General features: G+C 37.7%; 2 protein-coding genes across 6 annotated transcripts in view; both read left to right on the forward strand.

Moving 5' to 3' along the window:
* The window catches only part of ttc27 (tetratricopeptide repeat domain 27), a 112,925-nt gene extending 109,734 nt beyond the window's left edge, over positions 1 to 3,191 (forward strand). Inside the window, exons 19-20 of the mRNA XM_067368040.1 lie at positions 1,666 to 1,766; positions 2,753 to 3,191. Coding sequence (XP_067224141.1) covers positions 1,666 to 1,766; positions 2,753 to 2,872 — 221 coding nt within the window. The 3' untranslated portion in view covers positions 2,873 to 3,191. The remainder of the gene's footprint in view (positions 1 to 1,665; positions 1,767 to 2,752) is intronic.
* A 7,962-nt stretch (positions 3,192 to 11,153) lies between these two features.
* On the forward strand, positions 11,154 to 114,427 carry ltbp1 (latent transforming growth factor beta binding protein 1). 5 transcript variants are annotated; one of them, XM_067366561.1, is made up of 34 exons: positions 11,154 to 11,816; positions 12,677 to 12,747; positions 26,948 to 27,290; positions 43,930 to 44,084; positions 50,629 to 50,796; positions 58,319 to 58,522; positions 60,179 to 60,438; positions 61,433 to 61,535; positions 65,494 to 65,553; positions 69,355 to 69,477; positions 70,623 to 70,790; positions 73,066 to 73,281; positions 74,248 to 74,267; positions 75,855 to 75,957; positions 76,318 to 76,404; positions 76,662 to 76,787; positions 77,806 to 77,931; positions 79,551 to 79,670; positions 79,811 to 79,933; positions 80,357 to 80,479; positions 86,197 to 86,322; positions 86,846 to 86,974; positions 87,376 to 87,498; positions 87,605 to 87,736; positions 90,207 to 90,335; positions 94,978 to 95,118; positions 100,571 to 100,732; positions 101,774 to 101,866; positions 102,543 to 102,671; positions 109,590 to 109,727; positions 110,534 to 110,701; positions 111,025 to 111,201; positions 111,293 to 111,442; positions 113,214 to 114,427. In XM_067366561.1, exons 1-34 carry the CDS (start codon positions 11,488 to 11,490, stop codon positions 113,384 to 113,386), a joined length of 4,998 nt encoding a protein of 1,665 aa, XP_067222662.1. In that variant the 5' UTR covers positions 11,154 to 11,487; the 3' UTR covers positions 113,387 to 114,427. The 5 variants fall into 5 exon arrangements, with proteins under 5 accessions (XP_067222662.1, XP_067222664.1, XP_067222665.1 ...); XM_067366563.1 differs by lacking the exon at positions 70,623 to 70,790; XM_067366564.1 differs by lacking the exons at positions 87,376 to 87,498; positions 87,605 to 87,736.
* Positions 114,428 to 118,372: the final 3,945 nt, after the last annotated feature.

Raw genomic sequence — 118,372 nt, forward strand, 5'->3', positions numbered from 1 at the left:
TGTGTTGGTGTGCATTAAAGTGTGTGTGTGCGTGCGGTGAAAGAGATCCGCACTTATTAATCATACCACTTCTCTTGCTGTAGCCACTTCAGGCAGTAACATGAGGATGAGATGGGAGAAGAGAGAGATGGCAAGCAAGGAATTTAGGATGGATTGAAGAATGACTTTAAATGAAAGAATTTAGAAATCAAGAAAAAGAATTAAGAAGTAAAAAATATTAAGAAGGCGATAGCAGCAATGAATTTAGAAAGAAAAAGCAAGCAAGAAAGAAATAATTTAGAAAGTGAACACCTTAGAAAGAAAATAAATATTTTAGAAAAGGGAGACTATTTAAAAGAGAGAGAGAGAATTTAAGAAAGAATGAGAATTTAGAAAGAAAGAATATAAAAAAGAAAGGAGAATTTATAAAGAAAAGTAAATAATGAATTTAGGAATTTATGAAAGAAGGGACTTTGAAAGAATAAAAAAAGAGAAAAGGAGGGAAGAAGGAAGGGAGGAACAAATAGGGAAGAAGCAAAAGGATCTGGGGAAAGAAAAGTAAGGGGAAAACAAGAAAAAGCAGGAAGGAAAGAACAAATCTATTAAAGGGCTAGTTCATCCAAAAATGAAATTTCTGTCATTAATTACTAAACCCTCATGTTGTTCCAAACCCCTAAGTCCTTTGTTCATCTTTGAAACACAAATTAAGATATTTTTGATGAAATCCAAGAGGAATTTTTTAATTTTTTTTTTTTTTTTTTATACGTAATTACGCCGGCTCAGTATTGGCCAAGCTGTTCACATGAGCACCTCGACATATGCATGTGATGCTGACGCTGGAGCCAGCCAATAACAAGCTGACATTTGGACATAAACACGGAAGCTCTGCATCAAATGCGTATGAGTCTGACAGGGTAGAGAAGAAATTGTTGAATAAATTCATTATATTTTGTTTTTGCGGTATTCTCGTCGCTTCATAACATTAAGGTTGAACCACTGTAGTCACGTTGACTATTTTAACGATATCTTTAGTACTTTTCTGGACCTTGAGATAGACCTTTGACACTGAGGTAGACGCTTACCTGTGAATCAGCTGTTTCCCTCTGTCTGTGAGGGGAAGATAAACAGAGCAAGTAAATAGCGCACAAATGCATGCTGGGAATGCAAGACGGCGAACACACAATTTGTGTTTTACTGAGTTATTTTTAGAGTTCTGTAAGCTGCGTTTGATTATCATATTTTGCTAGAGACGTTGCTAATAATGAGTGTCATTGTGAAGAAAATGTGTAGAACAGATGTCAGGTGTTGTGATCCAGACTGTGTGTGTTAAATGACTATTTTAATGGTGTTAGATGCTGCACTAATAGCTGTAGTGATTAAACATGAGCCGCTCAGAGGTTGTGATCCATCACTTAATGTGAACAATACTGCGCGCTCTCACACACACACACACACATGGTTGCAATACAGAAAATAATGAACAGCTCTTTCTATTAGGCCACAGACTTTGATATTACATCACCTGACCCCAAGTGACCTTTGACAGCCCGACACACTCTCTCTTTCCCCTCACTGGCTGCGCAGCATACAAATGCTTAATGTTCCAGTTTCGCCCTCTCTGAACCGCTGTGACTCTACTGAAGATCAAACTCTTCCGTAATTCCTCTGTCTGTCTCTGTCTCTCAGTCTCCATCAGCTGTAGCAGGTCTAAGCACAATCCTCAAGAGGCTCTACAGTTGCTGTCTTCAGCTCGACTCAGTTTGAAGAGCCTGGTCTCCAAAGCCAAAGTGAGTTTTACACACACATTCAGCTCTTAAAGTCTTTTGCTTTAAGAACTTTGCAAAATTCTTTTAAAACTAATAAATAAAAACATGGCTCTTTGTTTGTTTTAAAATTAAAATGTTAGTTCATCCAAAAATGAAAATTGTCATTAGTTACTCACCCTCATGTTGTTCCAAACCCGTAACACTTTTGTTCATCTTCAGAACACAAATGAAGATCTTTTTGATTAAATATGAGTGCTTTCTGTCCCTCCCTAGACAGCTACGCAAATGACATTTTGACGTTTCAAAAAGTTCCAAAGGAGATCGTAAAAACGAATCCGTATGAATTGAGTGGTTTAGTCCAAACTTTCTGAAAAGACTTGATTACTTTATATGATGAACAGATTGAATTTAAGCTTTTATTCATGTATAAATATTCATCAACTCACACATCAGTTGTGGTAAACAGAAGCTCATGTTTGCAGGTTCAAGCCGGCTCGGTTGAGCTTCTGTTTATGTTCGCTGATCAATGTTTATATGTGAATAAAAGCCTATATTAAATCTGTTTATCATATAAAGCAGTCGAGTCTCTTCACTCAATTCATATGGATTAGTTTTACGATTTCTTTATTTACTTTTCGAAACATCAAAGTTTGTTGCGACAGACATCCCTAGCTTTTGAACTGTAGTGTAAATAAGGAATTGATTGGTTTTTAAAAAGTGGGCTATATATGACAAGTGGGTTTGATGTCAGCTCAAAGAAATAGATGTTTTGATGAAACATTAAGCACTTTTTTTTATTAAATAACTTTGCAATGTTGAATTGTTGACAATAAGACCAAGAACGTGTGTTATGAAAGTAAATAGTATCAATTTTGGTTTCTTTATATGTATTGTAGTGTCAAATTGGCTTATTTAATGTTTTTAAAATTAGAAGATAAAAAGATCAAATATTTTTAGCAGCTGACATAATTTATAGGTCTCACACATGTTTTGTTTTCTCCTCACAGCAAATGTACACTGATGTTGCCACGGGCGAGCTCCATGATGACCTCATAGGTGATGTCACAGAGCTCGAACAGCTCATCACAGAGCTACAGGACCTGAGTTCCCAGCTACGCAGCCAATGAGAAGCCATATTACTGCTGTCCCTCCTTTTCTTCCTCCCTTTGATTAGTTTAAACAGTGCATTTTTAACAGCATGTTTTAGACCAACAAAATTTCTCATCTGGAGATTCAGGACTTCTGTCATGTGGTCAGTCAACAGGGAAAACCAAAATGAAAGACTTACTGACTGAGTTAAAGATGTTTGTCATCATGACCTGATCCAAGGTCAGCTGTCTATGCCTTAATCAGAGCTCCTACAATTAGACAATGTGTGATTTTAAGGTGATTGAGGTTGGCAATGAACTTCCTTTGTACAATGTTGCCTTTTTCCAATTAAATTAATAGTACACACATCTATAATCTTTGTGCTTGTTTTTGAACACGTGTTAATATTAAAGGATTGGTACAACTGACATCATTGGTCACACAACATCAGATATATTGTGTCAGTGTTGTAGTCAAGACAAGCTCATTCAAGACTGAGTCTAGGTCAGTACCAAAGTACCAGTAGATTGAATCAAGTTCAAATTCTTGGTGACAAGAAAATGTAAACTGACAACGTTTGCTATTCTTTTTTTTCCCCAACACTAAACTTAACCCTGGGTTAATGTTTTTAAGGCAACTTTGAACCCTGGGCTAACCAGCATTTTGCTTTTGTTAATTTAAAATGAGAGTTTTGGCTGTGGGTTGACAGTTTCAAGTTTGAAAAGCCCATATTTGATTATTTAAGATATCTAAGTACATTACCATTCAGAAGTTTAAGGTTAGTAAGATTTTTTTTTTTTTTTTTTTAATTTAAGCTCACCAAAACTGCATGAACTTGATCACAATTTAATTTTCTGCTTTGAATTTTCAGCATCATTACTCCAGTCTTGATCACATGATCCTTCAGAAATCATGCTAAATTTGGTGCTCAAGAAACATTTCTTATTACAATCAGTGTTGAAAACAGTTGTACCGTTTAATATTTTTGTGGAAACTGATACATTTTTAAAGAATAGAAAGTTCACATACATCTTTCACTTTTGATGAGTCCTTGCTGAATAAAAGTATTCATTTATTTTAAAAACAAAAAATGTACTGATCACAAACTTTTGATCGATGTTAAATTAGGTAACTGTGTCATTGTCAAGAGTTTGTGAGCCTTTCTGCTGTAAGATTACTCATACTGAATGTTGATTTATTTGATTGTCCAATACCAGCTTTCAAAATATCTCAGTATTCCAATGAAAATTTAGACGAATTTATATTTAAGCATCTGATTCACAAATCTAGACTTCCTGTCTGACGCCGGTCTTGCTTGTGCATCTCTCTGCGCCTGTCCTGAGAGAAATGACATCATGCCAGTAATTTTTCTGCATGGTATTTGAACATTAGAGAATATCTGTTAGTAATTAGCTTTCATTGTGAGAACATTTCTTTCTATGCTTGACCGTTAAGAGAAACAAGGGGATTGGCAGTGTTTGATTATTCATAATATTCGGCTATTAATGTACAACTGATGCAAGACTATTGCCTGGTAAATTGCCTCGGAGAACCTACAGGAAATCTGAGGCCTAAGAAACATGAAGCTGACTTAAAGCAAACATCCTGTGTCTGTTCTGGGAACAACCAAGTGAACTTTTCCCAGAGATTACGCAATGTGAATACACTGTAGCAGAGCTGTTCGATTACAATGCCACATACATGTTTAGTATAATACATTATTCAAAAAGTGAACAGAGCAGATCAGCACTACTTTGTTCTGAATAGAGTGCCATTATATTTTTGTACGTCAACCCGGAAGTAAGCATCACTCTTGTTCTCTTCAACAAAAACCCAATATGATGTTTTTCATTTCCTTTTTTATTATTTCAGAAAATAAGCTCTGTGACCAACAAAAGGCCCGATTTCACAGACGGGGCTTAGACTAATAAGCCAAGATTAGGCCTTAGTTCAATTAGGGTATATAAGTAGCTTTTATAAACGTACTCAAGAAAAAAAAAAAAAACATTACTGGTGTGCATCTTGAGACAAAACAATGGCTCTAACATATTTAAAGATATGTCAGTGCAAGTTCTTTTCAGTTAAAACGGCTCAAACATGCATTTTAGTCTGGGACTAGTTTAAGTCTGTGAAACCAGGGGATGATCTTCATGATAATCTTCACAAATTAACACAACTTTCATGAATTTTGAAGCCTAAATAAAAATCCGCAGAAGTGCTAAACGTAGGCTAACCAATTACACCACAGTCGCATGACTTCACTAAACTTTCAACAACTTTTTCAGTCTTAAAAAATTCCCGTAAGTTTGAATAGTTAGCAAGGACATGATTTTAAGGCTGTGCAGTGAGTAGGTGAGTTTACCTGTTCTGTGTGATGACATTTAAATCTTGACACAATTTTCGGTCATTTGAGACGACGCTTCCAAGCCATTTCCGTGTTTTTACTGTTATACGGTAGAGGGCGCTATAATGTATCTTTTGAAAGACTAGAGAATCTCCGGATCAAAACAAAAAGCAGCAGAAACAAGCGAAAGCATTGCTTATGCACGTTAGTCTTTGAATTTTTCTCCGCTTTTTGTCAAAAATGTTTCTATTTTTATTAAACTTACCAACATTCGTGTTGATAAAAGCATTCACATTAATTTTTTTTTAAAAAAATACCAAAAATGCTGGCTGTGACTGGCAACTTTATAAAAAAAAAAAAACGCTAGCGAGGAATGTTCCGGACAACCTAGCCACAATTAAGGACATTTCAGCCACTTCTTAGCAGTCGCCTTTCATGACAAACAAAAGCTTTTAAAAAAATCTCAAGCGTGTATTTAATGTCGTAGAATAAAATGTGAAAATATCTTGAGCAGTATATCTTGAGACAGTATTTCAGACATTTACCCAAAAACCTATTTAAAAAAAAAAAAAAAAGAATAAAAATGGGATGATGGAACCGGAAGTGTTAAAATGCTAACTCGTTTTCTGGGTTTTGGCCTACAAAAATACCTCAACCAGGCAATACTCCATGCTTTATGAAGACGGCAAGATGTGCCTAAAATAAATATTAAGCTATCCTCACTTTTCCTACAGAATGCAGTCCAAATGGCAAATATTGTAGCTCAGGTAGCATCTAAAACCAAAACATTGTGTTTGAAAACCCCATATTACAGTAGAGAGTTGCTGACAGAAGACATCTGTGTCCCTCCCACCGGAGCTGCCCTGCTGGCTCTGACAACAATCACAAAGCACATTTTTAGCTAAATAAACTGTTAATTCCCCAGCACAGCTCTCCTTCCTCCCACAGGGCTGTGGTGATATCACTGATACAGTGTGAAGTTCCTGTCCTCCCTTTGTGGGCCGCATGTGGCTGTCGTATCATTTAATTGTGTTTCTGCCGTCTCACGCACAAATGAACAACTTAAGAACCCAGTGGCCCTGCATTATGTTCTCTGTTGGTTTATATAAAGTCGTAAAAGTTGATTGTGTTTGACACAATTGATCTTTTGCATTCCAGGCACTATACTGTACAGATGAAGCAGTAGAGACTCGGATATTCCCAAGAGGTGAGTTTAGAAATGAAGGATTTGAACACCGCCCTAAAGTGGTTGTTCACCCAAAAATGATAATATGATCATTTACTCAACCTCATGTTGTTCCAAACCTGTATAATTTTCTTCTGTGAAAACTAAAGGAGATCTTTGAATAATGTCTGTGTTCTTTGTCCATACATGAAAGTCAGTGGGTTCCAGTGTTGTTTAGACATCAGTGAATTCCAAAATATCTTTTTTTGTGATCCACAGAAGAAAGTATACCATCCTTTATGTGATATATTCATCCAGTATTTGTGATACAAAAATTTACCTCAAATCGTATGACCAATCGACAAGAGATGTCCTATTACTTTTATAAGTGATTTATAATTTTCACCTTCTGGACGATAAAATCAGTGATAAATGTGTGATCTTAGGGATATTTAGAGAGCAGAATATGAGAGTTGGGAGTATTCAAAACCCGCAATATTGATTCACACTCTAATGAAAAACAGTATTACCTTTTTGATTTATCACATGGGTGAAAAGACTTTTTACAAACATTTTGGCTCTCAGACCTTCTTTAGTGTATGCAAATCATCATTGATGTTTTGATGCAAGTTATATTGATTCACAGACCAAAATAAGATAACTGGATATTAGAGGGCATGGTGTAAACTCCTTTGTTGAAGCATGCCAAAGTCTTGCCATTAACATTGTACCATCTTTCTCTCTCTCTCGCTTCTCTTTTAGTTATGATGGTCATTATTTTTAAACTATAAATAGCTGTGACCCAAGAATAGCTTGATGACAGCACTCTCTCTTTCTCTCTCTCTCTCTCTCTCTCTGTTTCTTAACTGAATCCTCTTTTCAACTCTAGCCATTAGACCTGGCAGGAACTGTCATTTAAATCAATTAGAGATCATCAATTGATGAAAACATAACTCTAATTCAGCAGTAATCTTCACAGAAGAGAGTGCTGGTGCATTTACATCATAAAAATTGACTGTTTGACACTTATTAGGTTGTGTAGAAACAGAACAACTTCTACCAAGACATTTGGTTCTTCTCAAGCATGATCTCATGCAATCAATAAATCAGTCTGAGATCTCCTTCCAAATACTCCAAAGCTTATGAGGAATGGTATTCCTTGTCTTTCTATCTGTCTCTCTGGCTGTCTCGCCCACGCATATCCTAAAGTGGGCTGAGCTCAGTCTAGGCTTAAAATGGTCTTGATCTAAGGATGTTTCTGAGTCACCTTTCAGTAATGCGGTAAAGACGTTCTGGTAATCCAGATAACAAGCGTCTGTAGGAGGACAGTGACTTTCGGCTAAGTTTAGGGAATTGTGAGCTTGTGAAAGAATGGAGGCATGTTCATCTATTTGTGTGTCGAAACAGGAGGGTGTGTAAATGCTGAATGTATTAATAGGATCCGGTTTTTGACATGTAGGGAGGCTATAGGGTCCCCGTTCATGGGCAGAAGGCTCTCAAAGTCAGATTTAGAGCTGGTAAGCAGTCAGGCATGCTGTAGGGAGAAAGTCATTTGGATCACATAACTGCATAGATCAACATGGACTGCATTGGTTCGGTGTTTCTGACTGTTCAAAATCAACAGAATAAATTAATGATTCTGATGGGTTAAAAACTTTCATCTAAAACCATTAAGACCAGCTTAAACTGGTTTAAGCTTCTTTTTTTTTAGCAGGTAAATAAAATGCAAATAAGGATAAAGTTGTCAGTATATTTGTGTATAGTTTTGACTGCATAATAAATACCCTGCGTCTTAACCAGAAGATGACCAAGCTGGTGTTCAGCTCAGTTTGCTGGGCAGTCAAATGATGTCCCAAATTGGCCAGGTTGAAAGAGCCAAATTAGAAGTAAGCCAAATTAGACAGATGAAAATCTTGGCAGGTTGTGTGGTGTGCCCTTATCCTAGAAAAACACAAAAATAATAGGCTATGTTTCAATAGCTATATTTGTACAGTCTAATTATTAGTGCCAATAATCATGGTTTGGAATTATTCAGATTAAGATGCTTACATTACATAGGTTTGTCTATTTAAACTAGTTTGCTACCTTTAACTTCCATTTTGTTGATATTCATCCACAAAGAGTTTAATTAATATGCCTTGGTGTTGCTGTTCCCTTTTGCGTTGCGTCATTTAGCTGATGCTTATGAGGAAAACAGAATCTTTCTCCTTCAGTGTGAAGATCATCTCACTGCCTGAAGAATACTGAAGCCGCTATCTCACCTCTTCTCGCCATCAAACGAGCCTCACAGTGGACTGACGACCCTCAGCATGCAAGCTGATTCAGTGACCTCCGCTCCCCATCTGGCCATATCTAAAAGAGCAAATTTGTTGCACGTGATGCAGCCTTAAGCTCTTCAAATGAAAATCTTACATTTTCTCTCCTCTCCTTGCTGTGACAGGTGTCACTCTCTCGCTTCAGCGCGAGATGCAGCCTGTAGCACTTCATTTGCCAAATCCTTGCGCAGATTCACCCCGGGGATTGGTTTATATCGGTAGATCTGAAAGATGCCTACTATCATCTCCAGATCGCCCCCCACCACAGACCATTCTTGAGATTCACGTTTGAGGGAGTGGCATACCAATATACAGTCCTTCCATTCGGACTCTCTCTGGCTCTGCGTACTTTTATGAAGTGAGTAGACGCGGCTCTCTCCCCTCTGAGGCAGATGAGGATCCGCATACTCAACTACCTCAACGATTGGCTGCTTTTAGCCCAATCGAGACAGGAGCTATGCGCTCACATATCCCCGCTCCTCAGTCATCTGAGTGACTTGGGATTCTGAGTCAAATTTGGCAAGAGCTCGCTGCTCCCCAGGCAACTAATTTCATTCCTGGGGGTAGTATTCGATTCAGCTCAGATGCAGGCTTGGCTCTCTCAAGAGGCCGTGTTCCACCCCACACGTGGCACATGGGCCAGCACATCTTTAGAGTGACCAATGGCTGTGGTCCCCTGGAAATCTCCACGTTTCTGTCAGAATGGGATAAAACTGGGCTCCATTTCCAGAAGGAAAGTGGATATGATGGATGCCTTCAAGATGGCTTGGGCAAAATAGCCTTTGTTTCATGGGTGACTCCCTTGATGAGTTGGCACATCAACCATCTAGAAATGATGGGGGTAACCTTGGCCTTCAAGGAGTTCTGGACAGCAGGATGGTGGTTATCTTCATAAACCACAAGGGAGGTGTCAGGTCTCGCCCTCTTCACAGACTATGTGCACAGAAGAATCTCTGCTTGCTGAGGGCAGTGCCAGGCTCTTCGAATATAGGAGCGGACATCCTGTCCTGAGGTGGGCCACCGATGGGGGAATGGAGAGTCCACCCCCAGACGGTGAACACAATATGGTGCACCTTCGGCCATGCAGATGTGGATCTCTTCGCAACGAAAGAAAACACCCACAGCCAGACATACTTCTCAAAGGAAATGGATGCACTTGCTCCCGCAGCTCCTCAGGCGGCACAGGGAAGAGAAACATTTGGTGTTTTACACTGCTCTTCTTCTGGCTTTCACATCAGTCAAGCGAGTTAGAGAACTGAAGGCTCGGTCTGTGAAAGCTTCCTGCTTGGAGTTCAGCCCTAACGACAGTAAAGTGGTCCTTAAGCCGAGGAAGGGTTATGTGCCAAGGTGCTTTCTACCTCAGTTAGAGACACAGGTGAGAGCCCCTCCCTATACAGCTGTCAGAGGGGCCTCCAAGCTGTTGGTTCACAGAGCGACTTCCGTTCTGCACTTGTAACACAGCATGTTGCATTATGTTCCCCAAAAGTGAGTGAACCGTTTCAAAAGGGAACGCTCTGGTGGTTACTCGTGTAACCCTGGTTCCCTGAGTTAAAATAGGAATGACTACGTTGTCTACTACGTTGCCAGCGAGCCATGATAGACTCTGGTCAGTCGAAAAATTCTGAACTGACAGTGTCTCAGTATGACTGATATAGGCAGTCAATCCTGCCACTTTTGGCGGGCTGAAACGCTATTTTTCTGTGCAGTTGCACAGACGTGAACCAATCAGGCTTTAGGATTCAGAGAAAAACAAGAGTTTTCCCCATAGTTGTCAGCTAAATGATGCAATGCTTGTTCCCGTTATATATATATATATATTTTTTTTATTTTTGCCATTTTCAAATATAAAATGGCCATTTTCTAGCATACCCAGCCTTTTTGTTATATCTGAAATGTAACGCTTTACATTTAGTTGATATTATTAAAAAAAAAAAAAAAAAGTATTAACCCTGTTTCTAGAGCTCCCTCAAAGTGTAGTTTCTTTTCTTCCACACGTGCATTTTGGAGAAGAAATGTGGTTAAAATAGATACTGTTATTATGGTTACTCTAATTATGCGCATAATTGTATTATTCTGTTTACATGAGCTTCAGCTTAATCACAGCACTGCCTTAATCGCATTATAGGGTGCATGTCATAGCCAGTATTTGATTCTAACGGCATTTTTGTTTACTTGTGTATAATATTTAGTCCGCATTTGGTGCTTAATGCACTGGAAAAACTTATTTTTTCATAAAGAGATGTGAAGAACAGCGGAACTGATGCTGCACTCTATATGACAGACTTGACTTATGATGGATGCTCTTATCTGACATTTTTACAAACAACCCCCACCTTCAAATTCATAAGTCTGCAGAGGTCTTCGGGTTTTTTTTTTAATTTTTCTCCTTTGGTTTAAGGGTTCAGCCCCACATGTGTGTTCCAATAAGAGCTCCATCCCTGACGTCATGTCTGCAGGAGATTGGCTATATGGAGCTCGAGCACAAACTCCTGCCCTTGCACACACACGCGCTCAAACTTTTCTAAGAGTTTTCAAACTTCTGCTCGAGCTCAAATTGCGCGCACGCGAACTCTCTCGCCTCCTTGACTCCCGATTTCCCCGATTTCCGTTTCGTGCTTTGAAACTTTCTTTCACTCCAAGCATTTTCCCACTCTTTTAAGTTATGTGTTTTCTTACGGCGAATAGATGACAGCGCGCAAGGGTTTACAACTGCTTCACACGCGACCGACTGTAGCTGCACTTCTATAGTTTTATTTTTGTATCTTTCTTTCTACGGTGTGTGTATATATAGAGTGCTTCTTTCAAACTTCCCCTACACTTTCACTTCTAATGGATATGGCTGTGCTCATGTGGGACATCATTGTTTCTCTAACGTTATTTATTTCTCCGGCTTTGATTTCGGCGGATAAGAGCGGCTTCAGGAAACTGTACGTACTACAGCCGGGACCGAGCGGTACGGACGGGGTTCACGTGAGCTCCATTTCATCGCTCTCAGGAGCGTCGGGACAGCCACACTCCTACAATGTAGAGCTCAAAGCCAGCTTCGGCGGTCAGGTCCGTACCCGCAGAATGGGTCACCAACCGAACCCGAGCATTCCGATCCGCCAGGACGCGCAGCCTGGCCGACACACAACCAGCCATCATATGAAAGTGTCAGGGTAAGATCAGATGCAAATATATGAAAGTACATAACACTTGACATTGTCGAACATTATACTTTTTTTTAAATTTATTTATTAGAATGATAATTATGATGTATGAAACGATACGAATTACAACAGTAAAAACATTGGGCATAATGAATTGCAAAAATCACATATTGTGATTTTGTGTTATATTTTGATTAATGAATATATATATATATATATATATATATATATATATATATATATATATATATATATATATATATATATATATATATATACATATATACATATATATATATATATATATACATATATACATAATGAACTTTGTGCCCATTTAGACTGCAAAATAACTTTGGCTAAAAACATTTATAAATAAATAAATAAATAAATAAAATTCTAAAAATTCATTCTAAAAAAGCACAGTAACATCTGTTGTTTCAGGAAGCCACACGAGCCATTTTAAATGTAGGCTACCGGCTCCCCTAGCAATGAACCTGATGCCCCTTGAAAAGTTTCAGCAGGCCATTCACAAGATTTTTCCACATTCCCTATAATCACAATGAGTATTGAGTGTATCCCAGCCTTGTATTTCTTAATTTTTTCTGCATTTTGGATCAGTTCCTCTTCTACTTTGCAGTGAAGTACAGTATGAAATAGCACAGTGGGAATAAGAGGACTGATTATATTGGAGCCTCAACCAGCTTTGGCCCCGGGCCCTCACGTCACTTCAGTGAGAGCAGACTTATGTCAGAAACCGCTCTGGGTGGGCGAGGAGATTTACCGGGATGGGGGGTGTCTGGGGGTTACAGTAAGGTTAGTATGTTGATTCAGTTTGTGCGTGAGTGTGACTGTTGATGTCATTGCAGAGTGAACGTCTGTGGGGGGCAGTGCTGTGTTGGTTGGAGCAAGACCCCAGGATCTCAGCGCTGCACTAAACGTGAGTTATGACAATTTTTTTGTATCATGCATGTGCTTGGGTTCTCTCTTTGTTCTGCACTACACCACTTGAACTTCACTTTAAAAACTTGCTTGGACAAGGGAATCCCTTTAATCACTCTGGAAGTCATGTTCAGTATGGTGTAGGGGTGTAACGATACGCTCAGGATATCACGATACGATATGTATCACAAAATTTTGAACAAAATTAAACTAAAATACAAATAAGATGTATTTAAAAAACATTAACAAATTTCAATAATTTTCCTTGTTGTACATACAAGATCACATTTCAAGGTTTAATAAAAACCTTCTGTATTCAAATTAATTCAATTCACATTCATTTGTATAGCGCTTTTCACAATACATATCGTTTCAAAGAAGCTTTACAGAAAATGCATGTCAACATTACAATTTAAAGAATGCATTTAGCAAATAATGTAATAATTTAGGCAATTAATTTACAAACACTGTTACTAGGTTAACTGAAGCTATAAGCAATGAGCTCCTGGAAAAATGAATTAAATATTTACAAATTAACAGCTAAATAGGTCTGTCACTGAAAAAAAGAAATGTTAAAATTAACATGAACTTAGAATTAAGAATCCTAAAAGGGACAGTTCACATATCGCGTCTAAAAACGCGTGGAAGGCGCGGCCGCACTGCTTCTCCTTCTTTCTCACTTGGCGTCGGTCGTTGCTATGCAATCATGAACCGCGCTCGCCAAGAGGATCAGAAAGTTTCAGCAAAGGATAAAATGATTTCTAGCCCTTGCATTAGCTTAACTACTAGATATATTTATGGAGAGCTTTGCACAGCTATGATCTGCTGTTCGGCTGCGATTTCGATGTTTTGTTACGGAAAAGCCATAGCTGATCGGTTGGTTCTTGTCACATGGCCTGCGATGCGTTTGCGGCATTCTGAAAAGTTGAGAAGTTTTCATCTCAATGCGCCTGGAAAACCGTGTTGCTTCCATTATGAGCGCGCCTGCCGCATGGCTACATTTGAAATAACTGACTAAGTTGCATGTGGAAAAGACGCAATATGTGAACGGCCCCGCAGAACTTCAAGCATCTTTTGCTTTTCTCTGAGCTCAGCTGTTGCTGTGGTACTGCGGTGAAAGGAAGCCATGACTTTTCTCATGCAACCAAGCAAGAGACTGACGCGAGAAACGTTTAAACCTGCTTGCAAGATTCGATGTGTGCGCGAAACACTTACTGAACTAGAGAACTGATTGAGACACACCCTTAAAGGTGCTAAAGAGGATGTTTGGTTTTATACATTTTTGCAATATTACTTGAAACTGTCTTTACTAACGGATAAAAGACTATTTATTAGGTGCACTGAAAGTAATAATATTAATATACATCATCTGTGCACGAGGTAGGGCCTTAAAAACATCAGCCAATCGTTTACGCGATCATCGCCCTCTGGCTTGTCAATCACTGCTGTGACGTTCCCTGTGAGAGACGAGCGCTGCTGCGCGCTCCAGTAACTTTCCACACTCCACAGGCGCCGCATGCAATGTTTTTGTCAGGAGACAGGAGTAACAACTGCAGATTATGAGTTACCTGCGGTGAGTCCGACGTAATGAATCCACGAACACGACACAGCGAATGCTGGTGGTAAACACTCGTGATCCAATACTCGTGCATGAGTTTTGGGAGGCATTCCTTTGAAGTGAGCTGTGAAGGAGGGGGGTTGTTCTTACGCATGCGCTCATTTGAAAAACTCAGTAACAGTCTTTGGTTTCTCAGTCGATGAAAAAATCCTCTCTATTACCTTTAATATGCGGTGACAACCCGGCTTCTCTCACTGCCACCTCCATGTTGCAGAGTTGGTCACGTCGGCAGCTCAACCAATAAGATTAGACTGCCGTCATATCGTAAAAAGTATCGACATCACTCTGCGATACATATCGTAACTGTTTTGCTTCGCGAAATATCGTACTGCGATATATCGTTACACCCCTAGTATGGTGTATTTGCTTTAGTTTTGCTACAGACGGTGGGCCTCACGTGAAATTCGTTTTCAACAAAATTAGTTAACCAGTCTGGAAGAGGGGGTTGAGTTTGACTGATTAGGAAGGGCTTAAGCTTTCAACACAAAAGTTACAGGTTCCATCGTGTTTAGGGATCATCAAAGAGTTACTAGTCCTGGACATCATCATCATCATGCTGAGGGTTCAGATTTATACTTCTGCCCCTTTGGCTCCAAACCCACGCTATATGCTTTTGAGACATGTGTCTTGCTCTATAGTCTCACTGCAATGCATTGTCCAGAAACACCCTCTGGATGCGAATGTGTATTAAATATAAGCAAGAAGAATTAAATTCACATTTTAAACTAATGGTTTAGAGCTCTATATTTCAGAGATGTCTTGAAGGGATGGTTGAAAGTTCTGTCATCACAGAAGAATTAAAGGTGCCCTAGAACTTCTTTTTAAAAGATGTAATATAAGTCTAAGGTTTCCCTTGAAGGTGTTTCAGCTCAAAATACACCATAGATTTTTTTTAATTAATTTTTTTAACTGCCTATTTTGGGCCATCATTAATTATGCAGCGATATATAAGTTGCAGCCCCTTTAAATCTCCCGCTCCCCCTCCCCCGGAGCTCGCGCTTGCCTTGAACGGCATAAACACAGTTTACACAGCTAATATAACGCTCAAAATGGATCTTTACAAGATGTTCATCATGCATGCTGCATGCATACATCAGATCATGTGAGTATAGTATTTATTTGGATGTATTACATTTGATTCTGAATGAGTTTGAGGCTATGCTGCGTGGCTAAAGCTAGCATTACACACTGTTGGAGAGATTTAAAGAATTAAGTTGTTTATGCATTATACAGACTGCAAGTGTTTAAAAATGAATTATTGTCTCTGTGAATACAGTAATAAACGATGGTAACTTTAATCACATTTAACAGTACATTAGCAACATGCTAACGGAACATTTAGAAAGACAATTCACAAATATCACAAAAAATATCATGTTATCATGGATCATGTCAGTTATTATACTCCATCTGCCATTTTTCGCTATTGTTCTTGCTTGCTTACCTAGTCTGATGATTCAGCTGTGCACATCCAGACGTTAATACTGGCTGCCCTTGTGTAATGGCTTGATCATGGGCTGGCATATGCAAATATTGGGGGCGTACATATTAATGATCCCCACTGTTACGTAACAGTCGGTGTTATGTTGAGATTCGCCTGTTCTTCGGAGGTCTTTTAAACAAATGAGATTTATATAAGAAGGAGGAAACAATGGAGTTTGAGACTCACTGTATGTCATTTCCATGTACTGAACTCTTGTTATTTAACTATGCCAAGATAAATTCAATATTTAATTCTAGGGCACCTTTAAAGTCATACAGATTTGGGTCAAAGTCATATAATTCCAAACCTGTATGAATTTAATTCTTTTGTGGAATACACACACACACACACACACACACACACCCACACACAAAAAGATACATACATTTTTTTTTTTTGTCTATGCAATGAAAGTCAGTGGGGTCAAGTGTTGTTTTGGACCCCACTGACTTTAATTGAATGGACAAAAACTTTTCAAAATATGTTTTGTGTGTTTCACTGAACAATTAAAGTCATGCAGGTTTGGAACTACATGAGGGTAAGTAAATTAATTTTCATTTTTGCCTGAACTATCTCTTTAATGCCATGAGCAGTTGCTGTAGTTAAAAAGTGACATAAGCTGAGACATTTTACAGTGTTCTTCATAAATAACCAGACAGACAGCTGCAGTGCCCACCTGTGAGTGGAGACAAAACGGCCTCCGTCAGATCTTAAGTGGTGGTGGCGGATGGTCTGTGATGGCATATATCAGCAAACACAGTATATCTCAACATGCTCAAGTTACAAACAAATCTAAACATTATCGCACACAAAATCAGAGCATCAACGTGTGAAGTAAAACTATGGGGTTTGTAATGTAAGGAAATGCAAAACATGACAGATTTTTGAATAATCTATCTGCATTTTAAAATTCTGTAAATGACTGAAATGTTTGTTACCACAATAAACAGAAAATACACAGGCACAAAACTTGAAATATAGTTATAGAAAACAAAGATAGTAGTACTCGGGGAGTATTGCAGAGAATATGATAACCCAGTGAAAGGGCTGGATCAGTTTGTCCTTAGCCTGTGTGTTTCTGCCAGCAGGTTATATAAGAACCGGCCACTGAATGTGTGGAAGTACGTGGAGGCCACTGAGGAAAAGCAGTAGTTGCACCTCCACCCTCTGTCTGAGTCTTACCTCCAGCACACATTCCTCTTACCCACCTTTTACACATATCCTAGACGATCAATATTGTGTCTACATCCCCTGTCTCCAGTGACATTCCTCCTTCCTTCCCCTTGTTTTTCAGGAATGATAAATTGACATTTTGTGTGTATGGTCTATGGCACCTCCAAGATTGTGTCTTGGATGTCTGCTGCATTTTGACAAAGTGTTTTGCCTTGGAGCCTGCGTCGAACATCAGGTGTACATTTTTCTAGTGCAGTGATTATGCAGACAATTTAATCCAAGTGATCTTACTCATACATTAAAGTCAGTCTTGGTTCTGTATTTGATGGATATGGTTTTGTTTCTCAGGGGCTTGTCTGCAAACTACTAAGCCATAGAGAATATGGGTTTTTGCAGATAGTTTGTAATTTTTCAGTGGCAGATACTTTATCCTTTCACAGCTTAATATTTTGAGACGACTACATGTCAACCATTTTAGTCAGGTTGATTTCTTTAAAAGTGGAAACATTAATGCACTATTAAGATACTGCTCTATTTGTTTGAGCCTGACACAGCAACACTGGTTTAACCAATAACATCAGTGGGGTGGGGCTATTTGTTGGACTGCTTAAACAAAAAGGACTGATGTTTTGAAAGCATCACAGAACCACAATGAGTTGGTCTAAAACCTTTAGAATAGCAATATTGTACCAATCATTGCTTTTGAAGGAATTGGTTGAGTGAATTATTCAGTGACTCATTCATAAAGTCTCTTGTTCCCACCTACTGGTAGAACGATACAAGCTGCACTAGAATCGCTAAAAATCCCCAACACTAATACAAAGTAAAGTCTATCTGATCTGAAGGTATGATATATATATATGCAAGTTTGTAATTAATATTATATATATACATAATAGTGAGACAAAGAGGGAGAAAAAGAGAACCCCCTGTTTACAGAAAGGGGCCCTGTTTACACAGGCAGAGGAATCACTTTGCTGGCCATCTGGAGCGAACCCAGAGCACATTCCTGCTTAGCCATCCCTTTTATTTTCAATAGAGGCGTCTATAGTTTGATGTCAGCTGAACAGTGAGTGGACTGAGAGCACTTAAATTTGAGCTGAAATGTAACAGATCGTTTTTAATGGAAGACCTTGCAGGAAAATTGAGTGTGGAAAAGGGAAGCCTCTTTACCACCTCAGAAAATGTCTCTATGAACGTTTTTCTGCTGACTCAGGAGATCTTGGGTTTATATTGTTTTTTATTATGTTATACCACTATATTGGCACTAAACCATTTGTTTTTATGTTTTGCCAACCTTTTTTGAAAGGTTATTCTCTTAAGCGCACAGAATCCAGTATTTCTGCCAAATCGCTGGCGTCAGCCCATAAACGTGCCTTATGATAGGGTCACCATTATGTATTATGTAAGTAAATTAAGAATAAAATATTACCGTTTTCGTTCATCTGACAGCAGCATTAGATGTTGTAAGTCATGGTGACTGGGACGTAGCAGTGAGAATTAATCATGGGTCTACCATTTTTCATCAGTTTCATTGCTCATATATATATATTCTATATAGGGGAAAAATGAAAAAGTCCAGGTTGTAGTCAGTACCTCCCCTTGTCTCTATATATCTTCCTTTCCACTTGTGTTTTAGAATTACTATGTCTCCGCTCTCCACCTCTCCTGTCTCAAAAGAGAGACCTGATCATAAATTTCCTGCTAAATGTTTAATGGGGTTTGATTTTTCAGGTTTTAACGCTCACCTCACTCAGAAAGTGCTAACAAAGAGAATTGTCTGAATAGAAGCAGCTTTTGTTTTTCCTGGCTGGTTCTTCCGAGCTGCATGGAACTTCATAGGTGAAGTGTTTTATCCGGAGCTGTCAGTCATCCAGGAGTCCTTTTATTGTACAGTGCAGAGGGGCACTCGGATATTGGCCTTCTTATTTTACCACCAGGATATTGCACTCCAGTTCTTTATCTCTAACAGAACAGGAAGAGTGTTAATCCTGGTTCTTTTTTGGCTCATCATGTCCTATAAATAAATAACAATGTAGACCAGTGGCCAACTTACATGCACTGCTAAATATTTGAGCATTGCACTATTAAATGTAGTTGAAACATAACCCTACATATAAACTAAATATTTACGGAAGACTTCAACCAGGAATAATAGTTGGAAAAAACTGGCAGACCAATTGGATTGCATCAATGAGCTCATGTTTTAACTGACAGATAAATGATGTTGACATTTACACTTATTTATATTTGTAGAGAGGGAACTTTATGTGAGTAAATGAGTTCTTAGCGGCTCTACAGCATGAAACCAATCTTAACGGTGAACTTTGCAGTGTGCCTCACGCTGTCATTTTTGCATGCCAGGGTTTCAACACACACAAAAATACATTAAAATCAATATCACATTTTCTAATTTGTTATATTAGTATTTATTTAATTATTTATTGCCATTTAGATACAGTTCCTGAATATATATTTATTTATATATTTAATCTTAATAATAATTTTATGATTTTATGTAAAATTTTAATGGAGAATAACACTGATTATCTCTTTATCATGGCACCTGTTAGTGGAAAGGTGTCAGAATACACAGTGCATCACAGTTTGTTGCGTATTAAGCTCCAAAGCTGCAGACCAGTCAGGGTGCCCATGCTGACCCCTGTCCACCGCCAAAAGCGGCAACATTGGGCTTGTGAGCACCAGAACTGGACCACGAAACAATGGAAAAAGGTGGTCTGGTCTGATGAATCACGTTTTCTTTTACATCATGTGGATGGCTGGGCTGTGCTTACCTGGGGAACACATGGCACCAGGATGCATTAGGGGAAGAAGGCAAGCTGGCGGAGGCAGTGTGATGCTTTGGGCAATGTTCTGCTGGGAAAACTTGGGTCCTGCCATCCATGTGGATGTTACTTTGACACGTACCACCTACCTAAGCATTGTTGCAGACCATGTACACCCTTTCATGAAATACAGTATTCAGCAGGATAATATACCCTGCCACAAAGCAAAAATGGTTCAGGAATGGTTTGAGTATCACAACAACAAGTTTTTCCCCAAATCTCAATCCAATCGAGCATCTGTGGGATGAGTTGAACAAACTAGTCTGATTCATGGAGGCCCCACCTTGCAACTTAGAGGACATAAAGGATCTGCTGCTAACATCTTGGTTCCAGATACCACAGCACATCTTCAGGGGTCTAGTGGAGTCCATGCCTCGACGGTTAAGGGCTGTTTTGGCAGCAAAAGGAGGAGCAACACAATATTAGGAAGGTGGTCATAATGTTATGCCTAATCGGTGTATATAGTATTATGCTTATCCTGTTCTGTTCAACTGCACATTACTTTATGGAGAGCTTACAAACTAGCTAATTCTTGCCTTAAGAACAAATAGTTCAGACTACAGTAAGTAGTAGTGATTAAGCCCTTGGTGAACTTTATGTCCCAATTTAAATTACACTGGCTGGTGCAGCACTGTTGCCTCACAGCAAGAAGGCTCCCGGTTTGAGCCCCGGCTGAGCCAAGAGTCCTTTCTGTGTGAAGTTTGCATGTTCTTCCCAGTTTCCTCTGAGTGCTTCAGTTTTCTCCCACAGTTATATGGATTGGCCAAATTGGCTGTAGGTGTGAATGCGTGTGTATGTGTGAGTCATGCCATGTAATAGGGAGGGTTGGGGAAAGACCTGGCAACCTACCCTGCAAAAACATTGCCAAGAAAAATCATGGACAGTTTCTTGCATAGGGCAAGAGATGGCTATGACTGAAATGGTAATCTAGGCCGATAGATACTCTTGTCATAATGGACATAAAGCGACAAACAATAAAAGCTTCATGTTAATCCGTGTCCAGGTAGAAAAATGGCTTGTTACTGAAATCTTGTTGGTTGGGAGCAAGTGTTAAAATAGAACGTAACAGATTTAACAGATTTCTGAGAAACAGAGTTGATTGTGACTGTGAAAAACCAGCAGACATGTTTGAAAGCTGTTTGAACAGATGTCATGAAGTGAGCCCTGTTTCAGTCTACAGAATGACTGCCACCTTGTTGTTCTCTCTTCCCTGAGGAGTTTTTGTGCTTGGATTCGCCATGTGATATGCATTCAGAATCTTCTCAGACTTTCCTTGAGCTCTTTTATTGGATTGAGATCATCAGGAAACATTCAGAGCATTTTTGTTTTTCTCAGACAGACGTGGGTTTGGGGGAGTTGATGGGTGATTTAATATGTCTGCACAATGGGAGCCTATGTACTGTAGCGATGAAGAGTTTGCGGATGGTGAAAACTAATGTAAATTTAGGACCAGAGTAAAATTTTTGAATCGATGACAGCTTCGATTTAATGCCACTACATAATTTAATGTCTAATTTATAGTTTGTTTTACTAGTTTTACAACATGTAAATGCAATGAATGCTCATGTCTTTCCTCTGAGCCTGGATTTCTCATATTGCTCATCTGAAGTGTTTGAGTGTTTTTCCTGAGCTCAGGCATGTGTGCACAGCTCACCGCCGAAAGACTGCTCAGTCTATTTCGTCCCTCAACTGAACACGGCCCAAAACGTTCACGTCCCTTGCCAGATAAAACACAACATGAAAATATTTCACCTGGGCTCCACAGCACGGCAGAGAGACAGATACGTTTTTCCTGGCTGTCCGTGCTGAAAAAGTGTCCTAGATCTGCAGGAACAGGTGACTAAGTTGAGGAACCTGCTGTGATGGGCCTGAACTAGAGAAGAGCTCAACTCTGGTTCTCCGAATTCAATAGTTGCACCCCTCCTGCATGCGGTAATTCACTACAGACAAAATAAATTCTGTTATCAGTTGTCATTTCAAGCTGGTTTGGAATGACATGAGGGAGAGTAAATGATGACAGAATAATTTTTTTGGTGAGCTATCACTTATTTTTCCGGTTTAATTAAAGCATGGCTTGTTAGAGAGGAGTTTTCTGTATCACCACGACAACTTGAAATGCCTCTCCTGTCTGCTCACACTGCAGGCTTCCAGTCTTCAGGCAGTAGCTTAGCATGCTAACCCACATGTTACTTTCTTGTTCAAGCAAATCCAAGTTGTACCTTTCAGATTCAACACGTTTGAAGCTGTTGGAGAGCTGTGCAGCCTACAGATCCTCTTGAATGAGCTCTTAGATGTGTTACACATATAAAGCTCAGTGGAGAAATGGCCGACCGCAGTCTCCTTTAATTGGCTCTGTGTCTGCTGTGAAATACTAGCAGACTGAAATGGGCTTATCGACCATTCTGTCTGGGCGCATTCAGTTGTGCGTGAGCTCCTACATCGCTGAGCACGATGAGGGTACAATGCAACACATTTAACACCGATTTCAATATTGACTTGAGGGGATAAAACTAAGAAGAAGCTGGACATGTTGGAATTACCCAGCTCTGCTCCCTGTGGCCCGGTCATCTGAGTCAGCAACATCGCCTTTTTATTTCTCTCTCATGCTTTCTTTATCAGTCTGCCTTTCTGAGGCCTAACTTTATCTCTCACTTTCTTTTTTTGGTGCTGTTCAGTTTAGTCAGCACTCAGCAGGAAGGTTTGTTTGAAGAGGCATTAAGCAGAACGTTTAACCTCCACATTGTACAGTAGCCCATAGCATTAGTCATGAGGGCTGGTGAGATGCTCTTGCCAAACTTATGATGTGCTGACTTTTAGCTGCACTCTGTACAAGTAACATTTTAAATTTATATGGAGAGACAGGGTGCTTTGTGTGGTAACTATGTGTGTTATCTGGTGGTAGAAGGGTTAACTCTGTGTCATTGACCAATTTGATTCTTAATGGCTGATGCCAATAGCTAGTGACCTGGGTGGCCAAGATAATGCTGATGTACACTGTCATTCAAACTGTCAATTTGGGGTTTTAGTGAGTTTTTTTGTTGTTGTTGTTTTATTTTTTTTTTAATAAATTTCATACTCACCAAATCAAATCTATACTCAACAAATCAAATTTTTTCACATTTTTATTTAATTTATTCCTTTGTTGACAAATTATCCAGTCTTCAGTGTCATTCTAATATGCTGATTTCTCAAGAAACATTTCTTATTATTATCCATGTTGAAAACAGTTGTTCTGCTTAATATGTTTGTGTCCATGATGCATTGTTTTCAGGATTCTTTGATCAATAGAAATTTTAAAAGAACTATTTGAAATAGAAATCTTTCATAGCATCATAAATGTCTATATCAATTTAATGCATCCTTGCCAAATAAAAGTATTATTTCTTTAAAAAAAAAAAAAAAAACTGATACCAAACTTCTGAACAGTATGTGATAATATGCGATATAAGTGAGTTTAATTGCCCGTTCGCAAAGACCTGCCCCCTTTAGTTACTGTTGCTACATCCGACAAGCCATAACGATCTCTCGCCACACATCATGTTCTCACGCAGTGAAAAATACATCGGAGCAAAGAGGACACTGCCATCGCGTCGATAGACAAGACAGAGCAGGTTACTTTTGAAATGAAAGTCAAATTTAAAACGTAATTTTTAAAGAAATTGAATGTTTTTGTGGCTCTTTAATGTGTCGTGACAGACTGTTGTAGTGCCTCAATTAAAGCGGCTGGTGAACTGATCATATCTTCCTACTAGTTCATTTATAGAATCAAATAAACATGAATGAACATCATAAGGAATGTTGTTTCAATTGCAGAAAGATGTCAGTACACACCATTTTTCAAGTTAAAGTCCTCGTACATTGATCTGCTAACTCCCCTGGCTGCTTTGTCGGACAAAATGGCGGATTTGGTGTTATGATTGGTTAGATAGCCTGTCAATCAATCTCCTGGGGAAGGGTCAATTATCCAATTTAGTTTAATATTTCTATGGATTTTTTACATGAAATTCATTATAAATATTTGAAACCCAATTGACCCAACATTCAACATTCCTTCTCATGTTCATTCATGTTTATTTGATGCTATAAATGAACTAGTAGAAAGAGATGATCAGTTTACGAGCCTCTTGTACTGAGGCGCTACAGCAATCTGTCACGACCATGGTCACGACACATTAAAGAGCCACAAAATGTTTTTTGTTTGAATTTCTTTAAAGGTGCCCTAGAACCATTTTTAAAAAGATGTAATATAAGTCTAAGGTGTCCCCTGAATGTGTCTGTGAAGTTTCAGCTAAAAATACCCCATAGATTTTTTTTAATTAATTTTTTTAACTGCCTATTTTGGGGCATCATTATAAATGAGCCGATTCAGGGCTACTGGCCCTTTAATTCTCATGCTCCACGCCCATGGAGCTCGCGCTTGTCTTGAACAGGGCATAAACAAAGTTTACACAGCTAATATAACCCTCAAATGGATCTTTACAAAGTGTTCGTCATGCATGCGGCGGATTATGTGAGTATAGTATACTGTTATATTGTTTACATTTGATTCTGAATGAGTTTGAGGCTATGCTCTGTGGCTAACGGCTAATGCTACACTGTTGGAGAGATTTATAAAGAATGAAGTTGTGTTTATGAATTATACAGACTGCAAGTGTTTAATAATGAAAATAGCGACGGCTCTTGTCTCCGTGAATACAGTAAGAAACGATGGTAACTTTAACCACATTTAACAGTACATTAGCAACATGCTAACGAAACATTTAGAAAGACAATTTACAAATTTCACAAAAAATATGATATCCTGGATCATGTCAGTTATTATTGCTCCATCTGCCATTTTTCACTATTGTTCTTGCTTGCTTACCTAGTCTGTTAATTCACCTATGCACATCCAGACATTACTGGCTGCCCTTGTCTAATGCCTTTCATAATGTTGGGAACATGGACTGGCATATGCATGTTACGTAACAGTCGGTGTTATGTTGAGATTCGCCTGTTCTTCGGAGGTCTTTTAAACAAATGAGATTTATATAAGAAGGAGGAAACAATGGAGTTTGAGACTCACTGTATGTCATTTCCATGTACTGAACTCTTGTTATTTGACTATGCCGAGATAAATTCAATTTTTCATTCGATGGCACCTTTAAAAAAACTACACAGTTTGAAAGCTGGGACTTTGTTTAATATCATAAGTAACCTGTTTTGTCTTGTCTGTCGACATGTCGTTGTCAGTATCCTCTTCGCTTCGCCATGTATTTTTCACTGCGTGTGGCGTGACAGCACCACGGCTTGTCGGACAAAGCAACTAAGGGGGGCGGGTCTTTGCGAAGGGTCAATCGGACATTACCCATTGACTAGGCTGTTGGCAGATTTTGCATGTGTCGTTTTGTGTTCCACAGAAGAATGAAAGTCAAATGAGAACAGAATTTTAATTTGCTCTTATACTGTTCCTTTAACTCATACAGCACTTAACCTGTATCTAAATGTGTACGTTGGGGTGAATTCTTTAATTTAAAATAATGATTTTGTGTGTACAATTGTGTCCACATGTGTATTCGGTTTGTATTTATGTACGAGAGGAGGTGTACAAGGGCATGATATGAACAAGAACAGTGTTCTTGTGTGCAGTCCGTTTCTGAGGCCTGTCTCATTTTGTAACCCAGAGCCCCAGAGGGCCAATGAGGTACAGGGGAAAAAGAGGAAAAACCTAGTGAGGGTGGAAAAGAAAACAGAAATCCCCTGCTGTGGGTCATGTCAACTGAAATGAAAAACTCCTCAAACCAGGGAGAGTGGTTTTCATGATGTCATATTTGATGTAATCACTCTTACCTCTGTCACAAGGCGTGTTTATAAAAATCTGTGGTCATTAAATGCTCATCTTTATCCAGCTTGTGTGTGGTTTTGTATGTTCTAGCTATAGTTGTGAGCAAAATTCAATAAAAGTAGATGTCATCGATTGAAAATATAAATTAGGTAAAATCTTAAAAATGCAGTGTAATTTGTTTATATAGTTTATATCTTTATTAAATGTATATATAATATGATTTTCATTTCCATATAATGTTTTTTGTATACAAGTAAAATATGTAATTTTTGAAGACAGCATTGCTTATCTAAAATATACTGTACTCTGAAGTCAGGACCACTAGGTCTGGAGCAGTTATGTATGAGGATGATAAGATGACTATCTGTAGCATTTTGGGTAGAGCAGCTGCTCTTCACTCTGATGTCATAGAAACTGTTGATGAGGTCATCCTTTCTAACGTCTGCCTTGAGCAATGGGCACTGATCCATTTCCTATTTAAGAATCTCCACAGCACTCAATCACTTAATATGACTAACTGTAAATTTACTAATGAGCTGCAAGCTGCTTTGATTTTGTTGGTGTGTGTCTTTGTGTGTGTAAAAGTGTCTGTATTCATTGGCCACAGAGGCCGCTAGGCTCTTTGTAGTTGAATGACAGCTCTGTTCCTTCTCCCCAATGATGTAATTACAGACCACAAGTCAACACCCGGTTATCCACTCATTTTCCCTCTCTCTTGCTCTTTCTCTTCCAGTCTATCTTTCGGTTGCTGTTTCTTTCTCTCATGATATGTGCAGAGAACAGTTCTGGCCGCCTTCTTTTTTTTTTAAAATACATTTTGTTCCTCACCACGTAAAAAGTGTACAAAAACTATGAACTTACAGACTCTCTAAGTATTAATCATGCTGGAAATATTATAGAAAAATCCACTTTTCAGAGGTATATTCCATGTTAAGCATGGCATGCTGTTGATTACTACAGATACATTTTTATTTGTGTTCAAAAAAGCCATTTTACAAACATGCTTGTGGACATCTTGAATTCTAATTGCACTATATACTATATACTATATAATATATATATATATATATATATATGTATATGTATATATATATATATATATATATATATATATATATATATATATATATATATATATATATATATATATATGTATATATGTATATGTATATGTAACATTTGTTACATTATATTAATTCTATTATATGATTGTGTTACACTTTCATTGAATGAATTTTCTTTTCTTCATTACAGCTAACTGTACGCCCCCATGCAAAAATGGAGGGATGTGTTTGCGGCCCCACATGTGTGTGTGTAAGCCAGGCTCTAAAGGCAAGTCCTGTGAACAGACCACTCTCCCTCCATCCTCTCATCCAACCGGACCACTAAACGGACACACCAGTGGCGGACTTCCAAACGGAGGTCATACGAATGGATACTCCAATGGTCATAATGTAATTCCCCAGCGCCCCATTCCTCAGCAGATCTACCCTCAAAGCCAAGGTCAAGGGCCGTTACCGTTGCCCAGCACCAATGTGGGACATCTGACTCTGTCCATGAAGCCGTCACCTAATGGACCCATTCCTTATCAACCACAGTGAGTATGACGGCTGGATTCAGTCATTTATAGCCTTCTGCTGTTGTAAGACTGTCATTGTTTATGATGAATATTCAATCATGATGGTTGTCTGGCTTTGTGCTTTATGGGAATTTGGTCATTTAGGTCAACAAATGCATCTCAAACAGGCCCAAATATTCCTAATTGATTATATTTATTAATAAACGGACAGAACAGAATTCCAATGGACAGATGTTTGACTTTCAGCATGAAGCCTGGCCTATGCTCTAAATGATTTTGGCCTAGAACAGCCTCTTCGATAGGAAAACCCATCTTATCGATGTGCAAAAGTCACAGTTTTGTCATTATGTCTTAGAAATCAACCTTTATAAACAATATAATTTTTTTAGAGCCAATACTGGTACTGTTATTAAGTGTCCAATAACTGATATACAGTAAATGGTTTTCATTTATTGTTCTGTTTCTGCTTTTTGACAATCAAAAAGAAACTAATATGGCATTGAATAGTTAATGTATGCACATTAAATTACTTGATAGTTCTTTTCTGTTGAATGTGTATGTAATGGCATTGTTGGGTGTTATTAAAAAGACTTATTATATGGCGGCATTTATTGGTAAATCTGACATTTGAGAACCGATTATATAACCTAATATGTTTGAATATTGGTAAAGAATATTGATAAACTGATAATCAGACTGTTCATTTCAGGATATGTGTTTTAGTTTAGCATAGTACAGCACACCACAAATTGGGTTGAGTAAGGTACTTTGGACTTTTTAGATTCCTCAGGCCCTTTGTCATTTTATTATTTTGGAATGAACTCCATAGCTCGATATTAATTCCAGACATCAGACCTGCAGATGTTAACGGTCTCTGCCCATTTCATGCCCCCTACTACTCAGCTTCTCAGCTTGGGTCTGTTTTACAGAAATACCTACTGTTCTTAATTCTGACTCACTGAAATCTTTTTACATGACTTACACTTGGGCTCTCACCAAATCGTGACTCCTGAACTCCTGATGTCAGCCTAGATTTCTCCTTTAAATTTTGTTTGCCCTCTAAACACCATTTTTATGAGAATCCTTTACCGTGACTGGAAACCCCCCAAGGGTTTTTGGGGTCTGGCTCTGGGGTTGATTCGACTGCCATGGCTTTAGACGGCTGTAAATTTCACTGTCATATTGGACATGTAGCACAGCTTTCTTTCATCCTTCCTATCAGAGTGAATCAGACTGCAGAGTCAAAATCTCGAGATGTGGGGGAAAGCCACAGAATTTGCCCCCATGTTGGTTCCAGGAAAAGCTGTAATGCTGCGGCAGGACAGGATATTGATGAATTCTACTTAAAATATTAATGAAAGCAGTTTATGTGCTGGGACTGACGTGCATTTTCAGTCAGAGTTTGGACGTTTCTGCTTGGTAATTGCTACCAGACCTGTCCTCGAAAGCTTCTGCGGGTTTCCACAGGGTTTATTGTGTGCATGGAGGAGGTAGGCCTCTCTCCAGAACTCCCCTTCCTCTCAGCTGCGGACAAACATCTTGCTCAACATTTGAGAGGAATTTCCTGCATTTTAGATATTTAGATTATTTTGAATATTATCGGTGTATGTAATCAGTATTTAATTATATTTTTAATATAAATATTTAGGTTACAAAAGCCAAAAAGACCAGGGCTCTGAGTGTTGGTAGGGTTGCCAGGATACCAGAATTTACATAACATTTTGTGTTTATGTTAATATCTTGTCAAGACAGATGTTTTGAGCAAGAAATACACAAAGGCTGTATGGCAACCAACAGTCACCAGTCAGTCGGGCAGCCATTGGGTGACTGCATTTATTTTATTTTACTTTTTATTATTTTTTATTTCATTTTTTTTAGCATGATACCAAAGTTTCAAAATCCTGCCATTCCATCTTGTTAGTTTTGAAAACTGGTGACTTACTATCACCATGTTGGTTCTCTTAGACCTCGTCTAACTTTTGCCAAGGTAACTCATGGAAGAACAGATTTGTATATGCATAATTTTACACACAGAAACATTTAACATCATGTGTTGTTTTTAACATCACTGTTATTTTTGTCTTCAAACAGGATATTTGTAACTGTCAAAATATGACAGTTATTAGCCCGCATTTCCTTCCAAAACCGACAGCACGAGTGAAAGGTTTATTGAAGCGGCGATTGAATGATTTGTTGGTGTGAGTGTGACAGGCAGCTGTGAGTCATCAGTATGGGTTTAGTGTAGTTTAGTGTAGTGAATCTGTGGTCGGGTGTCATCACCGCAGAAACAGGTCAGTGACATGGTATTCAAACACTTGGTGAACCTACTTGTTTTGGCTAACTGTGGACAAGCATCTAGGAATGTATAAATGTAAAAGCATTTGATCTATTAAAATCAAGTCTGACTCTGAATGAGCACTGTAACTGTAAGGGATCATTTTCAAACTGGTTTCATGTGGCATTATTTTACAGGTGTGAAGTGGGTTCAGTTTTACTGAAAATCATCTCTATGCTACCATAATTTTGAATTTATAGACTTTATAGAGTTGAATTTGCAGAGGTCTTGTTCTGATCTTATATATAGTGAGAAAGAGCTTTAAATTTATAGTTGAGTGAGTTTGTGTAGAAAATCTGATCCCTCCACAGGAACGTTGCTGGTCATGGAAAGGAGTGAGACTGGCCCCTAGGCACTTTAGTAGAGATATAATACAGTGTTTTCTGTTGACGCTTAATTTTCAGAGCCTGGATCAATGCCGAGCATTGTGCTCGAGCTGTGTGGCACATTGTATTTACTCTGTTCCTATTGTTTAACTAAAGTGATTTAAGGTGTTTAATGTTGGAGTTTATGATGAAGCCATGTAGTGTTTGTGCTCTGAGGATTTTTCTGTGTTGACTTTTCAAAATCTCAAGTAAACTCATGAATCCTTTGTTGCCAGTTTAGGTGACCTTTAGGTGAGCTGAACACTGAGACATTGGTCCTTATACTCAAATAAAATAAGTTGGAATTGACCATCAGTTAGGGTATTGTTCATAGCTAATCAAATCAGAGTTTAATCAAAAATAAGATTAAAGTTAAAGTGAATAAGAGAGCTTATAATATTATCTATGTAAAAGCAGTGATGTATATTCTTTCAAATGAGAATAAATGTGATTAAGTTTTTTTGTGAGTTTAACCATTATCTTGCAGCCTAACACACAAATCTCTTTGAATTAAGTTTGTTTTTCTGATACAATTAGCATTTTTTTTTTTTTTTTATGCATAAACCACACAAAATCATTGAATTCAAGGAACACATTTTATCTGTTCAAGCATTTCCAGGGAATCGAACCCATGACCTTTGTTTTGCTAGCATATAGACAGACAGACAGACAATTAACAAGGTAAATCAAATACCCCTGTAATTAGTACCAATGGATATTGTGGCTACAGCTGTGTATAGGTGGGTTGTGTGTATAAATATGCTGGGATAACTTTAGCTTAAGAAGTAAACGATAAAATAAAGGGGAAAAAAGTATTCACAAATTTTAATTCTGCCTTCACTGTTTTTGCTGTTCCCAGCGAGCACAGGCTTGTCCCTGTTTCCAGTCAAACTTGCAGCTGATGTACACATACTGTATCTGCATACTGTAAGAAAAAATTCCATCAACCCTAAAACACAATGCAATATGTAATTCAAAATACAGGTAAAACACCTGTGAAAAATCAACATGGAAAATTCCACTGCATTTTTAGAGACTTTTCTTTATAGTTTATGTAATCAGCCCTGTGAGGAGCACATACGGGCTCCACCATAGCATGACGTTACCGTTAGCCTCCAGCTATAAAACTCAGAAGTGCTGTTAACACACACCTGGCTCTGTAACTCTTGTCAATCACTGAGATCTAGAGTTCATCGTTGCAGCTTCTCTCATGTCTGGCAACACTTTGAAGTGACAGTCATATCCAGGTTGCACCCATGCAGTGAGCTGCCACTCTCCTCTGTGTATAAGTATGCGCTGTCATGCTGACAGTGAATAAAAAATGAGGTGAGAGCTCCATGGTGTCTTTAAAGTCAGTCTGTTAGCTAAAGAATAGCATTCTTAGCATCCTAAAAGTATTATTGATAACTGCAATATAGCCAAAATTTTGCCATAAAACGTGGTGGGACCATGGACAACAAATCTTGTTCAGCATGAAACGGAAGTTGCGATAGTCTTTTCATCCCTAATGTGAAGTATATCCAAATGTAACGGCTTCTCGAACAAGAAAAATGTAGACCGGGACTTGATTTTGCCGGAGTTTTGCAGGAATGAAAACAAAGATTCATGCACTACAGAACAGCCACCAAACTATCATTAGAGGATGGTGACGTGCAGGTCAGTGCTCTCATTTACTCCATGGGGAAGGATGCTGAGAATATATTCAGATCATTCGACAATGACAATAACAGCGATAACTATGAAGTGGTGATTCAAAAGTAGGGATGCACTGATTGCAATTTTCTTGGCCGATTCCGATTTACGTTTTTTTGTTAGTGAGATCGGCCGATACCGATTTTTGCCAATTTTCTTTCTAAGAACTATAATTGACAACATATACAAACAAAAATGTACTTTTCTTCAATGCAAAGTTTTATTTTCATTAAAAGAAAAACAAGTAAAAGTAAGTAAGTAATAAAATATAAACAGTTCACATGAATGCAATAGAATAAAGAGAGCTATGCCACTATTTTTTGGGGGGTTAACTGGGTTTCTATTCAGGTAAGAAATACTACAGAAATTAAAGTAATCAAATGTAAAATGACACATTCAGTGTTATTTTACATTGGTTACCTAAATTTCTGTAGTCTTTATTGTAAATATTAATACAGATCAATTCTTACCATTAAAGTTATAAAACGTATTCAGTCAAGAACAGAAAGTGATTTTCTTTGTCTTTTGTTCTTTGATTAACATGACAGACAGCAGCAGGAATATTGGACTGCTGTCCCTTTAAGAGTTTATGAACGGTGTTCAACACGACAAGGTTCACAAAACTGGCTGTGTTTATCTGTGTACTCGCCAAGATGCCGCTGGTTTTGAAATACTTTTGTATGTATTTGACAGTTTAAGCACATTATGCTACTCGTTTTGGTACTTGTCTGTTTGACTTCTGTCTCTGTTTGAGACCGAGCGTGGCTTGTTCGCTTCACTTATATAGGCTATATCAGTGGTGCGCACGCTTTCGGTGTGAGTGCGAATCAAAGTCCCTTTAAGACAAGTCATTTCACTCGGCGGCCATCTTTGAAACGCCTCTCGGGCATCCTGGGCATCATGCCCTATCTCTTTGAATGGGGAAACATCGAATTCTCCAAAACTGTTCGCCAACCTTACGATTAAATTTCATATTTGAAATCACCAATGAAATCTAACAACAACCGGCTCATAAATTTAGTTTCTAAATGCTTGAATCATGACAAAAAACTGTATTTTTCAGGCTGGATCAAGCTAATGCGCATGCGCAGGCCTAAATGCGCGTCTCTTCGGAGGCGCGCCTCTGACTGTTTCTATAGAAACCGGCAATTCTAACGGCCGCTGAAGTGACGCGATGACTTTACCAGTCGGTGATTGGCTCTTATTTAGAAGGCGGGACTTATTCCGCCATATTGCGCGTTACACTTTCTCCCATTCAAAACAATACGAGTGACACGTCTTGTGTTATTCTATAGTCTTTGGTGCGAATCCTGTGGGAATGACTAAAATTTATGTGCAGTAAGCACTATTTAAGCGTAGCGAATGAGACGAGTGAGAAAGAGGAGGCACCTGCGCGGGTGTGTGTCACTTCACCGTGACAGAGAAGAGAGCGAGAACGCGCATTTGACGTTATTGCCTGTGCTGCTGGTAACAAAAAAAGATCGGCTCGGAATCGTTAAGAAGTGAGACTGATCGGCCGATCACCGACCCGGGCCGATCATGAGGAAAATCGGCCGATTCCGATCCCTGGCCGATCAATCGGTGCATCTCTATTCAAAAGTTTGACGAGCACTTCATTACCCAAAGAAACGCGATATACAAACATGCACACTTTTATCAGCAGTGTTAGCGAGATGGAGACAGTGGAGGCATTCGTAATAGGACTTTTACAAGCTCTCGGAAGATCATGATTTCGGTGAACTAAAAGATGAATATATCCGAGACAGGAGTGTGATCGGATTGAGAGACAAATCTCTGTCAGAAAAGCTGCAGTTTCAAGGAACACTGACGCTCACTAGAGCAATTGAAATGGCACATAGTATTAATCTCATTAAAAACCTAAATGCTGAGCAAAGCGAAAGTAAATTAGAGGAGGTTAAACTCTCTTAACAAAATCGTGGCAGGGGATGGAAAACTAGCTCTGATAGCCTGACAAAAAAAGGACAAGGCTAAAGAAATGAATGGAGTGAGAGGAAGAAATGCTCAAGATTTAACAAAACACATAATCAGAGTGAATATTATCCTACCAAAAAACAAAACAAAAAAGAAACAATGTTGAAAGCGTAAAAAGATTGGCCATTTTGCTGTGGTCTGCCACATTAAGACTTATAAAGATGCAGGATCAGCAATGTTCTTAGCCTCTGTTCAAAGTGAAGATGCACCCATTCCAACAAGGACTAGTGACATTCTCAAAGATGGACAAATAATCAATTTCAAAATTGACTCTGGTGCAGGCGCCACAGTTATATCTGAGAAAATCCATGAAAGTCTAAAGAATAAAATACCACTGACCAAAACAAAGGTCATTCTGAATAGTCCTGGTGCTAAGCTGGAGTGTATCGGCCAAATGAGAACAAAAGTAAGTGGTTGACTATTTTCATAACCCCCTTCAAGAGGTACTTTTTTTTTCGCTTGCCATTTGGCTTAACTAAAGCTCCAGAGATATTTCAGCTACTTCAGAATGTCAAGGGAGTATGCTGCTACATGGACGACATCTGAGCATATGATCGTACACGTGAAGAACATGAGCATAGACTTGATGAAGTACTGAAGGCTATCCGTGCCTCGGGGCTGAAGCTGAAGAAGGAAAATTGCATCTTTGGCCAAAAGGAACTGGGTTTTGTTGGACACAGTCTCAGTCAAGAGGGCATCAGGCCCAACCCAGAAGGTCTGTGTTATTTTGGACCTCAGCAAACCTCAAAATCTGACTGAGTTAAAGTGGATGCTGGGTATTATTAATTTGTTTTGCTGTTACCTGTCACGCAGTGCTACTGTGTTACAGCCACTGTATGACTTACTTAGAGCCGATGCAGTGTGGAGATGGGACAGGAGTCAAGAGGAGGCATTCACGAATGTGAAATATATGTTGGTTGCGGCCCTATGCTGCCATATTACGACGTGATCAAGCCTACATAGCTGGAGTTCAGGAGCACTTGCCGGCTGCACCTGAGGATCTGAAAAGTATGCTTTAATATGTCCGGCAAGGGTGGCCTAAACATGTAATAGTGGTGCCTGTCAATTTGCAATTCTGCTTTAGCCAACAGGGTTTTTTTTAGTGAGTCGACAGGGCTTCTCCTGCATGGGAATCAAAATGAGGGATGAAGTACTTACTCGCATTCATGAAGGCCACCGAGGACTTAGTAAGTGTCACAAGCAAGCTCGCCTATCAGTATGGGAGTTGGGTATCCGCGTGCCAGTTGTGTCAGATTAGTAGGCCAGGAGCCATTGCTGGTGACAAAGTTACCCCCAGGTCCATCGAGACAACCTGGGATAGATCTCTGCAAAGAAGGTGGCCATCAATACCTTGTAGTAGTGGACTATTTTTCAAGATGTATTGAAATAGCACACTTGGCGGACATGACAAGCAAGAGAGTAACTGGCAAATGAAAGAGGATGTTTGCACATTTTGGCATCCCAGAAAGGCTGTGCTCTGACAACGCTCAACAGTTCATATCAGTTGAGTTTAAGACATTTGCAGGACAGTATGGCTTTGTTCATGTGACCTCCAGTCATCACTTTCCACAATCAAACGGAAAAGCATGAAAGGCTGTTTAGACGGCAAAGAAGATACTGAAGCAGGACGACCCGTTCTTGCCTCTTCTCACATATAGGGTAACTCCAATAGCAACTACAGGATGCACTCCATTGCATCTTCTCATGGGTTGGCCCCTCAGGACTAAAGTTACAGTGACGGCAAGTAGCTTGGCCCGTGAATGGCCTGACTTGAAAAGTGGAAGCTAAAAATCACAAAGCGATAACATTGATGACATAATGCTAGATCCTTAACGCCGCTTCGTCCTGGGGACTAAAGTTGGATAGTGAAAAGGAGTGGATGACAAAAGGGATTGTAAGTCGTCAAACTGAACAGCTGAGGTCATACTATGTGTCAACTGACCATGGAGACCTTGCAAAGTTGCAATTGCAAACATCTCCAAGCCATTCCAGGGGGTACTGCTACTCATTAAGATCTACCCGACTCCACAACAGATGCTGAGGAAAGTAACCTGCCCATGGTTCCAAGTGAGCAATTATCTGGGGTTTATCAGGGAACATACGTTCCTTCCTTAGAACCTACTGCTGCTGTGCCTCTTACTCTATTGCCTAAGACGACATGCTGTGGGCGTGTGATAAGAAAGCCTTTGCGCTACCAGTCATAATACAGATTCAAAGTACAGAAATTTTCTTTTTGTTTAATTAGTGCATCACAGAGACTTTGTGAAAAGATTTGTATTTCATAATGTTTTATGTTTATGTTTGCAGCAGTGTAACTGAATCTTGAAAAGTGAGTCAGAAAAGACATGCAAGTGGTTTATGACAGTGTACAATGAGGACGTTGACATGTCGCTGGAAAAGAGTCATAGTGCCAGTGTATAGTGAGCCAGGGTCCTTTCTGTCCTTACCAGTTCCCAAATTTGTGTTCATTATATACTGGTTCATGACCTTGGAAGCTAGGGAGCTGATTGAGATGCACTGTAAGTGTTACGCATCAGTGATAACATTGTGTCTGCTGGTGTCTAGGAAACAAAAATGTATATCCATCTGCAGACGATATAGAAGAGACCATCCTGATGTGGGTCACTGGGTTCATTAGAAGAGAGAGCTGTGTAGCGTCTCGCCGAGCATGAGGGAGGAACCGCAGCGGATTCAGCCAGATTCTGGGAATAACAAGAGGATAAGTGCGGAAGGAGAAGAATAGACAAAGTGGTCAAAAAAGTGGGAGAAGGAAATGGAAAACTGAGATGGTCAGAGTCCTGATATTATGAAAGGAGGAGAATAGGCAGAGTGGTACAGGAAGCGAGAGAGAAACAGAGATGACAGAGTGAAGTAGGAGATAGAGAAAGTAATGGACATGTAAAAGTTGTTTATGTGAAAATAAGCAACATCTGGAGATCATGGGAGTTCAGACCTATGTAGCTGTTCAGTTTTGATTGAAAGAGAGAGAGTAAAAAAATCTCTCTGCATCTTTTTTTTTGTTTTTTTTTTTGTTTAATTACAGCACGTCTGCCAGTGTGCAAGGTCGCGCCAGCTATTTTGTTGAGACTGGAATTGGAGCTTATGTTTATAACTTTCTCTCTCCCTCTTTGACATCCCCCTCTCACTCTCATCTTCTCTCTGATGCAGCTGTGGACTTAGTAGTTGGATGATTTGTACGTATAGAATTTATGTTAAATGTTCATTACAGGTGAAATTCGAAAACAAAGCTTCATATGATCTTGGTCTACATATTAATTTATTAATTTTTCTTCAATTGTAGCTCAGTATTACAATATATTGTAGTGCTTTCCCTGTTTACAAATTGCATTCTCTGCTATTCTAATTTAGTGGACTGCAAATGCAGTACAAGTTGCTCACTAGCAAATATAACATTGTTTATTATTATGGTCTATATATATTTATATATATACTCTGTACATTACAGTTCAAAAGATTGGATCAATAAGATTTTTATACTAATACTTTTATTCAGCAAGGACACCAACATTTATCAAAAGTGACAAAAAAACTTAAAAAATAAGAAAAATAAATTATGTTCTTTTGAATATTATATTCATCAAAGAGTCCTGAAAAAAATATGGTTTCTACAAAAATCAAGTAGCACAACAAGCATGAGACTTCTTTCCGACCTTAAACTTTTGAATGTTAGTGTATAGTGTTATTTTATAGTTTTATTCCATTTTTTAATGTGGTTCTTTCAAGTACCATGCTCTTTCAGACCATTCAGGCAAGGCTATTTGATTTTGAAAATATGTAGTTTTCACATTCCAAGTTAATATATTGCCAAGCTTCAATAGATGCATTAGAAGAAGTGAGCAGAGCCGCATCACATGTGTCCAACCACTATGCTCCAAAAACCATAATTACAATTCATATTACCAGGATTTACTCTGAATCTCTGCCCAGTGTCATAAAATTCAATATAAACAGCTCATTATACTCCTGCTCCCCATGCGCAGAATAATCTTAGGGCAAATAAACATTAGTGAATTTTTTTTTCAAAGCAAAATATGTGGCTTCATTGCCACAGGAGCAGCAATGAGTGCTGACTGGCTCTTTTGAGGGCATTCTGAATCCAGAAGCGAGCGGATTCAGTTCCAGTCTCAGACAGGTTCCTCTTCATGACGGCACATGTAAACAGATGCCCTGCTGATCTAACCTGTCTACCAGAAGACACACTGTGGGTGGAAATCAGCTGGGATCACTATACCTAAATGGTCTGGCTTTGTTCTTAGTAAAAATTTTTCTCTTACTGGCCTGCTGTAGTGATGTGTGGAGGCAATAAAAGATCCTGTTGTTCTTTTGTTGTGGTTTTTATTGAAATATTTGAATGCAGACCACACAGTTTGTTCAGTTAACTGCTCGTCTGCAAACCTCATTTCATATTAAAGAAAATATTAGAGTAGTTTCATCCTAACATATTAAACTCATTTCTCACAGGGCCTTATAGAGTTCTTTTTAAATGTTGTTAAAGGGTTAGTTCACCCAAATATGAAAATAATGCCATTTTTTACTCACCCTCATGTTGTTCTACACCCGTAAGACCTTCGTTCATCTTCGGAACACAAATTAAGATATTTTGATTAAATCCGATGGCTCAGTGAGGCCTGCATTCACAGCAATGGTACTTCCTCTGTCAAGATCCATAAAGGTCCTAAAAACATATTTAAAACAGTTCATGTGAGTTCGGTGGTTGTACCTTAATATTATAAAGGCCCATCACTATATTGTTGAAAAGTCGTTTTTTTGTTATTCAGCAAGGACACATTAAATTGATCAAAAGTGACCGTAAATACATTTGTAATATTACAAATGATTTCTATTTCAAATAAACGCTTTTTTTCTTTTTTATATTATTTTTCTTTTTTTTTTTTTTACTTGGTGTGCTTACTGTGAGCTATTACATAATTTTACAACCTCTCTGAGATGGCGCAAAAGAAGATATTTTGAAGATATTTTGTTTTGTCTATACAGGGTGAGTAAACAATGACAAACCTTTCATTTTTCAGTCTTGAGTCATTTTTCTCCTTAAGACTGAATAGTCAACTAGTCATTCGATCAACCCACTAGTAGATTTTTTTTTTTTTTTTTTTTTTAATATGTAGTTTTCTACACCCCTAATGAAAGTGACATGAAAGTGTGCAACTCAATGAGATATTTGTTAAAATTGACAAAATTGAAGAGTGCTTTGCTCTCAAACATAATCTCCATCCCTTTTGGTGGTCCACATTTGAGCAGGAAGACAATTATAACCTGAACAGTGCTCAGCTGTCTCAGCTAAACATACAGAAAAAAATAGTCTGGGCCACAGAGCACATCTGGGCACAAACCCAATGGTTTCCTTAAGATGATTTACATTACGCCGCACATGTATTCACAGATTTATATCACCGTCTGCTGAACATTCAATAACAAGTGTAAGAGAATGCTGCATTTCACACCCATACATCAAATGTGCTGTGTACATTTTACACACGTGTGTGATGTGGCGCTGAAAGCATCCAGTCAGCCCTTCAGGGAGGGTTCTCGTCAGGGATAGTCTTACGCTGTCTGTCTCAGCTGCGGTTCTGGGAGCTTGGGCTTTACGTCAGAGTCCTAAGTGTCTTACAGATTGATATTTTTATAAATGCTGTCCTCATTTATGTATGAGAGCATTTCAATAGGTCTGGTGTTTTAGGGAGGACCCGTGTGTTCATAGTTGGTGTTTGTGTGTGGTTAGGTATTTAGAAAGAGTGTGCATGTGTGGTTTGTGGGGGTGTGTGTATGTATTTAGAGAGGCTCTGTGTGGTTGGTGCAGTGTGTTTGTGTGTATGTGTTTGAACTGTTGCAGTGATCCACAGGTGTTGGGCCGGTCAGGTTTCTTGTGCTGTTTGGTTTTAAGCTGAAATGCAGCCTGGCAGTGAACCAGTGTCTGGATTCATGGAGCACCTCGGGTTTAGTGCGTTAGACCTGTCCAGACACCTGTCAGACGAGAAGCCCGGGAGCAATGGGAGAGAAAGCGAGAGACAATAAAAGATACCCATGTCCTCCCCGTCGCTGTGGCCGCCAGATTGTGCACCTGTTGAGGAAGAGCTATGAGATGCCCGCTGGCATAAGAACATGAGAGACAGTCATGGTGTATTACAGTCCTCTTGGAGGAGATTAGAATAAGCCAGCTGGCCTCCCTCACAAACACACACAATTAAGTTTTCCTGTCTACATGTGCAGGAAACTCACAGCTCTTTCCACACCAGGTCTGGTAATATAGCTTATTAGGAAGTTCATGAGTGCTGGCTTTAAAATTATAAATGCCCTTGGCTTTATTAGTAATAGTGCTTGCTTAGTCAACGCCCAAACAATCAGCCAAACACCCAGCATCACCGCATTGGGCTGCATTCATTAGTAATTGCGCACAAGTGTTCTTACTTAGGTGGGCAGAAAAGGTTCTCACGTAAAATTCTCATACATTAAATTTGCTCATTCCCTCGTTCTAATGTTTATAAAGCTGGATTGTTCTAAATGAAGTGCAGTTACAAATTAGCGTAATACACGTCCATCCATATCCATAAGGATTTTTGTACAGCCTCTCCTGTACAGCATTTCATCACACTCTGCAAATGCATTCTTAAATTTTCTGAGAGCATACACAGAAATATTTCAATACAGTTGAAAATTTTGGGGTAATGTTGTTGGAAGAAGTCTCTGCTCACCAAGGTCCAAAATCCATGGTGTTGTGAAATATTATAACATTTTCAAATAACTTTTTTTGTATTGTAATATATTTTAAAATTTAATTTTATGTATGTGTTTGTGCATTTAGTGGTCGCATTGAAGAGACATTTAAATGTAACTTTTTTGGTTAAAAAATTAACCAAAATCAATTTTTTGAGCAGGCACAGAACAAGCCAGTGTTCAAAACTATCTTTAGCCTTAAAGGAATAGTTCACCCAAAAATTAAAATAATCCCATGATTTACTCAACCTCAAGCCATCGAAGGTGTATATGACTATCTTCTTTCAGACTAACACAATCCGAGATATATTTCAAAATATCCTCCAAGGTTTATAACGGTTGTGAATGGTAGGCCAAATTCTGAAGACAGAAAAAAATGCATCCATCCATAAAAAAAAGTAATCCATACGACTCAGGAGTGTTGATAAAGGCCTTTTGAAGCGAAGGGATGCATTTTTTGTAAGAAAAATATCCATATTTAATATCTATAACTGCAATTGTAGGTTTCAAACAGAGATGGCGACAAAGAGGGAACACTTACGGATTGCAGCTTTAAGGTTGCTTAGTGGTGTAATTAATTGTCTGCATAGTGTACATGTATGCATACAAAGGATGGAAAGAAAAAGAGAGGCATGAGGAAAAGCTTCTAACACATCTTCCTCCAGTTGGAGTTCTTACCATATATCAGGTTCCAGTGTTTAGGACATGTGATGGTGTGTGTTTATAAGCACTTACCCAGCTCATTGCTTTTCACCTGTTCAAGAACATTTTACGCTCTTTCTTTGTGTGTGGTCTGCTCTTTGTAGGGTGTTATGTTCTATGTTTATGGGGTGTAACAGGTTTTACTGATGAAAAGACCAGCTTGAGTTTTCTTGCTGGTTCAGGATGGTTTATGCTGGTTATTACTGGTCTAGCTGGTGAATAAGCATGGCCATGTTTTTCCAGCAACTATGCTGGGAACCATATGCCAATTTTGTTTGTGCTGTTCTGGTCTGAATGGAGGTCTCAAACTCAACTGCTAGAAGCTATTAAATGCTTTTTTCCCAGACAAATTCGATTAGGCCTTGTTCAAGGCTTGACTTGTGTTTCCAAATATGTTGGCATTCACATTCCCATAGTTATATCTAGAATACAAAATAGATGCTAAAACCTTTTCATGTGTGCGTGTATGGGTCCATAGTTGTGCGAGTTTGTGTTATTCAACCCCAGAGTTGTAAACACTGAGATAATTGGCTGGTCTTTAAGTTGTTTGTGTCTGTTGGTACACATGCATGGCATGGAAATAAACTATTATATGTAGGAGACTGTGAGGGAGGATGACAAACTATGCATTACAGCACATTGCATGACATTAAGAACAGTACAAACATACATTTCAAAATGAGACCTCTCTAAGAACATCAAACGAGAGATGAAAGTCAGATGGAGAGGCAGACTTGAATGGTGTGAAAGACAAGATGAGAGAACACTGGGGGAAAATGACCTCTGTTTACACTTTCCCTCTAAATATTCTCATTTTGTTTGCTCGTTTTTGTGTGTCTGCTCCTTACATTTGATCATTTGAACATTTGATTTGTTCAGACTCTGTTTATAAACTTTGTCCACAGATGTTGCTTTGTTGTGGGGTTGTTGTGGATAAAAAGCATGTTGTTATGTCTAAAGCCTGGCTCACACTGAAAGGCGGTGGACGCTGCCTGCACTCTCATTGGTTGTTGTCACACCATGTCACTGCTCGTTTGCATAAAGCTGAGCTCTGCAGTATCTGTCAGTCATCGAAAATTAGTGATATCCAGTCGCTTTTTATCTGCAAGTCCATTTCAATCAATGAGAACAGCCCTTAAAGGCAGTAGCGACACTGGCGCTAGTGTATGATAAACATTTTGTAAGCTTTATATTGTAATCGCTGAACACACGCACCCGCTGCTGCGATTAATATATCATAATACATACCTGCTGAAGCCATTTGTTAAATTTTAATATATCCTGCTCATGTTCTTATTTAAAATCTGAAAAATATTTGTTGCAGAATGCTGAACACATTTACAATTCAGTTTATGCTTGTCTGTGCTTGGATGAATATTTTGGTGGGGCACTGCCCCATCTGCCCTTACAGACGAGCCGCGGCTGCTTAAAGAGATACTTAAAAATAATTATTCTGTCATATCCTCATGTAATTCCAAACATGAATGATGTTCTGTGAAAGAAGATATTTAGAAGAATGTTAGCCAATCGGTTTCAGCTCCCATTGACTTTTATTGTATGGACAAAAAATGCACTAAGAACCCAAATGGTTTTTGGGTGGACTATCCCTAAAAGTACAGACACCATTCAGACAGATCTGAGGTCTGCGCTGTTATTCTGAGATGCTGACCCTGATTTAGTCCTGTGCGTCATCGTCTTATATGAGGCTTACCATCTGTGATTCTGAGTGACCGCATTCCTGTTTTCTTCATCTTAATAGATGCATGAAAGACTTTTATATTCGATTACATTTCACATCCGTTTCCTCACAGCTGTGTGCTGTTTTGTCTCTTTATATTAGCAAGATGTTCAATACTTTCACACAGACGTAGCTGATAATTATCAGTATCCGTAATCCCTTTACAGAGTTCTTTCAGGGAATTTAGCTGTATTTGGTTTTGACATTGTGTTGTGTAGTCTTTCCCAAAAACTAGTGAGCAGACTACCTAGAAAGCATTTTAAGAGACCTTCCTATGTTTATATTTTATTCTTTTTCTGCATTATTTTAGTGAGCAATAACAACATTGGCAGAAAATGCAATACTAGGATGCATTGCAACAAACTGAATAAAATGCATTCTAGATGGTAATTGACTAAAATAAATTTATTTCAGTCAGTACTGAAATGTGTAAAAGTACCATCAAATTAAAATTAAAAACTATTTTAGTCCTATGCCTAGAGCATCATGTCACATATAGCATGCTAATGTCAAACTGTATTGAACTCAGTTGTGTATTGGACACTTTTAATTCCTCATAAGTGAGGCCAGTGAATTTTATTCTGATTCACAGACATGAAAGAAAACAAAAGGATTTTACAGAGAAACTATGGTTGTATCAGAAAGAAGAGAGAGAGAGTGCTATGCTGCGACGTGATGTGTTATGATTGATTTTTGTCCATGTGTTTGCAGTATGCGTTTGTACAAATGACATTTAACTGTATGTGTGATAAACATAATGAAAAATCACTTCAATCCTTGTGACTGCAGATGTGTTTTGTATGTTGCAAGTGATTGGTTTCATTTACATGTAACCAGAAGCATGTCTGTTTGTTCAGGGTACTGTGGTTTTCCATATGGCCTTGAGCAGGTTATTAATCAAAGTGAAAACCACATGAATTAATGAATACATGAATATGAATAGAATTTTCAATATGGATGTAAATCATTGTAACAGAAACGCAGAGAGATGGGAAGAAAAAGTTACGGTAAAAAACACAAACTGTAACGCAAGATGTTGACATTTTTGTTTTTAACGTTTGCATCTTGTGTATCTTGCAGAGTGCAAAACCCAGTTTCAATGACGATGCACCAGAGCAAAACACAGAAGTTTATGGTCCAACAGAAAAACTACCACACTCACACGCAGGTGCATGGTGTCGGACCTAACCTGAACCGGGCCATCCCGCTTTCAGTTGGACACAACCCAATTCACGGTAAGGACAAATCCATCTAGTGCTGGATCTCTTTGTATGCAATGTTGTGTTTTTTTTTTTTTTAGATCTTTTGCAGCACATTAAAAAGCACTGTAAAGTAGTTTATAAGTGTTTTGGACTATATTCTAAGTCTTATGAAGCCATATGATTGATATGCCTGAGGTACAGACTGAAATTTATGTCAGTATTTATGGAAAATTTGATCAAATATGACACATGTGAAAACCAGTGATGTTTGACGTTGTTGTCTAACCTGCCCCATACACTGCAAGAAGTATTTTTCTATGTGTTTTTGTCTTGTTTTGCAGTAGTTATATAAACATCCTTGAAAGAAGATACATTTACCTAAGAACCAAAATAATTTTTCTGAAGGTTTTATGTATTGCTTTCAGAGAGATCTAGCCAAATTTTGTGATGTGCTTGCTTAAAACAAGATATAGTTGTCTTTGGGGTAAGTAAATAATATATTTTAAAAAGAAAAACAATATCATTTTTCTTACCCCAACTGTAAAAATGTTTTATTTTTGTTTTAAGCAAAAACATCTGAAAGATGTAAATCCTTGTGGCATTTTGCTTCTCAAGTGAATACATCTCATTTTAAGGATTATTAGATATTACTGTGTTGGAAAACAAGACAAAAACAAAGAAAGAATATGATTTTTTGCAGTGTATTTACTTGATAGAAGAAGTATTGGTTACACTTTATTTTAAGCTGTCATTGTTACAGTGTAATTATATATATAAGTACTGAGTCATATTAATTAACAACGTACTTACTATAAGGTTAGGGTAGGATTAGGATTTGGTTGAGGGTTAGTTGCATGTAATTATGCAAAATTTGCTTTTATTACTATGGTAAGTACATGTAACATATGTAACAAGGACACCAAATTATTTATACTGATTATTACTATTATTAATAAGTGTAACTAATTATTGCTTTTAACACTTTTATAAAAACAGTAAGCACACAAGACCACTAACCCTTTGGGTTAAAGGGCTAGTTCACCCAAAAATGAAAAATTCTGTCATTAATTACTCACCCTCATGCTGTTCCACACCCATAAGAACTTTGTTAATCTTCGGAACACAAATTAAGATATTTTAGTTGAAATCCGATGGCTCCGTGAGGCCTTCATAGGGAGCAAAGACATTTCCTCTCTCAAGATCCATAAAGGTACTAAAAACATATTTAAATCGGGTCATGTGAGTACAGTGGTTCAGTATTAATATTATAAAGTGACGAGGATATTTTTGGTGCGCCAAAAAAAAAAAAAAAAAAAAAAAAAACGACTTATAAAGTGATGGGTGATTTCAAAACACTGCTTCGAGAAGCATCGGAGCACAATGAATCAGTGTGTCCAATCTGCTGTTCGGAGCGCCAAAGTCACGTGATTTCAGCCGTTGGCAGTTTGACACGCGATCTGAATCATGGAGATGTCATTGCTCCCTAGGAAGGCCTCACGGAGCCATCGGATTTCAACTAAAATATCTTAATTTGTGTTCCGAAGATGAACAAAGGTCTTACGGGTGTGGAACGGCATGAGCGTGAGTGATTAATGACAGAATTTTCATTTTTGGGTGAACTACCCTTTAAGAGGGAATCAAAGATGCTTAAAAGATGAAAAAAAAAAAACCTTAAAATGGTAAAATCTTTATAACTTACAGTATTTTCATAACAGTGACTCTAAATACAGCTTTAACTTCCAAAGAAACTTAAAAATAATATATGACATTTAGAGTAGTTGGTGAGATTGTTCATGATTGAGTGGTGAGGTTAGGTCACAAAATGCAATAACATCGTTTTGATTAGATTGATGTTTGAGTGGCATTCATACCTCTATTTGACATATACCATTCTGTTCAAAAGTTTGGGCTAAGTATGATTTTTTTAAATAAATGGAAACTTTTATTTAGCAATGATGCATTAATTGATTAAAAGAGACAGTAAAGACATTTATTATCTCACAAAATTTGCCTTTGAACTTTCTATTTTTCAAAGAATCCTGAAAAATATATATCACAGTTTCCACAAAAATATTAAGCTGCTGAAAATTCAGCTTTACCATCACAGGAATAAATTACATTTTAAAATATATTCAAATACAAAACAGTTATTTTTAATAAATCAAGCCTTGGAGAGCATTATAGACTTCTTTCAAAAACTTTTAAAAATGTCTTGCCAACCTCAAAGTTTTGAACAGTAGTGTATGTCTTGGCTGCCACTCTCTATAATTTTGACATGTTGATGCAATCCCAAAGCATCACTTTCTGTTGGAGAAATTTAAGATCTAGTGACATCAGCATCTCAAAATGTTATTTCATGTATCAGTTTTTATTTTTCAACAAGTCTCGCTGACTCTGCAGGAAGCCCCGGGTGTTTGACGGAATGATAGATCACACACACCGTGGAACATTCCATGAGGAGAGTGACAGCATGTCTGACTCGCTTAGAAATGTTTAGCTCTGTGTCGGTTTTGACGATTTTGTTATACAGCAGTAGTAGAGTTGAAGACGACGATAGAACAGGTCTCCCTCTGTCATCAATATTAAAGACGAATATTAAAACTGTGATTTCCAAGAATGGAAGTGTCATGGAAATTTATGATATTATAGAAATTTCCATGACTTTTCAATATAAGTCAAGGTTTTTTCCAGCTAATCTAGTCTAGAATTGCTCTATGCGGTTACTACATCTATAAAATGATTTTAAAACATCTTTATCCATCACAAACAACAGGGAAATGGAAATGTCATGGAAAAGTTAAGGAAATTCATTGATCAAAAGGTGTGGGAATCCAAAGTACAAATTAGTGGTGAGATGGTTCACAACCACAGGCATGTGCGTTTTAGACCCCACTTTCTCACATCCTTTCTCTTGGCACTTCTGCTAGAGTCTCATTTTTTTGTAATTCTGTATTGCTTCAGGTTAGCCCTTAAGTTATGGCCCCATTGCTTTTTTTTTTTTTTTTTCTTTCTTTTTTTTTAAGCGGATCCTCTGGTTGAAATCATATAAAGACTTAAGCATTGCCTTGTGCGCTGCACTGTCTAAAGTGAGTTATTAGCCTAATTTTCTCTGGGTAATTTTAGATAAAAGCCCAGCCATAAGGGAAGGCAAGAACCGGAGAAAAGAGAGAGACAGGGGGAAAATTAAATGACAGAGCTTTACGATAAACGGTCATTGAGGGAAGTGCTCTTAGGAGGCAGGTGAGACGATTAGACACAGTAGTCCTGCATGTGAATGAGGGGACGGTGGGGCGGCAGAACTAATTTGTAGCTTGACATCTATTATCCCTCTTCCTGTCCTGCAGACTGGCAGCATTACACAACTCAGCCAAATACAGCCAGAGCTCTGCTGTAATACTAATGCAAGGAGGAGCCCGTGGTGTATTGGGTAACTGTTTTTGCACGGTGTTGTGGTTTGACATGCCATTTCTCACTGCTTTGAAACTCAGCCAAACCACACTCTGACTGGATGTCGAATCATACAGAAGTGACCGGGTTCACTCAGAGGAGACAGACCTTTACATATTACATTACATTAGTCTGAAGGTCATAAGAGACAAACATCTGACTGATTTCCTGTTGACCTCAGGTTACTTTTGTAGTTTTGATTGGATTTAGAGATTGAAGGATAGAGGGGGATGAATTAGATCTACAATCTGAACAGAAATCTTGATATTCGTAAAACATGCTATTTGTATATCATTACATTCAATTCAAGCTAAATCTGACAAAAACATACATTTGGGTGTCTTCCAAGGTAAAAATAATTCATAGATAAGTTAATGCAAACTAGCACAATTCAAATGAACCAATTTGTCCCAGGAACTTCCCCCCCAGTTCTGTTGCTGTCTGCATTTCCAGTGCGGTCTAAAGTACCGTAAAGATTACTCCAGTGACGTAGGACTGCACGCGACTTTCCAGTTCCCGCTGGATTTCGCCTTCTGCATATAAGCCTGAACCTCATCATCGGTCCATCGTATTTTTTAAACTCCATTGTTGATTCAAATAGCAATCAACTCTTACTGCACACACCGCAACAGGTGGTTGAAATAAAATGCTGCATGAAGTCAACCAATCAAAATGCTGCGTGAACTCAACCAATTAGCATGTTCAGCGCGCAAGTCCCACCCTCGAAAGTTCCTGAACTTTTTCAAAGTACTACCCGCTCGGGGCTAGAAGGGATACAGCTACAGCAAATTGTCCTACCAAGGCTTACTGAGCATGCACACATCAATATTGCATCGTTTTTGTCATGCTGAATAACAATTTATTACTGTATTTGCATTATTGTAAGTGTAGGTTTATTGTTGGGGTAGGTGTAGATGTTAATAAAACACACTCTGATGAATCGCAAATTTAATTTACTGTTATTTTATGGTGAGATTTTGCATCGCTTCAGGATGTAGCTGTATCCCTTCTAGGCACAACTGTCATACCTTGCAGGGACTGTCTGATTGGGTAAATTTACCCGGAACTTCATTTAGATCCTGGTCCATGCCGTCAAAACACACCGAGTACCACCCCAAAGTCCCTAGCTCCTGGGAAAAGTTCCTTCGGTGGAAACGCAGCTTCTGTTAGGAGTTCACACATAAGTAGGGTAGGGTAAAAATATTGATCTTTTAATTAATCGTAGTCTTATTTTGATTGATCTCAATTCTTAAAAAAGTCACATTTTACTCAGGTTTGCAGACCAATTAAAAAACAGTAAAAAAAAAAAAAAAATCAGAGTAGTCTGATTCCTAAGCAAATGATTATTTTGGTCCATTCTTTTAATGAATCATTCAAAAAGACTAAAGTGTTAACATCTGACTTAGTTTGTCAGATACTAATATAGATGATGAAACGGGTGATATATTAATTTATTAAAAAAAAAAAAAAAAAAAAAAGCAAGATCTGCAATCTTCTGCATGAAAGGTAATTCCTCTAAGCCAGATCAGCTCATATTCAGGTAGGGGGGCTGAAATCCTATCATCAAACCTGAGATTTTATAAGTAGTTTTATATAAAAACAAGTCTATGGTATTTCCTGTGGTAGTTTAGATTTGTCAAGTAAACATGCGTGTGTGGTTAAAGGTAGATGTCAGACTAACTAGTTTCTCAGTGTCTTAGGCGTCTGGCACCTGGTGAGGTCTGTCCCACACCAGAGACGGCCTGTCAGCAGCCCTCTCTCTCTCTCTCTCTGTGTGTGTGTATATGTGTGGTGCTCTGGTAAAGCCATTCGTCTCCTGTTGTCTACTTCTCACTGTTGCTGTATACTTTGTGTGCTTTCCTCAATTTACCTTACTCTCTCACTTCATAACAGCTGTAGGTGTCATCTGTAGCTGACGGATATCTGTGAAGACATTGTTTGATCTTTGAGGAAAGGTTACATGTTTGCTTCTAGTGGATTTGCTTTACATAACAGAGGGAGACATAGCGTTATGATAGAGATGTTTGTAGACTTACATCTACAGTACTTGAATAGGATAATCACACCAATCCAAATTACATTCAAATTTCACTCAAAGCTGTCATGACTTCAGAAGACATCATATACAAACTGTATGTACATTACCGTATCATCATATACAGTATTTTTTGTAGTTCATCATTTAGAATTTTCGGTGAAATAATTCTTTAACAAGATGCCATTTTGGATGGATAAATGGAGTATGAATGATAGTGGAAGGGATAGAAAGCAAGAAACAATAGAAACAGGAAGCAGATAGAAAATCAGGCTGGTAATCAAGCAGAAAACAGGCCATAACCGTCTGCAGATAGATAGCTGACTGGAAAATATTCAGTGAGACCATGATGCCAGGAGTTCAGACTGTAATTTAAAGTACGTACTTACTTTTTTTCCCCCCACGTTGTTTTGCCGGTGGAAGTGACATAATTTACATTAAAAGGATTCAGGATAGATTTAGGAAAATTTGTTTTCCCTGCATATATATATATATATATATATATATATATATATATATATGACAATAACATATTTCATAATGTTAATATTTTCAATCAGTAGTGGTAACCTTAGATACAAAGGAAGTGATCAGAAGTTAGTTGGGAAAAGCCGACATTCCTCTTTTCGTCTCTGTATAAGGCTTGGAGTTGTGGCCACTTTATCCAAATCCTTCGAGAAGAACTGGGTCTGATCCCAGAGTTGTTTGCTGGCCTCTCTCTCTCTCTCTCTCTCTTTCTTTTGCTCCTATTTTTTTTTTTCACCAGTCACCTCCTCATGTTCCAGAGACTGAGATATTGGACCAAGGACAGAGAAAAGGAGGGAATGGACGAAAAAGGAATCAGACAGTCACAGGGGAACACGTACAGGAGACTAAGAAAAGACAAGACAACAGAAAGACTTTCTCCAGCCTCTCTCCCTCTCGCTCCCTCTCTCGTTTCACTTTCTTAAAGCTGAACTCCTGAGCTGATCTGCCAGACACTGCCTACAAAAGTGAAAGAGAGTCGTTTTGAGTTGTTTATGAAAGCCATGCCGTCCAGACTGATGGAGTTTTTTCTCTTCTCTCTGTTGATGTCTCTGCTCTGCTGGGCTGCAGTAGGGAACCACACTGGCCGGATCAAGGTGGTCTTCACCCCGACTATCTGCAAGATGACCTGCACCAATGGCCGCTGTCAGAACAGCTGTCAGAAGGGCAACACCACCACTATCATCAGTGAGAACGGGCACGCTACGGACACACTCACCGCCCCCAACTTCAGAGTCGGTGAGTGGCATCGCCGCCTTTTCTCAGTGTATTGTGGGAAAAGTGTGAAGTTTTCTTTCATCCAGGTCTTTGTAGAGCCTCTAATTCCGTCGTTGGCAACTGGACTTTGTTGAATGTATGTGTGTAAGCTTGCGTTTGCTGTATACTGAACAGAGAACAGCTGGCCGTGGGCCTGTTACATCATGTCCAGCCTCAGACAGGTCTATAATTATGGCTGATGTTTGGATGTGTTTCTAGTCACAGTTCGGTGGGGAGTTTTTACTTGCCTGGCAGATATTGTGGAAAAGTTTAAGATGCTTTAGATTGTGTCTGCAAAACCTACATTATTTGACTTCAGTTCTTCTCACTTCATTTACAGCAGTAATATTTCACAATGAGGGCTCAGAATGTTCAAGAGCATGTGGTTATGACACAGCAGAATGTCTTCTGCCCTCCGGTTCAGCAAGTCTACTTTCATTTACTGAATAGTCTAGTCATTCCCAATGAGTGTTACATGGAAAGAATTTGATTTTGCCTTGGTAGAGTCTGTGTTACTTTCTCTGTTAACTTCTCATTAATGTTTGCACAAACTATGGTGTATTTGCTTATGAGTGAAGTTTCATACTATTATATTTAAATTCCACTATGCAAAGAGTACAAATGACTTTTGTTAAACATTCCATCTAGATTTCATTTATAAGAATATTTCACATTAAGTTTTTCTCTGAGAAAGTGTCTCTGTGATTACCCCAGAACTGTCAAACTCAGGTGACTTATTATAGACAACAGCTCCTTTGTGTTTTTTTTTTTTTTTTTTTTGCATACTCAGTTGAAAGTGAATCATCCAAATAACGGATTACCATCAATATTTTTTTATATTTTATTAATAGCTGCATTAATACCTTAGTACTCTTTGAATGAAGGGATCCTAAAATTTTAATGAAATATAAATTATAAATAAAATAATATTGTAGTTCTTTCTAAGTAAAGTCAAAAGTGCTAACATAGCTTGGTACATTGACTTCTTTGTCTTGTGCTCTTTGTTTCCATATCGGTGGATAATACCAAGTAGTAACTTTGTGACTTGCATTAAGGTCAAGAATGAAGCAATAGACACAGTTTATACAGATAGTGGTTACATAAGATTACTTTTGAATCCAATTACTCTGTGGACACAAGGGTAGCATTCAGCTAAAGGTTGTTTTCACCAGTGGGTTTTGTAATCTGTGCCCAACAGGGTGACCAGCTGAAATTGCATTCCATATAAGAGGGTCAGGAAAGCTCAGAGGAGTAAGTGTTCGGATGGCTAATCTCAGAATAAGCAGAGGCTGCTGTGCGTGGTGCTAAGATGTCATTCTCTCTGTCTGTCTCTCTCTCCGTCAAGCTGTTTGTCTGAATGAGGTGAACGTCTGGAGTGGGTGAGTGTGTGCGTCCTTATAAGGAACACAGAGCGTTCTGTCAGCTCTGATCCAGACGCAGCTGGGAGGAGAGATCGCAGGCCGAGCTCCAGCACCGTGGATAATGGAGAAACACACGCACATACACTCATTAGGGTTGGATCAATACCAAGATTTGGGTTTCGGTACTCTGAACCAGCCTCTCGTATCTCAGTGTTGATGCTAAATCGATTCTTTAAGCAACAAATAAACAACCTCAGGCGAGTGATAAAATGAAAGGACCTGTCAATACTTTCAGTAATTTGACTGATCTCGATGCAAGTATGCAATAATTAAATGTGACTTTACCCATACTTTACCATTCAAAAGTTTGGGGTCAGTAAGATTTTTAAATGTTTTTATGTAATTTATTTATTAAATTTATTCCTGTTATGGCAAAGCTGAATTTTACTCGGCCCTCAGTTTCACATGCTTCTTCGTAAATCATTCTAATATGCTGTTTTGATGCTCAAGTAGCATTTCTTATTGTTGTTAAAAAAAAATGTAATATAATTTTTCAGGATTTTTTTTTATACTCGATTTTTTTTAGTAATAAAGTAAAAGTCTTCACAGTGACTTGATCAATGTAATGCATACTTGCTGAATAAAAGTATTAATTTATTTAAAATTCAAAAATCTTACTGACTCCAAACTTTTGAATGGTTGTGTACTTAATTTGTAAGTATTTGACCTCTGTTGTCTGATGGTTTTCTCAAAAATGTTTGAAAAAAAAAAAAGCATTATATAATTCAGAAATATGGACATTGTCTCATACATCAAAAACATTGTCTCATACATCATTGTATAAACTTTTAAAGGTGTCCTCGAATTAAAAATTGAATTTATCTTGGCATAGTCAAATAACAAGAGTTCAGTAAATGGAAATGACATACAGTGAGTCTCAAACTCCATTGTTTCCTCCTCCTTATATAAATCTCATTTGTTTAAAAGACCTCCGAAGAACAGGCAAATCTCAACATAACACCGACTGTTACATAACAGTTGGGATCATTAATATGTACGCCCCAATATTTGCATATGCCAGCCCATGTTCCCAACATTTATGAAAGGCATTAGACAAGGGCAGCCAGTAACGTCTGGATCTGCACAGGTGAATCAACAGACTAGGTAAGCAAGAACAATAGTGAAAAATGGCAGATGGAGCAATAATAACTGTCATGATCCATGATAACATGATATTTTTAGTGATATTTGTAAATTGTCTTTCTAAATGTTTCGTTAGCATGTTGCTAATGTACTGTTAAATGTGGTTAAAGTTACCATCGTTTCTTACTGTATTCACGGAGACAAGAGCCGTCGCTATTTTCATTATTAAACACTTGCAGTCTGTATAATTCATAAACACAACTTCATTCTTTATAAATCTCTCCAACAGTGTAGCATTAGCCGTTAGCCACGGAGCACAGCCTCAATTTCATTCAGAATCAAATGTAAACAATATAACAGTATACAATACTCGCATAATGCGACGCATACATGACAAACACTTTGTAAAGATCCATTTGAGGGTTATATTAGCTGTGTAAACTTTGTTTATGCCCTGTTCAAGGCAAGCACGAGCTCCGTGGGTGTGGAGCACGAGAATTAAAGAGCCAGTAGCCCTGAATCGGCTCATTTATAATGATGCCCCAAAATAGGCAGTTAAAAAAATGAATAAAAAAAAAATCTGTGGGGTATTTTTAGCTGAAACTTCACAGACACATTCAGGGGACACCTTAGACTTATATTACATCTTTTTAAAAAAAGTTCTAAGGCACCTTTAAATTTCAAATCACACTGCATGAACTACGCATAAAGCAACATATTGTTGTATGGTATGGTCAAGTATAAAAATTGGCAAAATGGCATTGTATCATGGTATTCCATGTACACAGAGAGAATGTGCCATACAGACCTGTCAATCATTGACAGTCATAGATCAATAAACTGTCTCATAGAAATACTAAAGCATTATCACAGCAGATCGATATGTGGCTGCGTGTTCCTTATATACTGCCTGGCCGATAAAAAGTCACTGTTTGGATTTAAATAAGCAAATACTTAAGAGTCTTTGACTGGATAATTTTTGCTGTGATTATTTTCTGGAGTAGACTTTACAGAGTGCTCAACTCTTGCATTGTCAATACAAGATCTTGACCAAAAATTGATTAAAATAACATCCCAAAATGTATTTCCATCAAGAGGTGCATTGATTTTTGGTCAAGATCTTGTATTGAGTCAAGCACTCTGTAAAGTCTACTCCAGCATTCTTCATCCATTCTTTCACAATATGAGCCTGATGAATCTTGACATTGTCATCTTGGAATATGGCCATGATGTGTCTTCCTACATGGTTGTTTAAAAAATGAAAAGCTACACACTCCATCTTTTAGGGTCAAAACAGGGGTAAGTTCGGTCCTAGAGAGCCGCTGTCCTGCTGAGTTTAGCTCCAACCCTAATCAAACACACCTGAACAAGCTAATCAAGCTCTTCAGGATTACTATTGCTGCGTCCCATTTCGCCTACTTATACTACGCCCTAAAAGTATGTACTCTTTCTGTGAACAAAAAGTACTTACTTTTGAGTGTGTAGCAAAATAGTAGACAAGCTTTGGGACATACTATCATGTCATACAATCGCGTCTTTGCTCTCTGCCGCATCCAGTCACCGTAAACTGACCTGTCAATCATCTTACATCCTCCACATTTCATTTAGTTAATTTCATACCGTATCGGAGTGAAATGCAGTACCATGTTGATCTGCAGTCGTGGGTCTTTCATGTGGAGAACTCTCCTCATATTAATGCATAATGATGCATTTAAAAGTTAATGGCCAATCAGATCTTTATAAAAGTCCACATTGGTATTTACAGATGAAAAATAACAGAGATAACAATAAATAAATATTTTCTATCAGTTTGAACTGATTATTAGTCACTCAAACCTCTCAGCTTCGATCGCACATATCCACCATGTTTTGTAGTTTTTTAACACTTTTTACTTGTGTTTGTAGTTCTGAACTGAATCCTCGTCCAACGCGCAATGGGTTGTGGGCAATATTAGCCTTTATAGTGTGCACAGATCCACACTTCGAAAATCTACCGGAAATAGTAGACCATCCGGGGACTTTTGGCATACTCTTTTCAACATACTATGCTTTGGGACACACTTATTTTAATCTCACATACTATTTAGGATGGATAGTATGGACATTAAGGCTATAGGCAGCTGAAGGTTTTTTTTCAGGGTTGGAGCTAAACTCTGCAGGACAGCGGCTCTCTAGGAATGAACATGCCTACCCCTGGGTTAAAATAACTGTTGTCAAACATATAACATGCTAGAAACATAATAATCACTGCAATAATGATCCAGTCATAGAGTATTTACCTTTTTAAATTCAAACAGGGACTTTTTTATTTTGTTTTTTTGGCAGGGCAGTTTATATGATTGTTCTGATGGGAATGCGTCACTACACTTCTGAACATCCTCAGTGTAGTACAGACTGAATTTTCATCACCAGTGACTGTTTTCTGTATATGTGCGTCACCTGTACATATTGTTGGACGCAGTTGTGTTGGCTGTTTTGACAGTCATCCCCATGGAGCTGCCAGTGAACCTGTCTGTACTAGCAGAGATGTTGGGGTTTACAGGAAAATGTTACTCCATCTGTTTAAGGATCTGTGGGTGGGTGAATGCCCCTTTTTCCCCCCAATGAAATTGTATTCCAGGTGGGCTAATGACATCTCAATAAGATAAAACTCTAATGCTTGCTTTTTTGTTCTCAAATATTTGCCAGTTTTGAAGTGTGTGTGTGTCATCACTTTTTTCTTCACATTTGTCAAAACGGGAATAAATTACATTTTAAAATATAAAATAGAAACCAGTTATTTTAAATGATAATGATATTTACTGGTTTGACTGTACTATATTTGTTCCTTTCTGTAAGTCACTTTGGATAAAAGCAGCTACTTAATGCAATATAAATGGTTACTGGTATGACAATATATTTACTGTTTTTTTTGTTTGTTTGTTTGTTTGTTTTTCATCAAATAAATGCAGCAGCAAAAGAGACTTCTTTAAAAAAATCAAAAATCTTACCGACACCAAACTGTTGAACGGTAGTGTTTTGTGACAATGATAATATCAAAAAATATTATCATTGCTGCCTGGCTATCAAACATCATATGATAACAGTGTGAGTGGGCATGGTTGGCACATTGGCTAGCATGTGGAATATAAATTTGATTAATTTTTTTATTGAGCATCTGAATATTTGAACAAAAAACTCAATTTTGGCATAAATTTATAAAATATTTGTGATATACATAAAAGTATGAGATATTTGTTGTTTTCTTTTTATTACTTTTTTTTTTTAAACTTTCATTTGTACCTAGTTGGATTTTCATTCAGCAAGTATGAAAACAACTACTGGAGACTACCGGCCTCTTGATAGAGCTGCTCCTGGCTGTCAGCTCATCCGAGAGTCGCTGTGTTTGCTTATGTGTATGTGTGAGAACTTCTGTAGTTGCCAGTTCTGACAATAAAAATCATCTCACTGCCATATTAGTAGAGTGTATGTCTCACAAACATTCCTCTTTTATCAAATTAACCATGTAAGAGCAGTCATTTATGTGTGTCAGAGAGTAAAAGCTAATGTGGTCTGTCATAATGCTCCTGCTAGTTATCTTACCATTTCGGTATCATTTCATTTGTTTACTGTCATGCTGCTCTATTTCCTCCTATCCAGGAGAGAGAGAGGTACAGTGCTTGTTCACTAGCTAGGATGGGAAGCGTGTGTGCTTATGTGTATGAGTGTGTGTGTGTGTGTGTGTGATTCAATGTTGATACATGAGTGTGTCAAGATATTGCCTGAGGTTCAGTGTATAAGCACTGTGGAATAGTCCTAGATTTCCCACTAGAGCAGAAATAATGAAAGTGTGTGTGCGCGTTTTGTGTATAAATCATGGTTTGTCAGAGTGCATGTAAATATTTATATAAATACACCAATGTATTGAAGAAAATATATGTGTATCTATTTGTTTGTGTGTGAGTGTGGGTTTGTTTAGCTATACTTTGAAAGGGAAAAAAAATGTCCCCAGAAGAGGGTTAAATATGACAAAACCTCTGCTTGGGGACATTTGGGGATGCCCTCATTTGGAAAAATGAATAAAATAATGCTTTATGAATAAAATACTGCTTTTTAAATCTCTAATAAATGCTAAAAAGTTTGAAAAGTATATAAAAAATAATAGAAGACAATGCTATGTTGTCATTTAGATAGTGTGTGTGCGTGCATTTGCAGTCTTTCCTCCCTCTGATCTTGAATTAGAGTATCTGCAGTCACTATGAACTGTGCGTCTGGCCACAGGAGGTATATACGGTTTGAGAGGAAATGACATCATATTGTGCCGTGTGGGAATGGTGGTTAGGACAGCCATGCTGTTTTAATGAGCATTTAGTGTGATTAGTTCATGATGGTTAATTATATTATGTGGCTTTTGGTTTGGGAACATTTTTAAAGAATATCATGACAGGAGAATGAGGTTCACCTCATTTAAAGGTTTGAAATAATGTCCTTTACCACACCACAAACATATTGTTGTAAAATTTCAAGCCCCAAAATGTTTATTTACCTCAGTTGTGGGATAATTAAACCCATTCATCATTGTGCTGGTATTATTACTGCACTCAATGTGATCTAAAAGCTCAAGTGAGATTTTAAGCACTGTGAAAAATGCCAAAAGACAATCAAGGCAGAGAGAAAGTTAAAGATGTTTCAGTGCAGAATGGTCCGTCACCATAATGGCACGTTTTAGTAAAATTGTGTCACAGAGCTCTCATTACACGCCACCACAAAAGTTCCTAAAAAGATATTCTGTGAAGCATTTAAGCGCATACACGCATACACACACATACACAACAACCCACAAGCACTTTCTCAAACACAGGACAAAATTAAGTTTGACGATAATTTTGTTGGTTCATCTGTGTATAATTAAATGTGATGTGTCCCTGAACAGGAAGTTGTGACTAAACTAAACATTATAAAATGTTACCTGATATAGCTGTGATTAACCATGCTTTGCTCTGTTTCTGTGTGTGTCTTAGTTGTTTGCCATTTGCCCTGCATGAATGGTGGGAAATGCAGCGCTCGGGACAAATGCCAGTGCCCGCCAAACTTTACTGGAAAATTCTGCCAAATGGCAAATCCAAACGGTCAACAGGGGCAACATACTCTCGTAAACGGGCAGAAGACGCACGTCCACTCAACGCACACGTTACCTCTCACCTACAGCACTGGACAAAACCAGGGTAATGCTTTTATTTCTCTGTTCTTACCTGTACAAATGTTTAAATCTGGCTTCTGTTATTATTCTGAAATACATGGCTCTGTTGTTATTAAAGGAATATTCAGGGTTCAGAGTTACCAGAAAATGGATTTTCACTTGCCCTTTGATTTCTTTAAACAACAATCTGGGTTACAGTGAGGCAAGTATAATGGAAGTGAATGGGGCCAATCCATAAAAATTAAAAACTCATTGTTTCAGTATTATAGACACAAGACACAAGCAAACTGCTTACTGTGTCATTGCCATGACAACACTACCCCATAAGCCCTAAAACTCTAAAATGACTGTAAAAATTTTAAAACAGCTGGTAATCAACATTACACCATAGTACCAAGTACTATGGTTGGTTAAAAAATATCGATTTTAATCGATTCTCATTTTTACGAATCAATATCTAGTCTATCCTGTTTTCAGTTGATGAATAAATGGAACATTTTAGTGCACTTCCCGTCCAATAAATCGCAATAAGCTTTGTGCATTGTTACTTGTGATATGAAACAAAGTCTCAGATTTCAAATTCTGTCCATTTTATTACAAAATTAAAAAAAGAAATGTCGTTTTGTCTAGGGCTGGGCGATATATCGAATGCTTTTGTCACGCGCATTTCGTCAGTAAAGCTGGTTCCCTGATTACCGCTAAATCGCCATCACCTGCTTTCAAATGGAGCGCCATTTAATAGACAGAGCCGTAGTTCACTGACAAGCTACGCAATATCGCGATTTTGTACGCAATATCGCAAATATGGCGATTTTGCGGTAATCAGGGAACCGGCTTTACTGACGAAATGCGCGTGACAAAAGCATTCGATATATCACCCAGCCCTAGTTTAGTCACTGGTTAATTTGACGTGACAGATGCTGTAGCACCTCAGTTCAGTTCAAGAGAAGCGGCAGCGCGACACACACGTGAACCGATCATCTCCTCCGCTATAATACCATTTACAGCGTGAAATAAATGAATGAATGAACAGGAAGGTAAGTTACAACTTATCGAAATCCATCTCATGTCTCATTTAATCGCTCAACCAATGATTCAACCGTGGAAAGACGTCAATAAGACAGCTCAGTCAGCTAGAAAAATTAGCTCTAGAGAGGAACATTCTGCTAAATATATGCACCATATTACATGTTCATTATAATTTTTAATGTTCTTCAATATTTAATGCATGTTTGAATAAATCTGTTGTTTTCATGACAGCCACCACTTAAATGTTTATATTTCAAAAAACGAATTGAAGTAGGCTAGAAATATAATTGTGATTGTAAATTTAGTATTATAAGTTTATTATATAAACTTAATTGAGTATAATGTAAGAACAAATCATTTAATTCTAATATGTATAGTTTACAGCATTAGTTCAGAGATTTTTTTTCCCTATAGAAAATATCATGTACTGTACCTGATATATATCCAAAATAATCAATATTGAATCAAAATCAGAATCAAATTGCAAGCCTGTGAATCCGAATCGAATCATGAAATTTGTGTCAATACCCAGCCCTATTACGTAATGTCTATTTTAGTTGTCTATTTTATTAAATAATGTCTAGTTTCATTAAACCTGTACTGAACCCATATTAACTTGTACTGAATACAATAAAGTAATACTTTTCCGTAGGTTTGGTAAATGTCCATGTGAAACATCCCCCTGAAGCCTCAGTCCAGATCCATCAGGTGTCTCCAGTGGACAGTAACGGGCAGGTGAAGAACACGCAGTCCAGCCACTCCTTCACCTACCACAGCAGCAGCCAGAGCATCCAGCATGGACACACTCACAGCGGCGTCATTTACCCCAACCAGCAAACATACCTCCAATACCAGCCGGTGACATCCAAGAGCCAGCTGGGACGCTGCTTTCAGGAGACTGCAGGAATGCAGGTAAGAGAGACCATAAGTGTTTGAATATATAAACTCACATATAACTCGTATCTAAAGACTTTATGTGAGGAAGATGATGAGATATTGAAGGGTTTGCATCTTTACTGCAACTCTGCTTCCATAAGGCTTTTCACACTGTGTGTAGATTTCTCACCTAAAAATGTCATCATTTACTTACCCTCACATTGTTCCAAAACTGCAAGACTTATTTATTCTTTCTTCAAAAGGAGATATTTTGCATTGACATTCATGGTATGGACAAAAACATTCTTAAAAATATCTTATCTAGCTTTACCTTTCTCTTCATCTCTCTCTTTCTCTCTCTTCTCGCTGCTGCTGTGAGCTGTGAATCATCCACTATTACTCTCTGTCTCTCACTTTTAATGTCTTTTAAACTAACTCAATTTCAGCTATCATTGGATAATCAAGAAATAGATCAAAAGACAAAATGAATAGTGAGATGAGACTCTCTCCAGAACATTGTGGTGCTCAAGGGAACATCTGTCTCTTCAGAAGAGAACTGCAAATGAAACACAAAAGAATGATTCTCGGGAGTACTCTGTACCCGCCTCCAGCTTAAAAGAACATCCAGTTGTCTTCCGCTCCCACAGTTGTTAGTCTATTAAGGTATTATCATCAGGTTCACCTCAGTCTTGTTTGTTTACTCTCTCCAATCCTAAAGTGCAGTGGGTGTTTTTGCAAACATTCAGACTTAATTTGCGACTTCATGTCAGCAGAGAGTGGGGTGTTATCAGGTTGTTTGAGTTGTGTATTATTGCTGTCTCTCAGATTGTTGTTCGGTATGTGTCTGGTTCAGCAGATTAGATTCAGTCAGGGGGGAGATATCAGAGTGTTGATCAGAAAGAACTGGGATCAAGCTGTGTGTGAGCAGAATTATATCTTTTGGTGTGGTGAATGGTCTAGAATGAGTATCTCTCTCCTTTTCCTTCTTTCGTTAACCTATTGGGCTTGATTGTGTTTTATTTTGTTGTAGTGTGGGAAAGCTCTGCCTGGCCTGTCTAAACAAGATGCCTGTTGTGGGACAGTGGGCACATCATGGGGATTCCACAAATGCCAAAAATGCCCCAAGAAATCATGTAAGCTACTGTCATACTCTCACAAACAAACTCCCATTACACTCTCACAGAAAACAATTGTCTAATTTTTACAAACAAAAGCACCCATCTCACCCTTGCATGCAACAAACCTGTCTCACTTTCACACAGACAAACATCTGCCTCACTTTCAGAAACAAAAACCCCTGTATCACTCTCACACAGGCAAACATCTGTCTCGCTTTCACAAACAAAAGCACCCGTCTCACCCTCGCATGCAAAAACATCAGCCTCACTCACAAAGATAAACATCTTCCTCACTTTCAGAAACAAAAACACCTGTCTCACCTTCACAGACAAACATCTGCCTTGCTTTCCCAAACAAAAAAAAGTCTCACCCTCACATGCAAAAACATCAGTCTCACTCTCACAGAGACAGTCATATCACTTTCACAAACAATAATACCCGTCTCACCCTCACATGCAAAAACAAATCTCATTTTCACACAGACAAACATCTGTCTCGCTTTCACAAACAAAAGCACCCGTCTCACCCTCACATGCAAAAACATCAGCCTCACTCACAAAGACAAACATCTGCCTTGCTTTCCCAAACAAAAAAAGTCTCACCCTCACATGCAAAAACATCAGTCTCACTCTCACAGAGACAGTCATATCACTTTCACAAACAATAATACCCGTCTCACCCTCAATGCAAAAACAAATTTCACTTTCACACAAACAGCTGCCTCACTTTAATAAACAAAAACACCCGTCTCACCCTCACTCAGGAAAAATATCTGCCTTGTTTTCCCAAACAAAAAAACAGTCTCACCCTCACATGCAAAAACATCCGTCTCAGGCCCTGTTTTCACTAGTGCATTTTCATTTTAAAACGCATATATTTCGACGCTCAAAAACTGAGACTTTTGAAAACGCTGCAGACCCCGTTTTTGTTTGAAAACTCCGGGGTTGCGTTTCAGTGTAAACAGAAAAAACTGGTGACTTTGTGGTTCTTTATAGCAGCCATTGTGCAGTTAAACTCTGCATTTTATAATACTCCAGCTGCCTATGTGCCGCAAGACACAACCGTTTACAATTATACGCACATGCCCAGTGTGCATGGAGAGTCATGTGACACGCGTTTTCGGTTGAGTAGTGCAGACGGAGATTGTTTCTGAAACACAGTGGAAACGCCACTATAGACGAGGTTCGTTTTCATTTTAAAACGCAGTTTTAAAATGAAAACGCTCTAGTGTAAACAGCCTCAAGGGGGTCGCACACCGGACGCGAAGCTCGGCGCCGCGCAGCGTCGCGTCTCTGACAACTCACAGGTATCGCACACCGGCCGCGCACATTATATACGCGCGAGCTCAATTTTGACTCGACTCCTGATAGAAGAGCTGCACAATTGGAGTGTTTTACGTCAACAGGGAAACGTTACATGCCTATGCTTTAATATTTCGCACTGAGGTTAGTGTACATGGAAAAAATGTCGCCGCCGGTGTGCGTACTCTCATAGAAAACAATGCGTTCGAATTTTAAAGACGTGGCGCGGCGCGGAGCTACGCGTCCGGTGTGCGACCCCCTTCAGTCTCACAGGGGACAGTCGTATCCCTCGCTTTCACAAACAAAAACACCCGTCTCACCCTTATGTGCAAAAACACGTCTCATTCTCACACAGACAAACCTACAAACAAAAACACCCGTCTCACCCTCACACAAAACTGCCTCAAGGCTTAGGTATACTTCATTTTTCTTGATCCACTTTTTCTAGCACACAAATGAGTGTGCAAGCCCTTTAAAGAATACTCTATTGACCCTGAGCGCAGATGGACATGTTGATTGAAAAATGCCTATCTCATTCTCTCATGATCCTCAGTCTTTCTCTCTCTCTCATTAAAACATCTGTTTTACCTTCACACACACAAACATCGGTCTCACCCTCACACACAAATTCAAGCATATGTCTTACATTTTCAATTGAATCTGTTTATTGAATGATGGAAATGACTGAAACAAACTGGTGTATGTTCAGAGTGAGACACAGCGTTAAACATCAGTATGTCTGGGCCTCATTTGCAGTGAATCACACTTTCAGTATGATTGTGCAGAGTATTCCACAGTAGTGCGGTCCGAAAACAGCAGGAAAGCAGTGATTCATCAACAGGCCCAGCCTTGATTTCTCACTAACTAAAAGAAACTATGAGAGGTTCCTCTAAAAACTATTTGATGTCAAACCTCCAAGTGGCTGCGACTCAACAGACACATGGTCCTAATATCAAGAATGAGAGGGAAGGGATGCATTCCACAGAGAAAAGGCAAGTACGTAATGAGTGGGCAAAGGAAAGAGAAAGCTGTAAGATATCTGGTTACACACGCTGTGTTGAACTTACTGACATGCTGACTCACCTGGCACACACTCCAGCTTTAGTAATGCTTCCTCACATACACACACACGTTTACTCATACAGTCATGATTCCTTTTGGCTTAGTCACTTCTCTGAAGTTTGTCCCTACAGAAAACCGTTAGTGTACCACCCCAATGTCTATCTTCTGCGCTTTCCCTTTACGGTATGTCTGTAGATTTTTGTGAAATTCTCTGCCCATATATGGGCGGCCCTGCATTCTGTGCATTCCCAGACATATCGCTGATTTAAACCTTATGGACCTCACCAAAACAAACGTTCATGAGTGAAATGAAATATTTAAAGATTGTTGTTTCAATCTTTAAATGCCAATTAAAATGTTTTTCCTTCACTTGAAAAGTGAGGTTTGTTTATCTTCACACTTTTTTTCATTTCAGTTACGTAGATGTTTACTCCATTTTGGAAGAAGAGCGATTCAATATAGCAATGAGAGGTGTGAAGTTGATGTGACATTACTGCTGTCTCTGAGCTCTGTTTGCAGCAGCTGTAGGCGAGCACTTACTAGGACATCAGCTGGCCCTGAATGGAAATAGAAGTGCACGGCAGTAACGTTACACAAGTGTTGGGGTAATGAAGATGCAAACAAGTCTGGAGTTCAGCAGGCTCAAAATATGACCCTTGGAAATGTCGGTGGCATTCTGTTCTGTTCCAAATGAGTCATTCCATCTCACTTTCTCTCTCTCTTTGTTCTATTTATGTAATTTATTATGGTCATTACCCATGAGAATGAGAGGGAAGTAAACCCTGTTCCTGTTATGCGTTCCCAGTCGCAAGGCCTCTCCTGAGGCAAACCTTAAAACAGTCACCACAAAACTATGTACAGTGTTTTTGCTTGCTTTTTTTTTATCTGAAGGTGATGAGCTCAGAGACAATGGTGTGTTTAACATCACACTATATAGAGTGATTAATGTTCCATGTGTGAATGTATTTGTGAACATATAAAAACATGTAAGAACAAAATGTAATCAGATTAGATGTTTTAAAATGTTCACACTTGCGTTTGGTTCTCCATTATATCCTGTTAGTTTCCTATGTGAATTAAGGAACTGAACTCTTGGGGATGTCCTGTACAAAAATAAACCATGGTAATCATCCGCCAAATACCATAGTTATAGTTTTGTTACTGCAATAATAATACAATGGCAACTTTACCAAGGACATAAAGATGCTTTTTTTATAATGTAACTTTTTACTGTTTGGGGTCAGTAAGGTTCCTGACAAAAAAGTGTCACAGTTTCCAGAACAATTCGATAATAACATTGATAATAATAAGAAATGTTTCTTGAGCACCAAATCAGCATATTAGAATGATTTATGTGGTAACTATGGTATTTTGGTGCATACACTGGTTATCATGAGACTCATTATAGTAATCATTTATAGATTGTAAATTAAATTATTTTAGTTACACATTTTAGTAAGACTAAATTTTGTATTTATTCTTACTACACCAAAGTTTCCTTACATTTGGTGGAAAAGAATGTTTATCTTTAGCGCTTTAACTAAATGTGCTTTTATTTATTTTTTTGTCCTCCTCTCTCTCACTCTCTCTTTCTCTCTTTCCTACAAAGCAATTCCTTTGATTGAATGTCCTCAAGGCTATAAGAGGCTGAATGCCACTCGGTGTATCGGTAAGAGCTATGGCTTGTTTCTTCTTGCACATGCATGCTAATGCTTTTATTGCGTATTTTTATTCCTGCAGTGAACGTGTATATACTGTGGTGCAACATTTTTGTGTTTATTTAGTTGTGCATCGATTTTGATAAGATGCATAAGTGACTATTTGTCATAATCACATACTGTATATAATTCATTTCGCCCCCCACTGGCCTCTGCATGTCACAACTTGCCACATATGCCATCTACTGTTGCTTTTATTAAATTGCCATTTTAAAATAGTGTCCCAGATCTATCACAGTGAAGACTCTTTCACGGTTACGAGGACAGGCAGGAGGAGAGACAGGTGGCATCTTTGATAGATCTTTCTAATCTATGTTGAAGTTGGATGTAATAGCCAGAGATCTAACACATCAGGGCCAGCAGCCAGAAAGATTTCAGGGCTTTTGCTCAGCCTTAGAATCAAAGTGAAGTAACACTCATACTGCCATATATTGTTAATGTATGCTTTAGCAAAGTAAAACTTTTGATTAGCATGTTAAAGTGTTAGTTCAACCAACATGAAATTTCTGTCATTAAGTACTCAGCCTCATGTCGTTCCAAACCCGTAAGACCTTCATTCATCTTCAGAACACAAATTAAGATATTTTTGATGAAATCAGTGTTAAATCTCCCATAGAAACAATGAAATTACCACATTCAAGGTCCACGAGAATACTTTTTGTGTGCAAAAACAAAACAAAAATGACGACTTTATTCAACAATTTCCTCTCTACCCTGTCAGTCTGTTGCACAGTTGATGTAGTGAACAAAGTGTAGCGCTTCGGGGTTCTACGTCAGAACGCAGACTCATTGTTGGCCGGCTCCTGCGTCAGCATCACATGTATGCGTCGTGGTGCTCACGTGAACAGCATAGGCCAATACTGAGCCGGCGTAACATGGAAGCTCTGCACTGTGTTTACTGCATCAACTGCGTACGAGACTGACAGGGTAGAGAATAAATTGTTGAATAAAGTCTTTATTTTTGTTTTGTTTTTGCGCACAAGTATTCTCGTCGCTTCATCAAAAATATCTTAAACTGTGTTCCGAAGATGAATGAAGGTCTTACGGGTTTGGAATGACATGAGGGTGAGTAATTAATGACAGAAATTAAATTTTTGGGTGAACTAACCCTTTAATAATACTACTTTATAAAGAATAATGAGAATGAGATACAGCCAGATGTGGGATGGGGGTGTATATTACTTAATTGTAAATAAAAACAACCTCAGTATTCATGTTAATTAACTATAAAATTGCACTCTTAATTATGTTTTGAAAACTCAAGTTTGGGGTCAGTAAGATTTTTTTTTTTATCTCCACACACCTAGAGCCAAACACATCTGCTGTTAGCAGCCACAACCAGCTGCCTCAGTCTACCAAACCCAGAGCTGAACCGCAGCTAAAAGTGAAGCAGGAAGTGCCCAACGTGTGGCCTGGCCACAGGCACTCTGGGTCAGGAGAGATAGGAGTTTAAAAGTTGGTAGATTTGCGCAACATTGAGACATACTTAAGTGCAGTTAATTAAGATAAAACCTAGCTGCTCAAGAAAAAAAAGTATATAGTTATGTAGTTATAATCTCCAGTGAACTATCAAATAAGCCAAATGTCATTTTCATATGAGATATTGCACGCATTAAAACTGCAAAGCCATTTTTGTTTGTGGTCTGCAAAAGCAGAGTTGGTCATTTTGAGATCACTTCATTTCTCAAGAGTACCATTTAAATTTGTAGGTATAGCGCTTCTTTAATTTCGTCACAGCATTAGCATTGCATTAGCAGGTATGTAGAATGTACCCTAGATAGTTTTAATAAAAAAGCACTATGGACTCTGTATCTTAATAAATATTTCAGCATGTGCTGTTCTCTGAGGCTAGTTTACAACACTTCTTTAGCGCTCAGAGTGCCGTTAAGTTCGAACATAATCACTGTCCTGATAACACAGCCTGAGGGTCCCACTAAACCTTTGACGCCTTCTTGCGTCAGGCCAAAGCTTTTACTGCGAAGTGGACGGGTCTCCTGTGGTGTGGGTGTTCTGCCAGCCTCTGATGCTGCCGAATGTCTCTGCCTGTCATTAGTCAAAATGTTGTCCTCATTGGCAGGTTTATACTTTCATAAACATTTCTGAGAATAATCAACATACTTTTTTTGTCACTGAACTTTTGTTCATGACACTTTCATAATTTTCATAATTTTTACTTTTAATAAAACAAATTTTGTAATTATTTTGTATATTATCTTTTTTTTACTTCATAAATGTATTTACTTTGAACTAATTATTGTTTTATTTTTGCAACTAAGCTAAATTATTTTAGCAATCTCTAATTAGCATAATTTACATGGAAAAGAATAAAAAGAATAACTTAACTTCAGTACTCATGATGCAGCACTGTATCATTCAAAGTAAATGCAGTGCCTTTTTAAACTAGTTTCAGGGGGGTTAGTGAATAAGACACAGACCGCTGAAATAATTGGTGATTTGGTTTAGTGAGTTCGCCCATTCAAATTTTTTTAGTTATCCATCACCATACAGATTTGCAGGTCATTAGGTGTATTTTGTATAGATATGTGGGGTATTCTTGGATAATGAGGACATTATGATTTCATAGCGGTGATTGACAGCTTCTCTGGGCCAGTCTGTGTTCTGGTGCAGATGTTTGGATGCTTGAGGGATTGAGTGTATGCCCTCTCTGCATGAGAATCACTGTCATCATGAACACATTAGCATTGCATTAGGACATGTGTTGGATCTGTGTCACACTCTAAGTGACTAGGAATGATTACTGCCCACACCCTTAACTTGCACTCAATGGCCTCTTAGAGAAATATTAGTGTGGTAAGTGTGTGTGTAAAAATGCTGAATTATTTCTATAAGGGTAAGGTTTAGGTTTATGGTTAGGGCTAAAAGATGTAAAGTCTGTACACTATAAAATCATATCTGTGTAGAGTCCTCATAAAACACAAAAACTCAATGTGTGTTTGTGTACGTTCCTTTTTCTGACTGATTATTACAGTTATTGTATATCACATCATATGGGTTTATATTAACGTGAATAAAGCTATGAAGAAAATCACATGCAAGTATATGCGTAAGTACTGCAGAAAGTCATTTTTATTAGTATTTTGTCTTGTTTTAAAAAATTATGTAAACATCCTTAAAGATACATACTTGTGAGGCAAAATTGCACTATACATTAAGAATTGTTGTCAGAAAATCTCGAATTAGGTTTCTTTTTCTGACCCCATTGGCAAATGTTTTTTCTTTGTTTTTTTAAGCATAAATCTAATAAAATTTAGTTTAGAGTTCTACATCGGTGTGGATGCTAATATAGTTATTGTTATAATTACCTTCATAGTTATTGTTCTTAGTGTGAGCAGGCCTTTATGCTTTAAAAGAATATGCAGAATATATATTTATATGTGTGTATGTATGTATGTATGTATATTGCAATGTGTGTGTGCATCTCAAACCTCTTTTCTTCTACTGTCAATGTAATGACTGCTACAGTATATGTGTTTAAGAATATTAAATGGATAGCTCACACAAAATGAAATTTCTAGCATGATTTACTCGCCTTAATGTCATTCCAAACCTACATGACTTTTTTCTGTGGAACACAAAAGAGTTCCTGTGTTTTGTTTTGTTTTTTTTTTGTCCATACAATGAAGGTCAATGTGATTTTGACACTCAGTGGACAAAACTTCAAAATATCTTATTTTGTGTTCCTCTAAAGAAAGATAAAAAAATGAGTTCCTAATGTTTGTTGTCACTCTCAGATATTGATGAATGCCAGATTCAAGGTGTTTGTCCCAATGGAAACTGCTTCAACACCATGGGCAGCTTCAGGTGTATCTGCAACCCAGGCTTTGTGCCTGACCCCACCCTGACCACCTGCTTCCGTAAGCCTCTCATCTACTCTCCTCTCAAATCCAGCGTAACTTGGATGGCCGATGTCTTTGGCATGTTCTTTCTGTTTCCATGCTTACTTGCTCAAAGATATCTATAAATGTAAATGGATTCAGTGCAGCTTCAGCTCACTTCAATTTGTACCAGTAAGATGTTTTGATTAGTCTAGCTAGCAGCATGATTTAACATGGCTACTAACACAAACTGTGGCTGTCACAAGAGCGGAAGGTTGTCTGCTGTTCAGGAGAGGTTGAAATGTGCAGTCGGTCAGTGGGGCACAAACACACTCAAGCTTTCTCTGATTTAATGAGGTAACCAAAGTGTGCTGTCTGTGTTATTGTGATAAATATAGAGGCTGATCCTTCTCCTGGAAGGCAGCATTTGCCAAATTATACCTCTGAAACATGCCGTCATGTCCTTTTTTTCAGAGAAGTTCAGAGAGTTCTTTTAATCCTCCCTTTAGCCTTCAGTCAATCGAGGTTTTTTGCTCATGTATACAGTGTGTTTTGGCTGACAGTATAAGTTCTGTCAGCACAAATCTGCTGTTATCTGCTTCTGCTATATGAAAATGCTGAATTGTACATTGTGATAGGAAAACCCAGAATTGGCCCTTTATTAAAGTGAAAAATGAATATGAGAGACGGCCGTTAACACATATTTCGGGTTGGTAAGATGTTTTTGTTACCATTTACAATAACTGTTTTCTATTTGAATATATTTATACCTTTTCAGCAGCCTTTAGATGAATGTAGTTTTGATATTTAATATGTTTAAGCAGATGTGCCTACTAGTGCATTAACCCTTGTATCTAACCTTTCTCAAATGCTTCCTGCTGAACTGACCTCTTTGCACTGTTAGTTGTATTTTTGTCCTTTGTTCTTGTCTGTCTTGTGTCTGAAAAACAATATCACTTTTTATACACAATCCCTGTCCCCTACACTCTAACACTGTTTTAATGTGGTTATAGGGGCAGTTATTCTTTTGTTATGGCATTGTAGTTGTGCATAGATGGAACACAAGGTGAAGGGAATCTCTTTTCTCTTCTGTTGTTCTCTATTTCTCTCTCTCTTCCATGTTTATGTCATACACCGTGCACACTCCTCCCCTCACTCCCTCCTTCCATCTCTACGGTAACCAGCCGAAACACCTGCTCTTCACGAGGAGAAGGGTGAATGCTTCCGATTTGTCAGTCCGGGGAAGCAGTGCTTGCACCCTGTGTCCACACAGCTGAGTAAACAGTTATGCTGTTGTAGTGTGGGCAAAGCCTGGGGTCCTCATTGTGACCGCTGCCCCCTACCTGGGACAGGTAAGCTATCTGAGACACACCCCCTACTGGCCCCTCCTATTCTACTGGTATCATTCCCTCTCTGTACTCCAATTCATTGAGGTTTGCATGTGTGTTCCACAGCTCTGCTACGTAGATGCTTTTACACGCCATCACTCTCTTTTTGTTAGTTTTCCTATACACATCTTACATCACGTTTGTATTTGCCTTCCAATGAGGCCTGCGTTTTGAGCAGTCACTCAATTAAGTGTCAGCATTTTGCTTTACAGTATTGGTAGGTAAGGAAAGTGTTAACACCCAAGTTATATAGGGCAACAAGAACTATGCAGTCTCCATATATATAATGTATTATTTAATATTTTAAAATGACAAGTGTTTTGTTGAATTTTTTTTTTTTTTTTTTAAAGATGATTGTATTTCATTGATAGATTGTAGGGGTGTAATGGTACATGTATTCCTCCCAAACCATATGGTACGGACGTCATGGTTCTGTTCATTAGATGACCAATACAGTCAGTCACAGACAATCCACACTCCAATCCAGAAGGGGACGTGCGCGGTAATGCAATTATGTTTGCCAACCGCCACAACAGGAACAAGTGCAGTAGAAGAAAAACAGACGATTATATGATATATGTGTAATTCAACCATTCAGAGTTGCCAAGTACGCAATTTTTTTTTTTTTCATGGAATTGGGTTACTTTAACACTTTTGCCGAATATTGTTTTTCATGTCCGCGGGTTGAAGCAACTTCAAATAACATGATATTTAGCCCCTGGAATGCGAATTTTACCAGGGGATTCCTGCCAAAAACGCGGATTTTACCCCCCCAAAACACGATTTTTACTCTAATTTAATAATTAGATTTAGAAGTTAATGCAAAACCTTCCTTATGTGCAATTTTTTATTTGAGTGTTGATTATTATATCTAAAAATAACTAGCAACTTAATTTAATAATTTGCGCTCTGTTGTTAATTGTAACCTTTAATGTTAAAGTAATGTGTAAGAAAAAGGTTCCTGTATATAATTTACAGCATTAGCTGAGATAGATTGCTTTGTCCTTAAGAAAATGTCAATTATAACTGAATTTATTTAAAGTGAGAGACATCATTTGTTGAAAAAGCCACTGTTTAAAGGTGCCCAAGAATGCTTTTTCACAAGATGTAATATAAGTCTAAGGTGTCTCCTGAATGTGTCTGTGAAGTTTCAGCTCAAAATACCCCATAGATTGTTTTTAATTAATTTTTTTATCTGCCTATTTTGGGGCATCATTAACTATACACTGATTTTGGCAGCGCGCCGCCCCTTTAAATCGCGTGCTCCCTGCCACACCAGCTCTCGACTATATTACAGTGCATTTACAAAGTTCACACAGCTAATATAACCCTCAAATGGATCTTTACAAGATGTTCGTCATGCATGCTGTATGCATGCTTCGAATTATGTGAGTAAAGTATTTATTTTGATGTTTACGTTTGATTCTTTATGAGTTTGAGGCTATGCTCTGTGACTAACAGCTAATGCTACACTGTTGGAGAGATTTATAAAGAATGAAGTTGTGTTTATGCATTATACAGACTGCAAGTGTTTAAAAATGAAAATAGCGACGGCTCTTGTGAATACAATAAGAAACTATGGTAACTTTGACCACATTTAACAGTACATTAGCAACATGTTAAGAAACATTTAGAAAGAGAATTTACAAATATCACTAAAAATATCATGCCATCATGGATCATGTCAGTTATTATTGCTCCATCTGCCATTTTTCGCTGTTGTTCTTGCTGGCTTACCTTGTCTGTGCACAGATCCAGAAGTTAATACTGCCTTTCCTTGTCTAATGCCTTGAACATGGGCTGGCATATGCAAATATTGGGGGCGTACATATTAATGATCCCGACTGTTACGTAACAGTCGGTGTTATGTTGAGATCTGCGTGTTTTCCGGAAGTCTTTTAAACAAATGAGATTTATATAAGAAGGAGGAAGCAATGGGGTTTGAAACTCAATGTATGTCTTTTCCATGTACTGAACTCTTGTTATTTAACTATGCCAAGATAAATAAAATTTTTGATTCTAGGGCACCTTTAATAAAAAAAATAAGAAAAAAATAAGCAATTTTATGTTCAGTTTTCTCCCCCCTGCTGTACTGAACCCGTACCGAACCGTGTCTTCAATACCGAGGCTAGGTACATACAGAACCATCACATTTGTGTACCGTTACACCCCTAATAGATAGATAAATAGTCATTTGTGCTGTGAATATTTTGGTGAATGTTTTTTCTTTCTTTCTTAGCTGCATTTAAAGACATTTGTCCTGGAGGTATGGGATACCATGTCACCCCACCATACATTTACAAGCCCAAACCGCCTAATGTACACAGCCAGCCAGACAGTCAGGTGCAGAACAAGCCCACCATCAGACACCAAGTGCCCGTGGACCCACCCATGCCCTTCCCCACCTTACAGCAGCCTGTGGAAGCTCTCGGCATCACAGAGAGGCAACTACCTGGTGAGTCACACAACTTAGTAGGCACACAGGACAAAAACTATGAACGGCTTTAAGCAGTACTTTATTTCTAAAGGGTTTATCCAACAGTCTGAAGTACATCTGTGAAAATGCAAACATTAGGTTTTGGATGTTTTATTTGCCTCATGCAGAATATCACAAACATGTGTTAAGGAAACCTGCCAGAATTGGGTTTGTGATGCGAAGTTTATTTACATTATGGCCTGCCCGGATGCTTTTTATGAAGGAGAGATTCATACACACAATAGCTACACCAGCAAGAACTCTTTCACCCTTTTCCCTGTCCTTCTTTTCTTCTCTTTTAAATGTCATCACATGTACACTTGGCACCAGGCAATGGAATGAGACTTGGCATTGGTCTGGAGAAGACTGAGATCCAAAATGTAGCCAAGCCTCTGTTGTTCCTATAGAAAGTGAACACAGAACTGTTCTCTCTTTGGCATGAGGGAGAGAGTCATTAGTAATGCTTCCACCTTGCAAAACCAATGTCAAAGCTGATGAAGGATTCCAGAAGATCAGTGCATCACATCATATTTTCTCCTTTCACTTCTCTCGCACAAAATGAACTGCACAGATTTTTATAGCCTCTCTGCAAAAGCAGCCCATAAAAGCATTGCACTGCTGAAATGTGCGGTGGAGGTGGGCCAGGTTCAGAGAGAAAGAATTTGTCCTTGGGCTTTATTAAGTTTTGTCCTGTTGCTGGGAGACCGTGTTTCGAATTTGCTCTGGAAATAAAGTTGGTCCACTGAAGTTCACCCTCTTACACACTACATGACCAAAACTTTGGATATTTTATTTTTGTATTTATTTTTTTATATTTCTGTGAATTCAGAAGCATAGTTGCCAGCACTACTGTATTGAATTCACATATGAATGATTGTTTGTTTCGCAGCTTTGTGTGACAGTTTATTTTTGTGTTTTTATATGACGTAATGGTCTGCTGTACAGTTCCCACAGTTCCCCGGCAGGTAGGTTGGGTTTGATTCAGCAGTAAAGATCTGCTAAATGCGCTGCACAGCTGATGCTGATGCTTTCACGCACACGTCAAAGCAGCACTGCAAAACGGCAGCTAAAAACTTTCAAAAAAGACATTCAAAGCATGACATCATCATGTCATCACTACTGCATGACTGCTCTGTGCGCTCAGCATTCTGCGTGTATGTGTCATTGTGTGTCCTTCGCTTTGTGTATGACTGATGTGACTGCGTTTTAATGTTCATATTTGTCCAGCCAATGTTAACATACAAAAAAAGAGCCATTTTAAGTTGTAGTTTTTAAAATTATAAAATTTAATATTTGTCTAAAACTGTTTGAGAACATTTACAGAATTGTATTACACTAACTCCTGGTTTCACATACAGGGCTTAGATTAAGCCAGGATTATGCCTTAGTTCAATTAGGACATTAAGTAGCTTTTATAAATGTGAAAAAACATTATTGGTGTGAATCTTGAGACAAAAAAAATGGCACTAACATTTTAAGATATATCAGTGCTTTCAGTTAAAACAGCTCAAAATGCATTTTAGTCTGGAACTATGCTTAAGCCTTGTCTTTGAAACCGGGTGTAATAATTGGTTTAGACATATACAGTGCACCTAAATATCTCTTCAGTTTATGAAAGATAAAGATTAAAAATGGTAAATTATTTCAAAAGGACATAAAAATTAAAGAGCACTCTTGAATTAAGTAATTAGAGAAGATCTTTCTTTCTGGTCAGGTGTTTGAGACAATTTAATGGTTTTCAGGTGACATAAAGAGGCTTATTTAATGTTTCTGGACTGTGTGTGGAACAAATCACATTTCATTTTACCGCCCAACAGCATATGATAACTTGGTTCTTCAGACTGCCCCACTGGAGGAGCCCTTTGAAGAACCTGTAGGCATCCTATCAAAAAGGCAGTTCTCTGAGAAATGCACAAAAGCTCCTTCAAGAACTCCAAAGCCTGTCAACGGTTCCTCCAGTAACCTTGTCAGGTTTTGTTTCACTTGAAATATATACTAATATTTGAGGGACCTTCACTGGTTCTGCCAGTGTGGCAATCTGAAGAACCCCCGATTTGTTCCACAAGTATCTCAATTTTTACAGTTTAACGGTCTCTTCTTTGAACTAAATCGAGAGGGTTTCCATCTGGTGTGTGTGTGTGTGAGAGAGAGGGCAGAGGGCAGGGTTGCAGATCTGTGAGATTGCATATGGCTTTCTTCCACTTAACTGACTCTGTCCCAAATGCCACCCTAAGCACTTGCCTTCCATTTCCACACTTTGTTGTAGTTCTGCATAGACTGTGCGACTGATGTATTCCACAACTGTGCCACCTCGTCTCAGGGGCACACTCTTGAGCACCTTTCTGAATTCTAAAATTACAAAGAGTATGCATCAAGTGTGCCATTTGGGACAGGGCCGAAGATTTTACAACTCCGCCCACTTTAACGCCCCGTTCAGTCAGAGCAGAAGCATCTTACCTCTTTGCTTTAGTTGCCAATACATTTGCTACAGTATATCTCTTTGTGGATCAGTCGATTATTATGTTTGTCATTTGTTTCTTATCTGTTTGAAGGAGCTTTTTACCCACATGAGTGTTGATAGGTCAATAGTACAGCCTGGACAGGCCCAGCTGTCACCTGGGGTATCTACAATCAGGATGGAGCCTGCCCTCCCAGGTCTCAGTCCCACTTGTACTGTACATGCATATCCCCATAAACATGTCTTCATGTCTTTTAACTGACCCACTAGTTTATGCAAAGATTTCTGAAGTGCTGTTTAAATTGAGATAAGGCAAATCATTTAAAATGTCTAGAAGTGGCCTCAACTAACACATCCAGATGGTGACAACGATTGATTGATCTTTGATCAGCTGCTGTGGTGCCAGATGTTGGACATGTTCAGTTTTTGTTCAAGAGATCAAGCAAGATTGTTTGTTTTGCAACAAATATGTAGCAGGAATTCTGGGCAGATTGTGGATTGTTTTACATCTCTTTTCTTTCTCTTCCTGTTTTTCCAAATTCCTTGTCACTCTCCAGAGGTGGTGGAGAAGGTGTCACCACCTGCTCCAGTAGCAATTCTGCCTTCCAGAGAAAGTCAGAACATCTCCCCAACACAGCTGGCAGGTGAGTCTCATCTACATGTACTATATATTTGGGATGCACAGTTTTACTGATAAGTGCATAATTGTATCAATGTTTTGGCCAATAACCGATTAATAGTCAATATTAAAAATATATACTATTTTGTATAAACAAATAAGAAATGATACACAGTCATTTAAGTGCAAGAAAACTCTCTCTACTGTTTTCCTATGGGCATATTTCAAGATCGTGAAAATGAGAAAATGACCTTGTTCTTTTTTCTCTCTCTCTCTTCATAGAGATTGACGAGTGTCAAGTAAGACCTGATATCTGTGGTGCAGGAATCTGTTATAACACTGCTGACAGCTATACATGCATCTGTGATGACGGCTATAAAACAGACAGTGAGGGCACCACATGTGTAGGTGAGAGGTCAAAGGTTAAACTGTATAAACAGTACTGATACTGTTGTTCTCTTCGTCTTTTATTGGTAACAAGAACTGGATCTCTCATTTATTAAACAGTGGTTATTTTGCTTATATAATCCATCCATAAATCCATCATGCATCTAAGTGATATAGTCAGTCACTGATTAAATTGTAAAGGCATTTTGAAAATGTTTTAACTCTTTTTGTCCACACAATGAAAGTCAATGGGGTCCAAAACAAAACTGGATCCCATTGACTTTCATTGTATGGGCAAAAACACTAATAAGACATTTTTTCACAATACCTTCTTTTGTGTTCCACCAAAGAATGAAGGTCATAGAGGTTTGAAATGACATGAGAGTGAGTAAATAATAAGATTACACTTTATTTTAATGATCCCCTTTAGACATTCTGTTGACTGTAAGTGATGTTGCACCTACATCTCAACTAACTATCATTAGTAGTGTATTAGTAGCCTGTCTAATAGACTCTAATACACTTCATTTTGATGTTCCCCCAACAGACGTTCTATTAACTTTGCAAGTACATGTCAGCTTATTCTACAAACCTAACCCCTTATTTTGTTGGTTGACATATAGGTGCAATATGTCCAAAGGGGGCCATCAAAACAACATGTAAACAATGAGAACAGAATGATCATTTTTGGGTGAACTATCCATTTAAGGAACCAAGGCTTCTTAGTCACTATAACATCACATCTAAAATGAACTTCAGACATAACCAGGCAAAAATTTAGTGACTACAATTTTTTTTCTATATGGAAATGGAGTCATAATGTGGAAGAATGACCATTTATGTATAATTTTACTAATTTTTCACTTCACCAGACACCATTTTTAGTCTAAGCCTTAGTCTATAAGACTTAAATGCTTCTAAATCCAAATGACGACATCTCATTAGACAATGTGTTACAAAAACTCTGCATTCAGATTGGATTTGTGTCTTATACTGCATGAAAAGACAGATCCATTGATTACCTGATTATTTTTGACAGATGTCGACGAGTGTGCGGAGAGCCCAAGTTTGTGTGCTAATGGTCAATGTCATAACACTCCAGGCGGATTCCTGTGTGTGTGTGAGCCTGGCTTCATGCCTAACGAGCAGGGCACCAGCTGCTCCGGTAATTACAAGACTCTGTCCCATATAAACTCACCCATGTACACAAACTAACTGAATCAAATTAGGGTTCACAATATTTGAATGGTACATATATTTACTATTTAATTTCTTCGGCTGTTATTTTTTCTTTTAAGAATCTTTTATTAGGTTATCTATTATTTTTTTGTCGACATGTTAGAAGTGAAATAAAGGCCCGTTTGGAGCTCTGTATCTTTCCTCGTGAGCCATTGCCAGTTCTCTCCTCCACTTTCTTGGCTCTTATTTTGATCCAGACAGATCAGCACTCATATGAAGTCTGCTTTTGGTCTTGAACCACAATGTGGTCGTCTAAATACAGGCACAGCTCTGTCTCTTTCTCAACTCCACACACATCCTGTGAGTGTGTGTGTCATTAGCTGGTTTTCAGGGTTTGCAGACGAGGTAGAAACCACCTCCCTGTGACACACTTTGAGGTTTGTGGAGGAAGAAGAGAGGTATTATCGTACCCTCAACCGAGTCACCCAAATACCTCAGCGCTACCGCTGCAGATGAGGAAATGTTCACGGTACTTGGAAAACACATCTTCTCCTCGTATTAAGAAATCCAGAGAACAAGACATCCGGAAGCTTTTGCCCAGAGTTACTCATTACATCCATTTAAACTGATATGGCCAGCACATTGGTTTCTCTGGTTAACAGGTTTAAATGTTCCAGTAAACTGGTTTAACTTTTCCATTCAGGAATTAGTCCCACCTTAATTCCGCAATCTGGAATATGTGTAATTGCTACAAAATGTGGGGCGTTGTTTGTTTGCTCTACGCCAGCCTACGAGACAGAAATTACTTTTACAGATTTTACTCTTTGATTATGCAAGATACTGACATTTTCTTTACTTTTCAGTCTCTCCAATTGTTAAATGACAGACTGCTTTTAATAAGCCAGATTCAAACCTCTCCCATTTGAGCACCACAGCATGCCAAGAACACTGCTAAGCGACATCTCCAGCTTTTTTTTTTTTTTTTTTTTTTGTAAATTTGGAGTTATAGAATTCTAGTTAAATCAGATTTGAGAGTTTATAATTAAATATTTGACTTTGTAAGTCAAGGAACATTGTAAAACATTCTTTAAGTATTGAAAATGTGTCCTTGTAAATGCAGCTGTCTGATCTAATGTAAAGCTCTTTAAAAATCTGTTGCAGTTGTGATTAGGTGATGTGTTTTCACACTCTTACCGTTTTAATGTAACACATCCATTCAGTTTAGAGATGAAGTGACTTTGGCTGCTGTTGGAAGCAGTAATAAAGGTGAATGAATGGTAGAATGTGTAGAAGGAAGCAGGCATGGTGCCATCGTACATCATGGCATCGCTATCAGAGTGGTTTTGCAGTTAAGATGTTTTTCTTCAAGTATCGACATTAATAATGGTGTAGCAGAGAGATGGAGAACAAAATGAGCTTTCTTGCACCTGAGTCGATTGTTTCCTGTTCCCCTCACAGTAGGACAGCAATAACACTCATCCATAAGAACAGACCCTCCTATCAAACCTTCACAGCTGGCACATGCAGACCCTTTGCTGGATAAATACCATGAACTCATATATTGATTTTGAATCATTCTGGTAATTTCTTCTTGTGTCTATATAGATATTGATGAATGTCAGGATGGGAGAGTGTGTCCATCCGGTCTCTGCTATAACACTCTTGGCTCTTTCATGTGTTCTCCATGCCCGGATGGGTTTGAAGGGAGAAATGGCCAATGTGTTGGTAAGAAGCAATTTTTGTTTGCTTTTATACAATATGTGTTTAGCACAGCTACTTTTTGACAAATGAGAGGGCCTTTATAAATGTTACCCACAGAGGTGTCTTTCTTCAGATGTATTGTGTTTGTGACCTTCTCTGTGCAGATATAAATGAGTGTCTGGATGAAAGAGTGTGTGCTCATGGTCAGTGTTCGAATCTGGAGGGCTATTTCATCTGCACGTGTGATGAAGGGTTCTCGCTCACTCCTGATGGCAAGGCCTGCACAGGTACCATCCGTTCAGTTGAACAGCTTTAAGTATTTTTCAAAGATTTTGTTCATCTATATATTGTCTAACAAATGACAGATAAGCTCTCCAACTTCTAAGTGAATTGTTAAGTTTTTTTTTTCTATTATTTGTTTTGTTTCGTTTTGTCTAGTCTTGTTTTGTTTGTTTTTTGTTTTTTTGGTGTTTTAGTTGTTGTTTTTTGTTTGGTTTTGCTTTTTGTTTTGTTGTGTTTTGGTTTTGTTTATTGCTTTTGTTTTGTTTTTGTTTCCTTTAGTTATGAATCTATTATTTTAACTTTGTTTGCCTTTTACATGGCTTTTTACGTGCATTATGACAGCATTGGGAATTTCATATTTGTGATTGTCAAGCAATCAGGTTAAACAAAACAGATAAAATGCCAATGAGCAATTTTGTGTGTTACAGACATTGATGAATGCCACGATGACAACGTGTGCACCCAAGGTCACTGTCAGAACACAGAGGGGTCGTTTATCTGCAACTGTGAGGCTGGCTTTATATTGTCGTCCACAGGAGACCAATGTGACGGTAAGAAAGTGTGTGATATGGATTAGGAGTGTGCACCATAGGCGCCGTTCACGTGTCTGAAAGCTCCAATCGATTTTTTTATTGGTTAAAATCAATGGAGAATATCTAAAAAAATACGAGATATTCTCCATTGATTTTAACCAATAAAAAATCGATTGGAGCTTTCAGACACGATCTTCACCCCTTTTTATAGTTTATTTAAGTCCGTTTCTATGGTGATATGTCAATGGAAAACGTCGAGAGCACATCCAAGTGATGCGCGAGCTCAAACTCTCCTTGCATCAGTTACCAGCGAGAGAATTGACGCGACAACGCTTGTGAAAAGAATGTGCTTCTCACAAAGAGTGCCGTTTTTTTTTCAAGCACAATTGCAGTTGCGATATTAATTGTATGCAGCAGTTTAATAAAAAATTTAGTGACTTACAGTGGGTATGGAAAGTATTCAGACCCCCTTAAATTTTTCACTCTTTGTTATATTGCAGCCATTTGCTCAAATCATTTAAGTTCATTTTCAAAAACTGAAATATCACATGCAGTGTTAATTTTGACGGCAAATTTTGATTTAGTTTTAGTCATAGTCTTTTGACTAAAATGCCATTTAGTTTTAGTCATATTTTAGTCATCGGAAATTGTTTTAGTTTTAGTCTAGTTTTAGTCGACTAAATATCATAAGAATTTAGTCGACTAAAATCTAATTTAGTCAAATTGTAAGCATTAAGCATTTCCAATAGAAATGCTTCCACAGATCCAATACACTTATATAGGCACATCTGTTATTCCCCAAACTGTTTATGTTCACCCAACTGTACTTTGCTTACCAAAGCGGACGGTTTTTGACCGTTCAAGTGCAAAAACACGTGAAAGAGCAAAATTCAGTACTTTTCAGGGATTGACACACTTATCATTGAGGTAGGCTACTATTATAGATTACATTTAAAAAAAATTATTAGATTTGATTTTTAGTTTTTCCTGCTTTCATTGTAATTTTAGTTAAAAGTTTTAGTAATTTTTTTGTGTTTGTCTTTTAGTTAGTTTGCTTTTAAATGTCTATAACTTTTTATTTTTTGTTTATTTTAATACCTCAGGTTAAGCTAAAGCTTAGAAACTATTAAGTTTACATTTTTATAAGTTTACATTTTTATATATTTATCTTTTATTTCAGTTAATGTTTATTTCAAGTAATGAAGATTTCTTTGGTTTTAGGTTTAGTTAACAATAATAACCCTTATACTTGTAAAATATATTGAATAATGTGTCAAATAATGTTCTTAGTCTTTCCTTCCTGTGACAGAAGATACAGTAGTTTACTATGAATTAAACAGAAATTAAATTAAATACAGTTTATTGTTTAAACAAAATAACAATAATGACCAGGAAAAAAATAATAATTATAAACCATCCCGAAATACACCGTGACTCTTATTCTGAAATGTCTGCAGTCTGCACTGTAGCAGGCTGCTCATGAGGGAGATAAAATATGCATTCTTACAACCGTTTAAAACATGCTACCATATAAGCATCGTGTAGTAAACATTGTCATAATTCATCAACATTAGCTTATAAGCAATCGCTTGGCATAAATGTGCGCTATTCATTAATTGCGCAGCAGTCACATATGCTGCGGCACGAGCCTGTAGAGCGCGCAACAGCGCAGCGTTTCCCGCGGTTAGATCAGCACATTACAGTTCAAATGTGCGCATCTTCCACACAGGACAGCAGTTCTGACTGGATATCTTCCCAAATCGTCCCTCTCTTTCATTTTGTCTCGTTTTTATTCGTTGACGAAAATTAGAGTAGATTTTAGTCATAGTTTTAGTCATTCAAAACCCATTTTTATTTAGTCGTCGTCTCGTTTTCGTCCGTGAAAAAATGTCGTTGACAAAAATTATGACGAAAATTATTCGTCAACGAAATTAACACTGATCACATGGTCCTAAGTATTCAGACCCTTTGCTGTGACACTCCTATATTTAACTCAGGTGCTGTCCATTTCTTCTGATCATCCTTGAGATGGTTCTGCACCTTCATTTGAGTCCAGCTGTGTTTGATTATACTGATTGGACTTGATTAGGAAAGCCACACACCTGTCTATATAAGACCTTACAGCTCACAGTGCATGTCAGAGCAAATGAGAATCATAAGGTCAAAGGAACTGCCTGAAGAGCTCAGAGACAGAATTATGGCAAGGCACAGATCTGGCCAAGGTTACAAAAAAAATTCTGCTGCACTTAAGGTTCCTAAGAACACAGTGGCCTCCATAATCCTTAAATGGAAGACGTTTGGGACGACCAGAACCCTTCCCAGAGCTGGAGCTGAGCTATCGGGGGAGAAGAGCCTTGGTGAGAGAGGTAAAGAAGAACCCAAAGATCACTGTGGCTGAGCTCCAGAGATGCAGTCGGGAGATGGGAGAAAGTTGTAGAAAGTCAACCATCACTGCAGCCCTTTATAGCAGAGTGGCCCGACGGAAGCCTCTCCTCAGTGCAAGACACATGAAAGCCTGCATGGAGTTTGCTAAAAAACACCTGAAGGACTCCAAGAAGGTGAGAAATAAGATTCCCTGGTCTGATGAGACCAAGATAGACCTTTTTGGCCTTAATTCTAAGCGGTATGTGTGGAGAAAACCAGGCACTGCTCATCACCTGTCCAATACAGTCCCAACAGTGAAGCATGGTGGTGGCAGCATTATGCTGTGGGGGTGTTTTTCAGCTGCAGGGACAGGATGACTGGTTGCAATCGAGGGAAAGATGAATGCGGCCAAGTAAAGGGATATCCTGTACGAAAACCTTCTCCAGAGTGCTCAAGACCTTAGACTGGGCCGAAGGTTTACCTTCCAACAAAACAATGACCCTAAGCACACAGCTAAAATAATGAAGGAGTGGCTTCACAACAACTCCATGACTGTTCTTGAATGGCCCAGCCAGAGCCCTGTCTTAAACCCAATTGAGCATCTCTGTAGAGACCTAAAAATGGCTGTCCACCAACGTTTACCATCCAACCTGACAGAACTGGAGAGGATCTGCAAGGAGGAATGGCAGAGATCCCCAAATCCAGGCGTGGAAAAACTTGTTGCATCTTTCCCAAAAACACTCATGGCTGTATTAGATCAAAAGGGTGCTTCTACTAAATACTGAGCAAAGGGTCTGAATACTTAGGACCATGTGATATTTCAGTTTTTCTTTTTTAATAAATCTGCAAAAATGTCAACAATTCTGTGTTTTTCTTTCAATATGGGGTGCTGTGTGTACATTAATGAGAAAAAAAATGAACTTAAATGATTTTAGCAAATGGCTGCAATATAACAAAGAGTGAAACATTTAAGGGGGTCTGAATACTTTCCGTACCCACTGTATATTTTAGACATATGGTGACATGGAGGGGACATGTTTGGTTAATTTAGTTTTGTCATGTCCACAACATATAAACTCGTGGAAACGTAATACTATGTCGTGGCCACAAGATATTAATTTGTGGGAACGTGATAATAACTCGTAGCCACAAGATCTTTTTGTCGAGGTAACGACATCCTTATGTTGTGGACACGCGATGTAAAGTCATGGCCTCGAGATCATATGGTGAGGGAATGATATATTTTTCTCGTGGCCACAACTTCATTATGTTGAGGGAACGACATCTATTTCTTGTGGCCATGAGTTAAATGTGTAAACAACCTGCGTGACCATGGCAACCTGGAACTATCAGAAATGGACGAGACCAATAATATTTATTTTTAATTTAAAAAAAGAATGGAATCAAGAAATTATTATATTACAGTTTTTCTCAGTCGCTTTGGTACATTTCTCGAGTCAAACTCACAATTTGCAAAACAGTAAGTGCATTTCTCAAAACAATTTTTACAAATAGCAAAACACCATGGATAACCTGCAAAAGCCACTCTCTTACTCAAAATCCTTAGTTCATCTCTCAAAAGTAAATATCTGTGTCAATGAACATGTCAGTGCCATCAGAATGACAAGTCCTTGTGTCATTGTGTACGGATAAGACAGTCAAATTGTTTAGTCATGTTCTCAATATAACCGTTTACTCTGGAGGGACGTTCTGATGGAAACTATGGCTAAAGTTTTGATGACAATTATTGTCAATTATAAGTTACATCTTAGTGTATGTGTGAGTGTAATTGCAAGAGAATGGAAAAGATTCAAATTTACTCTCTTACTGTTTGTACTGTATTTTATTGACAGAACGTCATTGAGTCATTGAGTCATGTCGTTATTGAGTCATGTCATGTCGTCAAGATTCACCTGGGAGCAATTTACCAATTCAGGACAGATTTAGAAAAAAGTCTAATGGAAATATAGAAAGTATAGAAATATGCTTGACATATTATGATAACTTGTTCAACCATTTTGCATGTAAAGACTTATGCTATGAGCTTGTGCCTAAATGTTGTGGGGGGTGAGACTATTCAACAGAGACCCAATATAATAAATTTTGATCAACATGACATAAGCAACTGATAATGTAGGAAACAACAGAGAATTGTACATAATCATTTGCATGGATGTACTAAAGCATTTGCAACTTGTTCAAAGAAATGAGAAACTGCTTTTTTGATGTGCACAAGTGACACAATGATGTGAGAATTGAACAGGTAGTTTTGAGAATTTCAATTCTGATCTGAGAAATGTACCAAAGCGACTGAGAAAAACTGTAACATAGTGCATATTGTATTGCGCGCTATGTTACTTAGACAGCATTCGAATGAAGTTTATCAATAATTGTTTAAACGTTGTACATTTTAATCCCATCCAAGTCTTTTAAATCCATTCACTTATCGTTTATTTTTTATTTAATATTTTTATATTATTATTAGTTACATTTGTACATTTATTTGCTTTATTTTCCCCTTCATTTCCCATATTTCTTTATCTAATTAATATTCTGTACTTTGTTACTTTTGTTTTACTTTGTTACTTTTGTTTTCACTTTAAGTTTAAGTTTAAAAAATGTGTTACTATTTTAGAATATTTTGTTCATTATTTGTATATGACTTATGAAAGTTTATTTATGAAATTTTATTTTATTTGATTTCTGTAGGCGCACAGGAATTTTACAGGTAGTTAATTTACGGGAATATTATATATATACTGAATGAATCAGTCCATTTGAACGAATCGGTTGAATTAAAGACTCGATTCGCTCATTAACAGTGACTTGCCGCCACCTACTGCCGATTTTAGTTTCATATTTAAAGTGTCTTTTCTATTTTAAAATCATTTCATATAATTATCAATGTTTTATTTTTAAAACATCAAAACATTATTTTTGCATTTGTAACTGCAGGTTAAATGAATTTGTCACCTCTGAGCTGCATTAAGCAGTCTTTGTAAACGCATCTAAATGCCATTTCAGATGTTTCCTCTGCATTGCAAAGATGGATTTTGTTGATACTGATTTCATTTGACTGGCCCTATAGTGTCTTATTATTCTATTTGAATTTATGTAAAAATGCAGATAAAGGGTAAAAATCTATTTAAACTTATTGGAAAATGTATTTTCTGTCACTGCTGTGAACTAAAATCTGCACAAAATATGAAAAATAACAAAAACTTGTTATTATGTACTTGGCAGTCCTAATCCTTCCAGGGTACCAACACAATTATACACTCGTCTGAAAATATCTTCTGATCATCGTTATTGACAAAATCTCACAAAATATTGAATTTTTGTAACATGTTGAGATATTCTGATGTTCACAGATGTGGATGAGTGTTTGGAGTTACCTCAGACCTGCGATGGTGTGGGGCAGTGTGTCAATATCTTGGGTTCTTACCAGTGCAATTGCCCACAGGGATATAGACAAGTCAATGGCACTAGCTGCCACGGTGAGACAACCATAAAAGAACTGTTTTTTATTTTAACATATTTAAAATGTTACATATTCCTGTGATGGCAAAGCTGAATTTTCAGCAGCCATTTTTCCAGTCTTCAGTGTCACATGATCCTTCAGAAATCATTCTAATATACTGATTTGGTGCTTAAGAAACATTTCTTATTATTATCATTCTTGAAAACAGCTGTGCTGCTTAATCTTTTTGCGGAAATGTGAATACTGTTACCCATGATGCAATGTACATGACCTTACCTCCTATTTCCAGTGCAATGTTTTAAGATTTTCACACTACATTAGCTTCAAAAAACAAATTAACAGTTTAATTTCTAGGAAAAGAACTGGATACCACTTCCTAATTAAACATGGAACATACAGTAGAGTAGTAATGTTTTAATATTTAATATTGTATTATAGTTCATAATATTTTATGTACTATTTGTAAGTAGAAAGCAGTAGGCAGTTCACCAGAATGAAAGTCTTACACTGTCACTGATTTCATCCCTCCATCCTCATAGATGTTGATGAGTGTGAGGATGAGACACAACTGTGCGTCCCGAACGGAGAGTGTTTGAACACAGAGGGTTCATTCCTTTGTGTGTGTGATGCCGGCTTTGTGTCCACCAGGGATCCGCCAGGCTGTGAAGGTACGTACACACACACACACAAACATATTCTCTCATCGATGCATCCTGCTGTGGTTTGTCCTGATTCTCAGCAGTGCTTTGTTGATATATCTCTGATGTTTAGGCAAAATTAATCTGCTGTTTTGTTGAAAAGCCCCAGTCTTTGGCAGCACAAGAGAGAGTGAGAGAAAGAAAGGAATTGTGTGTCTAATGCGTTTCACATATGAGCCAATGTTATTTTTCCTCTGGTGGGACTTATGTATGTGCTCCCGGGGCCCAGTGAGGTGCCAGAGTTGGTTTAAATGCCCCGTCCAGCAGTAAAACGGGGAGAAGGAAGTGTTTGAGCAGGATGTCTAGACAACGAGAAATATATTCTTTTAAAATGGCCCACTCAAAACCAATGTGTGTGCTGGCTTTTTCAGATGTAGATGAATGTGTGGATGACACCAGATGTGTAAATGGTACCTGTTCAAACATAGAGGGCTCGTATCTCTGCCACTGTGAAGGAGGCTACCGCCTGGAGCCAACCAATCAGACTTGCCAGGGTAAAAACCTAGAATCCAAAAAAATTTCCTTTTTCTCCCTCCACCCAGAAGCTTTCTGCTGATTGGTTAATTAGTAAACTGATTGGTTGGTTGTGCTGTCTGTCAGATATTGATGAGTGTGCTGACTTGGGGACGTCTATTTGTGGGGTTTGGGCCTGTCAGAACACACCGGGCTCTTACCAATGTGAGGTGCCCTGCCCACCTGGCCTTTCCCGAGGCGAACACGGCATCTGCATCGGTGAGTGCCCAAAGGCACCAGCTACAGCCGTGAGGTCATCGCCTTAGCTCCACCCAGCTCGCATTGTTGCACAGCACATCTCTGTATTCTGGTTATGACCAGAGCTGTTTTTCTCATGTGGCTTAAACATTTGCTAATTAACACTGCAGATTGCAATTATGCTCCCGATCAGACCCATAATTCCGTGTTTACCCATCATTCCATGCTCAATTTAGTAGCTCTTTGTTATAGGTCCCCCTTTATATTAGTTGTCTTTAACTACTGTGTACTAACATTAAAATTTATAATTTAATACAAAGCACTTATTGTGTACATGCAGTGCTCAGCGTAAATGAGTACACCCCCTTTGAAAAGTAACATTTTAAACAATCAATGAGCACAAAAACAATTTCCAAAATGTTGACAAGACAAAGTTTTATATGACATTTGTTTAACTTATAACATGAAAGTAAGGTTAATAATATAACTTTGAAAACAAAATTTTCAGTTTTACTCAAATTAGGGTGATGCAAAAATGAGTACAGCACACTGAACGTCTCTGGAGCAAAGCTACATTTTAGATGTTTATATTTACAAATGTCTAATTTAACAAGAATTCAACCACAGGTGAGTCTAATTATTAATTACACAGGTCCCACAGACAGTTGACTATAAAGGGGTGTTAAAACCCCTTCCCATTTCATTCTGTCAGCAATGGCACCACATGGAAGAGAAGACCTGAGAAAGAAAATAATTTCTTTACACCAGAAAGGTGAAGCTACAAGAAGATCAGCAAAGCTTTACTTATCAGTCAGAATACTGTAGCAAAAGTGGTACAAAAATTTAAAAAAGATGGAAATGCACATCTCACAGAGACGTCCAGGTCGTCCACGGAAGTTAACACCTAGACAGGAGTGTTGAAGAAAATCGGCATGCAAGTTCACTGCAGTTATCTAAAGAAGTAGAAAGCCAAACTGGGGTGACTATTTCCCATGACACAATATGGCGTACACTGCAGAGGAATGGCATGCATGGGTGCCGTCCACGAAAGAAGCCTTTCCTAAAGCCCAGGCACAAAAAACCTGCCTAGAGTTTGCCAGGGCCCATGCTGACAAAGATGAAGACTACTGGGACTCTATACTCTGGAGTGATGAGACCAAGATAAATGTTTCTGGAACTGATGGCTTCAAAACTGTATGACGTCACAAAGTTGAGGAATACAAAGAAAAATGCATGGTGCCTACAGTGAAACATGGTGGTGACAGTGTCCTTATGTTGGGCGGCGTGAGTGCTGCTGGTGTCGGGGAGCTGCATTTCATTGATGGATCATGAATTCACAGATGTACTGCTCTATACTGAAAGAGAAGATGCTACCATCACTCTGTGCCCTTGGTCGTCGTGCACTTTTCCAACATGACAATGATCCTAAACACACATCTAAGGCCACTGTTGGATTTCTGAAGAAGAACAGGGTGAAAGTGATTCAGTGGCTCCTGATCTGAACCAAATCGAACACCTATGGGGAATTCTGAAGAGACAAGTTGAGCATCACTCTCCATCCAGCATCCAGTCTCTAAAAGAGGTCATTCTTGAAGAATGGAAAAAGATAGATTGTAAAATGTCGCCAACTTGTTCATTCCATGCCTAAAAGACTTGGTGTCGTCATTAAAAATCATGGAGGCCATACAAAGTACTAGATGTAGTAGTTTTTGTTGTGGGCTGTACTCATTTTTGCATCACCCTAATTTGAGTAAAACTGAAAGTTTTGTTTTATAAGTTATATTATTAACCTTACTTTCATGTTAAGTTAAACAGATGTTATATTAAACTTAGTCTTGTCAACATTTTTGTGTTCATTGTGATATTGTTTAAAATGTTACTTTTCAAAGGGGGTGTACTCATTTACGCTGAGCACTGTACACATTTTTACAATGTACTTATATTTATAAAAACGTGCATGTAATTACAGCTGTAATTAATTTTTGTAATTACATCCATAATTACACTGTTGTCCCTTCTCTTACCCCTTAACTCATCCTTAAACCTACCCATACCACCAAACCTGTTAATTAACACTTTCATTCAGAAAGAATGCATAAATTGACCAAAAGTGACAGTAATGATGCTTTTTAATGTTAAAAAAGATTTCAAATAAATGCTATTCTTTTATCAAATAAATGCTATTCTTATTCTGAACACTGGAGTGATGGCTGCTGACATTTCAGCAGCCATTTTAAAATATATTCAAATAGTTATTTAAAATAGTAATAATATTTCAGAATATTGCTGTTCTTACTTTTGATCAAAGAAATGCAGCCTTGGTGGGGTTTTTTCTTTCAAAAACCCAAACTTCTGATTAGTAGTGTATGTGATTTCAGAGCTCTGCTGTTGTGTTCTTTCTCTCATCCATTCATCTCTGATCAGTTCAGCACACATAGAGCTCTAACATCTCCCACTTTCTGTCTTATTGTCCCTTCCTCTCTCGTTCTAGACGTGGATGAGTGTTCACTGAATGAGAATACCTGTGGAAGTCATGGTACTTGTCAGAATACAATAGGCTCCTTCAGCTGCCAGTGCGACCAGGGATTCAAGGACTCTCAGGATGGGCAGGGCTGTGTGGGTAAGTTTTTCCCTCCTAGTTTCTGTTATTTTCATTCTACAATTTAGAAGTGGATTTAAAATTGACAGTATTCAATGAAGGATCACTGTTGGAAACCTAACTTAAACAGCTAAGGTGTAGTCATTGCTTCTTGTTTGAGGGATAGTTCACTTAAAAAAATAAAAATTCTATCATTGTTTACTCACCCTCATGTTGTTTCAAACCTGTATGACTTTCTTTTTCCCCATGAAACACAAATAGAAATATTTTACACTTTAAATATGTAAGTTTTGCCGCTAGAGGTCACTTTTTCAAAACAATAACAAATGCGTATAGCTTGATGACGCCGTGAATAAGCGTGGAATCATAGGAGTTGTCGTCTTCACATCCATTGCTGATGGAAAGCAAACCAATGGGACTTATGTATTTAAGTCCCATTGGGGACTTATACTTATGTATGCCCGGTTTCTGTATGCATATGCATTTTGTTTATGCCTATTTTATGATTAAAGTTGTTTAACGTCCACCTCCTTCATCCATGAACTTGAACATTTACATTTGATCACTTAAATTCACAATTATTTTATTGCATTCTAATGAAACAGTCGCGACTGCTTGAATACTCATCATACAGCTGACTTTATCTGACAAATTGTGGGGTAACGTAGCTCTGTTTTACTTGGTCAAAACAATACGTCACAATATGTCATATATGTAATATGTCTAAAACTGTATCTTGTCAATTTGAAGACAAACTAATGGATATGTGGTCTGGTCTGTTTGTAAAGCTCTCGTTCTGACAGGCAGGTAAACCAGAGCTGGATTTTGAACCAAGGCCAGCACTCTCTGAGATTTTTTGCCACTTCCTCTCAGACAACATTAAAAAGATGGCAGACGCTTTGCTAGAACCATGATTGATGTGAGTGTTTAGTTTCTTCCAGTCTGAGGGTGGACGGCACAGACCCCGGTAATGTTTAAAACACAGCAACTGGGGTTAAACACATCAGTGGCCCCCACATTAATACACTGACACAGAGTCAAGTCCTATTAAAGTGATGGAGCCACATCTATTTTTGTGCCTGGTGTTTAGAGGTCTGAAGTTGGTGGCTATTTTAAAATAACACATGTTTTCATCTAGACTGTTCTTGTGCAACCCACCTTCTGAAAGAGAGCAAGAGAGGAGAAAGAGGAAGTTTTGTCTGTATTATACGAGTCGGAATCAAAAGTATGATGCATAATTCATTTGTTATGAATAATCATAAATGAGAGAGTCATCAAATCAGATTAAGTACCTTTCATTCAAAACTGGACTATTTTAATTATCCAAAAATAGGCAGTCCCACTTGTTTATTCATGTATAAGACCATTTCGGTGAATTTCTAGCAATAATGTGGCATTTAGACTTCTTGTAAAAGAAGTCTTTTATTTTGCGTTTATTTGATACTGTGAAATATTTTTACAATTATATTTTAAAATGTATTCCTGTTCATTTTCAGCATCATTACGCCAGTCTTCAGTGTCTCATGATCCTTTAGAAATCATTCTAAGATGCTGATTTGCTGCTCAAAAAACATTTCTTAAGATTATCAATTTTGAAAACATTTGCTACTTAATATATTTTGTAGAAACCATGATTTTTTTTCGGGATTCTTTAATGAATAACATTATAAATGTTTTTATTGTCACGTTGCTCAATTTAATGCATCCTTGCTGAATAAAAGAATAATTCATTTTAAAAGAAATCCAACTTTTGAATGGTAACATGATATTGAATTACTCATATCATAATATGAGATTCACACTGCCCATATTGTTCTCAGTCTGTGTTTAGTTTGAGGAGAGAATTTTCATGCACACGCTAGCAAACAAACCGTGAGCACACACTCACTCTCTTTCACTGTCTCTGAACAGAGGTTGTTTGTCTTGTTAGCTTATGTAACTGGCCACAAACAACCTCCATAGTTTCTTGTTTCCCATACCAGTAACACACTAATACACACAAATACTAATACACACAAGCCCTACATTCCGCTTTTCCTCCCACTTCTCTCTTTCTCTTCCTTCCCTTATCCATTCTTCCATCTCCCTCTTCAGCTTCTCTCCTTCCCACACTTATTATTCTTTCTCTTCCCCTCTCATCCCTTTGTCCACCAATTACCTAGACAGAGAAAGACCTTAGGGACAATATTATGACCAAATGATACACAACAAGATTCCAGCAACACTACATTTTTCTTAACACATTGAAAGCATTGTGTGACACAACTTTCCCATTGGTGACAGAAAGAGTCAAGAAAAGAATCAGATTCGAACCTGCATCACCCATATGAGCACCCCATTTCAGTGTATCTGTAGCTTGTACATCTGCTAGGCCAGCTTTCCTTGCCCTATGCAATCAACAAGAACCAAAACAAATCCCAGATCAGACATATATATGGTTTTAGCCCTTGTGTACCAGCCAGTTTAATTCTCTGTGTGTCTTGAACTATATTTATTTCATAGTTTAATGTTATTTGTGATTGCAAACATTTGATTCTATTTTTAAAAAATAGATTACTTAATCTATTACTTAATTATATGAACAACCATTCAGAGTTGTTTTGCCATTATTTATAAAATCCTAATCAAGTATGGATTCTTTTAAAGGTGACTTAAAGGCTTTTTAAAGAAATTTATCAGGATTTTGGCATTTGATTAGGTCTAATAAATGATTTGTTATACGATGGATGATTTATTGGTGTTGTGCCTTGTTGTTATTCTACGTTTGTATAGTTTTTAGAGTTATGTGCTATTTATGTATAGCACTTTTGTGCATTTTTAATGGTTTTGAAATTGCTTTATAAATAAATTGAGTTGAGTCTGAGGATTAAAGCGTAGCATTGTTAGCACTATGAGTTACAGAAGCACACTGATTCAAGGACATAAAACTGATTCAGTTTGAGTGGGACACTGAAAGTAAATGTTTGCAGTTCAGTAAGTGAGTCATATGGTGATTCGGTAGCCACTCTGACAGATTCAGAAAAGGATTCATCAAACTGAGTTTGTGAGTCTATTCTGAGTGAATCATTTAAAGAACCAGCTCACAAGAGTCATTCAAATGTAAATCAGAATATATTGGACATGCTGTATGTTTGTTTTTGAGTTTAAATAGAAGTTTGAATAGAAATCTGTACTCTTTTTAACTTATCAAATTTAATTCAGACTGCAAGCTCAGCGTTATAATCATTTCATTTGTTGTGGTTTTGTAGATTAAGCAGCGGTGCAGAAAGCACTGCATACATGGGGGAAAAAAAAAAACTCTTTTGGGTGGAGAAATGTTCCCAACACACCCTAATCTATTCCGGAGTGCATGAAAAGCCGCTAGTATATATCAGCTCTTATGAGGTTGCGGCTGTCTTTTACATTGTTCCTCTGGCACTGATATCCTTTTGCAACTTTTCCTGACTCCAGATGACCGTTTAACACTTACAGGCTCATTGATGAGCTGGCCCACCCTCACTGAGAGGGTCTGGAGTGTGTACGTGTGTGCGTCTGGCAGGATGGCTCCATTAGAGCATTCAGAGTCTATTGCACATAAAGGCTCTCCACACAAGTTGATTTATTGCATCCTTTTGTATGTGGTGCTCTGAGATGATTGATAAAAGCAAGAGAATGAGAGTCACAGATGTGTGAAGCATTGAGAAGAAAAGAGAAAGAAAGAGAGAGAAAGGAGAAGAGAGCCATGTTGCAGGAAGCAGACACTTGCATTATAGTGCTACTTTGGTCGTCATAAATTCAAGCTGTCAAAGACAGTCGGCAGAAAAATTGGGCTGTTTTATTTACTTAAGTCAACCGTGCACAGTTTGTCATTGCTTTATGAGCTTCCCAAAAGCCACAGTTTTGATAAGGAAAATCAATAAGCCAATCAAGACAAGGCTATAGAAATTATAGAGTTCATGAGTTCATGTAAGTTTGTTGCTTTGAAAAGTCTGGTCAGAGGTCTATTGAAACTGTGTCCTTCTTGTTTCTTTAGTCTTTAGTCTTCTTTTTTTTGTAATAACAAACAATTCTTATTTTAAAAGAAAGAAAGAAAGTCTAGGATTTTTCATTAGGAATTTATTTTTATTTTAATTCTTCAGTTTTTTTTTATTTTTAAATTATCATCATTATTCATGATAATAACAACAACAATAGTTATTTATATTTAAATTTGTAATAATATTTATTGCTGTTATAATATTATTTATTATGACCCTCATTTCATTCCAAACCTTGAATCACAAAAGACATTTTATGCAGCTCTATACAAAAACACGTCTGTAAAGTTTTAAAAAATGAGAGAAAGTATCATAAATGCAGTCCATACAATTTATTATATATTTCCATACCTTTAGAAGCCATAAGATTTAATGTGAGGAACAGATAAGTTAATCGCTGATCTTTCACTCCAGTGAGCTGTTATGCCAAGAGCCACTGCCATCAAATTATTGAGTTGAACAGGAGAAAAGCCAATTCTTAACCGGTTGAACTGGTTAATTTTTGAGTGAACTATTCCTTTTAACTAGAAACCTGTTAGTGGTAGAACAACAAATAATCACATCTGCACTTGACAACACAAAACTAATTTCACTCTTGGAGTTCAGACTGTTCAGTTCAATAATGAAACATATTTTCTTGCCTGCAGATGTGAATGAGTGTGAGCTGCTTGGTAATGTGTGTGGTGAGGCCATCTGTGAGAATCATGAAGGCTCCTACTTGTGTTTGTGTCCTGATGAGACTCAAGAATTTGACCGGAATTCTGGCAAATGCTTCTCTACACCACCAGGTAATGTAGTCTACTGTAAGTCTACCACCACAATGTGATCAACCAATTTATTATCCTACAGAAATCCAAATGTATCCCACAAACAGTGCCCTAACCCAAAACTACAAGGCTGCCAATATGCCACATATTACCTTTTACAGTTGTGGTCAGAATTATTGGCACCCTTGGTAAATATGAGTGTAAAAATAAATTTGCATTGTTTATCCTTTTGATCTTTAATTCACAAAATTAGCAAAAATCTAACCTTTCATTTGAAGGAAAAGAATTGAAAGTGGGGGGAAAATCACATTATGAAATACATGTTTTTCTCCAAAACACGTTGGCCACAATTATTGCACCCTTTTATTCAATAGTTTTTGCAACTTCCTTTGCAAAGATAACAGCTCTGAGTCTTCACCTATAATGCCTGATGAGTTTGGAGAACACCTGACAAGAGATCAGAGACCATTCCTTCATACAGAATCTCTCTAGAGCCTTCAGATTCCAGCTCCATGTTGGTGGTGCTTCTCTTCAGTTCACTCCACTCATTTCTTTAGGGTTCAGGTCAGGGAACTGGGATGGCCATGGCAGAAGCTTCATTTCGTGTTCAGTGACACATTATTTTGTTGGTTTTGATGTTTGTTTTGGATAATTGTCCTGATGGAAGGTCCAACCACTGGCCATTATAAGATTTCTAACAGAAGCGGTCAAGTTTTGATTTTTTTATCTGTTGGTATTTGATAGAATCCATGATACCATGTATCTGAACAAGATGTCCAGGACTTCCAGCAGAAAAATTGGGTACTTTTTATCCATGTGTGCACCAAACCCATCTTTTTTAGTTTCATCTGACCATAGAAGCCGGTCTCGTTTGAAGTTCCAGTCATGTCTGACAACTGAATATGCTGGAGATTGTTTCTGGATGAGAGCAGAGGATTTTTCTTGAAACCCTTCCGAACAACTTGTGGGGATGTAGGCGCTGTTTGATCATTTTTCCGGCTTTCTGAGACTCAAGACTCAACTCATCTCTGCATTTCTCCAGCTATGATCCTTGGAGAGTCTTTGGCCACTCAAACTTTCCTCCTCACCGTGCATTAGGACGATTTAGACACATGTCCTCTTCCAGGCAGATTTGTAACATCTTTAGTTGATTGGAACTTCTTAATTATTGCCCTGATGGTGGAAATGGGGATTTTCAATGCTTTAGCTATTTTCTTACAGCCACTTTCTATTTTGTGAAGCTCAACAATCTTTTGCTGCACATCTCATTGTGATGAATGATAAAGGGAATTTGGCCTTGAGGTGTTTCCTCATGTTTATACTCCTGTGGAACAGGAAGTCATGGCTGGACAACTTCATGTTCATGATCACCCTGGTGTGCTAAAAAAATGTAAATATGAATGGGAATATACTTCAGAGATATTTTACTCATTAAAAATTCTAGGGGTGCCAATAATTGTGTAAAAACATTTATTTCATAATGCGATTTTCATCTTTGAATTGTTTTCCTTCAATGAAAGGTTAGATTTTTATGGTTTTTAAAGGTTTAATTTTATGAATTAAAGATCAAAAGGATAAGCAATGCAGATTAATTTTTTGCAGTCATCTCTGATCATATTTACCAAGGGTGCCAATAATTCTGACCACAGCTGTGTCTGGACCGATGACCCCTGTCCTCCTCCTACAAAACTTCTCTGCTTCACCGTGTACCTGAAACGATTCTGAAGCTCTTCGCGTTTTAATCTCAGCCATAGAGATTCTCTAGTGCATCAGGACATTAACTTCCTATCATCAGGGTCCAGCTCCAAGTAGAACAGAGGGAGGCATGGGATGATAAATGTGGGTTGTAAATGATCTGGCAGGAGAGAAATGAGATTCAGTCTGAGGATTAGAGAGGGACCTAAGCACCATGGGCCCTAAAGTATGTAAGAGCTCCCACGACCGGTACAGAGAGATAAGACCCATCAGAATGAGATATCTGCTTCTAAAACTGATTGGAATATATTTAGTTTTATTGCTATTATTGTTCCTTTTTAAACAGTGTTAGCGTTTATTTACATATGGTCATCAAATTTGTGAAATACATCCAAAATAAGCACTCAATGCAATTTGCATGAGCAATGCCCCACCTTACAGGCCGCAAAATTGAAGTTCTTCAAAAGTGAAGTGAGTCAATAAGTCTGGGAAAGGTTTTGTTTACCTGGAAAACAAGTAGACTAAAAAAGACCAGATGTGGAGGATGTTTAAAATGTTAAATAGTTTTAGGTTTAACGGTTGGCTCTTACTAGACTGGAATCAAATCTAGTGCTCCAGTTGAAGAACATGGTGAAACTGGGAAATAAAAGAATGATGTTGATTGGATATATGTGTGCGAGTGGCTAAACACCAGCTGTGTCTGGAAGATCAAATGACAGGAAGCATTTCCTTAGATCTTAGCCAACTGTTTTAGCTGAGAACTTTTGTTCAAATCCACCCACCTAATCCTCCTGCCCCCATAAAACCGCACTCCAGAGTTTAAACATTATTTTTTTATTTTTACAAGAAGTACCCCAGTATCTCTTACCAGAGCTGTAAATCTTGCTTTTTGCATTTAAGGACGGCAGCAGAACACCATAAAACTAAAATCACAATAGTTTTGAATATAAATTATCTGGAAATCTTAAAGAGCAGCACTCAGTGACTGAAAAGCCAAGGGTGAACTGTAAAACTGCTCTCTGATTTATTTTTTTTTAATTTATTTTTCCTTTATTTTACCAGGAATAATCCCATTGAGATATAAATCTCTTCTACCAGAGATTCCTGGCCAAAATGACAGCACAAAAAGTTTCACTTAAATTACAAACACATAAAACTAGAAATATATGAACAAAAGTCTTATTCAGCAATCATATAAAAATTCTGTAAAACGTATACATGTTTCCTTCTGATAGGACTCCAAAAGGTTTCTAAAAATGTTTAAAGATGATCAGTTCATACAAACTGCAATGATGGGTACGTAAAGAAGCATTCATCACAAATCATATTGCAGCATGATATATACAATCCAACTTCTTTAGTAAAGATAGATTTGCTTGCATATAAATAATAATAATAATAATTCCTTACATTTATATAGCGCTTTTATGGGCACTCAAAGCGCTTTACATATTGAAGGGGGAATCTCCTCAACCACCACCAATGTGCAGCATCCACCTGGATGATGCTGCGGCAGCCATAATGCGCCAGAACGCCCACAACACACCAGCTTATTGGTGGAGAGGAGACAGAGATCACATTACATCACATCAAATCACATCACCTAGTCCAACACTGAGAGGAAACAATTTTGGATAATTCTCTTTTTAGCTTCAAAAGGAAAACATTTCTTTATGCGAAAGAGAAAACCCAATTTAGGTCTAAGCTTTTTTTTAAAAAATATTTTCAATATGTATATTAAAAACCATCAAACCATATGCCCAGGTATTTATAGCAATTTACTCTTTCTATAAAATCCCCTTCTAACTATTTTAGTGCAACGGCGGGTGAAGAGCATATATTTATTTTTTATTAATTTAAAACCAATTTTAAATTTAACAATGAAAATTGCAATGACTGAAAAAAGGCTTGTAATAGCTCTATGGCTTGATTCATGGACTGTGCTACTGTGTAGATAATTGTATCATCAGCATATAAATGTATTTTAGCTGCGGTTATCTCATGACCTAGGTCATTTATATAAATTGAAAATAAAATTGGTGCTAAAATAGATCCCTTTGGGGCACCTTTATTATTTTTTAATTTTGTAGAAGTTTTGAAATGAGACACACTGCGTTCTTTCTGACAAATAATTATTGAACCAATTTAAACTCATTTTAATAAAACCTAAACAACTGAGTCAACAAGATATTGTGATCTATGCAACCAAATTCTTTAGATAGACAAACAAATAGAGCTGCACATTGCAGATTATTATCTAAACAAGTAATAATATAATTCGTGACCATTCGTGTTCATTCGTGGTGCTGTTAGTAGGATGGAAGTTATCCAATTCAGAGGGGTCACCCCGTTTTAACAAAGGGAGAACCATGGTTGATTTCCATTATATTTCTATGATTGGTTCCACTATAAAATCTGTCGCAATTTTTAAAAATACGGGTCTATGTTATGAGGCCCCGCTGATATTTTACATTTGGTCAATTTGATAGAGCTAATCAATTTTGTACAATTATTTCTTAAATGGTTAGTTCACCCAAAAATGAAAATAATGTCATTTATTATTCACCCTCATGTCGTTCTACACCTGTAGGACCATAAATCTTCGGAACACAAATTAAGATATTTTGATTAAATCCGATGGCTCAGTGAGGCCTGCATAGCCAGCAATGACACTTCCTCTCTTAAGATCCATAAAGGTACTAAAACGTATTTAAAACAGTTCATGTGAGTTCAGTGGTTCTATGTTAATATTATAAAGCGACAAGAATACTTTTTGTGTGCCAAAAAAACTAAATAACGACTTTTCAACAATATAGATATGGGCGATTTCACAACACTTGAATCAGTGACTCGGAGCGCCAAAGTCACATGATTTCAGCAGTTTAGCCTTTATTTAACCAGGTGAGTCAATTGAGAACCAGTTCTCATTTACAATGACGACCTGGCCAAGAGGCAGCGTAAAAATCCAGTACAATACAAAAAACATAATATCCGAATCACTGATTCGATACGTAAAGCTCTGAAGCAGTGTTTTGAAATCGCCCATCACTATATTGTTGAAAAGTCGTTATTTTTTTTTTTTTTTTGGCGCACAAAAAGTATTCTCGTCACTTTATAATATTAAGGTTGAACCACTGAACTTGTATGACCTGTTTTAGATGTGTTTTTAGTACCTTTATGTATCTAGAGAGAGGAAGTGTCATTGCTGTCTATGCAGGCCTCACTGAGCCATTGGATTTCATCAACAATATCTTAATTTGTGTTCCAAAGATAAATGGTCTTACGGGTGTAGAACGATATGAGGGTGAGTAATAAATGACATTATTTTTATTTTTGGGTGACCTAAGCCTTTAATGTTCTGTAATGTACCCAATCCAAATGGTTATTTGTTTTCTTTGCTTTAGCCCACGCAGCATCTCGCTCTTTAATACGAGAAGAGATTAACTCATTAAACCAGGGGTTATCTCTGCCTCATACCCTAAATCTTTTAAAAGGAGCATGTTTGTCACATATACTCAAAAAATGAAAATGTTAGGATGTTATGCACAGCTTCTGCTGTATTCTTGACTTTGGTTCTTTGGGTATTTTTTCATTTGTGGATAACCGTATTGCAGTGAATCATTACATTTATTCATTGATTCTTTCCTCTGGTTCTTTGTTTTTGTTTGCTTTGTGACAAAACATTATTGAAAATTTACATCTGGATATTTTAAAAGGAAAGGACAACCATCTGAGTTATCTATGTTTGTTGCTTTGTTTGTTGTCTCGTACCCCACAGTCACGTCGGTGGAGAGGAAAGAGTGTTACTTCAACATGAACGATGAGAACCTGTGTGATAAGGTGCTGGCCAGCAGTATGACTAAAGAGGAGTGCTGTTGTACGCTGGGAGCAGGCTGGGGGGACAACTGTGAAGTCCATCCCTGCCCCATACCAGGAACAGGTACTGATTTAGATAATGCACAACACACAATCTAAGAAGTACAGTACAGAGAACTGTAAGAACACTTTTGTATAGATGGATCACTGAGTCAGTGAATTGATCTTGAGGGTAGTGGACAAATTCTTTGCAGTGAATCAGTTGACCTGGTTCATCTTAGATAAACTATTCCTTTTAAACTGGAAGTAGAATATAATTTTCCTTATTTTAATTTTTTGGGGGGTAAAAAAATATTATGGTGGGGAACTTAAAAAGATAAGCCCAAATGAGAGAAAATCAACTCAAAATAGGAACTGCAAGAACACTATTGTATAGATGAATCATTGAGTCAGTAAGTTGCAATTGAGGATACTGAAAAAATCATTGTTTTGAGACAATTTTTTTTTACCTGGTTCATTTTAGGTAAACTGTTCCTTTTAAACTGGAAGTAGAATTTATTTTCCTTATTTTAACACTTTTTGAAAAAAAAAAAAAAAATGAAAAGATAAGATAGGAAATTCAAAGTTAAATTAAGGTGACACGAAAAAGGCTTAAACCTATAATACTTGAAATCTGCAATGATTCTTATTATAAACCAGTACTTTTTCCTTCAAATATTCCTACAAATTGGTTGAAGTGGATGTGTCCTGCCTGGAAGTGCACATGTTGTGATGCGCATTAGCGCTTATGAAACAGTTTCTGGTCATTACTTAATTTCAGACAGGCAGATCAAATAGGATTGTTTTCGGATAGATAAGATTCAGTGCGGAAGAATATCCACCTTTCTGCAACTGATGAATGATGAAAGGTGTTCAATACATATAAAAGCTTGCCCAACTTATGATAACCTGAATTGGACTGAGAATCCTCACAGACATTAGCAAATTACATAAGTAAATCATATCTGGATATCTTATAAATGATAAACAATCACTCTCATATTTCTTTTGCTTTACCAAAGCCATAATTACAAGTCTATTTTGCACTTTCCAAGTAAGAATCACTATTCTTGAATAAGCACAGCGGACAGTTTCCTGTATTAACTACTGACACTCTCTTATGCAGATCAGTTCTCTCAGATGTGTCCGGCAGGCCAGGGTTACATTCCTCCTGGAGATCCAATTATTCCTACAACCAGCTTACCAGAAAGCTTCAAAGGTATCTGTGTGTCTATGTATTTTTAAAGGGATCATTAACCTGAAAATTAAAAATCTCATGTTCTTCCAAACCTATATGAATTACTTTCTACTGTGTAACACAAAAGAAGATATTAAATAATGTTTTTGTCCATTTAGTAAAAGTCAGTGGGGTCCAAAACAACTGTGTCTCGCACTTTTACCCTCGTTTTATGCACATATTTTTGACTTTGTAATGTGTGGAAGCAGCCGCAGACATGGCTTAGCATCTGACCTACATATGCTGAAACACACACACTCAGCAGCCTGCTTCCCAGTGTGGGGAAACCTCAGTCCCAGGGCCAGTCTAATGCACTGATTTAATTTATGAATGCAGCGAGAGTGTGGTTTCTCTTTGGCTGGTGGCAGTGCGAGTGAATGCAATGCGGTCGGGATGTGTGTGTGTGTGTGTCGGTGTACGTTTGAATGGAATGCTTATGGATGGAAAGGACATTTCCTCCCCATCGGTCTCCAGTCAAATGACATTTCTGCATGTAGCAGATCCCCAAATAAGAACACTAACCAGAGCAGTGGAGAGTCTGTATGCAGCCAGATGCATGCTGATCTATAGGTGTGGTCCATGGTTTCAGGTGCATACTGACCTGTCTGTATGTTTTAGAATGGAACAGTGAAAACATGTTGATTTGTGTCTTTTGCAGACGCAGATGAATGCAAGCTTTTTGAAAACGAGATCTGCAAAGACGGCTTTTGTGACAATACCCTTGGTGGGTATGAGTGTTACTGCAAGGCTGGACTCTACTATGATGAGAGCAAACTACAGTGTGTTGGTAAGGTCCAAAATCACAATCAGCATGTCATCTCTGAATGTGTGTTGTTTAGTATGTCTCATCTCTTTTCTTAAAGGGATAGATGATTACACTTCCCTCATGTTGTTCCAAAGTCTTTTGCGGAGCACAAAAGAAGATATTTTAACAAACAAACCTGGAATCCACAGTGTTGAAGTACACAAAATGTAATGAAATTATTGAATATTATATTCTAGTGTTTCTCATTGTGCTGTGCATATCACAGCTCTGTTCAGGCTGAATAAAGTACTAAACCAGTTAATAAAAAAATATCATAGAAGATAAAATATATAGAAAATATATAATATACAGTATATAATATAATTGCATTATATATTACTATAATTTTAATATATATATATATATATATATATATATATATATATATATATATATATATATATATATATATATATATTTCTATAATGTATTATACAATATACAGTGCACAGCATAAATTAGTACACCCCCTCTAAACAAAACAAAAGATGTATTTTCTTTATGATCACTAATAAAGTTCATGGAAAGATGGCAAAATTAAATGTATTAAACATACATAATAAAAACTGAGAAATATATGTAATTAAAGGGGGGGTATCACACACACTTTCTGCCAATCTAATGGTAATCTCGAGTACCTATAGAGTAGTAGTGCATCCTTCATATCTCCGAAAAGTCTTTAAAAGTCTTTAGTCTTTAGTTTGTCTTTAGTCTTTCCGAAAACAGCCGAGCTCCTGGAGGCGTGCCGTGTGAGCGGAGCTAAAGAGTGACGAGCATGTGCAGCTTTTGTGTAGCGATAGTCTGCAAGCTATCAATGGTCAGCTAAACAAATGTATTCAAACACACACAATACACCATCGCATTATCCCTGGATAACTTTTGAATCACTATAATGCATATAGTGTATAGTGAATGATGAATAATGAATTTATGAATTCACTACGTTCGTGTTGTTTACATTATATGCACTTAGGTGCCTATTGCCAGCAAAACAGACATTTGAAGCAGGTTTACTCACCACCTGCAGTTCTGACTCATGACCAGGATCATTACCGCTGTGACCGCTCCATCTTTCAGTTTCAAACGGTCTGTAAATCCAGCGTAGACCTGGGCCTTGTTTATAAAAGCATAAGTGCCAATCCTGAGGGCTCGAGATATTCTCCATTAATTTTAACCAATAAAAAGTGATTGCAACTATCTGTTTCTATGGTTATTTTAATAACAAATATCGAGAGCGCATCAATGTAATGCATGAACACAAATCTCTCAGCTACGCTTAACGCTGGGTTCTTTGGGAATCTTTCCCTCACAACCAAAAACACACATCTTTGGTGACATTGTTGATTTTGTGAAGTCCTGTGACCTGTGCAGCGCCGCAGGTCACAGGGAGAAGTGCCCGTATAAGGAATTTCGACCCCGTTGACCTCTCACAGGCCCATACTCGGAAAAAAGACTGCAAAGTTTATGAGGATTTGGAAGTGTATTTTTGGCACAGAAATACTCCGTCATACGTCCAACTCGTGTTTTGAAACTTTGGCCATGTTTAGTATGAGAATCCAACTTTTTAACAGTGTAAAAAAAGTCCCCCCCCATAAAATAATAAATTACTTACTTTATACTTTATTTGTCCCTGTTAAGGGAAAATTGTCTTGGGCAATACAGGTGAAGCTGCACAACAAGACACCCACATCAATAACATAATCACACAGTCATGTCCTTAGAGTTCAACATCCTTGTAGCCAAAGGAAGAAAAGAATTCCTATAGCGGTTGTATCTAAACCTTGCAGTGCGGAACTGTCGACCAGATGGAAGTAGTTCAAATTCAGGATAAAGCACATGAGATGGGTCCAGAGTCATTTTCCTTGCCTGTTTAAAAGCAGTTTTGTTGAATATAGACTGAAGATTGGGGTAAACCCCCAGTTCAACCACTTTCATTGCCATATGCACCAGCTGATTCAACTGTGATCTAAGGGTAACTGTCAAATTACCAAACCAGGCGGCTATACCATACAGATGGATTCAATACAGGCATGATAAAACAGCAATATAACACTATGAGTGACACCAAAAAAGTCTGAGCCTCCGTAAAAAGTAAATTTTGTGTTGCACCTTTTCCATTACAGGGCGATATTTTCCTTGGGGCATTTTTACCATTATAAGAGCATTTTTTTCTAACCTTATTAAATGTATGCATCATATTTCATCAATTTCTTAATTTGAAATAGAAAATTTGTTTTTAAATGTTAAACAAATTCCGTTAGAACAATAACACCCAATGAGACCATTACCAATCATAAGAAATCATCAAAAAAAAAATCCATCTTTGCACTGCAGAAGTGGCACAGGTATTATTTAGACATTTACATAGACTGCTTCATGCAGCTCATTGGTAAATATAATTTAAAAAGTTAAATATTTAAGTAAAAACAGTCAAAGTTAAATATGTAAAGTGTAAATATGAAAATAAACTGCCAGTAGGTGGTGGTTAATCTTAATGTGCAAATCATTCATTCAGTCGTTTAAAACACAGATTCATTCAGGAATCACCATTGCTTGGAGACGCTCGGCGCAACAGTTCTGGTGTGTCTTTGTTTGAAATTATTTTCACAAAATAGGGCTAAAACAGACAGTATTGTGGCTAATGTTAAGTAATTTAATATCAACTTGTTTATTGGACTTCAGTAAGATCAGTAAGTAGCCTACCACATTTGCAATCATGCCAATACTCGGAGAAACAGCTGTGATAGTCGGTGTTACTGGTGTTCAGCAGCAACGCCGCTTATATCACTTGCCCACCGTGACCGACAGCATCATTTTGATTTATTTATTTATTTATTTTAATAGTAATAATAATAATTTAGTTCAGTTAGAGAATAGCCACACGCGTCTGCTCAAATCAGTGAGCTGAACGAGAGTCACAGGACAGATCAGCAGCAGGAGTCAGATTTCACCTCACTTCGCTCTTTTCGCCTCACTTTTCTGAATGACAAGACAATGGATGAAGATTTGGTTGCAAAGCAAAATGTAAATGCACATATTTATGCGTGTTTGTCATTATACTGTTTTGTTGTTGTGTTTTTCATTAAGAATAATAACAAAGCCACCCACCATTCAAGCAATTGCCGCTACTTCAAGAGCGAAAGTATACGCACGGGCATTCATAACGGTGTGTTTTTTTAAATGAATTTTTGGAGGCCTTTTTGCCCCAAGTCTCCGTTAATTTCCGACTTTGCTTATGATAATCCAAAATTAGTATTTTCAGTTAATTTGGCTAAAACATCTGCAGCATGAGACAGTCTGGTAAGTGCGTCATACCCGTTTCAACTTTATACAATCTTTGAAGTGTAGTCTGTCGCGCATGTCTTTTGCACATGCTCTGCTGACTGAAGCAAAGTCTTTGAATGAAGGTATGAAAAGCAGCCGATTGCAGCATGAAACATAACTGTTGTTCAGTGTACATGCATTTTGGGAGTTGTGCTTTTTATTCCAATTGTATTATAGATCTGTTCATGACAATTGATCGGGTCACTCACACCAGTGCGCCTAAATATTTTTTCACAGTCGCACACAGTTATTTTTAGTCGCAAATGGAACCGAAATGGTCGCACTGTAGAGCCCTGCTCTGAGACACTTGCTTGGTATTTCTCCTGCTCTTTGTCTACCAAAAAAATCCCTCATCACTAAATGAAAGCTTAAAATGAATACCTGATTATTTCAGGGGCCTTGTCACAAGTCCATAGTTTTTGAATTTCTGTGTTACTTTTGCTATATTTTCACACTTAAAACAATGATTTGGTAATCGTCTTGTACCACTTTCCTCTTTTGGGCTAAGAAATAAGTCTCCTGACAGTTCTGTCCCAAGTGCTTCCATTGTTGTCAGCATTAAATCTGTGAATGATTCAGTGGGCTATATAACACTTTTAACTGTCAAGAAATTACTTCTCTTTAAATGTTTTAGTTCAACATACTTACCTGTTGATCAAACATTGCCTTAAACCTACACCAGAAATTTTTTATTTCGTTTTATTTAGTAATAAGAAAATCTTTAATTTTGACATGCTTCTTTGGTAATTGATTAAGCAGACTTGCTGGAACATTATATCTCTAAAGAACCCGAACATGTCTTCTAAGTAATTGAGTAATTGCTGACTTTAAGAAGTTTTAGAGGTGGTGTGATCATTTATGCTGGGCACAGTATAATATAAAATATAAATAAAATATACAGACAACAGTATTCAAAAACATAAAAAAGTTCCATGAAAGTTTTTTATTTTAGTCCAAATATTCTTAGAAAGGTAATCTAAAGTAGGGTTTGTTATTTATTTAGCTTTAGCCGTTTATTGCTTGTGATGCTTGGCCTTGAATTGTCACTGTGTTTTGTCTGCGGTTTGGAATGACAGGCTTGTTGTGTGTGTTTTTGTGTGGGTGCATACGATCTTACATGTCGAACAGATAGTGTGTGTGTGTTTGTGTAAGTGTTGGCCTAGTTCGGCTCACCATAACGCCAACACATTTAAATTGGATTTAAATTTAAGTTTTAAACCTGCTGCAGCTGGCGGCGTGTGGCTTGCGGCCACATTATGCATGCATCGTGATAGCAGGTTATATGTGTGTGTGAGCATGGGTCAAAGGCTACATTTTGTGACCGGTCAGGGCGGCACAGCCGTCATGATCCAGGCCGCAGCTCTATGGTGCACCACAGGCTGTCTGCCTGCCTAAACACACATACACACACTCACTCACACAAACCACAGACCCACGGCCAAGGAGTCTTACTCAGCCACACTGCCTTAAACCTGCCACACCCCTGACTGCCTCACACACACATATTCAGTGTAGCCACAATCATTTGATTTCCTACACCCTCTGACACACACACACACACACACACACATATGAACACCCACTCACTCTCTAAACTCAACCATGCATTTTCACACATACAAATATGTCTCTCGTCTTTTTAACACCAAGCCAGTGGGTGGAGGTTCTGAAGGTGGCCGCAAAATTTTACATACACATTGTGGGCAGATATGGTTTAATGTACACAAACCACAAACTCATATTAAGTGCATTTACATGCTTTTTGAATGTTTGATTTTAGTTGGATGGACTAAAGCCATATATATATATATATATATATATATATATATTAACCTTTTTGTTTAAATTCAGTCCTGGTTGTGATCAAAAATTATTTGAAAATTAAGCTGAAAGTAAGTGAAATAATAATAATTTTAAAAAAGATGCCATAATTTTTTTTGTTTAAAAATGAACCAAAATCAATTTTTGAGCAGTAACATAACCAGCCAGTGTTCAAAACTGTCTCCTTACCTTAGCCCAATTTTCAACGGTAAGCTTGTTGTAATGTTTTCTAATTCGGGTGTTACTGCATTCAGGTGCGTTTCCGCAGGAAATTCGAGCATGCAGCCGTTCGTGCCGTTCGTTCACGTCTGTATACATAAAGAATGAGTCCCACTAGTAGGCTATATGGCATGTGGAGGATGCTGCAGGTGCCGGATCATTTATAGTCTTTTCTCACAGCAGCTGCAATAAAAAAACGTATCATTTTGATGTCGGATTGTAATCCAGAAAGGTCCAAATGACAATCATCAGTGACAACTGGAGATTCACCTGTAGTCAAAAGCAAAAACTTCAGACTGTGGAGTGGCTACAAAAAAATGAAATCTACAGGTAAAGCTAATACACACTAAATACACATAGTCACGCAATGCTGATGTTGTTAACATTAACAATTTGAGAACAAAGTATAACTTTAATAATTATTTGCACGGTTTGACATTATTCGAGCTAAGCGATCAGTAGATTTAATCACCATTGGCAGTGCGATTTATTGTAATGCTTTTTTCTTAGTTGGTCAGAACAAAAGTGGCAGACATGTTACTTGTTCAGATGACATATTCTGGTGAAAATTCTTATTTTGGTCATACTTCCAAGACATAGAATCTGTGATTCTGAAGTACAGTATCCACACCAATGCGGTGACTGACAGCAAACATAAGATTCATTCGTGCTGAGGAGCCGTGCCGATGCACAACACACGTAATGATGAGATTTCCGCAAATAACTGCAATTGCAGAGATGGCGACAAAGAGACAACACTTACAGACTGCAGCTTAAAATTAAAATGAAATATCACCTTGGCAACTAACTAAAACAAAGCTGAAGTACTAAAATAACTAAAACTAGATTGATTGATTAAAAGTGTGTCTGTGCTGCTCTCAACAGTGTTTGTAAACAGTGTATAGCAAAGCTATAAGTTTAACTGCTTCAAGAACAGTGACGTTACTACCTCGCTGCTAAAAAATGGCAACTATTTAGCTTCTGTGTGCAAACATGTTTCCATGTGTGTGTGTGTGTGTGTGAGTCTGTACTGTATGCATGTGTGCTGTATGGGAGAGAAAGTGGGAGAAAGAGAGCATACTTTCCATACATAATAAAAGCCAATTATGTGGTAAAAACATAGAAATAGTTTGTTGTTATTATCCTATACTTTGTGGGCTTTGGTTCTTTTGCTGTTGTAGGCTTCAAGGACCTTTGAAATAACTGAATTTGTCCAAGTGATAAGGGAATGTAATTCAGTCACAATCTGCTTAGAACTACTTTAGCTGTGCATTTACTGGAAAATAACTACACACTTTAACGTTCGTCAACCAATCAGATAAAAGCATTCAACAGCCCAGTATTATCTTTTTTTTTTTTTTTTTTTGTGCGTTTCTGAAGGATTTTTTTGTTTCTTTTTGCAAACTGCCGAATTGGTGAATTCTGGTGAAACTATTGTTTTTTTTTTTGCATCTATATTGTGTATATTGAGAGCAACTTGAACCTGCTCATGAGTCTGTTTATGTTTGTTTATCTCTACGTCTCTGGCCTCTGCAGATGCTGATGAATGTGCAGATGAGTCAAGCTGTATAGATGGTAAATGTATGAACACGTATGGGTCATATCAGTGTTTCTGCACTCCTCCCCTGGTTCTTGCACCTGACAACGCACGCTGCATTTCACCCGCCATGGCAGGTAAAATCTTACATCAACACTTATGTACCTGAAAATCCTAAACCCCACCACCAAATTCCTATTGTCTAAAGCCCTGCACTCCAAAAAAAAAAAAAAAAAAAACACCATAAAACTCACACCCTAAACTCAAATCCTGGAGGCCTCCATCACAGCACATTTTGGGTTTCTTCCTTATCATCTCATTATCTTATTAGTAGAGATCTCCATGACCTGAATTGAGTGTCTCAGATTAGTGAGCCACCTAAAATATGCATTGTTGGGGTTCCTCAAGGAGCTGGATTGAGAAACAATGCTCTAAATCCTTTAATCCAAAACCTAGATCCTCTAAAACTTGTATTCTGTCCTCTACAACCCTACACTTTACATTTTAAACACTCCAGACTATATGTTACACCCCTCAGTGTGCTACAATAATCTACCCCCTTTTTTCCTCCTGAGATCATTATTTGATTATATCTAACCTTTATTGCTTGTCTTGATCACAAAACAATTCTAAACAGTGTCATACTGCCACCTAGAGGGTGGTCGGAAAAAGCAGTGCCATTTCTTGCAGACTTTAGAAATCAAGTAGTATGAGGCATAAGAAAGAAGCTTTGGTGCATGAGCACCATTGCCTGACTTAATCCTACACTATGGAATTTTCCATATTGATTTTTCACATTTTGAATTATGCATTGCATTAGGTTTTAGAGTTATAGGTTTTTCTATGGATGTTTTTTACAGTTTACATAAGCATATTTCAGTACTCTGTAATTGTAATTTTCTTGACACTTATTCACAACCACTTAAAATGCTCATTTTTACAGGGCAAAGAGAAGATGATGTGTATGAAGGTATTTGCTGGGAGACCGTGACAGAAAGGCTAACCTGCATAAAGCCCTTGGCCATCAGACATACCACATTCACAGAGTGCTGCTGTTTATACGGAGAGGCCTGGGGCATGGAATGTGCTCTCTGCCCCCAGAAAAATACAGGTAGGCCTATAAATACACAACTACACATCCAAACACAAAGAACAATCTGGAACAGCATGCAATATCAGCTTTGAAACAAACTATCTTCCTTTTCATGTGAAAAGTTAGTTTGTTTGGTATTGAAAATCATTAGCTATTATCTCAAAAGGTATCTGTTTAATACCTCAAGACATGTGTGTTCTTTCTTAAAATGACTGCAGACCCACCACACAGATCTGACTGCCCTGTAATTACATTCTTCCAAAATTGTGAGACACAAAGAACCTGCAAACACAAAGAAAAATAGATCAAAACTCTTTTTTTTTTTTTTCACTCTCATCCAGCTGCCTATGCCACTATGTGTAATATCCGTCAGTTTGGTGATTCCCGTCGGCCATATGGTCAGGATGCTCTGCTTGCTGGCCCAGTTCATGAGTACGAGGTCAGCCCTGAATATGACTTTCGACCACAGAATCCTGACAGCACGCTGCCATTCTATGACGATTACGAAGCACCAAGAAGTGAGTAAAATGATGCACTTTAAATGATTAGTTCACCCTAAATGGTGAATTGTCATTATTTACTCTGTCAAAACCCCTCTCTCCCTCACAGATCCATATGATGCATTTGAAGGACTGCGGGCAGAGGAATGCGGTGTGCTGAACGGATGTGAGAATGGACGGTGTGTGCGGGTGCAGGAGGGATACACCTGCGACTGCTTCGATGGATACACACTCGACATGTCCCGGATGGCCTGCGTGGGTGAGCGAGAGCAGAGTCTCACATGAGGGGATCAGGCTGGGTTTTTTAAAGGATGTGGGTGGGATTAGCTGAGTTTTACATTTCAGATCGTTTCAACCATAAAGAATTTATTCTAAGATTTTTTTTTTGTAAGAATCTATGCATTTATTAATAATGAGGTGCTGTTGGGTGAAAATTTTCCTGTAGTGTCTGAGCTTCAGGATAAAAAAAAAAAAAGAAAACAGATAAAAATAATAAATAATCAGTGTGTAGAGTAATTTTATATGTGACTGGATTTAATTTTTGGAGGCAAGGTTGGAGGTGATTCAAAACCTCATCTGTCAGGTAATTTCAAAATTGTCATTACCAGTGAATGAGTGTGTCACAGAAAAGTGACGTTATCATGGCTAATCTCCTGAAATGAGGCATGACTGAGCAGATGATATATATGCCCAGGCACAAAGTTAATATGAGGGGTGGGAATCGATATTGCAACACTGTTACAGAATCTACAGCAAGAAACAGACAGTGAGACCAATGAATGACCATCCGAATGAATGATTCTTTTGAATTGGTTCTTTTTATTGAATCAAAAACATACTGAACAACCAGTGTAGTCTGATTCCTAAACAAATGACTCTGAGTCAGTTATTTTTAGTCAAACAAAATGTACTGTGCAACCAAAGTAGTATGATTCTCCAAAAAATTAGTTGGTTATTTTTAGTGAATCAGAAGCGTACCTATCAACCAGTGAATCCAATTCCCGAATAAATTATTCTTATGAACTGGTTATGTTTAGTGAATCAAAAATATACTGCACAACCAGAGTAGTCTTATTCCTGAATGAATCAGTTTTTTTAGTCAGTCAAAAAACATACATCGTAACCATGTAGTCCATTTCCCGAATAAATGATTCTTATGAATTGGTTCTTTTTAGTGATTAAAAAATATATCTGAAGTATTCCTAAAAAAACAGTATAGTCCAATTCACCAAATGAATAACTCTTATGAGTCGGTTATTTTTAGTGAATCAAAAACATAGCGCACAACCAGAGTAGATTCCCTAACCAATGAGTCAGTTATTTTTAGTGAATCTGAAGCATTCCTAGAAACCAATTAGTCCAGTTCCCCAAATTAATAACTTATGAGTCGGTTATTTTCAGGTAATCAAAATCCGCGCAAACAGAGTAGTCTTATTCCCGAATGAATGACTCTTATGAATCAGTCAATTTTAGTCAATCAAAAACTGCACAACCAGTGTAGTCCATTTCCTGAAAAAAAATGATTCTTATGAATCAGTTCTTTTTAGTGAATCACAAATGCACCTCGCAACCAGTGTAGTCTGGTTCTCAAATGAATGATTGTAATGAACTGGTTCCTTTTAGTGAATCAAAAACATACAACGTAACTTGTGAATGCAAATTCTCAAATGAATGACTCTTATAAGTTCTTTTAGTGACCAAAAAATATGACAGTGATGATGTTGATATGACAATATATGTAGTTAAAGATACACGTGTTTTGTCAGTAGTATTGTAGCCTACAAAAATGAATGAAATGTTACCACATTTTTGTCTCACTGTTTTGAATTGCATTTATGGCGTCCTAAAAAAAGTCTCTTAAGTCAGGAATTAAAAAGAATGCACAATTTGCTTTGGCAACGAAATTATATTTCCTTTCTCCACATATAGCTATTTTACCCTAAAAACTAAAAGAATGAATCATTGTTAAGGGTAATAGTTGAGTCCCAAACTATCCACTCCTCTGACACGGTTTGTGTTTTGTGTTCCAGATATCAACGAATGCTCAGAGCTGAATACAAAGATGTCTCTTTGCAAGAACGGCAAGTGCATCAACACGCAAGGCTCATATAAGTGCGAGTGTCTGCCAGGATTTGTCCACTCCGCCCAGCACAACTACTGCGTGCCTCACAGACAGAATGCAACCAGCACGAGCACGGAGTGACCAGCAGGGGGCGCAAGATATACTAAAAACACTCTTATTTAATCAAAGCCCATATACTCTGCACTGTATAAAACAAACACCCAAAAACAAACCTAGAAAAAAATCCTACTTGAGATGAAGAGTTTAATGTGCTATCTAATGGTGTCTATGAGAGAACTGTATAAAATATTTGTTTTATTGGTATATGTAAGTTTATTATTTTTACTGTATTAGGAAGTAGAAAGACTGTTTGGACATAGCAGAGGTGATATTTCAGCAAACTGACAAACCCTATGACCTTAAGCTGGGGGACTGCTTTATTTTACCCAGTCAAAGACACCGAGCGTGTGGATATTTTACTAGTGCAAAAGCCAGACTCTCTCGTTCCACTTTTATTTTATTTCCATTTCTTCTTTTATTTTATTCGTTCTCCTTTCCCTTCTTTCATTCTGTTTCTAAATCGTTTATCGGCTGATTTGTCTGTATATCGCTCTCCTTTCTTTTCTGTTTACTTTCACATTTTAGTGAGGCAGACCACATCAAACAAACATACCTGCGTAGATTCATAAGAAACACACAGCACAAAATGATTTCAGTGTCAAGTCTTTAAAATAAGCTTTTTATACAAGCTGCTTTGTATTAATGACAGACGCCAGCTAATTCTCTGTCTGGGACATTAGTCCACTGCAGATGTCTGCCCTGTGGAGCAGGCATGACCTTTAACCTCACCTTTCTTCTAGAAATTATTATTATTTGTTTCTTTAAAAAGAAAATAATAAAATGAAGTGCCTTTATGTTTTTGTTTTTTTTACAGAAATCTTTTACTGCATTTGATAGAGTGGGCGAAATGTCTTGCCAGGTTGCAAAGCTGCTATTAAACAGCCGTGGTTTATTGTTTTGTTTTTTTTTACTTTCTTTCTGATTTTTTTTTATTTTTTTTTTTGTACATTTAAACTGAAGAGTTGATAAAAACTATGTATTTGTAATTTGTACATGAATAAATACCTTCTGAATATCCATATAATGTATTAAAACTCTTGAAATAAATCAGAGATGGTGATGTTTATAACATATTTAGCTTTTCTGTGTTCTCTACGTTTTGTATATCGGCGCTTCTCAACTGGGTCACGACCGAATATGGGTTGTCGGGTCGCAGACAGAAAAGAAAAACGATGTTTAAAACAATCGTTAGGGTCTGACACACCGCAGAATAACATTACATCATCATCACCTTAAATAATGGTGCAGTTCAAAACAACAAATACAGTAGATTTATACCGAATTGTTCTGCTCTGCCAGATGGTTCAATGGAAAGTATGTCCTTTGTCTTACCTATTTATCTTGAGCAGTAATCTTGTGCGAGAAGTCAGGTGACTTATGAGTCACATCAGTTGTTTTTCAAAGAAAATACAATGGCACAAACTTAACTAATGGCTTTGATTTCAAATGGATGTTAGGAATATTGGATACTGATTGGTCATTGGCCCCATTCAGAGGTCTGCTGATGTTTCCGAATATTCCCTGTCGTCAGTGGCAACACAGTATAGAAGCTGCATGATTGTGGATACATTTTTTCATTAAAAAAAATCATAACTTTTTTAACTGCCTATCATTATAAATGCGCCGGTTCAGGGTGTGCGGCCTCTTTAAATGTCGTGCTCCACGCCCCAAGAGCTTGCACTTGCCTTAAACACCCTAAACAAAGTTCACACAGCTAATATAACCCTCAAAATGGATCTTTACAAAGTGTTCGTCATGCAGCATGTCTAATCGCGTAAGTATAGTATTTATTTGGATGTTTACATTTGATTCTGAATGAGTTTGAAAGTGCTCCGTGGCTAAAGCAAACATTACACACTGTTGGAGAGATTTATAAAGAATGAAGTTGTGTTTATGAATTATACAGACTGCAAGTGTTTAAAAAATGAAAATAATGACGGCTCTTGTCTCTGTGAATACAGTAAGAAACGATGGTAACTTTAACTACATTTAACAGTACATTAGCAACATGCTAATGAAACAATTTACAAATATCACTAAAAATATCATGGATCATGTCAGTTATTATTGCTCCATCTGCCATTTTTCACTGTTGTTCTTGCTTGCTTACCTAGTCTGATGATTCAGCTGTGCACAGATCCAGACGTTAATACTGGCCGCCCTTGTGTAATGCCTCGATCATGGGCTGGCATATGCAAATATTGGGGGTGTACATGAAGAGTTCATTTGCAAAAACCGATAAACGCCATTTTTAAAAAAAAATGAACTAAGTGTTGTGCATTATTCTCCATATATAGCACGTTCTGTACCCTAAATCCATTTTGTCAGAAGAGCCGGTTTTGCCTACTTTCAGGCATCGCAAGTTCACGTTTTACAGCAGAAGCCGACAAGTGCCCTTGTTTTGTTTGTGTACAGACAGAAACCGATAAGTCCGTTTTAGCGAATCAGCGCGCAGTATTCAGGTATTTTAAAAAGTTTTAAATTTGGACATTCTCATGCTGAGAAACTGCAAATAAACAGCAAAAAAAAGAGGGAAAAATTACATATCTTTCTAATTTAAAATGGAATATCTCATGAAGGAAAGGTAGTGGTAAATTTTATGGTGATCGCATTAAGAAATCAAAAGTTACAGCATTTGGAACAAAGGTAGGCATTTTTTGTTGCTGTTTGTTTGTTTTCTGAGTGACATGCACAAAAATAATGACTCATAATTCCAAATCTCTAGCAAGGAGAGTCAAATGGTTGGCATTGTTTGAAAGAAAACTTTTTGCATTTTTAAATTTAAAAAAAAACTTTTTCATTTGCTCAAGGGAAATTTTACATATATTTCATATTTGACAATAACTCAGAAAGGAAATAAGGTAGGAGGATATTCTTTTTTAGTGATGTTCCTTTATATGTGAGCTGTATCTGGATCTAATTTTGTGGTGATCACATACAGAAATCCAAAGTTACAGCTTTTGGAACAAAGGTAGCCTTTTTGTTTAGCCATTGGTGCCCCCTGATGGACATTTTTTTAAAATGTTGATCTTGGACTCATTTCAATCGGGAGCATCCACTGTAAGTAATGATGTGCCATTTTCTACAATCTATGCATGTTTCATGAAGTTATAAGCTAAAGAGCCACGTGAAAGCGACATTTTGGTTATTACAATTATGCTTGTATTCTATTCCATGAGACCTTTCAAATGACATATAACACATGATTATCTGAGCTGTATGATCCTTTTGACACATTGGAGTACATAGTACAAAAAAATATTTAATAAATTATGAATTTTTAAAAATTATTTTTCAGCAAATAACTCAGCAGTACTTAGGAGTTAATCAAAGTTGCTACATTCATTGTAAAGTTCAGACTCTAAGCTTTCAAATGACACCTATTTTTTGATGATCAAGGCAGAAGTTTAGAAAATTATGATTATAAATTTTTTTGTAGCTAGGTGGCGCCCGCGGGCGGTACACTCTGTTTTAGAGTGATGACTCGGCACTCGTTAAGAGTTGAACAAAAAGGTGACAAGTGGATGAAGTTTTCAGGTTGCTCTGTGCAAGCAGATCACGCCCCCATTGACTACCATAGTAGGAAAAAAATACTATGGTAGTCAATGGGGGGCGGTATCTGCTTGGTTACAAACATTCTTCCAAATATCTTCATTTGTGTACAGCAGAACAAACGAAATATATACAGGTTTGGAACAACTTGAGGGGGAGTAAATGATGACAAAATTTTAATTTTTTGGGTAAACTACACTACCCTTCAAAAGTTTGGGATCGGTACGATTTTTTAAATGTTTTTTTTTTTTTTTTTTGGTCATATGATCCTTCAGAAATCATTCTGATATGCTGATTTGCTGCTCAGGAAAAATTTCTTATTTTTATCAAAGTTGAAAACAGTTGTGTATTTTTTTTTTCAGGATTCCTTGATGAATAGAAAGTTCAAAAGAACAGCATTTATCTGTAACATTATAAAATACCATACAAAAGAATTTTTATTTTTATTTCTTTGAAAAGAAATTAATTCTTTTATTCAGCACGGATGCATTAAATCAAAAGTGACAGTAAAGACATTTATAATGTTACAAAGGGTTATATTTCAAATAAACACAATTCTTTTGAACTTTCTATTCAACAAAGAATCCTGAAAAAAAATTGTACGCAAATATTTTGTACAATTGTACACATTAAATGTTTCTTGAGCAGCAAATCAGCATATTAGAATGATTTCTGAAGGATCATGTGACACTGAAGACTGGAGTAATCAGCTTTGCCAACACAAGAATAAATTACATTTTAAAATATTTTTAAATAGAAACAGTTACTTTAAATTGTAATAATATTTCACAATATTACTGTATTTTTAATCAAATAAATGCAGGCTTGGTGAGCAGATAAAAATATTTAAAAATCTTACGATCCCAAACTTTTGAAAGGTAGTGTATATGAGCAATATGAGTTTTCTGGAATGTAATAAGCCACATGTACTGTATTAGCAATGGCAGGTTGTCAATACAGTTAGGACTCATACATTATAATTTCTCTTCGTGATATAGTTGTCATCATGACTCGGCTTGGATCTCTTGTTCCCGCTTTGTTTTTGTTTTAATTTTTTCACTTGGCGGCCGCTCACATTTGACGCTCTGTGAAGGTGAAGTATGTAGTTTCTGCGACACATGGCACCTAGCACTTCAAAAATAAAGCAACCTTGCAAACGGTCCTTCGGTGTGTCGCTGCAGCTCATACGGACGGTGGGCGCTTGTGAACGCATGTCTCAACAGGTAGAAGTAGACTATGAAAGACTATGAAAGACAATAGACAATAAAAGGTCCAGTATGTGAGGAATACTTTTAGCTATGTTGCTATGTGTCATGAGTAAGCAGTTAAGTAGGCAACACTCTGAGCGACTGCGAGCGTCTCGCTTAAATCAATCTGCACTGCATGGGAGCATTTTTTGACATGATGCTCTATGAGGCTGTTCACACTTGACACATCAAATGAAACTATAAACTG

This window comes from Chanodichthys erythropterus, chromosome 18 (genome assembly GCF_024489055.1).
Source record: "Chanodichthys erythropterus isolate Z2021 chromosome 18, ASM2448905v1, whole genome shotgun sequence".
NCBI classification, from domain to species: domain Eukaryota; kingdom Metazoa; phylum Chordata; class Actinopteri; order Cypriniformes; family Xenocyprididae; genus Chanodichthys; species Chanodichthys erythropterus.

Excerpts from the sequence above, each read along its gene's own strand:
- ltbp1 (XM_067366561.1), top strand. The coding sequence starts at position 11,488 with ATGGATATGGCTGTGCTCATGTGGGACATCATTGTTTCTCTAACGTTA. Across the intron at positions 12,748-26,947 it reads ATCTCAGCGCTGCACTAAAC|CTAACTGTACGCCCCCATGC; the intron begins GTGAGTTATGAC and ends TCTTCATTACAG. Across the intron at positions 77,932-79,550 it reads GCAGGGCACCAGCTGCTCCG|ATATTGATGAATGTCAGGAT; the intron begins GTAATTACAAGA and ends GTGTCTATATAG.